The 121672-nt window shown below is 39.4% G+C and overlaps 1 protein-coding gene and 1 long non-coding RNA gene across 3 annotated transcripts; one reads left to right on the top strand and one right to left on the bottom strand.

Moving 5' to 3' along the window:
- Positions 1–31612: 31612 nt before the first annotated feature.
- col9a1a (collagen, type IX, alpha 1a) lies at positions 31613–114516 on the bottom strand. Of its 2 annotated transcripts, none has more exons than XM_035403049.1 (33): positions 114281–114516; positions 99438–99526; positions 98536–98610; positions 98394–98432; positions 98242–98304; positions 96499–96552; positions 94792–94827; positions 86899–86922; positions 86726–86779; positions 86241–86294; positions 75029–75064; positions 74879–74935; positions 74667–74720; positions 71917–71970; positions 69846–69899; positions 66854–66907; positions 66075–66128; positions 65705–65758; positions 65339–65392; positions 65177–65230; positions 63715–63759; positions 63371–63424; positions 63217–63270; positions 59880–59933; positions 56925–56996; positions 53947–53982; positions 52323–52367; positions 51414–51446; positions 48619–48765; positions 46293–46347; positions 43284–43472; positions 34624–34701; positions 31613–33102 (listed from the first exon to the last, which is right to left on the bottom strand). In XM_035403049.1, exons 1-33 carry the CDS (start codon positions 114327–114329, stop codon positions 32897–32899), a joined length of 2130 nt encoding a protein of 709 aa, XP_035258940.1. In that variant the 5' UTR covers positions 114330–114516; the 3' UTR covers positions 31613–32896. The 2 variants fall into 2 exon arrangements, with proteins under 2 accessions (XP_035258940.1, XP_035258941.1); XM_035403050.1 differs by lacking the exon at positions 114281–114516 and adding an exon at positions 100159–100247.
- On the top strand, positions 110202–111848 carry LOC118219715. Its single transcript, XR_004763829.1, has 3 exons — positions 110202–110265; positions 111343–111439; positions 111810–111848. It is a non-coding gene; the product is annotated as an uncharacterized LOC118219715 (long non-coding RNA).
- Positions 114517–121672: the final 7156 nt, after the last annotated feature.

Here is a 121672-nt window from a genome sequence, read left to right as displayed (position 1 = left end):
GAGGGCCAACAGCCGGTTAAGTTTTTTGAGAGCTGGCTACCCACCCTGTTGGACCTGGAGACCAAGCGGTGCACCGTTAAAATTGACAGTGCTCATAGGACCCAAGGTCTGCCAAAACCCGACCGCCCCGCGCAGTGGTTATCAAGCTGCACAACCCGAGGGACAACCTGAGGATTCTCGCCACGGCCAAGGAGAAAGGACCGCTGACACATGAGGGACAGACAATATTCATCCGACAGGATTTAGCAGCCGGAGTTAAAGAAATGCGATGCACGTTTAATGGTATGTGCGAACGGCTCATCCAAAAGGACATGCGGTTCTCTGTGCGCTTCCCCGCTACTCTGAACTTTTCCCACGGAGGAAAACCCCATCGTTTCACTCACCTAAGGATGCGCTTGCTTTCCTGGACGGACTGAGCTGAATTGGCCGTGATATGACATTCCAAAGTCACGTACACTCTGCTGATTGCAGATACTATTTATCTTTGGATATCTTATGCAAAGGTATGTAGATAAATGTTTAAATATTGTTTCCGTGTCGTTTCAATACGCCACTATATGGTTGTCTGATTGGCTTAAGTCATGCTGGTTGTTAAAATATAACCATGGTTAGCTCAGATGGTTGTAATAATTTTAGCTTGTAGTGGGCGGGGGAGTGGAGAGGATTATAATTTTCTTTCTACCAGTTACGTTTTTGCTCGGTTCCATGTGCCCCGTTATTTTTTCAACGAGCCACGCTGTTGGCCCATACTGGGAGATGGGGTGGAGGGGGGGTTAGGATGGGGGGGTGTTCTGGGGTTACTTTTATTGGGAGTTAGTTAGGATTCCATTGTTTGGGGATGGATGTTTTTCTGTCCGTAAAGTTCTGTCAGTTTTTTTCTTTTTAATTCATGCCATTATGCATTTGAAGCCACCCATTGGGATGGCAGGTATGCCATCCCGCCAAGTTACGCCTTGGCGGGGGCATGCCCCCATACCTATACATACTATATACTGAGTTGTCTATTTGTCTATCTACTCGTGGTAAATACACTGAGTCTCTTCGCTGTGCTGCAAAGCTTCCCCTGCTAGATCAGATTGAGGATGATTGGCAGGAGGCCATTAAAATGTTTAGGTCCACCTTTACATGTAGGCTAATAGACTGAGAGAGATACAGTATAAAATACTACACTGTCTACATATAACTCCTTACATACACAATAAGATGGACCGTCAGGCCTCACCTCTGTGTAATAAGTGCCAAAGAGAGATTGGAACCTATTATCATTACTTTTGGCAATGTAAATTGATTAAAAGATTTTGGGGTACAATATCTCAGGAACTGAGTGGCATCTTTCAGGTAAAGGTTAAGAGAGACTCAGGCCTTTTCATTCTTGGCCTTCCCTCAAAGGAGGTGACTCTAACCCATTTACAGTTCAAACTATGTGACAAATTACTATTATTGGCCAGAAAATGTATTTTGATTAACTGGATCAAGGATAAGCCACCTACTGCCACATTGTGGTACAGGGAGATATTCAGGGTCCTCCCTCATGAAAGAATCAGTGCAGTTCTGAAGGGTAATGAGAGGTCATTTACTGAAATGTGGTCTCCTTTGTTTGACTACTTACCTGGGGAATTGACTCGGTTAGTGCTGAGGGGCCAATACTCCCTGCAATGGCCACACCCATCCAGAATAAACTCATAAGTGTCTTTCTCTTCTATCTCGTTGCTTAAATACAGCTAGGCCTATGTTTTAATTCAACTTAATTTTACTTCATGTATCACTATGTACTATTGTGAAATGTTGAAGCTGATGTGACTATTATATATGGCTACACTAATCAATAATGTGTCTGTAAGCAGGACAATATGGAGGAAAGTCAGTGTGTGTAATGTTAAAGTGAGGGAGGGAGGCGATCATCTGGGACATTTCTTTGTTGAGAATGGATGGATGGCACTATTTTATTTTTGTTATTCTTATTTAATTTAATTTAATTTAATTTTTTTCATTTCTATCTCTGTGTTATTGATATGGTGGCAAAATGTATAACTCTGGTTTCTGTTGAAAACCAATAAAATTCTGTTTTAAAAAAAAAAAGAATATAAAGTTGCATTTTGAAAATTTTAACACAATGTAAATGTACATGCTCAAATAAAAGGATTTCATCCTAAAATGTTACACTGCGTGAAAAGAGGTGTATCTGGACTGGAATACTCCTCTATACTCTCGGATACTCCACATATAATCGGATGTATCCAGGAGTTTGCTGCCGTGTTACGCGGACTGGAATACTCCTGGATATGTACCAGGTTTGGGGGTCTGCCTAGAGCTATTAGTTGCCATGGTGAATAATCCCCTGGGGGTGCTTGCAAGGGATCATTTGCATTTCACACCTTGGGCCACCAGGTATCCTTCAATTGGTGAAAAGTCTTACCTTGGATTGGTGGCACAATGTCTTGCCCCTGCTCTAAAACCCCTCCCCATTGGTTCAGTGTGTGTCCTCAGACATGATTTCATATGGTTTATATTATTATTATTATTAGTATTATTATTGGTGTAGTTGTTTCGTGTTCATAGGTAGATTATATAGATAGTCTGACAAACAAAAATGAATTACACAAATACTTTTATTTTAAGTAAATAAAATACAGTATAATATAAATTATTAGGCATATAAATTGACAATGTATATATATATATATATATATATATATAGGCCTATACATATATATACATATACATATATATACATTGTCTACAGAAATAAACTTACCGAAACAGAGTTATTTCCTGCTCGTTTTATCTTTTTTGGAGCAGACTCCTCTTGTGCCTCTTTGAGCTCTCTGATGTCTGACTCCATCCTGTCCAACTGCCGAATAACATTCGCCATGAACATTTCCTGCTGTTCAGACATCTTCTTAAAAAATGCATTTAACATGGACACCAGTTGTTTGTTTTCATTCAGACTCTGCATTGGAATAATTGGATATTCCCGATGCACAGGAGTAGCCTACCTACTCCGCTGTCCGTTAGAAAACACAAGTGTTCCTTTTGTTCTTTTGTTTATATAAAAACACATATTTTAAATTCAAAGAACAATCTCATTACCGTAACACACAGCTGGCTTTTCACATGGATTTTTTTTGTAGTTTTGTTTATAAGAAATTATATTTTTAAACAATAACAATATTAGAAAGGGCATGGGACATATTTCAAACACAGCTTAAACTTCTGAGGTATTGTATTAGTGTAATTTGAATGTTTTGTCAAAGATAGAGTGTTTCAGTAATGAAATTTACATTACGGTAAGGAAGAGAATGTTTCGGTAATGAACCCCAACTTATTAAAGGAAAGGTTTACCCAAAATCAATGTTGTGTCGTGTTTTGCCCTTTCTAGGTGATGTTCAACAAGGTCAAATAATTTTTTGTATTAAAAATTTATTTTTACATACTTGCTGCCCCGAGCTTGGCCACTCCAAAAGCAGTAGGGCCTATATTTAGGCAGTATTATGTCATACTTCTCCTTATAAGGAGAAAAGGGGTGAGGTTATGACCAAACTGACGTAGTACGTAGTAAATGCTCTGCTTTTGGAGTGGCCAGGCTGAACAGCATGTATGTAAAGAAAATAAAAATAATTATCAGAACTTGAACATCGCCTAGAAAGGGAAAAACACGATACAATATTGATTTTAGGTAAACGTTTCCTTTATGTGAAAACTACAAGTGTAGTAGTTTTAAATTCTTGAATGATGTTTTTATTTCAAATACTGAATTTTTGTCGATTAAAAAATGGCAGACAAAACAGCCCCCAGTTGTGCTCCCTCGCCTGACCCAACCCACCACACTCTGCCCCTAAACATACTGAAAACGTACTGAATGCAACACACACACACACACACACACACACACACACACCTGCCCACACACACTCATCATTTCTTGATTCAAGTCATTTCAGGTTTTTCTTGTGGAGTAAGTCACCAAATTTCAGGCAGCACACTGAAGTGTCTGGCAGAGGATGTTACCGGCATGGGCACAGGGATGACGGCTTTGATGTCCGGCTCATAGTACCAGACCTTGTCCCCTGGAAACTGCATGGCTGGCACAAAGAACCTGTTTTCTCCCACTCTGCTCATTCTATCAACCACATATTTCTTCACCAATGATCTGATAATGAATGAGAAGTCGGCTTATTAGCAAACAGTTTTAAATCTGATGCAGCTGAATGTTAAAATGTCAGCATACAAATTGAGCTGTGCCATCTTCTTTAACATACCTGTGTGACTGAGCCAGGGTAGAGATCTCCATCGTAGTCAACAAGGACCCATGTTCCGACCTCTATTGTGGGATCTTGCTCCTTGTGGGATTCCTCCACCTCCACCTCCTTTGGACAGAAAATGAACTCACTCAGAGAGAAACAGTCACAGGAGGGACTGCAAAAGCAGGAGACGTCTCTGGTTCAGATCTTGCCGGGTTCTGTGGCAACAAGCGACAGAAAAAGGAATTGATCTGTAAATTTACAAGTCACTGCCTTGAAACCTTTCAAGAAAGGGATTGTTGAGGCCAGGTAGAATGCAGTTTTGTTTCTGTACTGCGAAGTTGGCCCATCTGATAGGAAGTGAATCCTTTCTGCAGCAGAGTGACTGGCTCTGATGTAATCCAAGATTGGATCGAGGTGTGCCCATGTGGTGATGGCATCATGCTGGAGGCTCTCTGAGAGTGTCCCAAATGACTCCACCTTTCCTCCACTGAAGTACAACACTCCAGTGTGAAGAGTCACCTGCTGGTGTGACCCACCAAAGTGAGTATCTTTGATCTCCTTGCTCCATTTGCAGTTGTAGTTTTCGCTATAATCGACATGGACGACAACTTGGTCCTCTGTCAAGCTGTCCTTCAGTGTTTTCAGACTGGTGAACAGGTGCCCAATATTGTACAAATGCGTACAGAAAAGGGGTAGGTCCTCCTTGGTAAGGTCCACAAGAAGAAGTTTGCAAGTATGCTTGCAAACTTCTTCTCCAGGATAGTGGTTTTTACCTCAAACTGTGATGTAGAGCCATCTTGATGTTTCTTGGTGACTGGAGTGGACCTACTGACCCACACCAAGACACAATGTTGTCCTTTGTGTTAGGATTCATTTTGACAGGGAATGTTGCTTTCTTGCACTTGTCACACCTATTGTACATGCAGTCGTTGTCTACTGTATCACATACCAATGAAGCCACCACTTCCGTTGACGACATGGTTTGTGTGATGCCAAGCTGGTGTAACTTTTTCACCTTGCTGTTGAAATTCTCATGAATCTTGCATCCACACGTCTCCCTGTCTGTAACTCTTGGTGATACAGTATGGAACACATTTGTTGGCTAAATGGCTTTAAGTCATCAAGGGTCCAAGGCATCAAATGAGCCTCAAACCATTGTGCTGCTGCCAGATCTTGTAGTATCTACTGCATATCCTGCAGCAGCACGGTGGTTTGAGGCTCATTTTATACCTTGAACCCTTGATGACTTAAAGCCATTTAGCCAACAAATGTGTTCCATACTGTACCAGCATAATTTACAGCTAAATCTAGTCCCACCCCCCAATTCCCATAGAGATCCATTCAAATGCAAAGAGCTTTTGTATCGCTTGTAGGACAACCTGAAAATAAGATATCCAGACTCTGATGATGTTGATAGGTCACAGACATCAGGAAGTCATGGCATGCAAATGATATGCAATCAAATACAAAACATGACTCTTTTATTTGACATTATGTTAATCTGTCTACTGTATGAGTGAATTTCCCTGTTTCTAGCTTTTCCCCAAACAGTTCACTGCAGCAAAAGTAAACGAGCAAATGGAGGCATAGGAGGTCTCAGGAGTGCATTTGTTTAATTCTTGCTAATTTTCTGACCAATGATTTGTTGTTAAGACCATTAAAAGCTTAATTTTTTTGCCATTTTGGGCTTGGCCCATTTTTTTGCCCAGGAGTGTACATTGAAGTATGCTTAACCTCCTAGCGCACAGTCCCTAGTGGTCGGCTCGCCGGCGTGCCGAGATTACTAAACTCAAACCTTCGGTGCTACTGCAACCAAAGTGTGAGATAAAAACAGAAACGCGTTGTTTTAGTTTCATTAGTAGACGATACACAACAACTATGCCGAAAACAGAGTTTCGCAGCCCCACCATTGTCGCTCTGGTCGTTCATTTAACACGCGCCTCCTCCCTGCAGTCTCATCTACAAAACACCCCCCACCCTTGACATAATGGACAATATTGTCTATCTTGGCATTCATAAAAATATTCTTTCACCACTAAAAAATCATATTCCGTCATAGCAACAAGATAAACCCGACAATAGCCCTAAGATATGCCTATACAGCAGTGAAAATGCTGCTCACTGAATAACTGAAAAAGTTATTTAGCTCTCCAGGACCAGGGTTGGAGACCACTGATCTAGTGTAATCATTGACCTATAGGTGGCGCTATAATTTCCTACCATATGGTACTGTATGTAGGTATGTAAGTTATCTTCAGCACTATGTAAGTATGCTGCCTTTCTTTTCCCTTCAAATGTGGGCCTACCTCTCTCTTTCATTCCTCCTGTACTCCGCAAGTAGCTTGGGATTGCTGTAAAGCTTTTCCCTATGTTTCTGCACCCTAGCTCTTGTAACAGCTAGGGATGAGCGAGTACACCATTATTAGGGGTCCAAGCAGCAAAGCTGGTGGAACCCTATTGTATCTGTTAGGATTATTATTATTATTAGGGGTCCTAGCAGCGAAGCTGGTGGAACCCTATTGTATCTATTAGGATTATTATTATTAGGGAACCAAGCAGTGAAGCTGGTGGAACCCTATTGTATCTGTTAGGATTATTAGGGGTCCAAGCAGCGAAGCTGGTGAAACCCTATTGTATCTGTTATGATTATTATTATTAGGGGTCCAAGCAGCGAAGCTGGTGGAACCCTATTGTATCTGTTAGGATTATTAGGGGTCCAAGCAGCGAAGCTGGTGAAACCCTATTGTATCTGTTATGATTATTATTATTAGGGGTCCAAGCAGCGAAGCTGGTGGAACCCTATTGTATCTGTTAGGATTATTAGGGGTCCAAGCAGCGAAGCTGGTGGAACCCTATTGTATCTGTCAGGATTATTAGGGGTCCAAGCAGCGAAGCTGGCGCCATTTGGACCTTTTTGTTAGTTGGGGTGCAGAAGAGCTGTAGCTCCAAATCTAAAGTGTTACGACATCTTCTTTACGGCAAGCGGCTAGAAGACATCCATGGCGACGCAAGTAACCCGACACCGTAGGGTCTAGTTTTTATCAGTGAGGGGAGGGTCTGAACGTCGGGGAAGCAATGGAAGACAGTGCCAGCCAGAGTGCATGCTAGGCTACCAAAAGTTTGTTAGTAAAAGCTTTTTAAGAGGATGAATAATTACTTTTCTTTGGCATGGATCCATTTGAAGACAGTATCGGGTGAGTTCGTTTAGTCTTTGAATCTGTCCTTATGCTGAGAAATAGCTAAACCATTTTATTGATAGGTTTTGAGTTTCTGTGCAAACGCGCGAAAACACGCTGGTATAATAAAACAATGACGGTAATACATATATAGTCCGCTTCGTTCCGTTGCTACCATAACATAACAAACTATCTTGTGTCTACAGCTGCAGTTTCTCGCTGCAGTTACTAATATTGAATATAAACAAAAGACACAATTTATGCTGTAGTCTGCCAATATCGGGTGAGTTTGTTTAGTCTTTGAATCTGTCATTATGGTGAGAAATAGCTAAACCATTTCATTAATAGTATTTTAAGCTGAGAGAAATCGTATTTCCAGAGCAACAAGATAAACCCTACATTAGCCCTAAAATATGCCAATACAGCAGTGAAAACGCTGCTCACTGAATAATGAAATAAACGAGACAAAGTTTTTAGAAATTATACCATGTCATTCTACAGTCAATATCTGGGACTAAACATTGAATAAATATACAATCTTACCACTGGTGTTACACGTAGAGATGTCCCTTTTGAGACTGAGTGGTCATATATTGTCTTGGACAATCGGTTTGTGAAATATACGCACATTTGTTATACCTGGGTAGGCTAACTTCAAAGATAGCTGCGCGTAATACCACACCTGTTGCTTACGGCGTTGTCGCCCTTTTTAGTGCAATTTTGCTTGATTGACAATTCATTTATTCAGTAGGTGAGAGTATAAGTGTCACGGTACGGGGTTTAGGACCCAGGCGCAGAGTGGGGAAAAAACACAAAACTCAAAAATGTAGATACAAAAAGACTTTAATAACAAAAAACAAAACAGACAAAAGAGCCACGATGGGCAAAAACACAAACTCCAAAAATATTTAAGAAAACAGAAAACAAGAGGAACTCAAAAACATGGGCAGGGCAGAACATAGGCAGGCAGAGTACAAGGGTAGGTACATTTGGTCAGAAACAAACACAAGTCAGGAACGAGCACAAAGTCGGAAACAAACACAAGGAACCAGCACCCGAGTCAAGGGGACAAAGAACTTAAATAGACAGAGGTAACAAGACACAGGTGAACTCAAAGAACAATCAAACCAGAAAAGGAGGGGATAACAAGACACAGGTGGGAACAATGATAGAATAATTGAAAGCAATAATACAATTAACAAGGGAACGAGCAGGACACAAAACAGAGGACAAGGAAAAAGAGAGACAGAAACACAGAACCATGACAGTACCCCCCCCCCCCCCCCCCAAGGGACGGCTCCTGACCTGGGGAGGGAGTGAAACAGAGGGTGGGAGCTGGAGACAGGAGAGAACTCAGATGGGGTAGGATTCAGGAACAGGGCAGGACAGGGCTCAGGACTGGACAAGACAGGAACGGGACTGGGGACTGGACAAGACAGAGACAGGACTGGGGCCTGGGACGAGACGAGACAGGACTCGAAACTGAGAAGAGACAGGACTCGGGACTGGACAAGCAAGACAGGAACAAGACTCGGGACGGGGTCCGGACACGGGACAGGACGGGGTCCGGACAGGGGACAGGACGGGACAGGGGCGGACGGGACCGGGCACAGGAACGGAAGCCGGACGGGGTCCGGGCACAGGAGCGGAAGCCGGACGGGGTCCAGGCACAGGAGCGGAGGCTGGACGGAGTTCGGGCACAGGAACGGAAGCCGGATGGGGTCCAGGCACAGGGACGGAACGGACGGGGCCGGCACAGGAGGGGAACCGGGCGGAACGGAACAGGACTGGACTGCACCAGGGGTGCTGGACGGCCAGGGTCTCTGGGCCCTGGGCCGGGGAAGCTCCCGGGTGCGGGGCAGCGATGACTTGGGAACACTAAGGGGCGAGGCAGGCGGCCCCCGCTGGAAGCTGGGCATAGCAGGCCTCTCCTGGGTGCTGGGCGGAGCAGGGGGCCTCTCCTGGCTGCTGGGCAGAGCAGGAGGCCTCTCCTGGGCGCTGGGCGGAGCTGGAGGCCTTTCCTGGGTGCAGCAGGAGGCCTTTCCTGGGTGCTGGGCGGAGCAGCAGGCCTCTCCTGGGCGCTAGGCGGAGCAGGAAAGGCCTCTCCTGGCTGCTGGGCAGAGCAGGAGGCCTCTCCTGGGCGCTGGGCGGAGCATAAGTTTAAAGGGGATATTTTAGAAAAAGTAGCTTCTACTGATGGAAGGTGGATCTCATTGGTGATTAAACAGGAGAACAGTATTTTTATTATTTGTAATTTGTATGGCTATAATTCTCATGCCCCCCTAATAGAATTTTATTTAGTCAAATAGCTGATAAGCTGAAAGATCTTCAAGATAAATACCCAGGTTCATATATAATATGTTGTGGGGACTTTAATGTATCCCCTGATGATTTACTAGACCGATTTCCCCCTAGAATAGCTCAGAGCAATCAAAACAGAAATTTGGTGCAACTATTATGTACAGATCTATCCTTAACTGATTCATGGCATTTTTTAAACCCTGATAAACAGGAGTTCACCTGGAGCAATAGGAACTTATCTTCAAAATCTAGAATTGACCTATGCTTAATTTCAACTGCAGCCCTACATGTTATTAATGAGGTGTCCCACTTAGCTGCTCCCCTAACTAACCATAAACAAATAATTGTGAAATTAGGTTGTGCACAGAACTCAAGTAATCTACGTGGTTACTGGAAAATTAATAACTCCCTTTTGATTGACAAGAACTTTAATAGCGAGGTTGCATACTTGATAAAAACCATTTTTAGAGATACAGTAGATGAAGAAAACAAGAATAAATGGGAATTCTTCTAATTGAAAGTTAGATGCAGTGCAATCAGAAGAAGTAAAGAACTCAAACACATGAATTCTATGAATGAAGCAAAATTGATGGAAAAACTTAACTTTTTATTGAATAAAAAAGATATCTCTAGTGAAGAACAAGTTGTATTAAAAGATATTCAACTTAAACTGGACCAAGCTGTCAGGGTTCTGTGTCTTCCCCTTGTTATTCCTGGTTGGGCCGCCAGATGGCGGCACCTCTGCTTTGTGTCCTGTTAATTGTTTTATTGTTTCTAATTATCCCATTAGTAGTTGCTTATTGTCTCGTGTTCCCTTCCCTCTCTGTGGCTTGATTGTTCATTGTGCCCTGCTGTGTCTCGTCTGCGTCAGGTCTATTTAAGTCTCCCTTTTCCCTGACTCAGGTGCTGGATCCTTGCTTGCTTGTTGCCTGTTCCCTGCCTGCCTTTTGCTGCTTGTTTGTTGCCCGTTGCCTGCCTGTTGCTTGCTTGTTGCCTGCCTCTTGCTTGTCTTTTGCTGCCTGTTTCCTGGCCTTACGCCTGCCCGTCGCCTGTTACCTGTTCCTTGCCTGCCCGTCACCTGTTGCCTGTTCCCTGCCTGCTCTGTTCTCCACTTTTTGGGAGTTTTGTATTTTTTGGTTTCCCGTGTTTGGAGTTTTTTCTTTGTTTGTTATAGCCACCCTGCGAGGCTTTCTGTTCCCTTTGTTCCCCATTCTTAAGTAAAGTCTTCGTTTTGCCTATTTTTGGAGTTTGTGTTTTTTCCTGCACTCTGCATTTGGGTCCATTCCCGCGCCCTCCCTGACACAAGCATATCTGGACTTGGCTAAAGGTGCTTATGTTAGATCTTGGGCTAAATGGTTAGAGAAAGGGGAAAAAATACCAATTATTTTTTTGCTCTTGAGAAAAGAAATCGTAAAAAAATTCCCTTACTGCTCTTAATATTGACAGTGCCTTATGTAAAGACCCAAAAATAATTTCTACCTTTGTTTACAAATTTTATGAAGATCTATATAGTTCTAAATTTAATTCTGTTGCTTGTGAGGCATTTCTTGGAAATATCCAAAGCAAAATCCGTACAATTGACGATCAGTTTAAACAATTATGCGAGGCTGACCTTTCTATTGAGGAAATTAAAAATGCTTTATTTTCAATGAAAAAAAACAAATCCCTGGGAATTGATGGGTTATCCATTGAGTTTTACATGCATTTTTGGGAATTTATTAAAGAACCTTTATTTAACATGTATAAACAGTGTATCAGTCAAGGAGAGATGGTTCCCACAATAAGACAGGGCATTATATCTCTCATTCCTAAGCCTGACAAGGATTCATTATTAATTGATAATTGGCGTCCCATCACACTCCTATCAACAGATAACAAAGTTTTGGCTTTGGTCTATGCCAACAGATTAAGAAAAGGATTGGACTGTTTAATTGCGGAGACTCAAAGTGGCTTTATGAAAAACCGTCATATTAGTAGTAATATTAGACTTATCTTAGATTTACTAGATTATAAAGAGGAGATAAATTCCAAAGCGGTTATTTTATTTTTAGACTTTTATAAGGCATTTGATACAATTGAACACAGATTTCTCATTAATACTTTAAATCTATTTGGTTTTGGGGATGAATTTGTGGGCATTATCAATATGTTATATAAAAACATAAATAGCTCTGTCATACTTGGCTTGAACACTTCCAATAGATTTCAGATTAATAGAGGGGTACGTCAGGGATGCCCAATCTCCCCGTTTTTGTTTATTTTAATCACAGAATTATTATCAATTCATATTATTGACGAAAATACATTAGAAGGGATTTCAATTTTTCGTAGGGAAGTCAAAATTTCTCAGTTGGCAGATGACATCACCCTTTTCTTGAAAAACCAACATTATATACCTATTGCTATTAATTTAATTAAAAAATTCTCAGATGCCTCTGGTCTAAAACTAAACTTAACTAAATGTGAAATTTTATCTTTACATAATTGCAGTGGATCTGTAATGTATGACATCCCAGTTAAGGATTCTGTTAAATATCTTGGGATACATATTACCAAAAATCTTGTGACTAGACAACACTTAAATTTTTTCAGTAGAATAAAAAAAACTAAAAGCATCCTTAATTTTTGGCTTCAAAGAGATCTTTCGATTATTGGGAGAGTCCTCCTCTCCAAGGCTGAAGGCCTATCTCATTTTGTATACCCATCCTTGTCATTATTTGTTCAGGAATCTGCAGTCAGTGAAATAAATAAAACGTTTTTAGATTTCCTTTGGAAAAATAAATCACACAAACTTAAAAAAAACGGTAATGTCTAACCCCAGAGAGGAAGGGGGGCTTGAATTTATAGACTTTAATGACATAGTAAACACCTTTAAAATTAATTGGTTAAGAAGATGCCTTCTAAATCCCAGTTCTAATTGGTATTTTATCCCAAACCACATTTTTAATGAAATTGATGGTCTCTCTTTTCTTTTAAAATGCAATTATTTACCACATAAGCTACTAATCCTCCTATCCAAATTTCACCAGCAAGCCCTCCTTGCTTGGAAACTGGCCTATGTCCACAATTTCTCCCTGCACAAATCCCTCCTATGGAATAATAGCGATATTACTTGTAAAAATAAATCACTATTTTATCCAAAATGGCACCTTAGAAATATAAATCACACACTTAATCTTTTTGATGATTTTGGCAATGTTTTATCTTATGAAAGGTTTATGGAAACTTATAACTTTCCAATCCCTTTTAAGGAATACAATTCTGTCATATGAGCTATTCCTCCCGGGCTAACTCAGTTAATTAGAAACTACCTTTGCTGTGGTAAGATAGATAATGCATTACCAATATTGATGTTGGATGGTTTAGAGCTCACAGACAAAAAAATGTATCAACAAACATATTCGCCAAATCTTTCAACAAAGGAACAAAGTGGTGCCAAGAGGTAAATTCTACTGGAGAATGTGAATTGAGGATATTTGCTGGAAAAGGGCTTGGCTTCTCCCATATAAATATTGCATTTCTAATAAAACCAAGGAGACTCATATTAAACTTCTACACAAAATGTATCCAACCAAGGCATTTATGGCTAAATTTACAGATATTGACAGCCTTTGTCCTTTTTGCAATAAAGCTGATGAAACTCCTGTCCATCTGTTTTATAGCTGTGAAATAACAAAGAAATTCTGGGAAGATTTAGCATCTTACTTATTTTCAAATTCTAATATTACATATTCCTTCATGCTAAAAGACATTGTTTGTTATTATGATAACGAAAATAATAAAACATTGGAATATGTAGTTAACTTCTTTAATCTTATTGCAAAATTTTTTCATAAACAGAAATTCTCCAACTCCCGTCCTGCCTTGCGTCTCTTTTTGATTGAACTGGATTCACTTCTATCTTCAATTAAAATACTAAAGGACAATAAAAGTCAAAAGTTGACAAAATATTTACAAACTTTTTTTGAAGAACCCCCTGCTGAAATGTAACTGAAATAATTGGTTAATTTCACTCCTTACCATTGTATATCTTAATGTATATTCATTTTAATTTATTTAATTATTTGTACTATTACTGACTATGGAACGTCTGTATTCACATTATTCTTTTCCTTATTTTACTTTTTTTTTTTAATTATTTATTTATTTTTTTTAAGTTTTTGATCTTTGGTTATTTATTTTTTTTTTCCTATTATTTTATATATTGTACCATTTCTTCTGTGTTTCAATAAGATACAGTAACATTTGAATTTTCATATTGCTGTACTTACCTGCTTCGACCTGTATTTTGTCATTTCTACCAAAAAAATAATAATAAATAAAAAAAATAAAATAAAATAAAAAATAAAAATAGATGACAAGACAAAAAAAGGAAAGGACAAGTACAAACCATAGGGTCTACTATGTACAACAGAATCACAATCCTAACATTAGGGATCAAAAGGGATAACTACATAGGAACCTTATCAATCAGCCATGATTTTGTTAACCTTTTAAAACTTCTCAGAGAGGGAGTTTATTTAATTAACATATCCAAACTCTTCCACTCCGAAGCTCCAAAGTATGTAAAATAACCTTTTCCAGCAAGACTTTTAAATCATATGTGTACTCCGTTTGGATTTGGATCTTATGACAAATTTGTTGTGACTTTACTTTATTGATTATTCAAAGTTCCATCATTCAGCATTTTGAGAAGTTTCACAAGCAAATATATATATAGTGCTTGCTGCCTGATTCTGTCGTATCTGAAAGTCATAAAGATTACATTAGGATGTGATTACTCGTGACAACCATAGAAGTTTAAGAACATAATATAAAAAAGCAATGCAATACAGCAGAGGCAATTCTAGGATCAGACCTTTTAGGGGAGGGTCAGCCCCTAATGAGAATGTGAAATGCATAGGCCTACAGTGCCTTGCAAAAGTGTTGAACCCCCCTGCTAAATCACTCATTTCATTGGATAACAATTAATACATTAATATTTTTCTATATATGAGATTTTAATTTACAACAATACTTTTAATGAATTACTAGTAAGTAACATGAGTTTTACACCGTTAGCTAGCTAGCTAGCTTGTGAGCTCGCTAAAATTACGTTGATACACTCTGCATTTCGACCGCAGGAACTAGGGTCTAAATTAAGTTCCGGGGACTTTATTTTACCCCCAGAAAAGCGCAAGCGCTGAAAATTTCTGATTGGTCGACTACTTTTATTTCAACCGCCATTTTTAAAAATCTGCAGCTGCAAACCGATTTCTTTTCATAATAACTTGAAATCAAACTTGTATGTTATGCGGCGCAGTAGCCTACTTTTGGTTATAGCCTGCCAACGTCTTGGAATTATAACGTGTGCTCTTCTGTTCTTTTCTTGCTTTAGTATTCGTTTTATAAAATGTTAAGCATTCGTGCTGGGACAGCATATTTCGTACCAAAACATTCAAACGGTTTAATTCGGTTGCTGAATATTTTCTTCCGGATTTTCTTTGTTAGCCCGTTGCAATTGACTCAAAACGTTTGATACAGTTATGTGAGGTATGCGGTAGTTCTGCGTAATTTACATTGGTGATACAGTAAAAGCAAACTGGAAATCACCTTCCGCACTTTTTGTCAGGGTAAAATAACAGGTTAATTCTAGTAATCGTCCCTTTTGCTTTTTCAGACTGCTGTAATTTTACTCTGCCATTCTTCAATTCCACAAAAAGACCAGGAAGACTATGGACTAATTTATGGTGCATGGCTCGCATCTGGAGGGCACACTTCGCTGATCGGCTAGCAGTAACTTTGAAGGAAAGCAAGCGGTGGCTCTACCACTGCTAATTTAAATTTTCACGCAAGTCTGAGTTTTCGTTCAATTCTTGTCATTTTGCGATTAGCCTATATTGAATTGACAATGAGAAAGTAATCAATTCAACAGCAAATTGTTTACAACGTGTGCATGTTTTCTGCTGTTGTTGCCAGTTATTTGTGGAATGTGAATGCATTCTGTCGCCTCGGATGTCAAGACATGAAAGTGAAAGTTCGCATAAAAACATAATGAATGTGTTTGAGAGGATATATAAAACAGTTATAATCTGACGATTGGCCTGTTATATCCTATTTGTTGCATAACAACGGTCCAAGTTCAACTACCAAAGACAGTTTTGCTTGACAACGGTAAAATATGCCCAAACGGCTGCGGAAGAATATTTCAATTCCAGGTGATTAAATCGATAAAAATCAATAAGTACAAAAGTAACCATATATAGTCATTGTTGGTAACCCTTTGTATATAAGTGGAATAAACCCCTCCGGGCTGTCCCGGTTATTAGAAAATAATGTAGGCTACTTCGGTGGTAGTATGGGGTTACAGAAGAAATCATAGGACAGACGGACCGACGACAACGTCGCTTTTTCATACATCAGTGGGCTAATTTGCCTAATCATACCTTCATTTATATGCTTGGCTAGCTAACACTACCATCACCCCTTTTTTTGCAGAACACAAGGCTCGTCATCATGGATTTTTTTTAAAAAAATGCTGACAAAAACTTTACACAGTTACACAGAATATAAATGAAAGATGCTAAATATTTAATTGATGAGTAGTCAATACAGTAGCCTGCATAACTTAAGGTATGATTTTACCCAAAAATCCAACGTACCTGACACAAAATGACAACCGCAAACCCATGTGCAGTGCCTGGATTCCAGTTGTTTCTGCGAATCGCAGCGATCCATTTGCTTCTCTTTTCTTTATCTTTCGGCAGTCTGTAAAAAGATAGCTCAGATTTCTTGTTGGATCTTGTTACGTCCCCACGCGTGTGTATGTGTTTGTTTTGTCGTTTTCTTCCTCTCTGTGTTTTTCCATTCTCCTCTCCACGCATCTCCTCATCCAGGTGTCCCTCCTCCTGCCAGTCCTTCATCTAGGTGTCCGTCTGCTATTGGTTCCCTGCACGTCACTCACCATTCGAGCCCCGTTCCAGCACCCAATCAGAAACAGCGCGACAATTCAAAAACCCTTCCGTTCGCCGTTGCGGGGTTTCATGCCATATACAAATTGCTCACTGTATTCTATTATCTGCTTGTCATTTGTTGTGCTTGTATATTCCTGCGTGTGTGCTTGCCACCCTATTGTTTCCAAGTGTCCTCTACCCCTTGTTATTATTTGTTATACTGTGTAATTGTCTGGGGAGAAGTGAACAGGTAAGATACGGTTTATGTTATATCCACTGACACGTCCGCTCGCACGTAGGTAGACTGTATAGACACACTAGGTTAGGGGCGGGTGCCACTCCCTGTACTTTGTTTGATATAAATAGGGTAGAACAGTCAGTTAGGTTTTGTTTTTTGTATTTATTTTTAGTAGTTAGGTTAGAGGGTTACTATCCGATTAGGTTAGGCAGACTTGAGTGTTTTGATTTTTACTCTTTTCTTTGGCACCGCTCTCGTTCCTTCTCCCCCTTATGTGTTACGTCTGTGCCTTTACTTGTACTTGTAAAAATTGTAAATAGCTCACCTTCACCTGTAATTAAACGCACACAAATTTGCGGGAAAACGAGGGGAGTGGCTTGGTGACGTTTACACTTACAAGCTCTGCCACTCAGTGGGTGTAACCGTATAAAAATATGGATGAAGTAGTTCATGACGTCACCCACTGATTTGCTATGGCTAGTGCTCACTGGCGCATGAAGCCCAAACTAGGGTGCATCCACATTGCCCGTTGCAAACAACGCAAGTGCACTGGAGCAAAAGAGTGGAGTCCCCGACTACCTTACATGGTAATTAGACACGCCCACGTCTAGACAACAAGAGTGGCCTTGCAACCACAGAACCGTACTGTCATAACATTTAAAAAAAGTGAATTGTGCAAGATTAGTGTTAAGATATTTAGATAGAAAAATAGATATAATAAATCACTAGCTAACTAGCTAGCTATTTGTATAGACAGATAGATAACAAAACTCTTAGATAGCTAGACAGATATATCACGAGATAACTAGGTAGCACGTTAGCTACATAGACAGATAGATCGATAGCAAGAAAGTAAGCTTACTCCCCCCTAAAGTAAATCCCCCTAGCTTGTCTTCTTGAAGAAGCTTCAAAACTGATTACAAATATGATTTCACCAACAACATATACAAATTATAAAAGGCGAGACTTATGAGAATCAACTGAAACCCCGAAATAGTCAGAAATTGTGTTTTGACATAGAATCTTGTTTATCTGAAAATGTCTCAAACCGAAAGAACTGGAGAGAAGAATCCTTAGAATAGCGGTTAGTACAGTTGAAGGCAGCCCACAACATTTTTGGACCTTGGACTTTTAAATGGTGAGATCGTATGTAGCTAGCTAATCGGAATAAAACGACACAGCATCACACCTGCCGCTGAAGCACTCTGCCTGCCTGCGAGTATGGGGAGATCCTTATATGGTCATACGGTAGTAAGACAAGCTACATTGCACGCACTGAAATTAACCCTGATTTGGGAATTTTAGCTGAATTATTTTAAAACATCAGACCCAGGGGAGATATTACAAGGGATGGGATTAACTAGTTAAACCATCATTTCTTGTGTTAAAAATTTATTGACTTTATATTTCCTGCCTCTTTTCAGGCTTTCCCCATTGACTTAACTTTGGGTGGGCGGGGTTTCAAGTTCTTTTTGCAACCAGGTGTTGCAGTTCATGCAGTAGCCACTGGGGTAAAAGGCTTCACTAATAGAGGCGAGTTGTTGCCCCTTGGTGTAACCAAGCGGCCAAAACCAGACTTCGTTTTTGAAGCTCATTTCCTGGTGTTGTAGTTCCTGGTTGCTCACTAGCGCCACTACGGATGGCTCCAGTATAGGTGTTTTCATATCCGGTTTCCATGTAAGTCTACGGTACAAATGCGATCAAAATACAAAGTCAATAATTTTTTCTCAAAAGAACAAATAGTCATACTAGGTGTATTTTATTGGTCTTATGACTGTCCATGGGTCGATTTCATGATTTATCGCGTCATTTGGGCACAGTGCCAATATTTGTTCTGGACCAATGAGGTACAGCTTGCATCACTTCCGGATTACTGCGGTGGACTGTGCTACAGTAGGGGCTACAGTCTATGGTCACTGGGGTGGGCGGTGGTGCTTCTTGGCCTTGCCATTGCGGCTCCGGCTACGGTCCGCCTGTGCTAAGTCTGAAAATGCAGGCATCCCATTTCGTGGTGATTTCATTATGGCGTGTGCTATTTACAGCTGCTCTAGACGACCATAAAATAATCCTCCTCTTAAGTTTTTCGGTATCCGAGTCATTTTTACTATGTCCTTTAGCCTACTTAACCAAATAATTACTTGGCAGAAAGCGTAATCAGCTTGCTATATTTGGTAGTCCAGTAGTAGCCTGTGCTAAAACAGTTCGCAACTTCGGCTACCAAGCCATTTGACTAGCTAGCTAACCTTAACCGGCAAACATTCAATCTGTCAAACGTGTTTGGCGGCTTGTCAGTCGTGTACATTCCGTAAATGTCTACCTGGGCCATGCTTCACGCATGTGACAAAGCTACTATAATCCCGATTTTGGGATAAACACTTTTTCAGTTTCACGAAGCGAATTAAGACTTTCAAGGTTCATTTGCTGAATATACAACACACGATGAAATCACACACACAGAATTTAACGAAATTAACCATCTTGGCATTTAGAAAGGAACATGTTTTTAGCATTTAAGAGACCGACAAGCTAGGCATTTAAGACAGTGGTTCTCAGAATCGGTTCTGGGGGCTCCTTGCGTATATTGGCTTTTCTCCATTGGTTTTGATGATTTACAAGAAAAAAATAATAGCCTAATAATAATTAGAAATTCAACGTAGGCTACATTATTTTTGTCTTCATGCACCAGGTGGAAAACTTGCCGTACAAAGTGCGTTGTCATATTTACACGCCTGCAGATCAGTTATTAAAATACTTGGTAGATTTGTTAATCACCGCTGAGTGTTAATTTTTGTTCGGTAGAAAGTGATTTGCGAACGATCGGTCAGCTAGCGTCACCCAGCAAGTGAACACCACAAACGGCGATGGAGTAGCTAGTAGTAGCAGGCTCATTATCTGACTGGCGAAAACCTACGACGATAACTTGCTCGGTTAACAGCAGATCTACCAGGCAGTTATACGAAAATTTGCCTAGTCAAATCACCAGTAGCCTACACATCTCCGATTGATTGACCATCAGTGTAGTCAATGTTCTTCCCCTGTGGTTCATATTGCTAACGCGTGAGCTAACCACGGACAGCCTACCTAGCTCACTGGCAAGCTGATATGCTAGCTAAGCATATTCGTTTTGCTGAGAAACATAAATTGAAGATAACTGAACATAGCCTAATTGTATTTTTAATGTCATACATAACGTGATTACATGACACAGTACAGTCACGGATGGAAATTAAACTCCGTAAACATCTGATAATATATTTTAAAACATAACGGCAGACAGTCAGCTAGCCTCGTTCAGGTTGAGGGGCTTTTCCGCACCGGACTGTCAATCAAATTGTAAAAATCACAAGACCGCTTAACTCTATGGTTTTGGCTCCAAATCGAGAAAATGGCCGCGCCCGCCATTGAGCTTCAAAACGTGTTTTAGAGACCCACGGAGAGTCAATGGGTGACGTCACAGTAGCTGTGTCCATATTTTTTACAGTCTCTGGGTGTAACCCAAGCGGCCAAAACCAGACTTCGTTTTTGAAGCTCATTTCCTGGTGTTGTAGTTCCTGGTTGCTCACTAGCGCCACTACGGATGGCTCCAGTATAGGTGTTTTCATATCCGGTTTCCATGTAAGTCTACGGTACAAATGCGATCAAAATACAAAGACAATAATTTTTTATCACAAGAACAAATAGTCATAATAGGTGTATTTTATTCGTCTTATGACTGTCCATGGGTCGATTTCATGATTTATTGCGTCATTTTGGCACAGTGCCAATATTTGTTCTGGGCCAATGAGGTACAGCTTGCGTCACTTCCGGATTACTGCAGAGGACTGAGCTACAGTAGGGGCTACAATCTGTGGTCACTGGGGTGGGCGGTGCCGTCTCTTGGCCTTGACATTGCGGCTCCGACCACGGTCCACCTGTGCGAAGTCAGAAAATACAGGCATCCCATTTTGTAGTGGTTTCATTATAGCGTGTGCTATTTACAGCTGCACTAGACGACCATAAAATAATCCTCCTTTGAAGTTTTGCGGTAGCCAAGTCATTTTTACTATTTCCTTTAGCCCACTTAACCAAATAATTAGTTGGTAGAAAGCGTAATCAGCTAACGCTTATTTGCTATATGTGGTAGTCCAGTAGCCTATGCTAAAACAGTTCGCAACTTCGGCTACCAAGCCATTTGACTAGCTAGCTAACCCTAACCGGCAAATATTCCATCTGTCAAAGGTGTTTGACGGCTTGTCAGTCGTGTACATTCCGTAAATGTCTACCTGGGCTATGCTGCACGAATGTGACAAAGCTAGAAGCTAGCAAGAAAATAATAATAATTAGAAATTTAATGTACATTATTTTTGTCTTCATGCAACAGGTGGAAAACTTGCTCTTCAAAGTGCGTTGTCATATTTACACGCCTGTAGATCAGTTATTAAAATACTTGGTAGATTTGTTAATCACCGCTGACAGTGTTCATTTCTATTCGGTAAAAAGTGACTTGCGAACGATCAGTCAGCTAGCGTCACCCAGCAAGTAAACACCACAAACGGCGATGGAGTAGTAGCAGTTAATGGCTCATTAACTACTGTGGCGAAAACCTACGACGATAACTTGCTTGGTTAACAGCAGGTCTACCAGACAGTTATATGAAAATTACCCTAGTCAAATCACCGGCAGTAGTCTACACATCTCTGATTGACTGACCATCAGTGCAGTCGATGTTCTTCCCCTGTAGTTTATATTGCTAATGCGTGAGCTAACCACGGATAGCTTACCTAGCTCACTGGCAAGCTGATATGCTAGCTAAACATATTCGTTTTGCCGAGAAACATAAATTGAAGATAACTGAACATAATTGTATTATTAATGTCATGCCTATAACGTGATGACATGACACAGTACAGTCCCGGATGGAAATTAAACTCCGTAAACATTTGATCATATATTTTAAAACATAACGGCAGACAGTCAGCTAGCCTCAAGTTCGTTCAGGTTGATGGGCTTTTCCGCACCGGACTGTCAATCACAATATAAAAATCACAAGACCGCTTAACTCTATGGTTTTGGCTCCAAATCGAGAACATGGCCGCGCCCGCCATTGAGCTTCAAAACGTATTTTACAGACCCACGGAGAGGCGATGGGTGACGTCACAGTAGCTTTGTCCATATTTTTTACAGTCTCTGGTGTAACCGCAGTGACTTCCACTTACTGTGACGTGCATACCCTCCGGCGCCACCGGCGACTAGCAGGCACCGTCAGTATTTCAAGGCTGCTCCATTCACACCAGCGAATGGAGGAAAGTCTATAATATAATATAATAATTAGCAAATACAATTACAATATCCAACAGGTCTGAAAAACTCAAAGTGAGTGCAGGGCAGGCTATTAGAATATTACAGTATCGCGTTGCTGAGTTCCCAGCCTGCAGGAAATAATTCATCTTCTCGTAACCTGAACCTAAATTAATCATGTTTGGTATGCGTATATTTTAATACTCACAACGAAGGTCGAGGTACAAAGTATATCCACCTTTCTTGCATTGCTAAATGATTATGCAACTAGATCAAAATTGAATAAATATTTACCAAAGTTATTGAAACCTGCCCCACAATGGGAAAGGCGGACGTGATATGAAGGTGTGCCCTCCAAACAGCCAATTACAGCTCAGACCGCTCTCTCCCGGTCCGGTTTTTAAGTCAATAACCACTGAGGCCAGCTCTGCTTCTTTTTTATTTCAATTTTTCCTTTTCCTCCGTACCCGAGCCATGGCTCACGTTGATTGTTAGGAAGCTACCCTAGCCTCGGTGTCCCGCCAAATAACCCTGGATTGCTGCACCGTTGGAATTAAGAGTGTTCGCACCGCTTCGGAACCGTGTCTTTACGCCTTGAAGTAGCCTACTGACGGGCTCGTTGGGAGTCCGGTGTCGCCGATCAAGCTGGCTTGTCTAAAGCTGCTTTGTCCGGCTTTGAACTTAACACGTGCTGCACAGCTGGGTCTCGGGGATCACTTTCTCCTCCCTCTTTCCTCTCTTCCTCTCCTCTCCACACTCCGACTCGTAAGTAACGCCATAATTCGAAGTTAACCAACCGTTAGCTAATTATGTGTACATTAGTACGGAGCCAGCAGTAGCAAGACAGGGGCTAGACCGTAAACCTAATTGTATAGTTAAAGAACTTTGTGCTGAGTCGAGTGTAACAGATTGTTGTCTGTCTCATACTAATCATAGGCTACGTCAGTGGCGGCTGGTGATAAAAATTTTTGGGGGGGCGCAGTTATGGGCGGGACAAACAAACTGAAGCAGCACTTCATAGAACAGCAAAAAAAAATAAAAAATAATAATAATAAATAAATAAATCTAAAAACAACACACCACACTGTAGTGTTGCCTAAACACTGGCCAGTAGCACTACTTGAACATATTTTGCCCTCCTTAATAATATAAAATAATATGTAGAGATGACAAAATGCCCATTTCTCCTACATCACCTAAAGTTACCAACAGACAACAGCTCAATTTCTAAATATGGAACTACTAAAGTCATTTCTACTGCCACTGTTACATTCTATGAAGTCATAAAAAGAGTAGGAAAATATTAGCTAACTCCAAGGTCATTTATAGAGCCTTCTGCTGCCATCTGCTCGACAAAATGTGAATATGTGAATGCTGAAGTTTAAAGGAGGCAACAAAATTCACCAACCCACGGAATATCCCGGGATTATCGGAGCTCTCACTCTCATCATGGCTACGCAAAGCCAACTCAAAGGATCCACAAAATTTCACACAGTCTATTATTCTGGACAGGATGTGTCGATTTTGTCACCTATTCGTTGTGCCTTCTAGTGCCAATCCTGTAGCCTTCATCTAGCTGTTCAGAAATGCTAAAACTGCTAAACAAATTTAGTCTCATACTATTGTCTAGATGGCTGCGGCTACTTTTGTGCCGCTTGCATATTTCAGAAAGATGTTATAGCTCTTGTACCCCCGTTGTTGTCCACAACGTTTCGGTGCCGACACAAACAGGGAAAGCAATAAAAGGCATTACTTACACCACATCCAGCTAGCCAACTCCGTTTGTCATGACAAGAGCGGGAGAAGCCCCGGGTGTAGGCTCGTCCTCGATCACTTGCCTGCTGCTGAATTTGTAAATCAGGTCGGTCCGGTCCAAGCTCCTTTATCCTCTTTTTTTCTTCTAATGAACGCATTGCGAAAGATCGTTTTGTAAGGAAATAACCGAATTTTCTTTGATTTCAGCAGTTCCACTTGAAGTTGCCATCTCCTGAAAGTACCGGTCAGCTAGCTAAGGAGCAGGAGTGACAGTCGCACATCCGTAGTTATATTAATGGCGGGGGTGAACATGAAAGATTTGAGAATCATCCAATCACATTAGATCAAAAAACATAAAAACAATACCAATTCGCTGCCAATAAAAGTAGGAGTGTCTGGGGCGCAGAGAGTGGAAGTGGGTGAAGTGGGCGCCCCGCCCTTCACCCGGGGGCGGCATAGCTCAGGAGGTAAGACCAATTATCTGGCAGTCGGAGGGTTGCCGATTCAAACCCTGCCCTGGGCATGTCGAAGTGTCCTTGAGCAAGACACCTAACCCCTAAGGTTATTAGTTCATAGTGAGTTTCTGTGTAGCGATACCCAGCAACCTTGTTGACAGAGCGTTTCACTTACGAACAATAATACTAATACTATAATGTCTGACTAGTCACTACATTTCTACATCATATGTACGGAATTGTATCGTGCTATACTGTGCCAGTATCCTATCCCATATTACAACCAAACTGCTTAACTTATAATAACAATTATTTGTCATTAAAGCATATATTGTTGTATATATGTGTTTGTGTTTCCTAACGAAGTCAAATAGAGACATTTGAATTAATAAGTGCGGAGGTTCAATTCCCTTGAAATAATTTTAAGTGTTGAGGTTGATAAAGGGTGATCTCCAGTTATTCTGGGTTCAGCATTCTGAGTGCTGTGCCATTAACAGGGTAGCTGAGGGTGACCCCCTAATTAAATTTGAAATAATAAAATAATATAAATTAATTTAAATTTAATAACTCAACTAAGTTATATCAACCTTATGACAGTACAAATGTCTTGCTTCATTTAAGCCATTTTTCAAGTCTCTGTGGTGTTCACATCTGGAGTAATAAAACTTTTAATAGAGGACCCCCTAAATGGGCAAAGATTGGCCAGATTTGGCATGTATGCTAAGGGGTTAAATAAAGCACTACTCTCTGGAATGCAGTTTTTAAAATCCTATAATAAGACAAGTTCACAAAGTTGTTTAAAGTTCATTGTCTTGGTAGCTGCACACCACTTCTCTGAGAAAACCAACTTCTCATGGGCAAATTCAAGGAATGTTTGTTTGGCTGATTTCCAATGGGCTATAAATTTCTGGCAATATGCCTCAGGCACATACACATGGAGTATTAACAGTATTCTACACCAGAGATTGATCAATAGACAAGACTGAACACACTTCTTGTGCTTTACCTGTAAGGTTACATTGAAGCAGTACAGCTCACATATCTTTAGGACACCACTTAGCGGGCACAATTCCAAACTCAGTGAAATACGAGTTCACCTCTGCTTCTCTGAATGAAAGAACCAATTTAATGTGTCGGCTCACATCAAAGCCTGCACAGGTGGCTACACCCGAGTCAAGTGCACTGCCAACATCGGGAGCAGATGCACCACCAGTCGTGATTGGAACTGGAGCAGGGGAAGGTGAGGACGCAGGCGTGTCAGTGGCCGAGGGAGAACATCTGTCAAACCTGTGCCACTTCCCCTTGTCTGTCTTCAGTTCTATTTCACACACAAGCAGCAACTGTGTCTCCTGCTCCTGTCTCTTAATCTGCAACTCTTGTTCTTTTAATTGCAGTGCCAGGTGGGGTTCATAAAGAGGTGTACTGGGACTGACGACAGGAGATGGATTTCGGTCAGATTCCTCTGCCACAGAAGTGCTGTCCAAAGCACCATCTCCCTCTGACTCAACAGGCAAAATCTTGTGCTATACTAGTTTAAAGTACAGTGCAGCCTTAATAACTTGTTTGGTTTCATTACAGGGAACTGCTCTATCAAAAAAGTCTAAACAAATGTGTAAACATCACTAAATCAAATGACATAATTAACGCAATTAACACTATTCCTCCCACACCAAAAGAAAGCAGCCAACCAACAAACAAACAGAAAAAGAAAAATAATTACTGGAAGGTAGCAACAAGCAAATGAGTAAATGGAAGTTAATTCTATCTAACCAATGGACATGCAACAAGTGGACAAATGAAATAATAAAAAAGTGACGAGCCCCCAATATGTTACGTCCCCAGTCTAGATTAGGGCGCAACACTGAAGGTATAGATGGGAATACTCTCTTCCGTCCCCAGCACAACCAGACAACAAGAAGTCCGTATAAAACAATAAATATTTTTATTGAATAAACAAGAAAGGGAAGAAATTCATGCTTTCAGGAGGGGACAGGCCAAAACAATAAACAAAACACGCCTACCTGTGAGAGGAATAAATAACCTAAGAAACCAAAACCCAAAAATAATAGCAAAAGTCTAACCTCCCTCTCTAATCACAGGGAAAAAAATTAAACATACAAAAGAAATGGCACACGACTCTACTAGCTTCCCTATTTAAAGTTAATGTGCAAGTCAAGTGCAGTTTGGTAAGCAATCAAAAATGGACACTGCAATTTAGAACGAGCATCAACAATCTGATGCTTAATGGCAGGTGAAAAAAACCAGGGCCATCTTGAAACCACTTGGTGGGGTGGCATGCCCCATACCTATATACAGCACTGAGAGTTTGGCACATTTCAGGGTTTCCTACAGAAATAACCACAATGACCACAGACTCCCAGCCCTTAAAACATTAATTTATGTACCTTCTGACCCCATTTCAACAGACAGAATTCACAAACAACTTCACACGTCCGCACAATAAAGCCCCAAGCTTGTGTGTTTTTTACGTTCTTCATCTACTTTTTCCTGCCTGATTACATCATCACAAATGCTCCAGGCCCACAAACAATGCGCCTCACTATTGGACATTTAAGCTACACCTATATTTCAACTCCTTAGACATCTGCATTCCATACATTCTGGGGTACCTACTTTAAAAGCATGAGCAAATTATGGCATTAAAGAACGTCTTCTTATTGCAGTCGTTCATGGCCATTTAACTAAATACATGTTTATAACTTTATTCCCTTATGCAATATTGACATCCAAATTATATCAGATTGTTCAATGCATACATTTAGCAAAAGTCACGCACAAGGAGCCATATGCATTTCATGATAGCAGATGTATTGATTTTCTTTAAAAATTATAACAGCTGAAGCTGTGGCATTTCCACTGTTTAACTACTTTGTTTTTTTTACCAGGCTACTATCGCTAACGTTACCAGTAAACATCAGGTTTCTAAATTAATGTCAGCTAGCCCTGTTGTCTATCTACCGACATACAAACAATTAGTACGCCTGTTGTGTCTACAACACCCCATTAAAAACACTTTTTAAAAACATGACAAACACTTTCATTACTAGCAGTAGTTCACGTGAAAAGAAGTACATGTACGCACAACCTCTTTAATGCATTTCAGATGCTCGTTTATCATCACACAATATGATTTTATAGGTGCTGTCTGTTTTATATATCATTCAAAAAGAAAACTCATCTTGGTCATGGTTAGTGTATAATACTGTAGTCTGGTTATGTCAAACTTAATCTGCTGTCATGGATTTTACCTTCAATGGAGCCAAATTATTTAGTCAGGTCACAGAGTAATTCAGCAATACAACTTTTATTTGGCCAAATAGGAGAAACTGTTCAAGCACTCATCACAGAATTCAAGAAGAGAGTCTCAAACTTCTGTTTACAAGTTCTGCCTCTTATATCCTTCTGTAAGCTATCTTTCTGTGAGGTAATTTGCATGGCATGACACTTTCTTACTCCCCTGCCCATACTAACTTTCTGTTTTCCTGAGAACCTTTTTGCTTCACCGCAGAAATCTTGACGAAATGTCTAGTTTCCTACCACCTCAATGCGGGGGAGGCTGTTCCTTCTTATTTAACTTCTTATTCTCCCTTTGCATTCCATCTTGTTTCGTACAGCTTATCTTCATTTGACATCAGACACAATACATGCAGTTTTCAATAGAAACACACAGGCTATTGATTAGGATATTACATTTTGCAAGCAATGGTCATACATATACTACCTGCTTATATGCTTATAGCAAATGTACTTTTATCTCCATTTACAAAGTATCCCTCATGTTTACATATTCGTGATCTTCTCAGACACCTGTGTCAAGCTTCTTGTCTCCCCTTCGTACCAAAAATTATTGCAGTTGAAACTTGGCGGTATGCCCAGGACTTCACCTGTCTGACTCCCTCAGCTCATCCTCCTCGAAGGTCGTTCCTTCCCGGTACCTTTCCATTTTACACATTTAGTTACATACGTTTAGTTATAAATGCATAAAAATACATTTCATATAGATAAACACAGTAAGCAAACTTGTTTTCTATCACACTGCATGCCCATTCTGTAGAAAGCATATTGTTTAAACTATTCAAAGAAATAATTTGTGGCAATTTCTTTTATTCTCTTATTACTTTTATTTTCTGATATGCAAAGATTGCTGGGCCATATGTCTATGTATTCTATTGTATAATGTCGAGTGTTTATTTGTCATAACTATTGTAAGGTCAGCTAGGTAGCTGAGGAAGAGAGCAAAGAGGAGACCTAGCTACAACTAAGCATATGAAAATGCCGTATAAACTCAAAAAGTGGATGGAAATGAGAAAACAGAACACTGATCAGGAGAGAAAGGTAGACAAGTTGCCAGCTCGGATGTCTGTCAAACGAGTGAGTGCATATTAATACAGTGCTTCTCAAGGGGATTTCTGTTGGGTTTCTCGTGGTATCAGCCTGTTGTAGTTCGAATTGGTCCACCACGCTGTTGTCTCAGAAATTATTTTTTATATAGCAAAGCGCCAGTGCTAAACGGTAAACCTTGATCATACTGTAAGAATTCAGATCAGGATAACCGTAATCCACAAGCCTTTCTTAAAGGGTTAGTTGACATTTTTAGACCCAGGTCCGCAAAGCTACTGATCACAAATTATCCTACAAATCCAACGTTAACACGATTTCTCAGTCTGATTGTAACAAGTTCTCCAGTCCTTCTCCCCACAAACCACACAATCCGTCGTTCTTGGACGCACTACTGCTTTATTGTGCGCTCACACAAAACACGGAAACACAAACAAAACAAACCACACACAATAAGGACCGGGATTAGTTGAGACGTCACTCCCGTGCGCATCTCTCATTCCAGACCCCGGTCTCACTGCAGGCAGAGCATATAAACAATTAATTGTCATTGCACACACCTGGGGTTGTAGCGCCAGCTAAACCGCTCCCTCTCCGCCTACAGGTGGTGCACTGACCACACCACCCCTCCACACTGATATCTACCTCCTGACCACAAGCACATAATTCAGTATGTGCATGAAATTACTTGGACAAGACTGAGTCAAAGATCATTAGTTTTAAAAAATACCTCATCAATGCAGGCCTGTAAACTGTATGGCACACACTGTGCCTTGGAAAAAAGTCCCCCCCCCTCAGCCCTCCGCAAAAAAATCTCTGTCTGCCCCCCCCAAACACAGCAGTCAAGATCCGGGACTGGCTACAATGTACAAAGTACTGATATCAAAATTAGGTACAAGAAACCATATTGCCTATCTTAGCTCAAACAAATTTTACATTGCGTATTCCAAAGTAATGCTGCTAAATTATTTAAAGTAACTTGGCCATGTGTTTTTTCAAGAGAATGTGGTCATTTAAAGCATGTGTCACATCGAAGTGTCAAATGGCAATTTATAGTAGGAATAATCAGCAATTCAGCTGTTACACCATTTTTTTTTACATGACTACACAATATATTTGAACAATAGTCTGCATGCATCCAGTGCTTTGGGTGTATGAGAAGCACATCATGAATAAAATGCATGAATAGAATAGCTTTGTTTAGAAAATTGTATTCACAGATAAGATATTTTATTCTTTAACATTGCAGAATAAATTATACTATTGCACTTATTTGGCAAAACTGCATTTGACCAAGCATATAATACATTAATGGGGCAAACATATGTCTGGATAGGTTTGTAAGATTCAATATTTATTTCATAGGCTTAAATATTTCGAAATTTTACATGTATTTATGTACCCCTCCTTCTGTTGTGTGAATAATTGAATGTTTCTTAGTATAAATGTGTGTTTGTAAATGTGAATATTATATGCTGCTAGGAAAATGTTGTCATGGGCATAATTAATTATTCTATGTATGTATGGATGTATGTATGTGCAGTATTTACAGTATATTACAATTCTATGGCCCTTTTTTCTGCTAAGTGATATGACGAATTCTAAATTAAAGGATTAAAAAAATCTGGCATGTTGATATATAATTAGTAGAGATAAGTGAACAACATGCAGTAGCTTTGTAGAGGGGTGAAAGCATTCACTTTAAATAACATAAAATATGACAAGGCGCTGTATGTAAAAAAAATAGGTTAAGAATAAGTGGTTAGCAACCCATCGCACAACTACAACATCACACACAGGGCTGTATGTCCAGCTACCATTCACATGAGTAAGCGGTTTGCTGTCACTCATTAGTGCAATAAATGATATGCTTTTTTGTTTTATACAGTTGTACATATATCGCTGTAAATATCTTAGTTGTTGTTATTGTTGCTGGTCTTGTTAATAAGTTATAAGTTATTTGAGTACTTCCTTTAATTTTCATTTCTGGCTGACAGTAGCTTTGACCAGCTTGAAAGGCCGACAGGCCAGCTGTGACATAAATAACATTTGCGGTAGTGTTAGCTTGCTTTTACCAAAATAATTATATCGGTTGGAAAGTGGCATTGGAATTCAGTGGATCCGGGGCCATTTAAGAGAAAAATGTGTCCAGAAAAAATATCCAAGTTTTAAACACCAGTTTAAATCATTGTGACAAGGATGCTTATGTAAAACTCCGATTCATTTTCTGCATAGAGAAATTATGCTTTGATCCAGAAATCCATATTGGTAAAGGTTTTGTTTGGTGTTACATCAGATTTCTGTGGCGCATAACATATTATACAGAAATATTTCACTGCAGAATGCCTGAAATGAATCAGAATCCAGAATTCAACAAAACCGTGTATTAAACAAATATTTGACCGCAGAATGCCTGAAATGACCAATCAGAATCAAGCATTCAGCAAAGCTGTGTAATAATATATAATATTGTTTTCAAACTTACCCTTTTTGATAATATTCTTTTTTAGTTTCTGAGTCCAAGATTTTGGGTGCAGGATGTTAGCTGTGGTGAATTCAACATCTTAAAGCATCCCCCTAAATCAGGTCTTCTTACTTTGTTGGTGGGCATCTGGACCACAATATTTCAAGGGGAGCTTGATTCTTTTAATATAGTGTCAGCACCAACCCTCCTAGCTGTGCATTCACCTAAGTCACGTCCATAGCATTGACTGCCATTTCCATAACATTAGATTATCTCATAGGATGAACATCTACAAATAACCAACTAACAGTGAGTTCCAAAATGTTTGGTTCAACCTTATAATGACAAAGTGTGCGTGTGGAGCTTGCAAAAAAAAATCCAAATCTAAATAAAAACAAAACTGAAAAACTGGTCAATCAGCAGTTGTCATTATCCAACCTCACTTTATTTCAATGGCAATGAGTGGGTGCCATGAGAACATGAATGCTGAATACATGCCATTCACAGAGAATAGGTTCCAGTGGGTGAACATTCAATTTGGTAAACAGAACAATGAATTTGTAATTGTCAATATAGACAGTCCATATCCATACAAGTTTATAATCATGTACATGTTCTAATCATTATGTTCAAATATAATGTTAAAACAATGTTCTAAGAGAAATAATGTTAATATGCTCAATAAAAACAAAAAAAAAATATTTGTGTGGGTGCTATTGAACATTAGAGAAACTTCTACTGAGCTATTCCTACTGGGTAAATTCCACAATGAATCTATCTGATGGTACTTCATTAAATCCCTTTTTGTAGTCCAAATACATATCAGGAGCCTGGTTGGAGTCAAAATGTTTTGTGGCTTACTCACAGACGTCCAGGAGGATTTCTAGGCTTGACTTCCCTCAGCAAAAACCATGTTTATTAACACTTAAGATTGTTATTAGCCTGTTAATCAAATTACCTTTAATGATATAGATCATCTAAAATTATGTTAACTGTGTACTGGTGGATACTGGTGAGTCTGCTGTTATTTTTCCTATTTTGTACCTTAGAGGGCACGTTTGACCTTCATATAATAAATAAAAACATCATAAAATGTATGGATATTTCCTAAACATTAACAGTAAAAAGTGTCTTACTGCCTTCCTTCTATGCTTTCGCTGTATTGAGACACACTGACCATTATCTCCTGATTAAAATCAGGATGTGGAAAAAAGAAACACACTTCCTAAATAAATTAATTTAGCAGGGAATGTAATCAGTATGAAAGTCAAAAAAATTGCACATGAACAAAGATTTCTGACATATAATAAAGCAGCCTATTCTGTTTTCACTATTATGTTTTTAAAAGGAACGTTTTAAAACATTTTTTTGTTTTAAAATGTTTTTTTTTTCTTCTGGGTTTTACCTGGGTCTCCACTGTAATACATGTGACAAAACGAAAGCTCTTTTTTTCATTATTACACATTAGGCACTACAGCTGAGATCGAAACACACATTTTATCTCTTGGGATTCTACAGACCGGTGAGCACCATAACAGAATAAAACAAAAACAACAGTTAAAATAACACATCTCGCTCTATCATAAAAAATGTGAGGCTGCTCATGTTGTGCCAGTAAGTCTTCAATGGAAAGTGTTCCATTAGTCTCAGTTCTTTCTGCCCTGGTTAGGGTCAATGCTATGCTCAGAAGCCTGCTCATGGGCCATCTGGCCCTTTCATGCTGCTGTCCTTAGCAGACTGTGGGGCTGCCACTGCCTGTAAATTGCATGATGAGGGATCACAATAGCCATTGAGACCAGGTGGACCTGGAGGCCCAGGGATTCCAGGGATACCAGGCACACCAGGAGGACCTCTCTCACCATCACGGCCATCTGTCCCATAACCAGGTCTTCCAGGTTCACCTGGATCAGGGAAATAATACGTTCTGTCACCATCACCAACTAACATCCTGGCTAATAAAAATACACTGGATTCTTTAGAAAAATGTTTTGTTGTTTTTTTTGCACCCAGGTATATAAAAAAAGGCATGGCAGATAGGGCTGTAGCACACTGGTGAATAATGGAATGCTTAAAACAAATTCACTTCAGCAGGCCAGTGATCTCGCATACACTGAAAAAGCTTTTAGCTTTGGTAACACAACCACCATTACAATACATCAGATTCATATTGTTTTAGCTCTCTGTAGATGTCTACAGCTTTCAAAAGTTCTGTATAGACATACCATAAGCATTTTATTATTTAACCATGAATTAAAACCAATTTCTTTACCTTCTAATATTTCTGTGCCAATTTTGACGTGCTTTGTTACATTTTAAAATGGCAATGCCCCAATTGTGAGCTATAATAGTAACTCAATAATTATTATTTTTAATTGCTTAAATTCACATGATTTAAGGTGGTCGCACATCAAGAATAACTGAAAATGACCTCAAACAATAATGAGGGTATTGTTGGCATTATTTTAAATTTATTTTATTTGTATATTTTGCGAACCAGTTGCATGGATGCAAAAAAGGACGGTTTGGCAAGGCTGTTATGAATTCCTTTATTAAAAAATGTGTAATTGAACATTTTATGTAGTATTTATCAAAAGTATCAAAGTATCAAAAGTTTTGCAAATGAGCAGAGTGACCATGTATACTTGACTGCAATTAACAGCTTAAGTCGTACATAACGACAACTTACGTCGTTAAAAAAACACTACAATTCAGAACAGAGGAAAAAGCAGTGGAAATAATTTTGACTTTGAGATGTTAGCACTACTGGAAATTTGGATAAGCCATGAACCAGAAGTACATTTGACATGGAGAAACCTGCTGTATGCTAATCATGGTCCGTTGGTGTGGCTCCAGGACAAACATTCTGGCAATCGCCTACTTCAATGTTTAGTTATTTTTGGCAAGTTTAGCATGCTGAAGAAGGCAATAACAAAACGTGTTTTGCATGCTTCATATATTTATGTAATAAATTATCAGTTTGATTTTTCAAGAGAGTGCTGTCAATGTTTTTCTCCAGTTTAGTAAATATGCTATTTGATTAATCCCATTGTATAATAAAAAACCCATGCTGGGTTTTGGAGAAGTGCATCAAGGCACTCATTCACAGGACAACCAGAATCTAGATTGCGCGAAAACTGACTGTGACCAGGAGTCCTGTGGCATGATGTTTAAATTCCCATAGTGCCACCCAGGGAAGGAGAATTTCAGTCAACATGGCATCCCCAGCCACAAAACACCTTATTATTATTTTTATAAAGTTGTGTGAGAAACAACTTCATAAAAAATAATCCATGCCTTTAGATGTTACTCAAGGTTAGGACAACATGGCTTTATTTTAGTCAAACTGAACCTGGGCCATGTTCCTAAAGATAGTCATGACAGGTGGACATTTACTGGCACTCCGCAGTGACACAGACACTCACGTGGTAGGCCAGGCACTCCAGGTAGGCCTTTTGATCCTCGTACTGTTGGTCCTCTATCTCCTCGGTCTCCCATATCACCTGTTGTACAAAAAACACTGAATTAATATAGAACTTCTTTCAGTTCTACATAGGTATCAAATAGACTTGTCAAAATAATGAGGGAGCACAATTATGTTCAAATCTGCAGGTAAATAGAAAATATGAAGACTATCTGCCTGAATCTGATTTGTACTCATACTGAAGTGAATGCATTACCTGAAATCTGTGCTGAGCACAGGGCAATAAATGGTAGTAAAATAAAAGTAGCCTTTCCATCCCCCCATTTATTACACACAAACCCACATCATAAAACAATTTTTTAAATACTTTGTATGGTTACTTTGTTTATTTTTTAATCATATATCCTTTCAGCTTTCAAAACAGCACCTCAGATCATGAAATAAATCATTCAAAAAATGTTTTAAAGGTCCGTATGTAATGTACTTACAATGCATTCACTTGTGGTATATCCAATACATCTTTATGGCTCTTTTGTCAATGTAAATGTTTCTGTAAACTAAAATGCCCCCACTCATATATAAGCTAAAGTTGTTATCAGGGTCAGGAGCTATTTTCAACCCAGGTGGGTTTTTTTTTTTACGCACAGCTGCTACACCAACAAACTTTGAGCCACTGCGCTTCTGTGCGTCAGCCATTATGTTTCTTCAAAACGATTCATATCATTGTGGATGGCCACAAGATAAAAATGCCCATTCTGTTTGCAACGTAGGACTTTGATTTCACTAACTAGTTGTTTCATTTACTACACATTATTGAAAAGTGATCGCTGTATTCTGTAGTCGCCCCCACCGAGGCAGTGCACAGCGGGCTGAGAGCTGACCATTCCTGGCTATCACTCAGGGAAACTCTCGCATCGAGGAGGAGGAGACGTCAGGTGCGGGAGCTAGCGAGACAAAAGCCTGGTGTGGCAGCTGGATTTTTTTCAAATCCCCGCAACCTATACATCAAAATGAAGCTCAGAACCTGTAGTTTTAGCTAGAGCCCGACCGATATATCGGTATGGCCGATATATCGGCCATTATTTGACTTTTTTGACGACATCGGGATCGGCAGTTGTGCCGCCGATGTGCCCCGATTTTTTAATAAGTATAATAAACAAAAAACAATGATTATTTATCTGTACTTGTCTGTTCGAACGTTGTAATTGCTATTTACTAGAATTATCCAGTAGAGGGAGCTCTAATACAAGTGTGAACTGCAGCAGCTGACGCGCTACTTCTGTAATAAGACGTTTGTCACTCGTGCCTCATCCAATATTCTCCACTGCAAGACTTCTTCTTCTTCAATTGCCGCAATAAAGGTATGTATATTTAGTGAAAGTTTTTAATTAAATGCGTTTATACGACCACTATGTTTATCAATCCTCATTATCAAGCGAGCGAGCTAGCTAACATATTTGGTTCACTTTCGCAAGCTAGCTGGCTAGCAAGCCTTTATGAAGTGGCAGTGAGCACATAAGCAGCGTAGGATCTACATTTCCAGAGGACATCGCTGTATTCTCAAATAAATAACCAGGTAAAATAAAATGGTGATTGAATGTATCACACATTTGTTTTTTATCTGAGATAATGATATTAGCTACTATATGATGCTGTGTAAATAGCCAACGCGTGATTGCAAGCGAGTGTGTCATCTAGTCACGCGTCATCGTAGCAAGCTAACCAGACAGTAAAAACGCAGATAAAACACTTCTAACATGGATCATTTTAAGCCATGTTATCTGTCGTGATAACATGAGAGAAGGATTGCTGCTGGAGAAGTGAATCAACCAACAGTTAGCGCGGGTAACCTGCACGAAAGCGCATTGTAGTTTTTTTCACGTATTTCATCCAGTCAATTTAATTTCATCTAATGTTACACTTGATTCACTCTTTAGCTCCGCTAGATAATGTCTTACTCTTTGAGATCATGTAGTAGAAATAAAATAAGAAAATATAATTCATTTAACTTACTGAGAATATATAATAAGAAATAATGAGGCTGTGTCAATAGCTAATGCGTTATTGCGAGCGAGTGTGTCATCTAGTCACGCGTCAGAGCGCATTGTAGTTATTTTCACCGCCTAATTCTTATGGACAGGGACGCTCACTAGATAGTCTTACTCTTTGAGATCATGTAGTACGAATAAAATAAGAAAATATAATGAATGTACTGAGAATAGATGCTAAGAAATAATAATAACAAATTAATAATAACAACAACAATAATAATAATAATATTCATAAAAATACATGTTTGAAACTGGAAAACTGATTTTTTAAATTAATTTTTTATAGATGGCTGGAAAAGAAAGGAGTAAAAGCAAGATGTGGAGTTATTTTGATTTCACACACTTAAAGATGGTGTTAATATATATATTTAATTTAATATCATCTTTTACTTTTTTATCTAAAAAGTAATCTATTCTTTGCGTGTTTATTTTTATTTTTATTTGTTTGCTTATAAGTTAAATGTTCTTAAATATAGAAACTTTAATAAAATATAAGTTTTTCAAATTGATTTGAAAATGTCCAAACATCGGTAATCGGTGGGCTAGGACTCTCCAAAATTGGGATTGGCATCAGACCCAAAAATCTGCCATCGGTCGGGCTCTAGTTTTAGCTGAATGTTTTAATTTCCTCCATTTAAAAAAATCCAGTCAAAATATTTTACGAAATGTTTTACCTTGTATTTCAGTCAATATTCATCAGTTTAAGATGTAACATGCTGTATGTATCAGCCATAGATATTGGCTATCAAATGAACACGAAATCCAGTCCAGATTTTCATGGTAGGCTAACAGTTGCCACCAAGGGAAAATATGAGGACATCAGGTGGTTTGCAGTCTATCCAAACTTAGTTCAGTAGGGGGAAAAAAATAAAAAATGAAAAAATAAAACAGGCAAAAAAAGTTAATGTATTACTGTTACAATTGTAAAGTAGTAATTCATGTTTCCTTAGCGAACTGCAGTAACGTTAACACATCAAGAAAAGCGAATGCAGCATCATTGGAATTTAAGATTATTCCCTTCAACTGAAGGACATTTTTCTATATATCTTTACTGTAAATAGTTTCTATTTCCAATGCAATACAGAATATTTAGATTTATATATATTTATTTTTTTCAGTTTTTGATTGTTCAATGTCCCCCCCGGTTAAATGGGGGGGGGGGGGGGGGTGGTTCAGACAGTTCATAAAACTTAGTTTAGTTAAAAAAAAAAAAAATTAAAAAGGAGAGAGATGAAAAGTACAGTATGAGGATGTGGAAATATATTTCATAATTATTTATATGCCAATATTGAATCAATTTGATGCTTTGAAGGCATATAGATTACAGACTGCCTGCTGCACCATCTGACCACGACAATATGTCACCCTGCGTGCCGCGTCTGTTTAAGGGTTTTTCAGTGCATACCACCAGGTCTGGGTGATTGTGAAGAAATGTTATGAAAAATACATGTTTAAGTTTGTTGCATTACTTTTAAGTTGTGTAATTAAAATTGTGTAGAATAAAAATATTTTTAATTGTTGTTTATAAAACTTATGGAAGCAAAACCACCAAACAATCAGTATCGATATTGGCTGATGTTCACCCCAAATAATCGGACTCGGCATCGGTAAGAAATTTTCATATTAGTGCATGCCTAATTATGTGTATACCATGAATAATTCTAAACATAATTCCTAAATTATGATACATAGCCTTGATGGTAGACTATGTATCAAAATTTGATGGTACATATGTGCCACAATGTAGTAAGGCTCCATTTATGAGTAGTGCTAACCAGGTGGAAATCACCTTTTAAATGCTTGGGATTAAAGGGTTAATTGAGAACTAACTGAGAAGCAACATGGGGCAGGAGAGACTGAACGGACTGGCTATATAAACAAGAGCATCAAAGATTGGGAGCTGAAGCTGAAGTGGGTTTCTGACAATTTTGCACAATGCATGGCGGATGGCCTTCAAGTGAGTGAGTAGATAAAGTTCTTTACAAGGTGTTCGGTTTCCAATGGGGTACTGTGCCTTGGTTGAATCCTTTTGATGTTGAAAATTGCTTACTATGGGAAAAAATGAGCTGTATGGTGATTTTTTCTGTTATGATCCAAATATTACAGCAATTTTTGGGATCATGTGCTTTTTGTCATCTTGGTGTTGTAGATAGGGAGATATTGACTGCAGACTGCCCTCTGTAGCTTTTGAGAGTTTGAAGAGTGTAAAGATGGTAACAGGTCGATTTTATTGTAATCTGATTAGGCTATTAGCTAACTAGCATGGTGCAGCTGCACAGTTTTTGGCTGAAACAATACGTGTTACCTAGCTAGGTGGCTAGCAAACTCCTAGCCCAGTGATCGAGTTCTACGTTTACATACAGTGGACAGCGCACATGTAGCTCGAGGGCAGAAAAAACTGAAATGGGATTAAGCCTCCACCTCTTCTGAGCCTTCTGCATTATTTTATTTTTATTATGACTGTGCTGAAATTAAATATTTTAATGCAGGCCAGCGTCTAAACTGCTCAGATTGGGGGCGGGGGCAATTAGAAATTTGGGGTGGGCACCTTTTCACACAGTGGGCTATACTACAGAGCTGTTTTCCTAGTTTTAATGTACGTCTGATGTGTCTGTTCTTAAACATTATCAGTCTACATACAGTTGTACTCAAAATTATTCAAAATTATTTGCACATGAGGAATAGGCCCCTACTGTAGCTTGGTCCTCTGCAGTAATCAGGAATTGACGCAAACTGTACCTCATTGGTTTGCAACAAATATTATAACAGTGCCCAAATGACACAATAAATCATGAAATCAGCCCATGGACAGTCATAAGACAAATAAAATACACATATTGCGACTATTTGTTTTTGTGAGAAAAAATTATTGACTTTGTATTTTGACCGCATTTGTATCATAGACTTACATGGAAACCGGATATGGAAACACCTATACTGGACCGTAGTGGCGCTAGTGAGCAACATCTCTCAACAAGACCAGGAAGTGAGCTTCAAAAACGAAGTCTGGTTTTGGCCACTTGGTGCCAACCAGTGGCTCAGTTGTACAGCACTGTACTCTCCGAGAGGCTCTCGTTTTAAGCATGCACTGTATGTACCAAGGGGCCCAGATGTTACGCTCGATGTATGCACCGAGGGGCCTGGGGGCCCTAGTGGTCAACTTACACTGTAAGCGCCCAGGGGCCCTAGTGGTCAGCTGACGCTTTAAGCACCGAGGGGCCTTACATTGTAAGCGGTGCGGGGCCCGAGGGCCCTAGTGGTCAGCTCATGCTTTAAGCACCGAGGGGCCTCACATTGTAAGCGGTGCGGGGCCCGAGGGCCCTAGTGGTCAGCTCATGCTTTAAGTGCGGAGGGGCCCAGGGACCCTCACACTGTAGGTGCCGAGGGGCCCAGGGGCCCTAGTGGTCAGATCACGCTTTAAGCCCCAGGGGCGTAGGGGCCCTAGTGGTCAGCTCACTCTTTAAACGGAAGTCTTGACAACACACCGCGCGCAGCCTGAGGCTTGGAGGCCCCCTGGCAGTCCGAGGCCCTGGGGCACTGGCCCCGCTGGCCCGGTCCATAATCCAGCCATGCTGAGCACTGATATCAACGATAGCAAACTGTCAAATGTTAAATACTGTTCTAGTGTGCTTGCTAGCTAACAGTAACGTTAGCTAGCTAGCTAGCTATTTATCTAGTAAACTAAGCCACTACCAGCAAAGACCCTTATTCAACACACTACAACAAACTACAACAACAATAAATTGGAAATTAAATTTTAACAAGAATAAGCTTTAATAAGAATGAGCTAATATTCCTCCTCCACTGTCACAGGCGACGAATGATTGCAGAATGATATCGGAGTTAAGGCATCTCCGTTGTTTATTGTTTATACCGTTGGAGGTAACCCATAGGAAAGCAAAATCCAAGAAGAGATCTCATAGTTGTTTCATTTCTCCTAGACACAAATGAGCCATTTTTAATATTAAGGTGAAACCAAAGGCTTTTTCTCCTACTTCTCAAATTCAACTCAGGAGAAACAACCACATATCTCATTTATGTCTTACTCTGATCAAAACAAGAGATCTCTAAATGATCTTAAATAAGTCTAATTTACGTCTCCTGAACATGGGATCATGAGATCAGAGAAAGAGCTCAAAGAAAACTCAGCTATGACTCCTAGGATCTCATGATTCTTCTCAAATATGTCTCAGTTTTCTCATAGTGACCTCATGATAAACAATCGCATCTCAATTCAATATCCATTCGTCTTACTGAAATCTCAAATTCATTCTCTCATTATCTCATCTTTTCTCCTGAGGGGGTTTTAGGAGCAACAATTCAGATTGAATTGATCTCAAAAAGATGTACAATTGAGATCTTACTACTTTCTCAAGAGTTAAAGAAAGACTATCCTGAGCAAAAGATTTTTCCTCTGGGAAGAGCGGTTGTCTGACAGTCGGAGGGTTGCCGTTTCAATCCCCCGCCTTGGGCATGTCGAAGTGTCTGCTATATAAATGCAGTCCATTTACCATTTTATTAGGAGCAAGACACCTAACTCCTAATTGCTTTGGATAAAAGCGCTATATAAATGCAGTCCATTTACCATTTTATTCTGTCCAACCAGCAAATCAGAAATCAGGAAATTCTGACGGGGCGAATGAAATAAAAATGATTGGCAGATTCAAATGGCGCAGAATAAAGTTGACCAATTGGGTGGGAACAGCAGGAATTTGGGTGGGCACTGCCCACCCCTGCTCACTTCTAGATCCGGCCCTGTTTTAATGCAACTGTTGTTAACATTAACGTTTGGCCAGATAGCAGGCTAGCAGATAACATACAGGTACGTAGCCACAGTTTGTTCATATACATCTTCTGTTTTTTATCCAAGTGTTCACTGATGGAAACGTACCTTTTTGGGAGATATGTTGGCTAACTCTCTGCTGGTGAGTTTCCCTTCTTTACATTACATAAAATTGAAGATTAACATTGGCAATCTAGCGGTTAGTGACAAAATATTCATGTGTGATTCAACCAAGATAGTACAGTGGCTCGTTAATGTTTGTCTGCTAACGTTACACAGACAGACCACATGCCCCTGATTTACAAACACAAGGCCCACCTCCAAACACATTTCAGATCCACAGCCTTAGAAAGGGCTCTGATCAGCTGCTCTATTGCTAACTAATTATCCTCTCCCTAATATCCCACATGTACTCCATCCCCGTCCAGTTTCTCAAACAAACTCTCCCTGTCCAGATCATACAACTTACAAAACATTAGCACATGTTCTACTGTTTCCTTACCTAAGCACTCACCTAACCCTGTTTCATGTTTCCAAATCAGTCTCAGCGATGAATTTAGTCCTGTATGCCCGAACCGTAACCTACTCCATATAACTTCCTCTGTCCTACAATTCCAACTACCCAACTCTTCCTTAATTGATTCATGTATACTATAATAATCCCTCCCTCTATTTACATAAATTGAAAATGTGTTTGAGTTCAAGATGTAGGTTTACAGTATGTTTCTCTTTTAAAGTTAAAGTTACAACCTCTTAGAAACAAGCCATTGCTCTCTCAGTTCTATTTGGTTAAATTACAACTACATTTAACATTAAATAATTTTTCACAGCACCCAAAAATGATATATGCAGTTTCCAACACTCTTTTAGCCCACATATGTTTTTAAGTGATAAAAAACTGTTCACTGTTTGTATGAATTGGTTGTACATTTTGTGAATCTGTATTAAAAAGTGAAATAGATAAACATGTCAAAATATTAAATTTATTTCATTTAATAAATTGCATTTTTAGACATTACATATTTAGGTAATTCTCACAAGCCAATCACTTGCAATAACTAGTGCCTTATCCACTCTGCTAATTTAGTGTAGTGGTTAGTATGACAGCCTCTCCCACAAGAGATCAGAGTTTGTGCCTTGGAAGACTCTAGCACTTACATGTGGTTTCACTTATTTTCTTTATTAATTTCTACAATGACATATGAAGCTGCTTGACTAAAAAATGCAACAAGCTATAACAAATGCTCCATTATGTATTAAAATCAGTTCAGCTTACAAATGCTATATTGTGAATTGAAATCAGTTTTTTTTCTAATTCACAGTATGATTTCTTAGTTTCATCAGACAACACCCCAGGGCACCAGGGTGCCACAGCGCCTACTTTGAAAAACACTGATCTACATAGATAGGTAGATAGTTTGGCTAGCAGGTGATCAATAGCATATTGCCAACATGACTACAATGAAGAACACTGCAATTTTCCTCCACTTTAGGCATATCACAAACCCTCCTCTTCATAGTAACTGTCATGTTTTATTTATATGAAGAAGAGCAATCAAATGGATTGAGTCAAATTTTTCACCTTTAATGAGTCTTCTTTTTTGGGCTTTATATGTGTCAGAAACTCCACACACAGCTCAGTTCATAATTAGTGCTGTTATCTGTTCTTGTCCTGGGACCCCCCAAGCTAATCCCCTGCCCCTGGTAGACAGTATGTGCCAACTATAAAATGTACAGTCCATATAAATACAGTTACATTTATTATGGGGCTTCCCTTACCACATCGGTACTCAGCCCAGATGTCACATTTATGAACTGGAAACTCACCTTTAAGCCCTTTGACCCCAATGACGCCTGGTGGTCCTTTGAGCCCTGGCAACCCTCTTGCACCAACATGCCCAGGGAAGCCGCTTTCTCCAGTGGGGCCAGGGGGACCAGGAGGCCCAGATGGACCAGGCAGACCAGCAACCCCAGACTCCGGCCTCCTCAGACTAGCTGCCAACTGGGCCAACTGCTCTGTGACACATGACAGACAAGAGAATAATATCAGGGAAATGTAGATGACCACAACATTGTGACTCTTTTCTATGAGTCCTACCAACAAAGCTCTAGAGATTAATTCTGAACTTCAGCTATCAAGCACACAAATATAAGTTGATAGAAGATTATTACTATAAAAACCTGTAGAAAATGTTATGAACAGTATACACCTAGGATAGCGTTGCTAATCTGGACCAGTAACATGTTGCCAGAAAGACATGTCTCAATCATGAATTTCCCAGAGGGAATCCACCTTTGAGCTGTTTTTGGTCATCAACCCCAGGGTGAAGGAGGACTGGGAGGAGTAACCATGCCGACACCGCAGCCTAATCAATCATGTCAAGGGTAAAAGCTGTGTGGCCTGTATTTCAGGAACATATAGCACAAGCACAACAGCAACAGGAGTGGGCTCACAACCAACAGGCACAACCATAGGAGTTTCAGGTTGGAGAAATGAGTTGAGGCCAAAAGTTTACATACACCTAGGGTAAAGATATTCAAACTCAGTTTATCACAACTCCGCACATTTCATGTTACCATACATTTCTTTTGGAAAGTCAATTAGGGCATCTGCTTTGTTCACGTCAGAGGTCATTTTAAAACAATCGATTAGAGACAGATTTATTTCAGCTTTAATTCACTATATCAGAATTCCAATGGGTCAAAAGTTTACATACACCAAGTTGACAGACTCTTTAAACAGTCTGGAAGATTCCGTAAATTGATGTAATGACTTTTTAGAAGCTTCTGATTGGCCAATTATCATAATTAGGAGTTAACTGCGAGTTAATTGGCACCTGTGGCTGTATTTAAGGGTCTACCTTTAGAGCCACTGCCTTTCTGCCCTTGATACAATGGGAAAATCCAAGCAACTCAGCCCAAAAAAAATTGTGGACCTCCACAAGTCCGGTTTCTCCTTAGGAGAAATTTCCATACAACTGAAGGTACCACGAGCATCTGTACAAACAATTGTATGCAAATATAAAAATCTTGGGACCACACGGACACTACATCGTTCAGGAAGGAGGCACAAATTAACTCCCAGGGCTGAACGAACTTTGGTCCGAAAGGTTCCACTGGACCCCAAGACAACAACAAAGGAACTAGTGAAGGTGTTGCAGGCATCAGGTACCAAAGTATCTACATCCACCATTCATAGAATCCTACATCGCCATGGCCTGAAATGCTGTCGTTCAAGGAAGAAGCCCCTACTTCATGACCGGCATAAAAAAGCCAGAATGAAGTTTGCAGGTGATCACCAGGACGAAGACCTAGCCTTTTGGAGGAATGTTCTCTGGTCCGATGAAAATTGAACAATTTGGCCATAATGATCAGAGCTATGTATGGAGGAAAAATAGATTTCATCATGAGGAAGGAGGATTATTTAGAAATACTGAAACAACACCTCAAGACATCAGCTAGAAAGTTAAAACTTGGTTGCAACTGGGTCTTCCAGCAGGACAATGAGCCTAAGAATACCTCCAAAGTTGTAACAAGATGGCTTAAAGAAAACAAAGTGAAAGTATTGGAGTGGCCATCACAAAGCCCTGATCTGAATTCCATCGAAAATCTCTGGACTGAACTGAAAAATCGTGTCCGAGCAAAGAGGCCCACAAACCTGACTGAGTTACACCAGTTCTGTTAGGAGGAACGGGCAAAAATTTCGGAAAAATATTGTGAGAAGCTTGTGGAAGGCTACCCCAAGCGTTTGATTCAAGTTAAGCAATTAAAAGGCAATTCCACAAAATGCTAAGTGTATTTAAACTTTTGACCCACTGAAAATCTGATATAGTACATAAAAGCTGAAATAAATCTGCCTCTTAGCTGTTATTTTGAAATTACCTCTTATGGAAATAAAGTAGATGCCCTAATTGACTTAACACAGAAAATGTATGGTAACATGAAATTTGTGGAGTTGTGAAAAATTGAGTTTGAATGTCTTTAGCCTAGGTGTATGTAAACTTTCGGCCTCAACTGTAAGTACCTGGAGTACGCTATTAGCTGATGGAATGTGAAGCCCCAAGAGAGGACGATAGATAAAATATGGGACTGTTTCCAGCTAGTTAACAAAAAAGGTAGAAGGCTTTCTTGTCCTTACCAGTCAGTATCAAAGATTTATCCATAGTTCTGCCTCTCTAGCCACACCCCGTTCAAACCTCACCTGAAAGAATTAGGACTATGTGGTGAAGTTGACCGCTGAAGTGGAAAGAAAAGAAAGCCTTGTGTTCTTCCCGAGTACTAGTGACCCTTGACTTCACAGAGATGGTGGTAAAAACAGACACCTCCGAGATGGTTACAGGAGCGGTGCCTTCCCAGGAAATGCAAGGTAGGGATGACCCGATTCTGTACTTTAGCATGACGCTATTACCACGAGAACAACGCTAATCAGCAGTGGGAAAGGAGTGCCTCACCATCAAATGGGCTCAGTAAACACTGCCTTGATTAGGGATCATTCACTTTGAGCCCGCAATAAAGACACTAATGTCAGAGTGACCTGCTGTTTCTTGTACCCGCAACAATAAAACTTCTTTGTTTATCACAGATCTGGGAAAAAGCATGTCACCCTGTTGAGACAAGACACTCTCTGGGCTACCAGCACCCTGCCCTCCTGGTCAGAGATGGTGGGGGAGGGTGTAAGTCAAGAAGGGGACAAGCATTGGGCAATGTTGTGGAGGGGCAATATGTGGCTGATATCTGGCCACCTTTGCTGGTATATCAGCGATTATTTTCCACACCAGGCTGCCAGGCAGAGGCAAATAAAATGTATTGTAATGTAGTGTAATGTAAAACACCTACCCTGAATTACTCTCATGCAGACTTGCTTGATGTGCTGATCACTTGGCTGTTTACCCTGGGAAAACATAAATGTTTTGTGAGAATTATACAGCAAAGCCTTCAGTGTTACATCAACCCTGTGATAGTACCACATCGCTTTTGCACAAGTACAAACTCATCATAGTTGAATTAACACTGATATTTTGGTGTGTATATGCCTACAATAATGAAAGATTTCAGTTAAGTAGCAAGTACATATAAATATAAATGTAAATATCATAAAAATATATATCATATCATTTTTGCATCAACAATAATGCATTGTTTTTCCTCTGGGTTGAAATATATATTAGATATAAGATCATGGTTTGACATTGACACAAACTACCTCAACATTTCAGTGAAGGTATTGCATTAATGCAGACATCTATTTAGCTAGCTCCATATACTTATGCCATGTACTCTTTAACTCCATTCCTGGGCAATGCGGCACCTGCCAGTTTGCTATTCTGTGGGACTGCAGTTGGCACGGTCAGTTCTCAAAACCAGAATACAGAGCTGGGAAAAATATTTGCCTCCTGCTTGATTTCCTCTATTATTGCATATTTGTCACACCAAATGGTTTCAGATCTTTAGACAAAATGTAACATTAGACAAATGGAATGTGAGTAAACACAAAACACATTCAAAAAATATTAAATTTATTTAATAAAAAAAAGGTATCAAAGCATCCCCACATCATCATACTGCTGCCACCTTGTTTGACTGTTAGTATGATGATCTTACTGTTAAATGCTGTATTACCTTTATGCTAGACATAATGGGATCTGTGTCATCCAAAAAGTTCCACTTTTGATTAGTCTGTCCATAGAACAATATCCTAAAAGGCTTGGGGATCATCTAGGCACTTTTTCTTTTGTAAATGTGAGATGAGAATTTATATTTCTCTTGGTTAGCAGTGTTTTCCACCTTGCCACTCTCCCAAGAATCCAATTTTTGCCCAGTCTCTTTCTTATTGTGGTGTCATGAACACTGACGTTAGCTGAGGCTTGGGAGCTGACTTTATATGGCCTTTTATATGTTGTTCTTTGGATTGTCTTATGGGATCTTTTATGACTTCCTAGATGAGTTGTCACTGTGCCCTTGGCAAAATTTTGGCAGGCTGGCCACTCCTGGGAAGATATACCACTGTTCCAAGTGTACTCCATTTGGAGATAATGGCTCTCACTGTGGTTCAGTGGAGTCCCAGAGCCTTAGAAATGGTCTTGTAATCCTTTCCAGACTGATATATTTTGACTGAATTTCCTTTGAACATGGCATAGGATGCTTGTAGAACTTTTGTGGTGACTACTTCACTCTGATGGTAAGGGTCAATATGAATAAGGATTAGATTCAACAGGACTGGCTGCAATAAAGCCTGGCTGTGTTCAATCAACTGAAACTAATTATCAATGAAATTTGGTAAATTGGTTGACTGAGTAACTATGGGGCCAATTACTTTTTCACACGGGTGATATGGGTGTTTGATAACTTTTTTCATTAAATAAGTGAACTAATTATTTGAAAAAAAAGTGTTTTGTGTTTACTCAGTTTCCCTTAGTTTAATATTAGATTTTGTCTAAACATCTGAAACCATTCAGTGTGATAAATATGCAATAATAGAGGAAATCAGGAAGGGGGCAAATACTTTTTCACCGACTTGTGGGGTACTCTGTATTCCTTAACCTATTATCTTGATCTTGAAGCTCCTACAGATGTTTTCTTAAAAACGCAAAATAAAAATAAAAAAGTTAATCTCGGCAGACTCAACATAACAGGCTATACATTGCTACTATTCAGTCAATTTGTTATCTGTGCTAGTATATATGCAGCAGCATCCATCTGGAGCATTGGCTTTGTCTGACTATTTATGGACTCAAAAGTTAATTCCTTCATTGCTACCATCATCACACACAGAAGGGCATGTATAAAAAGATAATGATTAAAGGTATTGATTTCTTAACCGTGGCAGTTTGCAATCTTTGTTGATTCATCTCACCAATGCAAGTCATTTTTATTATGTAACATTCGGCTGTCCGAATCATGAATATTTCCCATTTTTGTTTAAAAAACATATTCTATTGTACTATATTTTTTTAGGTGGACATTAATATAAAGAATAATTTATTGTTTTATATGTTGTCTGGTGAAATACTCCTTACTATTTATTTTCCTGTGATTGCGAAGCTTTTATATAAGTGTTCATGTGAGTAACAAGGTCACATGATTACATCACAGCATGCAGTAAGATGCTTTGTAATTGCACCATTTTCCATGTACAGTGTTCATGTATTAAAATGTCACCTACCGATGGTCCCTGGAACCCTGGGAACCCAGGCACACCCCTGTCTCCCTGCATCCCCCGGGGTCCGGGACTGCCAGGAGGTCCCTCAAGCCCAGGCTGTCCGCGGCTTCCCTCTGGTCCCCTGGCTCCAGTTTCTCCAGGACTCCCAGTCTAGAAACAGAGAAAAACATTAGGCTGGCATTCAGTGCATTCTCTTTAACATATTATACATTCAGTCAACATATATTATACTAATACACTGATTTAAGGGCATTTTTATATATTTTTGTTTCATCATGTAGAAATTACAGTACGTTTCATAAACAGTCCTCCCTTCGCTGGGCATCATAATGTTTGGGACAAGTGGCATCACAGGTGTTTCTGTTTAGTCAGGTTTTCAATTGCTTCCTTAGTGCAGGTATATGAGAGCTTTCAGTATCTAGTTTTGATTCTAGCCTTTTCATTGTCTTTGGAGTCATTGTCTTTGGAGTCTCACTCAGTCATTACCCATCTATCGCCGTGGTCCCAAGACTCATCTCTTCACACTATACCTGGACTAACTAACTGTCACCACTCTGCAGGGCACATCCAATCTGGTTTAATTTTTTTATCACTTAAATCCCTCTACTTTGTTCCTATAGCACTTTCAAGTTACACATCTACCTCCTGTGCCACTTTCTTGTTACATGTACCTCCATCCAGCACTTACATTTACTATGTAACAATATCTTGATGTTGTAGCTTGTCATGCCTCCTAGTGACTTAGCATAGGCTAGGTCAGAGTGTAATGTTTACTGAATGAACTGGAGGTAAAGTGTTTATGGTTATGAATAACTGTTACAAAATGAGTATTGTACCTTATCGGACCTGTGTCTTGTAGTTGTTCCAATGACCTTTGGTACACACTTACCATACGTCGCTTTGGGTAAAAGCGTCTGCCAAATAAATGTAATGTAATGAGTCTGTTATTTGTGTTTGTCAACATGATGACCGGAGTTGTGCCAATGAAAGTCAAGGGAAACTGTTTGGAACATCATTAAGAAGAGAGCCCCTGGTGAGCTCAAAAATCACAAAGAGCCTGACAAGGCATTTGGTTGTACTTGAGAGGATAAGATGCTTTGGATCTTGGCCAGTTCTTATTGGCCTCTACACTTTGCTCTTACTATCACTCTGATACAAGTACATCTTGGTCTCATCTGTCCACAAGACCTTTTCCCCAGAACTCTGTCGGCTCTTTTAGAAACTTCTCAGCAAACCTGGCCATCATGGTTTGCATCTTGCAGTGTAGCTTCTGTAGTTCTGTTTGCAAAATCTACTGCATACAATAGTCACTGACACATCCACGCTTGCCTCCTGAAGAGTGTTCTTGATTTGTTGGACAGGTGTTGGGTGGTTTTCTTCATTATGGTGAGAATTCTTCAGCCATCAACTGTAGAGGTCCTCCTTGGCCAACCAGACCATTTGCAATTATGAGCTCACTAGGACTCTCTTTCTTCTTAATGATGTTCCAAACAGTTGAATTTGGAAAGCCGAAGGCTTGGCCTATGTCTCTGACTTTTATGTATATGTATACACATATATACATTTACATATACACCAAGTGGCCACTTTATTCGGTGCACTATCTAAAAAACCAGGACCCCTGAACAATAGAAAAAATAATTTCGTTTGATGAGTCATCTGACTTCTCGACAGGTGTACATTTGTAAAAAGCCAAAGGAAATATTCAGCCCTCAGTGTCTGTTGCAAACTGTGAAACATGGTGGAATGTAATGCTATGGGTCAGATGATTGCTCATGGTTGTATAAAGGCCAAAGGATATAGACCTATTTTACAAGACCACATGCACCTTATGATGCAAACACTCCAGATTGAAAGATGGTAACATCCCCATATACAATACTGAACAAATTCAAGAGTGGCTTCAAGAATACCAGGATGAAAGGAAATCTTCTACAATCACAAGACCTAAAAAAATATATTTCAATGTTTATGGGAAGATCTAGAGTGCACAGTGCAAAAGAGTTTTCCTCATTAATCTCCTTATTCCTCAAAGAACTGGAGGCTTTCCTTCTTGAAGAAGTTCAATATCTTGGTCCAATATGTGCACAAATTCATACACACCCCAAAACCAAGTGGGATTTATCAACAATGTACTGGAGCTAGGGGGGTATTACAGGGAAAGCTTTCCCAGGCACCAGCAGGTACAAGTGGCCCCTAAATATGAGGTGTGCATGTATATGCTTATTTCTTCTGCTGCACAAATCATTTCTAGATCTGTCCCTGTTCATCAACATACTGGATCTGTGCTTTATGCAAGTTTGATTAATCAAAGTACATTAATATTTATGAAAGCCAAATAATATGCATAATCCTTTGATAATTCACTTTTTACAGTAGATTGTAACAATGTTGGGCGGCACGGTGGTGCAGTGGGTATCACTGTAACCTCACAGCTTGAAGGTATTGGGTCTGAATCTGGGCTGGGCCTTTCTGTGTGGAGTCTGCATGTTCCCCCCGTGTCCGCGTGGGTTTCCTCTGGGTACTCCAGTTTCTTCCCACAGTCCATGGACATGCAGGTAGACAAACTGGTGACTCTAAATTGCCCATAGGTATGGAGAGTGTGAGTGAATGGTGAGTGAATGGTGTGTGTGTCCTGTGGTGTATTTGGCCATGGTGTATTCCTGCCTCTCACCCAATGCACTATGGGATGGGCTCCAGCATCCCCCATGACACTACCCAGGATAACGGGGTATAGATAATGGATGGATATAACAATGTTACATAATTGCATTACATGAATTGCAAAAAAAACTTACTGCTCCTTTCACTCCAGGCTCTCCTTGGTCACCCTGTAAAAATATATTTCAAACTCAGCAACTTACACTTGAGATTTAAAATGAATAAGAAAAAAAACACCAGTAGTATAAATAGGTTTTTAGGTTTCCAATGAAGCCAACTCTCTATTAATATAGCGCAGATTAGAGGGCTTAGCCTGCACTATTAGTTAACATCTTTACCAATAGAGGTACTCTGGTACTCAATTATTTAAATGCAATTATTTAAAGACATACTTTGCAGGATTTTTAACGTGAAAATATAAAGAAATAACCATCCTAAGGCATATCTATATCACTGGCATTCTCTGTTAACATACTTTTGCCGAATTTGAGCACCTTTACCTGTATTTGTTATTGTATAATCAGAACAATTCTGTGCATGGTACTCTTTTCTGTGTCGGGAGGGGAGGGTGTGGCTACAGAGCCTGTGATTTGGGATCAGATATCAATGTGTTTTTTGAAATAGCTGGCCAGCTGCTGTAACGGCCCAGACATAGCGAAGCAAAAAATACTAGCCAACAAGGCTCGTTAAAGAACTAGAGTTACTGTAACTCCGGAATTGCTTTTTCTCGATGGCATCAGCAGAAGTTAGCCAAGGGGATGACAAGCAATTCTGCGTTGGCTTGTTTTCTGTCGAACCTGAAAGTAACGTTACCTCTATCTATGCAGCCTGGGTAGCCAGACATCCAGTTTTCAAATTTTTTGTTCATGTCCGGTTCGTGGTCCCGACCAGACAATGTAGCCCAATGTCCAGTCCAAGTAATTGATGGGGGAAATTTACGGGTGTCTGGGCAGGGATGAAGATGGAGGAGGAGACCTTTTTGGTTGTAAACATTGGCTAAAAATCCTGCATAGTATGCCTTTAATGTTCATCTGGTTGTTCCTCACTTGTTCTCCTTTGTCTCCTGGTGTTCCCTCTGCTCCAGCATCTCCCTACACAATAACAGAAAAACATGTGCATTTCACACTTATGAGCAGCTTCATACTCAAAAGTACTGTATAATTAATGTAAGGTTTCCAAAAAGTGATTTTCCCACTACATACAACAGACTTGTATGTGGGACCAATAGTATTGAGGAGAAATTGTTCCATCCAAACTCTGACCAGTACTTAATACTGTATAACAATACTGGACCGGAGTAAAATTTTGTGGGTCATGAGTAGCTGTAATTACGCATTTATTAAATAGGTAAGAAAACAAATATTGCATCCATTGGGGAGTCTAAAAACACCAGCAACAACATCTAACTAAGTCGGCATACTTAAGGGAAGTGTGCCAAGGACCCATAGCCTCCATTTTTGCTTTTCTTATATGTACAATTACTGAGCTTTTAGCAATCACGTGAATTCATTTGATTTTAATTAGAATTTCTTCACACTGAAAAAAGTTGACACTGAAACTCTGTGCAGTGTCCTCAACTTGAAAGTCATCACTAATGAAAATTTAAGGTTTTGGTATATAGTGCCTTCTTTTTTCGTTGCTTAGTATATTTAATCTCCACAAAGATTACAATTTACCATGAATGGGTAAATCAGCCCATTAAAATCCCAAGCATCAAAGGGTAAGAGCAATAATCATAAATCTTCATACACATAATCTGGGCATTTTCAGCCACAGAACGTGCTGTGAACACCTTTTTTTTACTGTAGACAAGTCTGTGCAAGCACAGAGACTGAACATATCAGAGAAATCAAACAGACTGTGATAAACAGTGGTTTTAAAATTTTGTGGTGCAGGAGGGAACTAGGGATACGCTGACTGTATAATGACAATGCCATACAAATCAGATAATCAGATCTGTCAGTCTATAATTTACTAGCCTAAAACATTTTACTTCTTTCTGAAGGAATTATTCAATTAAACAATGTAACCTCTTTCTGAAGGAAGCATTTGCCATATCGCACATAGCAGAAAATGTAGCAATAGTTGATCTGACTGACTGAAATCCTGGCAAGTGCATATTGGAAATGTATTCCTCATGACATACAGAGCTTTTTCTGACATAGAGCAACAACAACACAGCAAATCACCCTCCAATAGACATTAAACGTCTGAATAACAATAAGTTAATAGCTTGTCAGAGAGTTCCATTATGGTTGGAACAAAAACAAGAATACAGAGCAGAGTCCCCAGGGCCGACCCAGCTATTACAACACACCTATTTAAAATACAAGTACATAAAGATATAACACATGTATATTTTGTCTGCTATTAACTGGTACCTTACTCTGGGGCATATCCAAGAAAGGAATGTATGTTACATTATATCTAAGTATATGCACCTTATTATAAACAAGGACATTTATTATCATAGATGGATATGTTCCATAGCATTAGAGCCACTCTCTGGCCAACTAGAACACCTGCATGCAGCTCAACCAAGCAAGCTCTACACCCCTGAAGGCAATGAGTCCAACAACAAAACCAGCTTGGGCTCTGAACTTTGGTATTATGGTATTTGGAATTATGGTATGGAGTATGTAAGGCAGATATGTTATTGGGATTACTTACTTGTTCACCTTTTGGGCCTGTTTGACCAACCACACCCTGTGAAAGACATTAAGCATGCACTGAATTACTATAACAAACATGAATTACTAAAACAGTCTAATTAAGAATGAATAATAATTTAACTTATTTGTATTTCCAATAAATATTACATGCATTCAATGGCAAGACAATTGCAAGCTACATCAGGTAAGTCTGAAAAGGGTTTTTTAGATGGCCATAAACAAACAGGCAATGTATATTTCACTGAGTTGGAACACTTATGTAATAGTTTAATAGGGTTTCATGTTCAAAAGTCTGCATTCATGGGTTAATAATGTTGTGTCACCAATTCAGCACTAGAGGGAGCCATTGAACAGGACCTTTTATTTAGGAATCCCTAATCTCTTTTCCTCCCTCTCTCACTTTGATCCTCTCACATGTACAGCATCCACAGCTGGACTTCAGTAAACCTAACAGAAAATGCCTCAGGTTCCCTGAAATTTGAACTGATATGTGACCATGTTGTTATGTTACTAAAACCTTTTTTTAAATCCTTTTTTAACGTATTCCCTTATTTAAATTCCTGGCAGTGGAAAAAAAAGCCTGTTTCACAACTGCAACATCCATGGTCAATTCAGGAAGATGCACCCAGCTAAAACTTGTCTCTGTAGTCCACTAGTTCAAATGTGCAGCAGTTGTGAGAGAGGACATCATACATGGGTGGTGCCAGCAGATTGCATAAACTTCAGGCTGTTAGACAGGAATTTGAAACAGCCTGCCACCAGAAGGCCAATGTCACTGCAAAACCTGTTTCCCTCTACAAAAACAGTTGCCTTCCGCTTCTGGTCGACCCCTTTATTGCAGGGGTCCTCAATCTCATCCAAAAAGGGCCGGTGTGGGTGCAGGCTTTTGTTCCAACCAAGCAGTGATGATCCTACAACACATCTGATCCTACTAATCAAGGTCCTTAGCAAGGATGCTAGTGGTTGATTCTTAGAGCCAGGTGTGTTATTGCTTGGTTGGAATGAAAGCCTGCACCCACACTGGCCCTTTTTGGATAATATTGAGGTCCCTGCCTTATTGGATAAAGCGCTACCATATGATTTAAATTTCAGTACATTGTTTTGTGTATGCGTACGTACAAGTTACTGGTATGATCATTAACTAAGCCGGTACGTAGCTGTATTAGCTATGAATCTATTTAACAAGGCTCTATTGCTGTAGCTAGCTGTTAACTTGCGAGTGATAAGGCCACATTGAATTTGGCTCAATTCATATCCTAGGAATGTCGTACTTTCGTTATGTTCATGGTTTGAATGCACTATGAAGATTCAGTTGCCGTTATATTTGTAAGATTGGCAGTATGCTAGTTATAATTGCGGTTTCCGATCAACCCCAGCATATTGTTGCACTGCCAGCTTCATTTTTGCACAAGGCCTACCATACTGGCCTTTTTACAGTTCACTCACATTAGCTAACTACTTAGTTGACAGTGCTTTGCTTTAGCTAACTACTTAGCTTACAGTGCTTTAGCCAGCAGGCAAATAACGGTAAGACAGTCCAAACAGATCCTACACGCATGCTTAGCATTGTTTCCAATAAGATGTTGATTCATACACATGACTCCAGTTCTGGAACTGACCGGAAGCAGAAGGTAACCGTTTTTGCAGAGGGCAACATGTGCAGTGACAAGGGGTCAAGGCACCCAGCAGGGTCTAAGGGGGTGAAAGGGGGGGGTAAAGCTCTGGGGGGGGGTAAAGCTCTGGCATTTGCATCATATTTACAGGTGGCTTACCTGGTAACCTTTCCCTGAATTTCAGGTATACACAGTATATATATATATATATATATATATATATATATATATATATATATATATATATATTACATTACATTACATTACATTACAAGCATTTAGCAGACACTCTTATCCAGAGTGACTTACACAACTTTTTTACATAGCATTTACGTTGCATCCATTTATACAGCTGGATATATACTGAAGCAATGCAGGTTAAGTACCTTGCTCAAGGGTACAACGGCAATCGAACCTACGACCTTCAGGTTATAAGACCAGCTCCTTGCCCATTGCAAATATCTTTGTTTTAAAAATGAAAGCATGCAGTTTTATTTCACTGTGACTTTTCACAGTTTTCACTATTCCAAATAATACAAATACACTATTGACTAGTATGTAAAACATATTAGAGCTTAGTAAAATATGAAAAAAAATTATTTTGAAAGTGAGAGTAATTTTATTTTCCAAACGTTTTACAAAATATACTAGAGAATCATGACTAGTATGTTTTTTAAAATGAGATCTGTTCATATTTTTTAAAAGTTAAATTAAGAGTTAAATTGACTAGCTAGCATTTTTTTTTTTAAATCAGTGTAGTATATGACTAGCATACAATATAAAACCTAATGGTGTAAATTGACTAACTACAACAATTGCACGTAAAGAATAGTGACTAGCATGTAAAACAAGACAATTTGTAATTCTTACTGGTTTGAAAAAGCACAAAAAATTTCTAAATAAAGTTAACAAAACAATTAATTGCTGTAATGTTCGAGAAAGGGAGTGGGAGAGGGAAAGAGGAGAGAGAGAGAGAGTGAGGAGGACAGCATGTTCGCCACAATCTCAAATTCAAAACAATAATGTGATGCACCTATGACAAATCACTTCAAAAAGAAGAATTATATGAGTAGAATTAGTTAAATACATTGCATTTGTATATCATTTGTATATCATTTGTACATGCCATTTGCATGCCATTAGATTGACTGATAATGCAGGGGATGTTTTTATTTCTGTTTTATAGCATAAATTGTAAATTTTTTGCTCTGCACTAAATTTCACTAATGTTTGGTTGTGCCAAAGCTGAACAATCCCAATTCGCGACCTGGCGGGCAGAAACCCTGTCTTTCCATCACAAACTTGCTATATTCTTGAATATTTAAACAATATTCATTAAATGTTCAAGGGCCCACCATCTTACCCTGTCTCCCTTCATTCCTGGCAGTCCTGGTGGGCCAGGATGCCCAGACAACCCAAGGTCCCCTTTAGCCCCCTGGAAAAAAGATATAAAAAATTATATAGATACCAAGTGAACACACTGCATTGACTGTGGCATGTGGGACTGCAGCCTCGCCCTCTGAGTTGGCGACATCTGCAGAACATTTACCAGCTCAGCTGCAAAAGTATTAGGAGTCTCTATATGACTCTTTTCACTGTGATTTCTGCTTGTAATTTGACATATTTTGGGGGGAACAGATGTCTCTTTCAGTCTGGGGGCTCCAGCTTGCCTTACTGGATAAATAAGTCTTGACCAGGTTAACAAGAGCCCATTCATGCCATTTCCCCTGGTGGATTCCAATATTTCTGCAGACAAGCCACCTGAAAGCCTCCCTCTCTTCCTGCAGGGCATGTGTATGAATACCCAAAAAACTAGCCAGAGTAAAATGCCATTTGATTTTGTGATACATTTTTGATTTTGTTATTGTCATTGACTTTCAACGGCTGATTAAAGGACAATAAAATGAAGATGGAAACTACCGAAGAAGTTGTTTTCCCGTCTGGATATTTGCTCTACTCCTGATCATGGATTGTACAGAAGCAAGCCTTAACTTCTGTTTCACCAGTTCAGAAACAATTCTATGCTTGAAGTTAAGGTTGAAGTTATGTTCTAGCTAAGTGACAACTTTCCAATAACACTACAGAAATATTACACCTTGTCTGATTTCACATAGAAGGTTTAGCAAGCATTTTTAAAATCTTTTAAGGGGGTTGTGATGAATAATATTTTTTATATACTGTAGGCTCTTTGTTGTAAACATCACAATCATACATGCTTCAGGATTTTTTAAAATTTGACCATGTCAAATATTAAAACTTCTCCATTCTCCACTTTCGTTGTCCCTACACGGGACATAAACTCTTAACTTAGCAGAAGACTTGCTGGAGATACAGAAATCCAACTGCACGCTGCAATCAAGATCATAAACTTAATACAAAGCCAACCGCATGTTAGTACAGAAACCAATCTTCAAATGAGGCTGAATTGCTAGAAACTGTAGGAATGCAGCAATCAACCCATTTAATTCCAAAATAAGATATCAGCAACAATTAAGTTAGACCTCCAGAGTATATTCCTGTGAAAATAAAATCCCTGACTGGTACTGCACGTGCAATGAAGAAACACCAGAAGATTATAATCAGTAAAAACCACCACCGGGTGGATAGTGATTGCCCATAGGTATGAGTGTGTGAGTGAATGGTGCGTGTGCCCTGCAATAGACTGGCTACCTGTCCAGGGTGTAATCCTGCCTCTTGCCAAATGCATGCTGGGATAGGCTCCAGCACCCGACGCAACCCTGACCAGGATAAACAGGTATAGATGGAAGGATGAAAAATTCTGAATGACCTCCATTTCAAAATTATTTGTATTTCTGAGGTACTGCTGTGAACCTATGAACAGAAATGGGTGAATAAGGCCATTCCAGACCCCTTACACCCTGCAAAGGGATTCTATGACAAAATGAGAATCCAAATGAAATGAGCACATAAAGGTAAACAAAAGCGTGAATTATTTAAACCAAAATCCAAGACAGGGCATTGTCTTATTTCTGCACTTTTCAAACAAGCCACACTCATACATTGGGGTGACAGGTATATCATCCCGCCAAGGCAGAATGCCCCATACCTATACAGCACAGAGAGTTTGGCACTTTTCAGGTTTTCCCATGGACATAACCAGAATGACCACAGACTCTCACCCCTTAAAAACATTCATTTCTGTACCTTCAAACCTCATGTAAACAGACAGAATCATGAACAACTTCACACATCCACACAATAAAGCCCCAAACTTAAGGGATTTCGCGTTTTTTCATCATCACAAATGTTCCAGTACCACAATCAATAATACTCCCCGTTGGACATGTAGCTACATCAACCAATAACAACATCGGATGCACATACAAAATGGACATATAAGGAGGTGTGCATGCTTTAAAAAAACTTTGCGGTTGCAATCTTTGGTTTGTGTGGAAGAGCTTGCTTGCTAACTAATAACAAACAAATTTGAACCATTGCTTTTACAGCTGTATAGTCTTTGTGAGAAACATATTTCTATTTCTTAAATCCATTATCTATCATTTCACATGCAAACACCTCATAATATCATTTGATGACTAGGGATGGGGATGGGCATTCACACTTTTACAATACCCCTGCTAAAACAACACCTTTCAAACCTGAACCAATAATCTTACTTCTTTAAATGAATGACCAAATAACGGCATTAAAGAGCATCGTTATTCAAAGAAAGAGCAACATTAAACTTTTTTAAAGACACATATTCTCTTCAGATGGTAAGAAAAAACACAGGGCTGAAATACTTGAAATAATAGGAAACACTGGGTAGCACTGCTCTGGAATACAGCTTGTTAAATTTGTATGAGCTAATACTATACTTGGCCTAATTGTGATATCTATATTTTTAATGGCAGGCTTAGATTTATCAGGTTTGAATTAATGACTTATAGAGATTGCTTTATAAGTGTGAGTAACTTGCCATTTTTGTATGTTGAAAACATGCTTTTCTTCAGATAAGCCAACCACCAGAAAATAAACTGTGTTCGCACACATCTGCATCCAATCACCTCCAGTAGCACACACCTGCAGCCAGTTAAGCAGCTAATTAAACCAATGTAAACTGTAGCAATGCAAAATTGAGGAATGCTGCATCATCCCTTGCCAAAAATATATTCTACACACTAAGTCTAAAATAAAAACCACCTTAGCTTTAAGGTGGATAATGCATTTTACAAATTGTAGGATGGCAGTATACCACTTCAATGAGGTATACTAGGGAGTGAGGTAGTGCATAGAAATTATAGTTAGCCCATTTATACTGTATTGAACCCTTGATAAAAGATGTTTGAACACATACTCTGGGGCCTGGTTTTCCAGGAGGACCACTGGGACCCTGCTCTCCTCTTTCACCCTGGAAGAAAGAAACATTAACAAAAAACAATAAATGGTAGTTCAGCCATAAGCAACTTTCGATCACTCAACAAAGGTTGGCAGTATAGTTACAGTTACAGAATAGTATCAATTATAATATAGTATAGTTATTGTTACAACTTGCACTAATTATTTTATTTTAATAAAATGATGGAAGATGGAAGATTTTACTAAATGTACTAAAGCCATTTAAAAAACGTTCATTTTCAGTTTTTGCTTTTTCAGTAATAATATAATGCAATATAATAATTAGGGTATACATCTGAAGATTTTTTCACTTGTAGTTATTACTAATAACAGAGAATGCTGTAATTGAACATTTTTCTGAACACTTGTAACCTTGTAAGACTAATTTACTGCGTGAATTTTTATTTTTAACTGATGTTACCCTTCAGAGAGAAACATATACAGTATGTATTTAAATGCACATTACATAATAAATACAGTTTCTCACAATTTAGGATAAGACAGACCATTTGGCTTTTCTCAAACATTATTCAAATACAAAATTACCTGTGTAGATGATTATTTAGAGGAAATGCATTTGTGGCTTATTTTAAAGCAAAGATAAGTACAGCAAAAATGGCAAAAAAATAAATAAAAATAAATAAATAAATATAAACGCAAGAAAAGGGTAAAACTGAATTAAATAAATTTAGCTTAACTATGGTTTAAAAAGACTTTTCTCAGAATTTCACACAACAGACCCTGACGAAGGCACTACTGTATGTGCTGAAACGCTGGTAAATATTTGGTAAATAAATGATATAGTGGAGCATAAGGAGTGTGCACCTCTCTTTTTATTTTTAAGGAAATTTAGTTTGAAATTTGTCCTGGAGAATTGAGAGACCTGTCACACAGTTGGCTTATTTCTGAAGAGGTTTTTGGATACTCACAAAAAGAGTTATTGTTTAACTGACCTTGGAATAATTTAGAAAAATTTAATTATATAAGGGAACATGTACATGTACATAACTTGCAGTGTAAATTGTGACCTGACAAGGGTATTTTAGTGCTTTCCCTGTCTGTGTGAAATTATCTTATTTACTATTGCTACAGCTAATTACACAATCAGGGACTGCCTACTAATCACATTTTGTGTATAAAGTAGAGCTTAACCAGCACAGTTTTAAAAAAAACCTCCTGTTTATTCCATTGAATATCTTCACTGGATGTGGGGGAATTGATGTATCTATCTGCTGGTGCGCTATAAGAGTGTATCCAGCTCTACGCACAGCGCACAACAAAATGCAGACAGTGACATTTCAGCTGCGGCAGCAATTGTCCATCGAAATGATCCGGGTGTGAGATAGTGAAATGCTGCAAGAAGCTTGATTATTGCTGGTGTTCTGACATTTTATCCTACCCAATGGGTAATGCGCACCCACACATCACAATTACATCATTTAATTGCCAATGTTCATACAGAAATTGGCCACTTTATCAGGTACTACACATACCATATAGGTGTGCCTATGCTGCCATACCACAAATAAGTACTGTAAGGTTAGTTCATGATGCATCATGCACTTGTTTTAATTCCACCATTGCATGCAGAAGTTAGGCGATGACGGCACGTAATATAAGCAACTGTATTGGCCATGGAGGACCTGTTTCAGGAAATAGGTGAACACAATCTTGTTTTTGGCACTTGAGGGGGCAATTTGTTTGAATTTATATTTCTGATCGTTTCAGGGGCAATGTGTCACAAGTAATTTTTTTTTTCTTTAAAACATCAATGATAGTCTTGCAGTTAAGAGAGTTGTGATCAGAGGAAAGGAATTGGCTATCTTTGGCAACAAACTCTAAGCTTAGAAGCCTTTTTTATAAGGTACAGGTAAGGTACAGGTAAGGCCTACCGACTTTTTGGCAACTAAAATAACAGTTTACTTGCGATAGTATTTTCCAATATGGTAGCAAAGACCAATAGATGTGACTATAAATTTGCACTACCGATAGGACATTTTGACAAGGTAAGACAAATCTACAGAACACTGGAATGGAACGGGAATGTTGTGTGGGAGTCTTTTCTTCCAGAAGAGTAATTATTTCTATGGCTGGGCATTTGTCACTGAAGTGATTTTTGTTGTGACTTTCCCTGTTTTTAGTAATTTCCATGATTTTTCATTTGGAATGGTAACCGTCAGGCTTAATACAGCCTACAGTCAGTTGCTGCAATCAAATGTTTTCATGCCCCTTCTGCAGTTACGGTAATGTTGTCATTGACAACACATGCTCCATCAAAGACTAACCTCACAATGTAGACTACAACATGTACCAAAACTGATTTAAAAGACATAAAAAAGCATGATAACCCAGGTTTTTATTATTTTAGTAATGCAATTTGGGCATGCTCTGTTTCTGACAATGTTCTCTTAAAGGCAAAAAGTATGCTCTTTTCGTGATGGAGCTAAGCAAGTAAATACACCAGCCGATCAATGCATTTACTATGTAGCTAGCTAGTTAATTTGTTTTAGTTTTTGCAGTGCAAATGTGTTGTCTTCTAGCTGAAGAGGTAATGTTAGTTTGTATGTAGCCAGTGAAAGTAGGTCCAAAAAAGAAATTATTGCTGCTTAGTAACGGAATTCAGCAGAAATACACAGTGCACAAAACATTACATTACTTACAAAAATTACTTTTAAAGTCGTTGAGTTGTCCATCTTTGGTGAATTATTTTAACATATATAGTATACCATTTCAAAAAAGCGATATGGCACATTAACCCATGGTATATCATAAATATTGACATATTCGGCTAGTCGGTTTGCTGGTACTCCGCTTTACGCTGTACCTAACAGCACCACCTAGCATCCTAATATTCTGTCATGGTTTCAGGGTGCAGTGGCTGGGTGTGGCCACCAGGGAAGCGCCCTGAGTCCCGATTGGGCTCACCTTCCCACCGCCTATTTAACCTGTGGTGTGACAGAGTGCTTGTCACTCAGCTGTATTCTCATTTAACCCTAAGTCTAAGGGAACTTCCGGGACCTTTATTATTTAAGTACCAGTGTTTGGGTTCTCGGTTTAGCGTTTGTAGGAGATTGGCTTCTCTACTATTATTTCCTTGTCTTTTTTTTTCCTTCCTTCTGTTTAGTCCTTCGGGATTTAGGGGCTACTTGTAGTAGCTTGGTGGTACCCTTGTCAGTGTGCTTTTGAACCTCCGAACACTACCCATTCCCCTTTACATATTCATGATATACCAAGGATTCTTGAGCCATATTGCTTTATTTGACCACTGTTCACTGTATACCCAGGTAAATACTCACTGGCCCACCTCTTTGTCCAACAGGTCCTACTTCTCCTTGTTCCCCTCGCTCTCCCTGAAAAGGAAACGATGAGTGTTTTAGTACATAACAGCCCCAACAACACATACAAGTGGAAACTTTTTAAATGAAAATTAACAGCTTTACTTCAACTTACTGTTTTACCAGAGGATCCCATCCGTCCAGCAAGGCCAGGGTCACCAGTGTTGCCCTTTGGTAGACACAGTCAATGCTGTAAATTTTGAATTCACTGGACAACATACATAAGGCTGTATTCACAACAGTCATCATGCACAGATGTGGCATATGTCCATAATAATTTAATGCATAATGTGTTTTATGTGTGAGTGGAAGGGCATGCTCTGTGCCTCAGCCTGTCTTATATAATGGATCAATGATTATATTGTTTCCAGAATGAAGTAGGATTATCCATTGAAAATTCATTCAGCAGTCATGTCATTGCAGTATGTATATATTTATAAAATGTTAGAAATGACATACCTTCTCACCACTGACACCTTTTGGGCCAGGTGCACCTGGTAAACCCTAATGGAGACAAATTTCATGCAATATGTTAATTGATTTTATTCTAAATTATCTATCAGTAATCACCAGCTGCATTATTAAAATAGTCATGACACTGCTGAATTTCTAATGAGTAAGAGGTGCTTCTGCCTGTTGGCATATAAATAAATATTCTGTGCATATTCATATTATGACATTATGTCAGAGCAAATCCTTGATAAAACGGTGCCCTGATTAAAACTGAAGGAAGAAGTAATCCTCAACAGACTGATTAAGTAAAACCGCCAATGAGACATGGTAGCAGCTAATATACTATGCACTGATTGACAGGATAAGAAATGACACGACAAAAAAACGAATGATTTTTCAATATGAGCCCTTTCAATTGTTTTTCTACTAAGTAAATCCTCCTTCAGGTTTTAACCCAAGGAAAGCACTTTGTAGTCATATTTTATATTTTTAAAAACTCCTTACCCTTTGAGGCATCAAGTCTTCATTTGGGAGATCGTAAGGCAAGCCATGACTTGTTTAGCAATATACAGAAAATGGCTCGCAACTAGGAAAACATCAATGCTATACTAAAAATGAGCAGAAAAGATAATAGCTTTCGATTCTAAGTAGGTATAATCCTACAAGGTATTGTTGGTATTCAGAATTCATGTAATGGTTTTTTTTTCAGCTCAACCTGATGTCAAATTGAGAACATCTAGTAATGTCATGGTATAGATCGTCTAAAGATAAAAATGTAAAAGATTTTTAAAAACTAAGGGGCATAATTTTGACCATTTTCAAATGCGTTTACACTCTTAATTCCAAGCAGACACACTAGACTCGCTTCTAGACCAGCAGCACTTTCAGATTAATTTATATGGTAAATGGACTGCATTTATATAGCGCTTTTATCCAAAGCGCTTTACAATTGATGCCTCTCATTCGCCAGAGCAGTTAGTAGTTAGGGGTTAGGTGTCTTGCTCAAGGACACTTCGACATGCCCAGGGCGGGGTTTGAACCGGCAACCCTCCGACTGCCAGACAATCGGTCTTACCTCCTGAGCTATGTCGCCCTATTATATGTAGACTTGGTTAAAAACTCGTAATATGTTATTGCTATAAAAGTTTCATTGGCTAAATAAGTGGCCCCGTACAGACTTTCAATATGATTCCAACTTGAAAATTTATTTCCCAGTGTAGTCAAGCCTGGACTTACTGGATAAGCTTACACAATGACTACTTTGTGATAAAAATGAAACAGAATGGCATCTTGGTAGTTCTGGGGTAAACTCAAATTAATCAGACTTGTGAGGTGACAGTTCATGCTATAACATAGGCTAAGTAAATGTTTTCCAGCTTTCATTTTAAATAAACTGTGAATTAACATATTACCACATAAAGAATGGTACAAAAGTCCATTCTTCCCTCAAATGAAAGTGTATACTTACAGGAAGTCCCTGAACCCCCATCTCCCCTGGAGCTCCTGGTTTCCCAGTAATGCCCTGTTGTAGAGTTTCAATACATTTACTTGGAGGGAATGTAACAGTTCATATTTTATACACTTCCTGGACAGGATTACCACTGTAAGCCAAATTTCATAAAGATTGTACCTTAGACCCTGGCATTCCAGGAATTCCTTCGCGGCCATCCACTCCTGGTAGCCCCTAGAAAGAGAGAAGCTATGTAGTGGCATACATGCACTTGAACTCACTACAGATAATTTTACTTGTATTGGTGTCCAGTTGAGGGCCCAAGCACTGGTTCTGAAAGCCCCACTGTGGCCCAGGAAACCATGATTCCCCATCCTGTTTTGGATCCTGTTTCAGACTCAGTCATGTGAAAAACCTTCCAGAATCTTCCAGAACTACTAAGGCTTTGGGATGACCTTTGAGTCATGGCTTTTGAAACAACATATCCAACTATTGAATGATGCCGAAAACATGAATTGGGCTTCACAAAATGTTTGCATTGCTTACACCCTCTCCCTTCGGTCCAGGGAGACCTGTGAGTCCTCTTGGCCCTTGAGGTCCCTGTAAAATGGCACATGAAAAGCAATTGACACTCTCCATTTGCTGAACTAAGGGCAAAGAACATACCAAACATTTCACTGCTTAAGCTTGAAATAGTTGAGCTTACAGATACCAAAGCTTTTTTTTAAACACTGGCCATTTTTTGGCTATATTTCTTTTTCAATTAACAAAGTGATTTACCCACAATTGTCACAGCCATGTGATATCTTGTCAACAAAATTCAAACTACTGCCTCAGCTTTTGTTGTGTGGTTATTGGATGTCAATGTTCAGAACCTATGCTGTTCCTACATTATTTACATTGTTAAAATACTTACTTGGTTCCCCTTTGGACCAGTCTCACCCACCACTCCTCTTTGGCCTTGATCCCCCTAAAATACATTTTTTTAGAAACAGCAAATTTGAAGTTTTTAATTGAAAACATCAAAATAATTGTCAAATGTCGCTAAATGTTTGTTTGCATTATGCCACAGCTACATACTGGCACACGCAACAAGGAAATCATGTATGGATCTAGGAAGGCTAAAGTATTGTATTTCTTTAATACATCCACATAAGTCTGTGCTCAGGTGAGGTCTGCACAAATTGTAAAATCAGTTTTCATGTCAATTCTCTATAATAAAGAATGTAGTCTGTTTGTGAAATTATTAGCATGTAGCATAATGCCAAGATAAGCCCAGTACATAGGTATAGCTATGATTAAACTATTGACTATCAGGTTATGTAACCCACAAAAAATTTGGACACCTGTTAGCTAATTGGGGAACAGGAACAAGTACTGTACAAACATATAAATTCCATAGTTTTAAAGAAGCTATGAAGAAACACAAAGCACAGGGAATGAGTTATCTATTTTCATATCAGGAATAAGTTAGCTAGCTCACAAATGCTAGTGTTTTCAATGAAGAATAAGTTGTAATTACATTGCAGAAATGTTTTTTTATAGAATCCATAATTGTGGAATGTAATTTTCATTGATAATAGATTATGGTAACACTCATACGGACATGTCAAAATTAAGCAAGGTTTTCAGTATATTTGTAAAAATCTGTAAATTTAGTTAAAAACAGCTACAAATAGGATTATAGACACTTACGAGTGCACCTTCAACACCTTGAGTACCTAGGTTTCCAATGTTGCCTCGAGGCCCCTGCCAGAGAAAGAGTAATGATGCAGTAAACATGACCCTGTTGTTTACCCTAGCGAAAGACATTTTTATCAATGAACCAATGTTTGTTCAGCAAAAACCTAAAGAGCCAGCTAGAACGCACCATCATTGGATACTAACCATCATTGGCCCAACAAAATCCAAAATTTTCCCTATTTGTGCTGTTTGCTCTTTGGCAAAGAATATATCCATAGTTGTTGAACAATTCAAATGTTTCAATATCTGAGCATATACTGTAGGCTGCTGACTGATATTATATATGACATTATATATCCAGCTGTATGAATGCTGGCATTTGGCATACTATAGGGTTAATATGACATGGCTACAATCACAGTTATTGTAAAATCGTTGTGTTTTAGGAAATTGTGGGACTAGATGGCAATGGTCGCCAGTCAGCATGAGATTCGCAGGCACAGGTAGCAAGCTTTGCTGGAATGGAATACTAGCAACATGCTAACTGGGCTGAGAGCGACTTACATTCAGCCAAGTGTGGAGAACTGGGACAGCCCCTGGCTTATCTCTCAAGCTTCTAGGTAGATACCACTAAATGGCGATATGCTACCTAGTACATTATTATCACTCTAATCGTAGCACTTTTACATTCAGACAAAACAGCAATCAAACATTGCAAGCTATCATGGCACTGACAGTGCACAGAAGTAGGGATTGCTCTGAATACATCATTGACAGTGTACTTCACCTTTTAATCTGGATACCTCATTGTTTGATTGTCAGAAGCTTTGAACCTTGCCTTTTTAATCTGAAAAGATCTATCTAATCATACCTGAGTTTGTTCATTTTTATTTGTGAAATATAAAATGTTATTCATCTGAGCAAATTAAAATACTTCATATGTACTGTATAACCAAATTTCAGTGTCTAATGAGTCCGTTTGCTGTTGATGTTTCCATTCTCTTTCGGTTAATGCAGAAAGGATCTCCAACATAAAAATATAATAAAAACGAAACAACTAATCTGATTTGGAAGCTATTTAGCTACAGGTTTTATGTAAATAATAATTATACACTTAGGCAATGTTTTCTAGAAATTTTTGATGGTAAAAAATCGAACAAACTAAATTCAAACTAATTTCTCTTATTTATAACTAAAAAAAAAGTGACAGCCCTGAAGCCATTTGTTTGGCTATAATTGAAGCCTCCTGGAACACCCACTGATAATATATTCAGCCTAATGCAGCCCATTTTCCACCAGTCGTGCGCTGTGAGCTGTGTGCTCCTTGCCTCTGGTCACAACAATATAGAAAATTCAGTAGCAACGTCCAGTGTGCCCATGCATCGTGTGACATTGATTCCGGTAAACAGAGCCCTCTGATTGCAAACCTTGCCGTATGCTAATGGTTGACATCCAACATCAACATAATAACTTCGGAACAGATTTACATTAAACAGACACCTTATAAGCACAGTATATTCATCAGCTTCATCGTGTCTATGAGTGATTGGACCTCATAATTGCCTTTTGTTGTAGCATTGTTATGATGTGATTGTGTGCAGTAACAAATAATGTGTATGACCGCTTTCTCATTTACATTTATCTTATTTGGCATGTGCCCTCTGAATGGCTGTCCTGAAGGTGAAATCACACAGCTGGCATGCACATGAGGTTGGGACAGTCCACAATATTATGATTACTGTATTATTCCATGTCCAATGCAAACGGTTTACAATGTGATGAGTGACCCAACTCTCACCTTTTTAAAATTAATTGCATTGGTTTTTAATTGATTTTAATACTAAAGACATCTGAGTTTTCATGTGAACACATTCTTATTCTATCAAAGTAAACAGTATTCATTCTTATCACAATTATTAATCGTGGCAACTGTAGTTCAGCTTGTGTAGAGCTGATCCCAGACCAATCTACGATTACAAACCACGTAGATCCCCTGGACCACTCTCTTCTGCTGTTATCAGTTAAATATTTTGTCATAATTGAACTAAAAGCAGGAATATTTTTCTTTTTAAAGAAGTGGCTGAGCATCTCCAATTCCCACCCCAATCTGTAATAGCCAATAATCTGCAACTGCAGCCATTTTCATGTTGTGAATCTCACTGCTGATTTGGGAGATTGTAGACATCCACAGTTCTCCTCAGACACATGATGTTGCCAGACTCTTCTTTTCACACCACAGACTACTTGCACATAAGCTTGCACACAGTGGAGTTGGTGGAAGACATTTTATATGTGGCTTATATGTAGTCCATGGGTACCTGATCAACCAGCAGGTGTCGCTAGATAATGGTGAACATGGATCCCTAACCGACTGAGCCCTGCCACATCCTGGGCAATGCAATCATCAATTGTGCATCGTCCTATGAAGCTACTGGCCACATGGCATGGTCCAGATTCTTAATCAAATGAGCCACCTGGCAGCCCCAGCAGGTCATTTTTTGTCAGTTCTTTTTCCATATTTTTTTCTTGGTGAAATTAAAGGGACACATACATCATGCTATAGCATGTTTATTTTCTAAAATGCACATAGTCAGCTATTCCTTATTTCACAGATGAACTGTGTATCCGGTACACAGGTGCGACACTACCCAAAGAAAAAGTGCCTCAGCTGAATTTGCCACTCAGGACACAAAACCCTTTATTTTATAAAGTAGGTTGCATGCAAAATAATTTTAAAAATGTATACCAAGCAGAGCTAGTATTTCAGTTTTAGGACATTATTTATATAAGTGGCTAGTTAAATTCTTGTCAATGAGTATCAAAGGAGTGGAATATAAAGAAAACTGTAACTGTACACTGAAAATACATTATTTATAGTTATACTTTTAGGAATATTTTAACAAAGGAATGCATGCCTTTGATATGTCATGAGCTATATTTAGATTTAGTGTCACAGTCATTAAACCTAAAACATCATTAGGACATTGAGCCTCAGGATGCTTACCTGTTCACCTTTTGGGCCCATCATTCCAGTAATTCCCCTGATTCCCTGAAGACCCTGAAATCAAACCACAGAAAGATATATAACATTTACCAGATTTTACTTGAGAATAAGTCCAAGCAGACAGTAGTCATCGATTTCACTAGGATGCATAATTACTATGTATCAGATAAATACAGATACATTGTAGAAAATTATATATTTATTGAGTGGTTTGCTGTTTATGTGTGTATATATAGATTCTATCTCAGGATGGCATAACTCAACAAGAAAACTTTCATATATGCAGTGGGCTCCAGAACTATTGGCACCTTTAATAAAAATGAATAAAATAGGCTGCATAAAATAAATGACACAGATAATAATCTATATGTTATTTTCAAACATATGGGAAAACTATATACTTTTATTTCAATACATTTATTCTCATGCTTCAATGTTTTTTTATTAAGTAATCTAATTTTTTCTGAAAACCATAGATGCCATAATTATTGGCACGCCTAACAATTATTGTAAATAAAATCAAACAAAATTAAATTGGCAATACAATTGTACTTAATTTAGTTAATCTCAGTCTAAAGGAACTATATTGTGTCATTCCATCACTTCCAGTTTCACTAGAGAATAAAAATGAGGTAACAAGCATACAAAAACCCTTTGTCATTCATCAGCATGGGAAAAGCCAAATAACTGTCAATTCAGAAGAGACCGATGGTAATTTACCATCAGAGGTCTGGTAATGGGTACAAAAAAAGACATAAACGGTTAAACATATCACTTAGCACTTTAAGGGCAATAATAAAAAGGTGTAAAACATGAGGAATGGTTGCAAATTTTCCAGGAAGAGGAAGCAAGTGCATGGTGTCCCCACGGACGGTGAGGAAGATGGTGAGAGAGGCCATTAATAACCCAAAAATCACTGTTTAAGAATTGCAGAGATTGGTTTGTTTTTTGTGGTCAACAAGTCTAAAAAAAACATAAAATGGCACCTCCATACCAACTAACTCTTTGGAAGGGTGGCACAAAGACAGCCCTTACTGAGCACAATAAACAAAACCAAGAATCTGGAGCTTGCCAAACCTCATTGAAATTATGACTGGAAGAGAGTGCTATTGTCAGATGAGACCAAAATTGAACGTTTTGGCCATACACACCATCAACATGTTTGGCGGCAAAAGAGGAATGCATACAGGAGAAGCACCTCATACCTACTGTCAAATATGGAGGTGGATTTTGATATTTTGGAGATGTTTTGCTGGCAGTGGTCCCGGGGCACTATTTTAGATCAATGGGACAATGAACAAAGTACCAGGAAATTCTGGCAGAAAATTTGGTTGTCTCTGCTAAGAAGCTAGGACTTGGTCATAGGTAGATTGTCCAGCAGGACAATGACTCCAAGCATATATCAAAATCTAAACAGAAATGCTTAAGTGAAATCAACATCCATGTTTTCCAATGGCCATCTCAGTCTCCAGACATAAATTTCATCAAAAACCTGTGGTCTGAACTGAAGAAGGGGGGTTCATAAGCGCAAACCCAAAGATCTCAATGATTCTGAAAAGTTCTACATGGAGCAATGGTCAAAATGTGTTCTCTAACCTTATCACAAATTATAGGAAAAGACTCATGGCTGTCATCTTTGCCAGGGGTGTTTTCACAAAGTATTAAGCCAGGGGTGCCAATAATTGTGGAACCTGTTTTTTTGGGGAAATATTTGTTTTATTTAAAAAATTTAAGACTTTGGTTGATTCCAATGAATCATTAATCAAGCACACTAGTTTACACAAGTTGGAAAATAAAGCTTATGTCAATAACTGTATTATTTTTTAGTTCAGCCTCTTTTTTTTTTTTTTTTTTTTTGCATTTTTTGTGCATATTTATCAAGGGTGCCAACAATTCTGGAGCCCACTGTATATATGATTTTATATAAGAAATGTTTCTTGTTCAGTTCTGCCATCCTGAGAATTTTTTTCATTTATGAACAACGATTTCTTTCCACAGTGTATTTTTGCCCTTTAAGCATTATATTAAATGTTAAATTCTAGGAACAATGAGGGCAGTGAAAATACTTTACATGTGGGCCTTGCGCACCAGGCTCTCCAGGGTCCCCTTGGTCGCCTTCTTCACCCTAAGAGTTGATTTATATAAACTTTAAAAAAACAGTCAAGTACCAACCACACATTGCCTTAACAACTTCACAGTGCCTGCATGTACCATATTAAAAATTTCACCGTACCACTGGTCACATAGAGTAAACAGTAGAATTTTTTTAACTGGCAATACTTAGTTGATTAAGCAAGTGATAAATGTTAAAAGAAACCCTGCCTGTTAAGATATGGTGTAAATGCCTTCAATTATATAAATATGTCATAAAAACCACATTAAATATTTTAGTTATTTTAAAACTTAATAAAACCCTTTGACTCATAGGTCACCATTGTTATTACTGTTACAATGCACTTTGGGTAGTGATGTCAAATGGTTGCACAGGTCTCCCGGTCCATTGCTCTTGTCCATTGAGTGCCATTGAAAATGTCTCCTTCTAGCGCCAGCCATTCAAAGTCACATATGGATCAAATCTTTTTTGGTGAAACTGAAACATGTACATTATCGCCATTAATTTAAATCACATAAAATAATGATAATACGTGCTGATACACTAAGACGTTTAGCTGTTTAGCTATTGAATCCACCCTATTCACAGATATCCCGTGTATCACATCACACACAAATTCTGTGGCATTGTATTGATATTTTTCACTATTAATAACAGCAACTGCTGGACAAAACAACAGAGTTAACTTCCAGTGCAACCATTTTATGTCATCTACCCAAAATTCATTGCACATCTAAAATAATGGTGATCTCCATTGGTTAATGGCTTGGATATTTTTTTTATATAACCGATCTAACTGACTAAATCTTTTTTGTGGTTTTTACAACATGATTCCATAGTTGAGGGCATTTATAACATATTAAGCCCAACAAGTCTTGGTGGGGTTCCCTTTAATGGCCCATGTTACTCAGGACATAGGCCGAACTGATAAACAGCCATTATTTTACCAGTTATCAGAAAAAGAAACAGTGCCGTGATTTACTCTATTATTGCATATTTGGCATACTGAATGGTTTCAGATCTTTAGACAAAATAGATTATTAGACAAAGGGAACCTGAGTAAACACAGAACACATTTTTTTAAATTTCATATATTATTTCATACATTTCATGAAAAAAAGTTATCAAACACCAATATCACCCATGTGAACAAATCATTTCCCCCTTAAACAAATGTGCAAATGTGAGACTAGCACTGATGCTTCTCTTGGTTAGCATTGGTTTCCACCTTGCCGCTCTCCCATGAATCCCAGTTTTGCCCAGTCTCTTTCTCAATGTGATGCCAAGAGCGTTGGTCATAACTGAGGCTAGAGAGACCTGCAGTTATTTGGATGTCATTCTGGGATGTTTTGTAACTTCCTAGATGAGTTGTCGCCACGCCCATGAAGAAATATTGGCAGGCCACTCCTGCGAAGATTAACCATTGTTTCAAGTGTTCTCCATTTGGATATAATGTGGTTTGGTGGAGTCCCAGGTTATCAAAAATGGCTTTGTAATCCTTTCCAAACTGATATATTTCAGAAACTTTTTTTTCTCATCTCTTCTGGAATTTTCTTTGATGATGGCATAGTGTGCTTATAGAAACGTGGTGACTACAAAGTGGACTTCAATTAAGCCTGGCCATGTTCAATCAGCTGAATCTAATCATAAATTCAATTTTGTTAATTGGTTGATTGAGTAACTAAGGGGCCAATTACTTTTTTACATGGGTGATATGGGTGTTTAATAACTTTTTTCATTAAATAAATAAAATAATAATTTAAAAAATGTGTTTTGTGTTTACCCCAGCCTGTTATAATTAGAGTTGGGCCAATGTGCACCTGCCTTTTTAATTTGTGTGAGCAAAGCTGGCATGCTAAACCTTGATCATGAAATTTTGGTGAAGGATAACCATAGTCTGCATGTACTATTTCTTAGAGTGAAAGCACCAGATAATTTCATAGTTCCTAAACTGTAAGTAGGGTGGGTGAAAGTGTGTTCAGCTCAAAAACAGGCCACGGCTGAATCCTTTTGATGTTGAAAATTGCTTACTGAGGAGAATATATTAGAGTCTCAAAATAGTAATGGGTGGATTTTCTTGTAATGTGATTAGGCTACTAGCTAACTAGTATGGTGCAGTTGTGCAGTTTATGGCTAGCGAACTCCTAGCCCAGTGATCAAGATTAATCTGTAAATGAATAGAATAGGCTATGCATTGTATTCATAGCCTGCTAGCCTACTACAAGAAGAGCAATGGCCGTGTCAAACCATGCCTCTTTTCTGGGCTTTTCTGGGCTAACATAGACAAAATGTTTGCCTGTCAGGGGTCGAAAATTTAAAATTGTGAATTTTCTTGAAAGCAATGCCTTCTCATTAACCAGCAGTTACACACACCAAGCTCATTTCACTATCTGTGGAATCTGAATACATACTTGCCAAAGTTTTAAAACTTTGTTTTGGTCTGAAATTTTGTTCAACTGCAATGTGTTAGGACCATGTTTCAATGGTCTATGATCTATCAATGAATCAATGAAAAATCACTGATAAAGCTGTATCAATGTAATCAATCACTTTGTGGGAGCATACCCATGTCCTTAATGAGGACTTTCCTCTTGTCCTACCAGGACTTCAGTGTCTATTATTCCAGCTATAGGTAATAGCAGCATTTTTTTAATGACATCTGCATATTTGTTTTATACATAGCACAATACACAATACATAGCCCTTACCTTGTGTCCTTGTTTTCCTGGCTCACCTGATTCACCTTTCACACCTTTGTGGCCCTAAATGAAAAATACAATCAACACTGGCAAGGATCTTAAACATTTCAGAAACTGTCTGCACAATATTATATTATTGGCTTTATTAATGCAATATTTGTAATTATTTTTTTTTTTTTGCTGCTTTCTAAACAGCATAATGCTTGAGAAAGGCAACTCACCTTCATACCTGGCAGACCAGGATGTCCAGCTAGGCCAAGGGGGCAGGCGTTAGGACACTAGGCGAGAAAATACTCACTTTGTTAGGTAATTCTTGGATAGAATACATATAGTGTAAGGGTTATTCTTTAGTCAATCTCAACAAGTCTTACCAATTCTGTAGTTCCATCATGTATCCCAGGAACACCCTGACAGAAAAATAACAAGGATCCACTCATTTTATCATCCTACAAGAGGTGTACTTCTGTGGGTCCATGACCCTCAGTAACAACCTGTAGTTTTGCATAATAGTGCAGGAAAAACCCTAAAAAAGGGTCTTATTTTTTGAGATATCCCTACCAGGGGTAGAACAAAGCCCAATCACATTTTTTCATAACTTTTACATGTCCTCTTTATGAAATGGATGGTAATGAAAAAAGATTTAATATTAAATTCATCAATGAATTGAGTCACCACCTAGACAAAAAGTACAATAAAAACACATGCCCTGATAGAGCGAATACCAAGTTAATCCCTTATCAATTTTTATCTACTGGTTGTATTTACTTCATATTGTACTGATAGCTCTCATGTAGTGTCCCTACACCTCAAAGCAAACAGAAAGTCAAAATATTGTTCTACTGTGAATCAACAGCCTTTTATATAAAGTCTTATTATAGGTGGAATATTAAGACACATTCGCTTCTAATTCACAATAATACTGTAAATAAATACCCATGATAATTATTATGATAATAATTCATTTTTAGTAAGTCACCGATATCGATTTCATCAGAAACAAGCATTAGTTGTGATGACCCAGTGAGCCATCTCATAAGATGCCAATTACAAAAAAAAAGAAATCAGCAAAATGGGCACTCTTCTATTCTGTATGCAGGACTATTTTTTACCTACTGAATGTATACAGTGGTATACACTAGTCTTTTTGTGTCATATCTATTGAAATGATCAGGCAATCTGAGCTTTTTAATGTATTTTAATTAGGGCTGCCAATCAATTAAAATATTTAATCGCAAATGAATCGCACATTTTTTATCTGTTCAAAATATACCTTAAAGGGATATTTTTCAAGTGTTTAATACACTTATCAACATGGGAGTGGACAAATATGCTTTCTTTATGAAAATGTATGTTTATTTATGATTGGAAATCAATTAACAACCCAAAACAATGACAAATATTGTCCAGAAACCCTCAAACGTACTGCATTTAGCATAACAAAATATGCTCAAATCATAACATCTCAAGCCCAACAGGCAACAACAGATGGGCATACTGACCTGCTAAATTTAACATTACTTATGAGTACTCAACACAATGTAGTGTGTCCAACTTTACGCTTATAAAGGCTCACAAAAACATCCCCTTCTACTATGTGGGATCAAAACAGGATGATACAAAATAAAACAAACAATAAATAAAGTGAGCAGGAAACAGTGGAAAGGGAGTATAATACAGAATTAGGACTCGAATTAGGATATTGTAGTTAGGCTATACTTCCATTTCTTTGGATACAACAGTTAGGCTATACTTCTATATGCCCAGACAATGAAAAACTGCGTTCGCGCTGTTTTACTCGGGAAAACACGGATTCCCACAGAAAACGCTGCGAAAAAAGTTGCTGATGGATATCGTAACTTTTAAATTTCACATATTGCTATAATGAATGGGAAACATAAACGATACTAACGCATATCACATAATCACACACCCAAATGAAAATGCATGAAAAGCCTAAATGCACCATTTTTTTTATTACCACGAACTACAAATGCCGCCATTTCTCTTAATGTGACGTAACCAATCCGGAAGTCGGAAAAGTTGGAGCTCAGAAATGATGCTTGAATTTCCGACCTATAATTCCGATTTCTACGACCGCTCAGTTGCTTTTATCACAAGTCGGACCTCATTTTTTACTAGTTCTGAGTTGTCTTGAACGCAGTGCGTTAACGTGCGTTAAAAAAATTAAGTGGCGTTAAAACGAATTTGCGTTAACGCGTTATTATCGCGTTAACTTTGACAGCCCTAATTTTGTGTTTTTAATGTTTTGTCCCCATGCGTTCACACTGTGGAACAGTCTGTTCCTCATCAACCTCAGAATGGGCTTCTGTTAAACATCAGCACTGTTTCTGAAGTTATATTATTAGCTTCTAAAGTCTTACACTTTCAAATATATTTACAAAGGGAAGGACAAATGGCCTATAGCAGAGCATGGAAAGAATGGGGAAAATTGGTAAATTATAAGGCATGAGAACATATCTGTGATGCAGGGCTGGGGTGGCCACTGCATCAGGTGGTGAATAAACAAAATCAACATTATAGATATTTGGCAAGCTGCCTTTCCTTTAACCTGGAACTGAAAACAAACAAAAACACTTTATAAAACAATAAATCAGAAAACGGTAAACAGAAATCTACAATGGTCAAGGCAGTGCAAAAGTGTCTACAACAAACAAACACCAGCAGCCATAGAAGAAAGGTCTCCCCTTTAGATCTGGGAGCAAGGCCTTCTGTAAGTTCCAATGATTAGACAATACGCAACAGTTGCTGCCCTCCTTGTGAGTGTGACGTCATGTTGTGAACTTTAACACCCACTCCTGTCCGCTAACTCAAAAAAAAAAGGACACAAGCGCAAACCGAAGGAAGCTTCTTGCTATCGTTATTTTGCAGCGTAGACTGCCAGCCAGACGCAGACGTCGAAGCTGGGTACAAGAAATAAACCAAGCGAGGATACAACTGGGAGAGTATCATCGTTTGGTCCATGAACTCCATAGTGCTAGGTACAATAAATGAACATGCAAGAACTGCTAAATAGCGAATATTTTATACAGCTTAATTCCGATGTAGGTACTCGTCCCATTACCCGGTACTGTCAAATCACGATGACGAAAATAAAATTGAATCTTAGGAAATGAATCGCGTCAGTAATTCATCTGACGGTTTCTCGGTAAACAGCGGACTGCTACATGGTAATTTAAACAACTTACGTGATTGGCCACTGCAGTGTGACATCGGGTTGCGTTCCGGCAAAAGTTGATTCTGGTTCAACTTTCTTACCGCAGGCCCCTGCGTTTTTTTCCGGCACCACATGCGGTCCCCCACTGCCGCAGCCTAAACGCACTACCTGTCACGGGTTGGACTACCTTTTAACCACCAGAGGGTGCCAAAGACTCTTTGTTGTTCTGGATACTGGTTAGCCTCCCTTGTTATGTTGACCCAGCCCTCTTGTTAACTTGCCCACCTGTACCTCATTGTCTCTGTCATGTGCCTTGTTTGCTTGTTTTCTCAGTGTATTTAAGCCCAGTCCTCTGTCTATGTCTTTGCTAAGTCTTCGTGATTCCTTGGCGTTTCTCAAGCTCAAGCCACCTTTTTGACCCCGCTGAATAGTCTGCCTGATTCGACCTAGACTGTTATCGGTATCTCTTTTGGATTTTCCCTTGCTGGTGTGTTTGCTTGTTTCACGGACTGATCTGTTGTATTTGACTTTGGCTCTGTTAGTTTGGGATTCTGATTTTTGGATTACGTATTGGACTTGTTGGACTGCCTGCTTGTAATTTTTTCCCTGCTTAGGTGTGTTTTGAATTTTTGTGTTTTTTGGTTGTGGATTAAAACCAACTGAACTCCTGCTTGTGTTGCTCTGCACTTGAGTCACCTCCAGTCTCTGGTAGCACAGTGGACTAGGTGTTTGATTGCCACATGGGGGACCAGGGTTCAAGCCCCCAGTCTGACAGAAGACTTAGCCATGACTGACTCAGCAGAAGCAACATCCTCTGTAAATATCTCCACTACGGAGTTTGAACGGATAATGGCTGCCTTGAACAGTTTTGGCTCCACTATGGACACACATGGTCAAGCCCTAACCAATCAGCAGGAGATTCTAGCTCGCCATGACCAAGTTCTACAGCAGCTAGCTCAAACCGTTCAGAGGTTGGTTCCACCAGTTCCCTCATCCTTCACCTGCTCCACTAGCCCCTCCCGCTCTAGTACAACAATCCTATATGCCTGCCTCTATACATGCATCTGGGCCTCCCTCTCCACATCCCAGTACTGAGCCCTGCCTCCCAGCCCCCCAAAGGTATGATGGGAATTCGGGTGGATGCCAGGGTTTCCTGATCCAGTGCCAGCTGACTTTTGAACTACAACCAACAACCTTCCCTTCTGATAGGTCCAGAATTGCCTACATTATTACCCTGTTAACCGGTAAGGCCCTGGCTTGGGCAACTGCAATCTGGCAGAAGCAGGGTCCGGAATGCTCAGACTACAAGTCATTCACTGGCGATATGCTACGAGTTTTTGATCAGTCTGCCACAGGCCAGGATGCAGCCAAACAACTTTTTCAGCTCCGTCAGGGGAGAAACAGTGTAGCTGACTACGCAATTTCGTTCCGTACCCTTGCTGCTGTAAGTGGCTGGAATGAGACGGCACTCATTTCTGCTTTTCTCAATGGTCTCTCTGATGCCTTGAAAGATGGTTTGGCTTCTGTTGATTATCCTGGCAATCTTGAATCCCTTATTACTCATGCCATATGTCTTGACAACCGGCTCCGTGAGCGTCACAGAGATCGCACCAGTTTCCCAAGGAGACATGAACTAACAGGCCCTTCCTGGCAGCTACACACATCTCTCACTGAGGCACCTGAACCAATGCAGATTGGACACACTCATCTATCTCAGGCTGAGAGGGACCGACGCATAAGAGAGAGGTGTTGCATCTATTGTGGCAAGCCTGGCCACTTCAGAACCTCCTGTCCAGAGCTCTTGGGAAAAGAGCAATCCCGTCCAGCAGACGGAGGGCTGTGACGGGAGCGACTCTTACTCCCGAATTCCCTGGTGCAGGTGTATACCTTCCCATTACCATCACTTGGGGTGAGCAGAATTACTCTTGTCAGGCCCTGGTAGATTCTGGTGCTGTGGGGAATTTTATTGATGCTAATCTTGTTCAAAGATTCAAGATCCCCCAAGTTACTCTGGACACTCCACTCTCAGTTACGGCTTTAGATGGCCATCCTCTTGGGCATGGCATCGTGACTTCAGCTACTTCTCCTTTGTGTCTCAAGGTAGAGACTCACCAAGAGGAGCTTTCCTTACATTTAATTGATTCCCCTGAGTTCCCTGTGGTCCTGGGCTTCCCCTGGTTGAACCGCCATAACCCCCATTTTGACTGGATTACTGGTACTATCCTCGAATGGGGTCCTACTTGCCATGCTACATGCCTTTTTTTCAAGTCCTTCCTTTCAGCTAGAGTCTCCAGACCCTTCTGAGTTAACCCATGTTCCTGCCGAGTATCTGGATTTGAAGGAGGTGTTTAGCAAGAAAAGGGCATCTACACTACCACCCCACAGGCCCTACGACTGCGCCATTGAACTTTTGCCAGGCACCAGCCCCCCTCGTGGACGGATCTTTTCACTTTCCTTACCTGAACGCAAGGCAATGGATACTTACATTAAGGATGCCCTAGCCTCTGGTTTCATACGTCCTTCCACCTCGCCAGCAGGGGCTGGGTTCTTCTTTGTGGGTAAAAAGGATGGTGGATTGCGTCCATGCATTGACTACCGGGGTCTTAATAAAATCACCATTCGTAATCGTTATCCCCTGCCTCTGATGTCCACAGCATTTGACTTGCTCCAGGGAGCCACTGTTTTCACGAAACTGGACCTGCGCAATGCTTAGCATCTGATCAGAATCCGAGAGGGTGATGAATGGAAAACCGCCTTCAATACTCCGTCCGGTCATTACGAGTACCAGGTTATGCCTTTTGGACTGACAAATGCCCCTGCTGTTTTCCAGGCTCTTATCAATGATGCCCTCAGAGACATGATATATCAGTTTGTATTTGTCAACCTGGACGATATATTAATCTTCTCCAGATCTTTGCATGAGCATTGTCATCATGTGCGCCAAGTTCTCCAGAGACTGCTCAAGAATAACCTCTTTGTCAAACCCGAGAAGTGTGAATTTCATGTCACGGAGGTCTCATTCCTTGGATTTGTCATTAGGGAGGGTAGAATTCAAATGGACCCAAAGAAGACCCAAGCGGTGCGTGACTGGCCTACTCCAAGATCCATCAAGGAGGTCCAAAGATTTCTTGGATTTGCAAATTTTTACCGCAAGTTTATTAGGAACTTCAGTTCAGTAGCTGTTCCCATTTCTTCCCTAACTAAGAAGAGTGGTGCTCCCTATGCTTGGACTCAAGAGGCTGACAAGGCATTCCGGGAGCTTAAGCAACGTTTTTCCTCAGCGCCCATCCTGACGCCTCCTGATCCAGCATTGCCATTCATTGTTGAGGTAGATGCCTCGGATGTGGGAATTGGTGCCGTCCTTTCTCAACGCTCATCTGATGGGAAACTGCATCCTTGTGCCTTCCTGTCTCACCGCTTGACTCCTACTGAGTCCAGGTATGATGTCGGGGACCGGGAGTTACTGGCTGTTAAGCTAGCACTGGAAGATTGGAGACACTGGCTGGAGGGGGCCCAACATCCATTCCTGGTGTGGACCGACCATAAAAATCTGGAATACCTCCAACAAGCCAAGTGTCTGAACCCCCGTCAGGCCCGGTGGGTACTTTTTTTTAGTCGTTTTGACTTCACGCTCTCATACCGCCCCGGAACCAAGAACATGAAGCCCGATGCCCTCTCAAGGCAACTTCTTCCCTCCAGTCGAGATGATGATGCAAGGCCGGTTATCTCAACATCACGAATAGTAGCACCTATCCGATGGGTAATCGAGACTGCAGTAAAACAGGCACTTCAGAATGAGCCAGATCCCAGAACAGGCCCCAGTGGACTTCTGTTTGTGCCCAGAGCCGTAAGATCTCAAGTCCTACAGTGGGGACATTCGTCCCACCTCACGGCCCATCCTGGATCCCAAAGAACATACAAGTTTCTTCATAGACGTTTCTGGTGGCCTGAGATGATGAAGGACATTAAAGCGTTTGTGGCCAGCTGCCATGTGTGCATCCAGAGTAAGAACCAGCAACAACGCCCACAAGGTCTGCTGCATCCCCTCCCCATCCCAAGTCGTCCCTGGTCCCACCTCTCAATGGACTTTATCACCGGCTTGCCAGTTTCTGAAGGAAATAGTGTTATTTTAGTTATAGTAGACAGGTTCTCCAAAGCCTGCCGTTTTATACCTTTACCTAAGTTACCTACAGCATTTGAGACAACTAAACTTGTTTTTGATCATGTTTTTCGAGTTTTTGGTCTTCCCCAGGACATTGTCTCAGACAGAGGCCCCCAGTTCTCCTCCCGTGTGTGGCAAGCATTCTGCAAGCTGATCGGGGCCACAGCCAGTCTCTCCTCTGGGTTCCACCCCCAGTCTAACGGGCAGACCGAAAGGGTTAATCAGGAGCTGGAGGCCACACTAAGAAGCCTGGCAGCTAACAACCTCTCGTCCTGGAGCTCTCAGCTGCTGTGGGCAGAATACGCCCACAACACCCTCCAGTCCTCAGCTACCGGGTTGTCACCATTCCAATGTCAGCTTGGGTTCCAGCCACCGCTGTTTCCTGAACAAGAGGAGTCAGTGTGCCTTCAGTCCTCCACTTCATCCGGCGTTGCAGGAGAACCTGGCGAAGGGTCCGCCAGGCACTCGGATCATCCATGACCAACCTGCCTTCACAGTTCACCGGTTGCTGAACTCCCGCCAGGTTCGTGGTGGTGTTCAGTATCTGGTGGACTGGGAGGGATACGGACCCGAGGAACGCTCCTGGTTCCTGCTCGGGACATCCTTGACAAGGACCTTATAAGAGACTTTCACCTCCAACATCCTGCTTGTCCTGGGAACGTCAGGAGACGTTCTTAAGGGGGGGGTCCTGTCACGGGTTGGACTACCTTTTTACCACCAGAGGGTGTCAAAGACTCTTTGTTGTTCTGGACACTGGTTAGCCTCCCTTGTTATGTTGACCCAGCCCTCTTGTTAACTTGCCCACCTGTACCTCATTGTCTCTGTCATGTGCCTTGTTTGCTTGTTTTCTCAGTGTATTTAAGCCCGGTCATCTGTCTATGTCTTTGCTAAGTCTTCGTGATTCCTTGGCGTTTCTCAAGCTCAAGCCACCTTTTTGACCCCGCTGAATAGTCTGCCTGATTCGACCTAGACTGTTATCGGTATCTCTTTTGGATTTTCCCTTGCTGGTGTGTTTGCTTGTTTCACGGACTGATCTGTTGTATTTGACTTTGGCTCTGTTAGTTTGGGATTCTGATTTTTGGATTAAGTATTGGACTTGTTGGACTGCCTGCTTGTAATTTTTTCCCTGCTTAGGTGTGTTTTGAATTTTTGTGTTTTTTGGTTGTGGATTAAAACCAACTGAACTCCTGCTTGTGTTGCTCTGCACTTGAGTCACCTCCAGTCTCTGGCAGCGCAGTGGACTAGGTGTTTGATTGCTACACGGGGGACCAGGGTTCAAGCCCCCAGTCTGACACTACCCCCATTCAAATGAATGGGAAGACTGCCGATTTTGCCGCACAACCCTGCGGCAAGCTGATCTGGTGTGAATGTAGCCTTAGAGCAGTTGATTACAGAGTTAACTTGCTTTACTTAGATAAGAATTGGGGCTGATTTGATGGTGAAAACAGAAACCAACATAGATTGTGGCTCTCCAGGACCAGGACAGTAGACACTTGCATTAGCCAACAGAATGCCAATTATTGTGGTAGAAAGTGAATAATTTTTAAGTTGACAATGGCAGAAACAGAGGAGAATTGCAGGTGATACTCACAAGCTGAGCAGTCGGTTCATTTAAAGATAAGTGCATGTATTTTAGTATTGTGGCAGTGGCGTAACATGTGGGATGTAGAACCAGGCCTTCATTAACATTACCTCTAAAAGGATGATTACTCTGAACCCATTTCCATTTCTTGATTATCACTCAATCAATTAAATTAATAAACAAAACCAAGAAATATAGCAGTGGAGGCTGGTGAGCTGGGAAAAGGGGGGCATAAAGCATTGCCTTTAAACCAGTCATTACTCTCAATCTATTTCAGTTTGCTTAGCTCAATTAATAATCAGACAGGAATTATTATAGACAAGGAATGCAGAAGAATGCTTGGAATAGCATCGATGCAACTGTGTAACTTGTAATTGTGTGGAAAATACTCATTAGGTCATGAATGAGTGCATTGGAGAAAAACATGCACTTCAGCTGCAAGTGAGTATTTCACATTATTGCTGATAAAAGGGGAAATTGATAAGAAAAGAAGGTTCTCTGTCAAAGATAGCAATCTAGCACGCTTACATTCATCTGTGGTAACCTATTCTTTGTCCTTCCCATCAAACGGGGTGTGAGCCATGTCAGGCCAAATATTCTGACTGCTCAGTATTTGTACAAAAATTATAATGCCAACTAATCCTTAAAGGTAAGAGAGAACACGAAGGTATTATTCTTTGATAATTTTTCTCTGAACCTACAGAGCAACTGTTTTCAGTCAATTATTCATTAACCTCACATAGGTTGTCAATGGAAAGTTTAGGCATGGACTAACATAACTGGAATCACTGCCAAAATAAACTTTTATAGAATATCTGTATAATTAAGCCTAATGTTTTGTCACCGAGGTCATGAAATCCACTAAAATCAGTAGTTGTGCCAACTTAAAATTTCCAATATTAAGCATCTCTAACTGAAAAAGATAATGCTTAAATGCTTAGGAAGCATGAATTCTTAGAATTATTGGCCTTCATGTGGATTGTGAATAAGGATGGGTCTGTCACAGGACTATCATGGATAATATTTACTAAAAAGGAGTAAAGCAAAAATAACAATTGTGGCAGACTCATATTCTGTACAGAGCATACTGTCTTGACACATAAAATACCTAAGTTAAATATCTTGAAAGCGCTTTTCTTGAACGGGCTTAGCAATAAGGGTTTAGACATTGTTGACACAACATATGGTCTTCAAGCAATGAAAGCACATAGTTGCAATATCTGAGTGCATACAGCTGAGAGAGAAGAAACTACAGCAGAGGTCTATTGGGATGGCAGTTATGCCATCCCACCAAGTTACGCCTTGGTGGGACGGCATGGTCCATACCTATACAGTACAGAGAGTTTGGCACTTTTCAGGGGTTCCTACAGAAATAACTACAATGACCACAGACTCCCAGCCCTTAAAACATTAATTTCTGCACTGTACCTTCTGACCTCATGTCAACAGACAGAATTCACAAACAACTTCACACGTCCGCACCATAAAACCCCAAAATGAGTGGATTTTGGTTTTTTTTATTCATATATTCTCTGCCTGATTACATCATAACAAATGCTCCAAGCCCACAAACAATATGTCTCCCCATTGGACATTTAGCTACAGCAGCCAATCAAAACATCACGTACACAAGCAAAATTGACATATATATTCTTCACCAAGAAAATTCACAGCCACCACCCCTAATTTGTTGGTGGCTCACTGGTAATTTCCTTGCCTTGGGACCGTTGAGGCAGAGGATTGAATCCCACCTGAGGCTCAGATAAATCCGTAATTTGTTATGCACGCATACTAATTTTTACTAAATTCACATTTTTATATTTATTCATTTGCATGATTGAATGTTTCTTTGTATAAATGTATAAATAAAGTGTTTGTAAATGTGAATACTATATGTTGCAAGGAAATGTTTTCATGGGGATAATTAAGTATTAGAATGGATACATATGTATGTACATATGTATGTACAGTATTAAGAATATTTTACAATCACAAATGTTGCAAATGTTGAAGAGCTTGTACATTTTTTAAAATTAACTTGACAAGCAATATAAACATATCCTTTCTGGTGTGTAAGTGTTTAACAGATGTTTAAAACATTCATTGAAATGATGTTTTCTTCCATGTGGCTATTTTTTTAACATGATACTTTGATGTGACACTTAAAAGTTTGAATGACAACAATGTGTTCAGATGGTAAGACGAAAAAACACAGGGCCAAGTTACTTGAAGTGATTTAGGAAACATTGGGTAGCAGCACTGCTTTGGAATACAGCATGCTTAATTTGTGTTAGCAAAGATAACCAATAGTTTTTATTGTAACTTGGCCTAATTTTGATACCAATACTTTTAATGGCAGGCCTAGATTTGTATGTGTTTGTATGTGTGAGTAACTTGGCATTTTTGTATGTTGAAAACGTGTTTTCTACATGACTTCCAGCCCATGAATAGTCTCATTTATGTTAGTTCCCATAATAATTTCAATTTTTTGAAATGGCTTAGCACCCAAGGGGATATCCAGCCACAGTCATCACTGACATGGTCAGGATAAAGATCCAGACTGTGGAATACCTTCCTTCTTAATATCACATGTTCATATTTACAACAAAGTTGTTGTCTGATGGTCTTCATACTGTGGGCAAATAGAATTACAGTGATACTTACCCTGGGTCCAGGTGACCCGGGAAGCCCCGGTGGCCCTCTCAATCCTATGTCTCCCTATATTAAATAAAAAGACATAATTTACCATACAAACACCCTTTCTCACTCCTGCTCTGACTACCTTTGCACTACTATGTAATGTCTTATAAAAGAAGATCACATTTCAAGATCAAGATCATGTCAGTTTATCCAAAGTTACCTCTTTATATCTCAACAAATTTTTTTTACATAAAAAGGCATGTTTCTCATATACAAAGCTGCAGTCTATACTTTATAAAAAGCAATTCCTACATTCTTTCTGGAAGCCAATCCAATATTAGTGAATGAACTGTCAGTTTGTTGTTCATTGGATAACACAAATACATGTTAGACATGAATTTAAAGTGATTCAAGTTTTTAAAAACTTAAATCAGAATGAACAAACTATTTAAGTCCCTGTTGAAGGTGATAATGACAAGTCAGGGAGGGAATTCTGCAACGCTACTCACAGGAAGTCCAACTTTACCCAGTTCACCTGGGAGCCCCGCTGGTCCAGGTGGTCCCTGTCAACGATAATGGCAAAAGTCATGACAGGACACTGAATTTGCAATATCTGCTCAGCATACTACTATGTAACTATCTTGTTTGAAATGGTATTGATATCACCAAATTAGATACTTACAGGGGGTCCATCAGGCCCAACACCCTACAAAAGCAAAAAAAGAAATCAAGTTACTGCAAAAATGGTGAGGTCCAAAAAATTGCATAATGGACACTAATTTCACTAAAGGATTGTACCTCTTCTATGTGAATTAAATGGCTGCAAACATTGAAAAGGAATGTGGGATTCATAAAGCTTTCAGAACGAGTAAAATTCACAGCCAATTTGCACCAAAAATTAATTTGTCACAAAATGTGTATCAGTGTACCTCTGGTATCCAAACATATCATTTATGTAATCGATTTTATGAATTATTTTTAAAAACACAAAGCCTCAATTAACCACTCATACTTTCCATTTACTGAGCCTGAAAAACTAAGGGGGAATTCACAAAAGGATTTCAATGCTTTTGGACCTGTTAACTGTCACTAGTACTAGAACAAGACCAGGTCAAAACCTAGTATATGGCTGGACCTAACACACGTGATCCGGCTGACCAGTGGGTGTAACTTCATAACTCAGCCAACCAATGATGTAACTTCATCACTCACTCAGTCACTCACTCAGTCACAGACAATTGCGTTTGTAGGGCTGGCCCTGCTGTTGCGATCCAGCCAAAAACATACATAAGATTCACAAAGCACCTGCGGTGAGTGGAAAGTGCACACAAGAGCATTATCAGAGAGATAGTGACACAGTGCGCTGTGTGGGCCATGGATATTAAAACTGTGCAATGTAGATTGGCCTCAAAACAGGGTGTGTCCAATTCACATAGATGATCTCAAATTACCCCAATGTGATATTTCAGTATTTTGCCCCCTTATTTCCAGTCAGCATATACAGTGAGCTCCATAATGTTTTGGGACAATGACATATTTTTTCATTATTTCGCTGTGTACTCCACAATTTTAGATTAGTACTTAAACAATTCACATGATGTTAAAGTGCAGATTCTCAGCTTTTAGACGTTTTTTTAGACCATATAGACGTTACAGCACTTGTATACATACCCATTCCATTTCAGGGCACCATAATGTTAGGTAAAATGGCTTCATAGGTGTTTGTCAGGTGTATTCAATCCTTGGAGTCTGTCGTTGTTTGTCAAAATGAGTACCAGAGTTGTACCAATGAAAGTCAAGGAAGCCACTATGAGGCTAAGGAATAAGAAATAAAGTCAGAAACATACGCCAAACCTTAGGCTTACCGAAATCAACCGTTCAGAATATCATTAAGAAGGAAGACAGCACTGTTGAGCTCAGTAATCACAAAATGGCCTGGCAGGCCAAGGAAGACCTCTACAGTTTATGACCAAAGAATTCTCACCATAATGAACAAAAACCCCCAAACACTTGACTGACAGATCAGAAACACTTTTCAGGAGGCAGGTATAGATGTGTCAGTGACTGCTGTCCACAGAAGACTTCACAAACAGAACTACAGAGGCTACACTGAAAGATACAGACCACAAGTGAGCCACAAAAATGGGATGAAAACCATAAAAGAGCCTGCAGAGTCTGGAGTCCGGTACAGGCGTTGCAGAACATCTCCAGAAAAGACACTCAGCACCTGGTAATGTCTACAGGTCAAAGACTTTAAGAAGTGACAAAGCACTAAGCATGACTACTTTCACTTACAAAACATTAATTTGTCCCACTGCCCTGCATGTTTTAGATGTTTCCCTGCTCCAGCACACCTGATTCAAATGAATGGGTCGTTATCAGGCTTCTGCAGAGCTTTATGACGACCCATTCATTTGAATCAGGTGTGTTGGAGCACGGAAACATCTAAAACATGCAGGGCAGTGGGTCCCCAGGACCAGAGTTGAGAAACACTTCTCTAAGCTCCTTCTTCCCAATACCCTTCTCAAAATACTCCATGTTACTCAATGCATGGCGACACAATGAAACTGTGTAACAAATCCTAAATGGGTATGGGTATCGGTATGGGTCCCACCTGTTTAAAAAGGAGCACCAGGTAGAGTATTCTGGAGGAAACCACTGGGGAGATTCTACTCCTACTCATAGTTGCTAAATGAAAGTGTACGCATACTAGGCTGTCCATATCTGACCTTTTAGATGCCACTGGGAAGAATTGTACAGGAAATGCATAAACTACCCTTGTATATTTGTGTGATGTTGTCCGGAGCACAATAATTGACATAGAAATGGACTTGAAAGTACACAGAACAATATTCATAACAGTAGTAGCTGGTAACGATGGTATAACAGCATGCGTAGATTAAAGATACCACACTATGCAAGTCAGAGGTTGTCCTAATGTCATTTTGCATTACAACAGTAGGCTACCTGAAAGTTTTGATGTACGATAATTTACAGTAATGGTAGTAAAAATACAGCATAACTTATCCGATTAAGTTATGAAAGTAATTGAAACAGGGAATGACTACTGACATGTCAGAGCAGTTTGAAGTAAAATTTCACAGTGTAAGGCTAAATATTTTTTGAGTAAATGAGCAAAATCCAAAAACGTACATTTATACCGACTTTACCATGTCTGCAATAAGTATACAGTGAAAATGTTTTTAATTTTGAGTTTATTCAAGATCACGTCTCTCCAGTCAACATGTAGTTCCTCATTTATTAATTAGGAGAAATAAACAATTATTGAAATTATTGAATTATTGAAATAAACAATTCTTTTTAAATATACTGTTTTTTCAAGGAATCTTTAAGAGAGACCAGCAAAGATGTGTGCACACAAGAGATGCCAGCGACATGAAAGCTAGGGAAAAGTGAATCCTGACCACAATATTTCAAATAAAAATTAGTAGTTCAATTTTGTATTAAATGGTTTTTACAGGCAGATAGGGGTCAAAGAAAAAAAAATGTCTTAACGAGTGCAATGATTTTCAAATGGTAATAAATTACTTATCACGTCTTTTTGTTTACTTTAAGGTAAGCAGGAACCCACCTACAGGTATAAGAGACTTCAAGAAACAGTTCTTCCTTTGAACATATTCTATCTGAAGTCAAAATGTGCCTTTCACATTAGTGATTTAATTAATCACCAAATGTGCAGAGACAGTATCAAGTGATTCATGTGAAAATGCGGTCATTCTTGAGCAAGTGGTTTCTTATAGCAATCATGTAAAAGACAAAGTGGGGCACAACCAACACCGGTCTGCCCTACATTTGCCTGACAGCAAATACTTTAACACTAGAAAGGCCAGAGGCAACACCATTGGGCATTTAGACTTCAAAATTTAAATTACTCCAACACTGTAAATGCAATAGCTACCCTCTTCCTGCCATGACTTTTCCTAAATATTTGGGCTTAAAATGACTGTGGTATTTAAAAAATTAGTAAATAATTAGTAAAGTTTGTGTCATTTTTTCACAAAAATCCCACACCAGACAACAAGCAGCAGGTTTTGGTACTCAGCCAGGGAAAATGTGTCGCTCTCTCCTCTCCTTGCATGCTATGGAGCAACTGAATGATCGACTCTTTGATACAAATTGATTGAATTGTTTTACACATACAGTAGGCCTATAATCACACAAAATCCATTAATTGCATCCCCAAGTCTTGTTCCTTTTTTGGAGCAATTTCCAAACAACTGAATGTACCACGAGCATCTGTATAAACAACTGTATGCAAATATAAAAATCTTGGGACCACACAGACACTGCATCGTCCAGGAAGGTGGTACAAATTGACTCCCAGGGCTGAACAAACTTTGGTCCGTAAGGTTCAACTGAACTCCAAGACAACAACAAAGAAACTGCTGAAGGAGTTGCAGGCATCAGGTACCAAAGTATCTACATCCACCAATAAGAGAATCCTACATTGCCATGGAATGAAAGGCTGTCGCGCAAGGAAGAAGCCCTGATAAATGGTCAAGTTAAATTAGGGAGTTCCTGAAGTTAAATACAGCTGTCCAGGCTGCTGAGCTGGCTGGGGAATTCCAGCAATACTCCGTGTGCTGACAATCTTTATTGTGCCTAACCTCAACTTCTCCAGTTTTTTCCCCTGGGGCTCTTGCCCCTTCCTTGCCCTGAATTCAGATCACTCCAGCTTTGTTTCCTCGCTCTGAGTTTACATGATCGCTCCAGCCCTGCCCCTTGCTGCAACCTTGTTCCTCACCCGGTTCATGTCAATGCCTTGCTGCAGCCTGAAGCTGCAGATATATCACCTTGCCTCTCTAAACTGCACTATAATTAACTATACAATTGTGGTTTCTATCATTCCTATTAGTTTACTACATATCTCAACTGTAACCTGCTAGATCCCTAATTACATTTCTGTTACATCCATTCTACTGCTGCTTTACACAAGGCTGGCCAGAGAAAGACGGGTCCTCCGTAGTCGGATTCGACCCGAGATTTCTTCACATCAAGGAGTTTTCTTGCCACCTTTTGAGGGTTTTTCTCCCCACGTTGCTGGGTTGCGTTAACTAATCAGCCCAGATGCTTAAATGTGTGTTCCTCCCTACCGTTTGGGGGCTGTGACCAGGAGCATACACAGCATACACAGAGAGAGCAATTTCAATTTTGTTTGTTGGAGCACATGACCAAGAAAATAAACTGCTGCTGAAAAGCAGGAGGAGCTTGTCAGCTGAGAAGCTGGCCAGCTAGGAGCAGCCAGCTGAAAAGCTGTCATTCCATTTTACTTTCTTTTGTCTTTATTTTATTTTGTTTCATTTATTGTTTTTGCCCAGAAGCCCGCGAGGGGAGGGGTGAAAAAGTATCTGCACCCTTCCTGATTTTCTCTATTGTTACATATTTGTCACACTGAATGTTTACGCAGTTTCCCTTTGTCTAATATTACATTTCGTTTAAAGATTTGAAACCATTCATTGTGACAAATATGCAATAATAGAGGAAACAGGAAGGGGGCAAATGCTTTTTCACTGCAGTGTACCTACAACTGTTAAGCTCCAGGAGAAAAAACCCTTGGCCAGGATTGCTTCGGTAAGTCCCAAATGACAGGCCAGCCAAAGATGAATAACATCACTGTAGTTCTTGTAATTGGTACGCAAACCTAACCATTCTCTGGTAATAATGGAATTTTTTTTAAGTAATAAAAATCTGCAAATGATTTGACGCCTTTAAATTTTGTGGTTTATTTGAGAGTGCTTATCGTTTTGTGTGAGAGCAGGGTAAATTTGAGGGAACACATACATTTTTGCATAAGAGAAAAGGAAATCTGCTTGAGAGCTGATTTAATTATTCTGCTCTGGACAAGTGGCAGTAAAATAACACCATATCACAGTTTGGATTTGATACCTGACCATAGGGCCCGTTCATGAACAGTGGAGCAGTGCCTTAACAGTATGAATCACCCAGTGCCCCCTCTCTTCTGTTTATGACAGAGGATGCCCCCAAACCCTTGACAAGTTCAGTTTACACTTCGGATGTATTTGGATTTAGATTTGAAATTCCATCAGAATGTCGCTCCCCAAGAAACCATACCCTCCCAAACAAGTTCTTGGCAAAAAATTAGACCCTCTTATGATGCTCACTACATAAGGGTCTAGGATCAGTAAGTTGTAGACCATGTTTATTGCATAATAGTATGGCATTTATAATTTAACTAATCAGTGGTGTGACCATTTAGTGAGCAACAAATCAAAAATGTATTTATATTATTATCTTAGGACGGAGTGTGGCACAGTGGGTAAGGAACTGCGCTTGTAACCGAAAGGTTGCAGGTTTGATTCCCGGGTAAGGACACTGTCGTTGTACCCTTGAGCAAGGTACTTAACCTGCTTCAGTATATATCCAGCTGTATAAATGGATACAATGTAAAGTGCTATGTAAAAAGTTGTGTAAGTCGCTCTGGATAAGAGCGTCTGCTAAATGCCTGTAATGTAATGTAATGTAATCTTGTTTATAAATATAAAATATATCAAATTAAGAATACAGCTTTATATCATAGCTTAATGAATACTTCAAATAAGAAAAAAAATGTGATTGTGAATGTGAAGTCTATGTAATAAACTCCATAATGTTTAGGACAAAGACATTTTTTTAATTTGGCTCTGAACTAACTCCACAGTTTTATATTTGTAATCAAACAATTCCCACGTGGGAATGTTTTATTTAAGTATTTTAATACAACTTTTGCTTAACTATGTAGAAATGACAGCACTTTTTATACATAACCCCCCACCCTGATGTCAGGGCATAATAATATTTGGGACAAATTAATGTTATGTAATTGAAAGTAGTCATGTTTATTACTTTGCTGCATATCCTTTGCATGCAATGACTGCTTTAAGTCTGTGACCCATTGAAACTCCTTTGTTGTTTTAGGAGGTTGTTTGGGATCACTGTCGTGCTGTAGGATGAAGCATCATCCAATGAGTTTGGAGGCATTTGCTTGAACTTGAGCAGATAAGGTGCTTCTGTACACTTCAGAATTCTGCTACCCTTATCAGCAGTTACATCATGACTACAGACAAGTGAGCCAGTGCCTGTAACAGTCATTCTTTCCAAAACAATAACGCTCCCACTACCGTGTTTCACAGGAGAGGAGGGGGGTGCTTTGGATCTTGTTATCATTCTGATACAAGTGAGTCTTGGTCTCATCTGTCTACAAGACCTTTTTCCAGGACTTTGTAGGCTGTTTAAGGCACTACTTAGCAAACTGTAACATGGCCATCCTGTTATTGGTTTGTTTCTTGGAGTGTAGCCTCTGTAGTGCCTCCTGAAGAGTGTTTCTGATCTGTCGGACAGGTGTTTGCGGGTTTTTTTTCATGGTGAGAATTCTTCGGTCATGAACTGTAGAGGTCTTCCTAGGCCGGGTTACTAAGCTCACCAGTGCTCTCTTTCTTCTTAATAATGTTCCAAACAGTTGATTTTGGTAAACCTAAAGTTTGGTCTATATCTGTTTTTTTTTCTTACTTCTCAGGCTCATAATGGCTCCCTTGACTTTCATTACCACACCTCTGGTCCTCATGTTAAACAAATGCCAATAGCAGACTCCAAAGGCAATTAAAAGTCTAGAATGTGAACAACTGTGAAGCCATTTGTCCCAAACATTATAGTTCCCTGAAATGGGGGACTATGTATAAAAAGTGCTGTAATTTCTACACGGTGAAACCAAAAGCTATAAATATGCCCTGTTGGGAAACAGACAGTTTTGTGTATTCTAAGTCCCGGAGGAAGGAGAAACCCCCATGACCATATGGGCCTCTATTCCTGTCGGTTTCGAGGTTTCCCCTCCTGGGAATTTCCACTGAGCCCCCCATGACCATTATGAATTTGAATGGTCCAATCGGAAGGAAGCACGGCCCCATATCACCAATCAGAGGCAGTGCTCCCTTTTGACAATAGAATTCCACTATATGCAAATGTCAATGTACTGAAAACTGTATAAATCTAATTACGCATGAGTACCTGTTGAACTTTCTCGCTGAATTGTTTCCGTAGCCGGCGGCGTAATAAATCTTCCTGTTTTTACTACGAACTTCTGATCTGCTTCTCCCTGGGATAACGGTCATTTTACTTGTTTTTGGTAATATCTTGAATAACCAACATTTAATAAGAGCTGAGAATGTGCACTTTAACCACATGAATTATTTGAGTACAAATCTAAAATTATGGAGTACAGAGCCAAATCAAGGAAATATATGCTTTTTCCCCAAACATTATGGAGCTCATGGTATCTTGTGGGTGTAACCGTAGTGACTTCCACTTACTGTGCACATGTGCATACCCTATATAGATGGTATCCTAACCTTCTAGATACAAAAATAGGTGCCATGTTTCAGCTTATAAAGCTCTCCTGGCACCGCTACAATAATGAAGTGTAACCACAGCCACTGTCACATATTATACATTTGGTATTTTTCAGTTCAGTTTTTAAAAAATATTTGGAACTTTTTGACTGAGAACATGACTGATAAAGTCTTGAACTAATTTTGAAGATAAAAGATGACTGAATACTCACCGCTGGTCCACGCGGTCCAATCTTACCGGGCTCGCCCTAAAAAATTGTTGCATAAAAGTTCCGTTTTACATATACTGCAAATCTAACAAGCTCTAAACAAAACATTGGTGTTATTCATAAAATGTGCATCATTTTAAATGCAAATCACACAAACAATTACTACTGCATTTAAGAATGTGTGCTAGGGGAATTATTAATATGGACAATAAAACTACCACACTGGAAATATTAACCAATGCAGTGCTAATGCAGGTTAGCACTGTATCTCCCCATGTTAAGTGGGGATATTTCGGCTTCCAAATTTAAAATTTTGAGGTCTTGTTCAAATTTAATAAAGTCTACAGCCATGGAAATATAAAAAGCATGCAAAATGACCGATATAATGTGGGGCTTGTCAGGATCTGTTGGGTTTGAATTGAGTTATGCTTGCGCAAAAAAGTGGGAATTGTTTATGGGACTTTTTTAGGGGTATCTACAACACTGTAATGGCATAGCATAGCAACATCAAAATCAGTAGTTGGCAAGTCCATGATGATTGTAGGCCCCCTGCAAAATGGAATTGAGATTGGTTTTGAAATGGTGGAGATATCAAGAGCTGATCAACGCAAACATTCACTGGTTGCAGTGATAGTGTCAGCGCCTTATTGTCTGGTTTCTGAGTGTAACAGTGAGCAGATTGTAAAAGCCAGTGCAAACTCTGCACATAAACTGCCAAAGTGTACATTTAAGGTGCGTTTACTGTCATCAACCTGATTCTAAGAATGCAATGCAAAATAGCCCTAGAGGAAACCTACAGTCTCCAGTCACTGACTTCATATTTTCTAGGGCAGTAAGCTTTGCCAATTTATTTGGGAATAATGTCATCAGTAAAGAAAGCAAAAAATGTGACTTGACACCATTTAGTAACATAACTGTAATGTCAACTGTAAAATACACTGCTACTGATTACCAGAAGTGATGGCAGAATGAAAAAGGTATCAAATATAAGTGATTCAAATATACACCAGAATTACTCACTAATTAGTAAAATAACTTTCCAATGATTTAAAAACATTTATAAATACTTAATAAACAATGTGTTTACATGAGTATTTGGAAACTAATTAAATGACTAATTTCCTGATATTTGTTTGCCATGTTTTAAGTAGTACAATATCATATCAGGCTACTACCTGTCTAATGTGAAAAAAAGCTAAATACATTCAGAAAGACAAGAACCCCAGTAGCCCATGATTATCATGACTTTGACCTTTACTGCCATTTAGATACTGACTATACCCACTATAAATCATATTTACAAGATACTAGTATACCAAATGTTGACAGCATGTGAAAGAAAGCAATTGCCCTCAGAAGATTTATTAAGCTAATTATAGCTAAACAAAAGTGCAAAATAAATATATCAATAAACTTTAAAATATAAGAAGTTTGGTTGCTTAAATTCTTTTTTTTCATCACCTGCAGTACAGTATACCATGTGTCAATCAAGGGACTACCAGTTGCATGTGCCAATCAGTCAGCTAACAGGTATTCACAAAGATTACTTGGGACCAGCGTGAAACATGGGCAGGATGAAGATTACAGAGTCATGAGAAATTTCTTTACAAGCTGAGACACCCCAAGGAATCCTCACAGAGTGAACTACAGATTTGCTGCTTCCCTAAACAATTCTAAAACTGAATAATTAGCTGACTTGTGAATACTTACTTTCTGGCCAATAAGGCCATCTGGCCCCACCTCTCCTGCAGGCCCAGTCAAGCCCTTGTAAAGAAAACATTATATATTTATTAAAATGCCTTTCATGAATTACATTAATTTAGAATACAGACAACATGACTTTTTTCACATTCACAAAGAAGTCCATACTTACTTACCCCTTTCTAACTGTGAAAAGAAGGGAAATGTGTGCTTTGTATATCTTGTCTTTATATATATTTTTAACTCCCACTAAAAGAAAAGTTCAAATCAAAAGACGAATAATAAAATCACAACAGTGAAGTAAAGAAACACACCATTCGCCCTAATGTAAGAGGACAGACAGTGGAAACGCTCTTAATGTTCTCTCTTAGCAGAAAACTTTCATCACCTTTTGCCAGTTCCAGGCATATATTTAAAACAATCAAAGTGTGCAACACAATGATGAGCTTGTGGTTGGACTCCTCTAAGGGACTGAAAACAAATTTTTTATTGCTAGATCACACTTTAATCTAATATGTAATTTCTTTCTCCAACCATTTTTGCCTATTACATTCAAGAAGCTCCCACAATCTATGTGCCACAGGCATGGATTGATTATCAGAGGAGTTATTGTGGAGAAACCTTTCAAGCTACTTACTTGGATTTAATATGAGAAAATGTTTACTTTGTATTTGTAATTTAAGTTCAAGGAAGCAGCAACAGTTTTCAATCATAACAAACACATTCTTGCAGTGGCAGAGAACACAGCCATCCAGGCAAAATTATACATTGGAAAATCATTATACATTCAATGGAACTGAGCTACACTGTTGTCTTTAAAACATCTGTTTGCAAAAAATACATTTAAAAAAAAAATATATATATATAGTAATAATAATAATAATAATAATAATAATAATAATAATAATAATAAAATTCTCGCATATTGGAAGTGCAAAATGTAATTGTGAGCTTGTAACTGAAATATTCAATGAAAAGTTGAGTCATCGACACAATTTTGCGAACGATCATTCAGTCAGACACTTTCAGCTCAATAAGAATGCCATCGATCCGTCTCTCTTCACGTTACTGTTTAATCGTCAAAGACCTTGTCTGTGCATCTACTGCGGCACACTCAAGGGAAATCTTGAATTTGATCCAAGAATATATTTATTCACAGGGCTCTGCAAGTAAATGTTTTATTCACCTGCATTTAAAGCTTCGCACATATTCGCTCTCTAAAGAAGTATACTTTTGTTTTTGATCCAGTAAGCAGGCTGCCACACGATCCATTCCAACAGTCACTGCCGCCTATCAATTGCAAATCCCTCACCTCACCGCTTCATAAAAGTCGTCCGTTCAGCATCAAGGCTCGAACTAGAAATGGGCGCAGTACATTCTGCACTTTACACTTTAACACGATCTAAATTTGTAATCTAAAGTAAAGCTCAATTATTTGAGCTATAAAAAAGTAGCCTACTGCTTTCGTCAGAAAAAGGGATGATTCGGTTTGCCAAATGTGATACACTATGTGGATCATTTCTTTCTTTATGAAAAGCATGAACTTTTTCACAAAATTCTCATATTGTAACCTGAGGTTACAAGAGTTATCACATAGCCCACTGAAAATATAAACCTATGCTATTATAAAGGAACCATAATCGCGTTACGGGCAACGTTTGCCTTATAAAAGTAGCCTAAACGGTCAAAGGTAGGCCTATATTAAATAAACAAATTAATTAATTAATTAATTCAAAACATTAGAATATTTACGTCGGCTCCGGGCTCTCCAGGCAGTCCTGCAGATCCGGGTTGGCCAGGATCCCCATCTGGACCCTGTCATTAAAATTAGTAATGAAAACGTCTTGAATACAAATAAAATATATTTTTAAAATATGAGCTCAATTACTTCATACGTTACTTACAGGAGTGGTGTCATCTGTGCCGTCGTCTCCCCTGTCTCCCTAAAATGACATAAAACCATACATTCAAAATAACGCACGCATGCGTGTATAGGCTATATAGTGCCAATACTTATTTATTTATATAAAATCATGAAATGTTTACATCTATGCCATCAACTCCAGGAACGCCTGCGGGTCCTGAGAGACCAGGGGGACCTCGGGGACCAGGTAGACCTCTCTGCAAGGGAATACTTCAATATTATTTTTCAATCTTGACGTGTCCCATATGCATACCTGGCTAATACTACATGTGTAAATCATTGATTGGTTTTATCAGCGATTACTTGAATGTGTCATAAACTGATCCCATACTACAAAACCGTTAGATTTTCGCTTTGAATACCGTTCCATTTTACAGCTATTTAGGCACGGCTGCAACAATTAAATAACAAAGAACGACACAGAAAATAGCAGAGAAAATCTCCCTCACAATAGGCCTTGAAATAAAATTTTTAGACGGGTAGCAAGATTAGCCTACTTATCAAACTCAATTAGGTTACCATGCATAGGCTACATTTTTCAAATTAACATCGAGTTTAAAATTAGTAGTCCAAAAAAACAGCTTCTAAGCAGAGTAGCCTACTTCATCTATATGCATTAGTGAAGTCTTGCTTGTGGGCTGTGTTGAAATATAACAATAGCCAATTGCATTGCAAAGTCTGCATTTTCTTACTGCTTCTTTGAGAAATGTCAATTAGTCTATGTCCTGTAGGTTACATATTTATTCTGTTGGTCGGCATGTAGGCTATATATATACAGCGTGTGTAAATAGTTTGCAGAACATGTCACCAGATGCCACCATTTATTTATCTATGCAAAATGCTAAAAGATCTTGACTATAAGGATTCGACATAAAAAGCCCAAAACTTGCTTTGGCTGATCAACTGAGGGCAAAGGGTACTGAGGTCAAGCGGAATTAACAAAAATGTAAACAGTAAAACAAAAACCATCACCTAAAATAACTGAACTTAAAATCATAGAAAATTAAAAATTAAATTAACTTACTTGGGCTGAGCAAATCAAGACCATCTGCAGAAAAAGCACAACCAACCGCCCACGGCAGCCTGTGCCTGTAGCCATGATCGCTGTAATGTCTAAGGGAGGCATAAAATGTTCTTTAGTTTGTGATTAGCTGGGCTCACGGACCTCGACAGTATCCTCCTAAATGAAGCAGGGCTACAGACGAGCGGGTTCATGTCTACTCCTGACGACCTTCGCTGGAGGTACAGATTGGTGGAATCTTGAACCGGTATCTGGGAGGAGGGAACTCAAAACAGGCAGCTTTGCCTGAAATCCTTGGCGGGAAATTCATAGCAGAAATTGTACTTTCCTTTAAGCGATCTGTCAGAAAATGGCATCCCTTACAATTAAAAAAAAATAAAAGTATGACCTAAGTACCCTACACCTTTTTTTGTACTAAATCCCAGGTAATGTACTAATGCAGTTTCACCTCACTTGCGAGAAGTAGCTAAACTTAGATCACGGTTTAAAATACATAGGCTACTAAAGTATACTTTCTAAAGAACTGAATCCCAGGCAATATACTATTTATAGGTATGAACTAGGGGAGTCGGTATAAAAAGTTTTTGTATTTTGCTAACTGAAAATATTTACTATAGCACTATGAAATTTTACTTCAGACAGCTCAGACATGTAGGAAGGAATTTTTTGCTTTCAAAACAAAACAAATATATAAACCAAAACAATTCATTAATTGCAATACCACCTATAGCCTATGGTTTATCGTCCCCTCTGTCCTTGTGGTTGTTTTCACGTGGGACGGACCAAAACGCGTCTTGAAGATAGGGGGCTCTATCTTACACCCTGCGCAAAACGGCGCCAAGCGCAACGCAAGTGTCTTTGCTAGTTTCAGACCGACGCAGTTGTCATTTCCCCCTCCAGCGCCCACGTTGTTTAAATAGCAAATGTACTTGCGCCCATGTGAGCGCCCATGGGTGTGTTGGTCTTAAAATGAGGTGTGGTCAGGCGCATTGTTGGCGCATTGCTATCTTGAGGCAGCGGAAAGCGATTGCGCGATTGGCCAACAAAAACCTGGTCTTAAGTCAATGGCGCAGTATTTTGCTGTTATTTTAAGGGCGCATTATTAAGATAGTAATATGCGCCTACATAGGCGGGTGGACAACGCGCGATATTAAAAAAAAAAAAATACAAGTCATAATGGTTAGTCATAATATTTATCAGAATTAGCTTTCACTTCGCGCACGAGCAGATCCGTTTCCTCTGCAGAGAAGCGTTCTTTCCTACTACTTGGCAAATTCGCCATTATAATAGCAATGAGCCAAGGTGCAAGCGCAGCTGGCTTTTAAAGAGAATGGGAGATAACACTCTGATTGGTTCATTTCATGTTACGCCCAAAGCACACCTATTGTTGGCGTGTACGAAATAAGTGTCCTCTGTATTTTGTTGTACTGTATTTTTACATAGGCAAAACTTAATGAGTAAATGCAGGTTCGGTAGGGTGGACAATGGTAACAACAAATGAGATGAGCTGAGATTGTCATGTGATCTGTGCATATATAACTGTGCATGTGTGAATAAAGTTTCTCTTTCTACGATAACTCCAGTAAGAGCAGAACGAATGTCCGTCGTGTGAGTTTTATTCCTGCGTATGTTTACAACATTTTCGGTCTAGCACTGGGTATTCACATTATAAACGCTGAGTAATTCAACTCTGACAACACCGATGATTAATTAAGAGACTAAGTACAACCCCTTTGAACCATGCGCCTTACTTTGCACTCAGATTATCCGCCGATAAACTACCAAAAGTGGATTTGGACACGCCCTAAATGCACTTGTACCATATGCGCTTTAGACCCTGCGATTAGATCGTTAAAATATAGCCCAGAGCCCCAGGTTTTTGTTGGTCAATCGCGCAATCGCTTTCCGCTGCCTCAAGATAGCAATGCGCCTGACCACAACTCATTTTAAGAGGAACACGCCCATGGGCGCTCAGATGGGCGCAAGTACATTTGCTATATTTAAACGACATGGGCGCTGGACGGGAAAATGACAACTGCGTCGGTCTGAAACTAACTAGCAAAGACACTTGCGTTGCGCTTGGCGCCGCTTTGCGCCGGGTGTAAGATAGAGCCCCTAGTCGTAAGTCAATGGCGCAGTATTTTACTGTTATTTTAAGGGTGCATTATTAAAATAGTAACATGCGCCTACATAGGCGGGTGCACAACGTGCGATATTAAGAAAACAACATACAACAAAAATACAACGGAGAGAAGCGTTCTTTCCTACTATTTGTCAAATCCGCCATTATAATAGCAATCCGCCAAGGTGCAAGCGCACCTGGCTTTTAAAGGGAATGGGAGATGACACTCTGATTGGTTTATTTCATGTTACGGCCAAAAACCACCTATGATTACTTATTATTAAGAGACTAAGTACAACCCTTGAACCTTGCGCCTTACTTTGCGCTCAGATTATCCGCGTTAAACTAGCAACAGTGGATTTGGACACGCCCTAAATGCACTTGCGCCATGCGCTTTAGACCGTGCGTTCAGATCGTTAAAATATAGCCCTCTGAACATAAATATGCCATACGTACACAGAATTTTGATTACGCCATGGCAATACATTTTAGGGAGTTCAAGTAACGAATCTTTACTGCTGGTAGAAGGAATGCAATTTATCAAACCGTCTATTCGTGGCTACTCAAACTTCTACAAAGGGAGACTTTTTGGATTTGTCAGTTTGATGCTATGACATTTCCTGGTCTAAATCAGGAAGTGGATTACAGACTTTACTTTTAAAACCAATAGGAACCTGTCTAAGCATATTTCAGCTCTATCGCATTTATAATCCACCCTCTGATTTCGTTTTTTGTTTATTTGTTACACTGAACATTTTCGATCTATTTTACTTAACATTTATTGTTTACAGTCACACTATATATGGACATTGTCACATGGTATTGATTGACAGTCCATAGCCCACAGAAACTTTCCCCAGGAACTAGGAACCTTTTGAGGAACTCAGTGCGTTTTCACCGCAGGGACCAGGGTCTAAATTAAGTTCCGGGGACTTTATTTTACCTCCCAAAAAGTCCCTGCTCTGGGGGTAGTACTTTCCAAAAGTACCGGAACTTTTGGGGTGGGGCGCAAGCGCGAACATTTCTGATTGGTCGAGCACTCGCAGAATTTTATTTCAACCACCATTTTTAAAAATCTGCAGCCACAAATCCGATTTATTATTTTCAGAATAACTTGAATTCAAACTTTTATGTTATGTGGCGCAGTAGCCTACTTTTGGTTATAACCTGCCAACGTCTACAGATGAGAAATTAAGATTGAGGATTATAACGTGTGCTCTTGTTTTCTTGCTTTAGCAGTCTGTTTTATAAAATATTAAGCATTTGTGCTGGGACAGCATATTACGTAGCAAAAACATTCAAACGGTTTAATTTGGTTGCTGAATATTTTCATCCGCATTTTCTTTGTCAGCCCGTTATAAGTGAATCAAAACGCTTGACACAGTTATGTGAGGTATGCGGTAGTTCTGCATAATTTACATCGGGGATATAGTAAAAGCAAACAGGAAAAAATCACTTTCCAAACTTTTTGTCAGGTTAAAATAACAGGTTAATTCTAGTAATCATCCCTTTTGCTTTTTCAAACTGCCATCATTTTACTCTGCGATTCTTCAATTCCACAAAAAGACCAGGAAGACTAGACATGGACTCTAATTTATGGTGCATGGTTCGCATCTGGAGGGCACACTTCAAGTATAGCTGCTCCGCTAGCAGTAACTTTAAAAGATGAAAGCAAACGGTGGCTGTACCACTGCAATATTAATTTACATTTTCACGCAAGTCCGAGTTCTCATTCTATTTATTCTTGCAATTATATGGAAATGACGATGAGAGTTGAATGAATCAATTCAACAGTAAATTGTTTACAACGTGTGCATGTTTTCTGCTATAGATGTTGTTACCAGTTATTTGTGGAATGTGAATGCATTCTGTCGCCTCGGATGTCAAGACATGAAAGTGAATGTTCACATAAAAACATAATGAATGTGTTTGAGAGGATATATAAAACAGTTATAATCTGTTGGCCTGTTATATCCTGTTTGTTGCATAACAACGGTCCAAGTTGAACTACCAACGAGAGTTTTGCTTGACAACGGTAAAATAATATGCCCAAACGGCTGCGGAAGAATATTTCAATTTCAGGTGATTAAGTCGATAAAAATCAATAAATACTAAAGTAACCATATATAGTCATTTTTGGTAACCTGTTGTATAAGTGGAATAAACCCCTCTGGGCTGTCCTGTTATTGGAAAATATTGTACTTCGGTGGTAGTATGGAGTTACAGAAGAAATCATACGACAGATGGACCGACGACGACGTTGCTTTTTCATACATCAGCGGACTAATTTGCCTAATCTTCGCGGGTCTTTATACCGCGGTGGAAACGCAGACAACAATGGGCTGAAGGAACGTGATCGAGGAATTGCTCATCCCTATCCAGAATCTACAAATGAGCCATTCTTTGTTTACACCCTGATGAAGACCCTGCAATGTTGAAACCAGTCGGCATTTTTATTTAATATCAGCAGATATGCCACTACCATAAATGCTTTTAAAATATTTTCTTTCAAGCAGTGTGCCTGAAGTTTCTAAGTCGAATTCTTGATATATTTTATACAAACTACACTATTTGAATTACACAATTTGACTGAATTAAAAAAAAAACTAAATGTGGTGACCTGACATTGCACCACTAGCACAATAAGTCATGACTGAACTTTGCCACCTTCTGTTTAACGAGTAGAAAGAACTCAACATATAGTAGAGGGGAATTCTGTTTTGATCAAATAGAAACTAATTTAGAAAGTGTAGCTGTAATACCCGAAAACTCAGGTTCAAGAAAACCAGTTGAGGTATGATTCATAGAATGCAAAAATGCTCTTTATTACAACTTGCACGTAATTTAAATGTTAAAAATATTTATTATACTAATTACAACGATGTGTTTGAAGATACCACACTGCCTGTGCTTCGGAGAGCCACGCAACCACCTGCTGCCAAGCCCCGCCTTCAACTACGGGCGTCTGAGAGGGAGAGAGTGAAGTGAACAGAAAAGAGAAATCCACACCGCACACCAAATGAAGGGAAGCTGAGACTCATGCAAAGCCAGGGCCACTGCAAATGAGATGGGTAGATTAGTGCAAAAATCAAATACCATTACAACACCGCGGGTGCAGGAAACCCCCCACCCCCCTAATGTCAGCCACCATTTGGTGTATCGTCATTGCTGATGTCACACTACTAATGATTGGCAGCCAATTCTGCCAATCAGGTGATTTCAAAGCAGAGCGAATCGAAAGAGGGGTTGGTTAGAGATAAGGGAATCCCGAAAGTAACGTGACAGATCGACAGCTAAGGAGAAGGTAAACATGGCGATAAAAGTATTTTATGGCCGATGAAGTACTGCAAATGTTGTTTGCACTCAGTTGTTTAGAGACTGCCACTTTGACTATCACCAGCACTAGATGGAAAAACAGTGCTGAAAAAGTGGACACAGAACAATAAATAAGAATAAATAAGAACTGCCAAATGTTCAAGCAGGGTTATTTGTTTAATTTTTTCAATTCAAGTTGTTTTGATCTGTGTGATTTGTTGTTTTTTTGTTTTTTTGTACAATGTGAAATTTTTAGTTACGTTTTTGTGTTTTTCTTTCACATAGCACATTGTTTTATTATTCTGTTGAATAGTACAATTCAATAACTGGCATCCCTGAAGCTGAATTTGTGCTGAATCAGTAGACATATGGCATTTCATTACAGAACAATATATTACTGCTTTACAGCCAAAAACGCAAAGACACGCCCAAACAGCCATTTTCAGCCTTAGGTCTTGAAAGATTAAAAGCATTTATATCAAAATTACACCAAGTTACAAGAGACAATATAGGCTATCTTACCTCACAAATATTAAACAAGCTGTATTCCAACAAATCAGTGTATCATTCATTCTTTTCATATTCAATTGTGAATACAAAATCTGAAAATGAAAAAACGATTCGTTATTTCGTTATTCGTTTATGAATCTGATACCAAAAAATAAATAACGGTTTGTTTTTCATACTTTCGATTTTATGCTCAGATCAAAAATAGGAAATGAAAAAACGGGCCACAGAAATCCGTGTATCATTAGTTCTTTTCATATTCAATTAAGAATCCAAAATCGGAAAATGAAAAATGATTCGTTATTTCGTTATTCGTTTATGAATCTGATACCAAAAAAACAAATAACGGTTTGTTTTTCATACTTTCGATTTTATGCTCAGATCAATAATAGGAAATGAAAAAACGGGCCACGGGCCAAACTTGATTTTGATATTTAATTTGTCCAATTTGTGTGACTCGGAAGTTCTTGACTCCTTTGTGTGTTGCACTTGATAAGCTTGCAGAAACATTTGAAAAGGTACATGGCCCCAGTCTCTACATCACCGATGACAGCAATGTAGCAGTATTTCCTGGGACTAATGGCCACTTTAGCCCTTTATACCATAGTAAGGGGGCATTACGAGGTGCACGGCGAGAGTATCAGCGTGGAGGACTCATCTAGTGTGCCAGTAACACAACCCTACCCGCTTTTTCTTCCACCGCCCACCCAGCGCTGCTGCAAGGGCTTCTGCAATTCCAAGAGCCACCGTGGCAAATACATTCCAAAGGTGACCAAATAGACCTTTCACTCCTCATATGCAACTACTGTTTGTATCACACCGGATAGGAGCATCACAAATTGTTATACAATTACCCTTGAGTTCAAGGCAATATGAACTGCTAACACTGGAGTGATGCTTCTATCCGGTGTGATACAAACAGTAGTTGCATATGAGGAGTGAAAGGTTTATTTGCTGGAAATGACATAAGAAGGTGACAAAAGACGGTAAGATATTAGACGGTTAGAGATATTAATGAAAAATATTACACATTTTGACAAAACATTCCATGTCCAAAATTATTCATACCCTTTCTCAGTAATCAATGGCAAAGCCTTTATTTGCTATCACAGAAGTCAAACGGTTCTTATAATTGCCACGTCTCCACTGGGATTTTGGACCACTCCTCTTTTGCGAAGATCTCCAGGTCCTTGAGATTGGAAGGCTTCCTTGCCATCACTCTGGTCTTTAGTTCCCTCCACAGATACTTGATGGGATTCAGGTCTGGACTCTGGCAGGGCCACTCCAAAACGTTGATATTGTTTGCTGTTAACCATTTCTTGACCACTTTGGCTGTATGTTTCGGATCATTGTCTTGTTGGAAGGTCCAGTGCTGCCCAAGGCCAAGTTTTTCTGCAGACTGCCTGATGTATCTGCTTTTTTTTTATCAAACATGCAAATATAATTCATGATTTGACATAACTATGGACAGCTTGCATTTATACAATTAGCTACCGCTTGCTTGTTCCAACCACCATCTTTGTTGAAACAAAAACGTATTGTGGGATTTTGGGCTTCTGGATAGTGTACAGTGCTTGTACCCTACATTTTGCAGTTCATTGTGGGGTGGAAGTAGTTCACTATATAGTGTGCTACAATTTTGTTTCTCAGATGGGACACACTACAAAATGGCTGATGCCAAAAGTAGTGCACTATATAGGGAATAGGGCGTAATTTGGGACGCAGCCAGGGTGTGACATGACACAGAAGACCCCAAAGGACCCCTGTGATGCAATAACAAGGTTAGTAACTCTCCCATAAATATTACATAATTTGACGTTTTTGAGTAATGGTGAGGTTGGTTCAACTTACCATGTCAGATGGTATGACCCCTGGAAAACTATGAAAATGTGTTGTTATTATAAAAATGTGTATTTGATTTAAAAATATATATGTATAACCTTGAGTACAAGGACAAAAATGTATATAGGTGTCCAAGTTAATGCCTGTTAGGTGGTGCGACCAATATGTCAGGTGGCGCGACCAGAATTACAGTTAAATCAATTGAAAAAAGTGATGTTAATTAATGTGTTTGAAGATATTAAATACATTTTCTTAAATATATACATCTTTCTGTATGATATTAAGTTGTTTAAAGGTGAAAAAGTCCTACTCTTCAAGAATATAAGACTATATAACCAAAATTGATACTCAAAGTTGCATATTGCTCCATTAAGTTAATATTTTTTCATTCATTTTTGTAGATGCCATTATCAAGCAAAGAAAAAACAGCACGGCATAGAGATCTTTTCAAAAATGATCCAGTTGCAAGGGCAGAGAGTACCTTGCCAAAAAAAGCAAGGTATTGGGTTCTTTGTGTATATCTGTATATTTCATTATGGTGTAATGTTCATTTTCATGGTAACTACACAGTTATTACATGACAATACTTACAGTACTAGAGTAGAGCATAGTTTTTATTACCCATGCTATTAAATATTTCAACTATAAAATAATATTACCCATATATTTTTATTGATTTAAATAACAGGGGTCTGAAACTTCATAGGTATGTTACATTGTCTTTGGTAAGCATGTTTTGCTCTTAGTCACCTGAATCTCAATATTTTTTTTAGTTACCAAAAAAGGAAGAATGAGGGGAAAATACTGAAAACACCAGTCAGCTCTCCAAGGCACAACAAGAAAAAACAAGGCAGCAATGGAGGAGCTACCAAAAAAAGCACAGGGCACTGGACAAAATAATGAACTTTACACCTGAATCTATGAATTCATCAGCAGATGATCCAATTGTTCTTCTAGTAGAGGCTCAGCCTAACCTTCCTGATCAGGTTATTCCCAACATGAATTTGCAGGATGGTGAGCAACCTCAAGCATCCTCAACAGCAGAAAAAGAAAGAAAGGTCAGAAAACGCTGCAGAATTTTTCAAAAAGAGAAGGCAAAATTACGGAAGAAAATGCCAAAACTGAAAAGGGAATTGCCAACCACAAAAAAAACTTCTGAGAAATTGCGGAAGTCCATAGAAAGGTTAAGGAAAGGCAAAAAAACAGTCAATGAAAGAAACAAGCCAAGGGGTCCAAAAAAACTTTCCCTGGTGAGAAAGGAAGAAGTTGTTAAATTTCTCTGTCTGGACGAGAACAGCCGCGTGCCATCGGGGAAAAAGGATACAATAACTAAAAACAAAAACAACAACAGAGGCGAGTGCTAATTAAACCCCTCACTGAGCTCCATGTTCAGTTTAATTCTGAAATAAAAAAGCCTTTCTTGCAGTCATACAGACAGTTTGTTCGCTACTGTCCATTTTGTGACACCACCCAAAGCATCAGATCGGAACACATGTGCATGCATGAACCATGAAAATGTCAAGCTTTTAGTAGACAAACTGCAGCAGAAAGGTCTGCTGCAAACTGCCAGCATTTCAGAGCTGTTGACTTCAATTGTATGTGATCCACAAAGCAAGGAGTGCATGTATCAGATCTGTGCGAAGTGCTGTTACAATGGCATCGAGGTGGCAGTACATCAGGAGGAAGTACCTGTTACATGGCAGCAGTGGTCACGAGAGACAAATCGGATGGACAGAGAACATTCGCAAATTTTGCTAAGACAACTCAAAGTGGAACATGGTCTGACCGATTGGAGCTGTTCAACCACTTGATTCTCTGGCTAAACATCACTTCAACTGGTTACACTAAGCCAAAGAGTGCAGAGGATTAAAAGAAACCCTGATGGAGGATGAAGTTTGCATTCATGTACTTTTCAGAAACGTTTTCATGCAAGCTGAATAGCGAAGTCCAAGCTTTTAATTTCGGAGGAAGCAGGAAACAGGCCACAGTTCACACGTGTGGCCTATACAGCACATGGATGTCAGTCATATGCCACCATCTCTTCATCTCTTTGGCATGATGAACGTGCTATATGGGCCCACTTAGACCCGGTGCTGAAGTATGTGAGGGAGAGGTGCAATTCTCCCCCCACAACTTTACATGTCATGAATGATGGACCTGTCACACAGTACAGGAATAAGGAGAACTTTTACCTTCTTAGCACAATACCATTTCTCTCCGGCATCAAGTGTGTGACAGGGAACTTCTCAGAGAAGTCCCATGGCAAAGGGGCTCCTGATAGTGTTGGTGGGGCTGTGAAACACACTGCAGACTCTGCTGTTCAAAGAGGTGCAGATGCGCAGACCCCAGAGTATCTGTACAACCTGTTAAAGGAAAAGGAGTCAAGCATCAAGTACTACTGGATCTCTGATGAATACATTGAGAGATATGATGAGGCTCTTCTAGACGATGTTCCAGTTGTGAAAGGAACACTAAAAATCCACCAGGTGACCTCAGCACTACTTGGCAAAATCCAGCACAGGGAAATCTCTTGTTTCTGTAGCAGACCAGAGGTCTTCCAATGTCATAATCCCTCAAAAGTGGACTTCTAGAATACAACTGAGGTCCCTTCCATGAGTCCCCAAGCCGAAGAAAACCCCCATGATCTGAATGGGAAATTCATACTTGTGAAGTATGATGGTCAACCCTTTGTGCGGCAAGTCCTCAAGGTGGTGGTCATGAAATGGAGGTGAGCTGCATGCAGCAGTCAGGAGGGAAGAATGCTTTCATTTGGCCTCATCCTCTTGGCATTATATTTTACTACATATCAGATGTGCTGGAAGTGATCTCCGAGGCAGAGTTCCTCAATAAACGCCACTCAAAGCTGAACAGTACAGATTGCACTGTTTAGAAAATCTGTAATTTTATGGTACGTATACTAGTATTTTTAACCGCATTATTCCTTCATAACCTTTTCACGGACTTTTTCCTTTAAACGCGATGCATTGTGGGTGCCATGGTGAGATGTACGTGCGATACACGCAGGAGCGGTGAGACAACTCTGTGGTAAGAAACATATGTTAATCTTAAATCTTTCTATCTTTGACGTAGTTAACCATTTAAAGTTTAATAGTATTTAGGCTGCCGGTCTGTTTACGATCTCTAGTGTAACGTTATATTTATTATTTAATTGACCTAGCCAGCTGGTGGCAGTAATTCAAACTTGGCCAATTGGATAGCTAACAGTATAATAAGCTCACAGTTAACTTTTGTAGGGTGAAATAATGATTTTTATCTGTTGTGTGCTTACGCATATATTCCGTTTCTGCAAGGTTAGAGCTTTTCCTGATCTAAGATGCATAAAGTCATTTACTGTGCTCGCTAACGTTATCAAAACGGGCAGCAGAAAAAGCGCCAGGAAACGTGTGCAGGAGTGCCTGTGTGGACTTTTTAAAATGAGCAGCAGAAAAAGGGCCATGAAATGTGTGCAGGAGGAGTGCCTGTGGACCTAATCTCCAATTCTTGTTTTAACGAGATTATATTAATAACGTGCTTGTTTTCAGATAAGCTTTGTCTGCCATTGGCAAAATTTACAGCCGAAAACCTTGCGTCATAGCAAACCATGTGTCATAGCCATCTCAATTTGGGTTGCTGAAGACTTGCTAACGGTACCCTCTTCCTTGTAACTGCCTCTCACGTTTCTGTCAGCTAAGGCTAGTTGACATCGATTTTTGCCAGAAGTAACATTAGCAATGGTGTTCACTTGTAACATGTGTGATTTTAAAAGCATCTGTAACTTCATATGTTAAACATTGTAGGCTACATAGGAATATTAATAAGGCCAGTTTTCCCTGTGGTTTCCCTATGTGTGGCAAAAGATTTTCATCTTATAGCCTAATGCTTTTAACTTGCATGTCACGAGGGCTCACCACAAAACAAGGATACAGCCAGGCACGTTATAACCGCTATATTTCTGTGCCTTTGAAATATGCTTTAGATTGTTGCAGCAAACAGTGTCGAAATGTTACAGAGCTTGTTTCCCACCAGAATTCTCATATGAATGGTCTTGAAATACCATGTCCCTATGATGGCTGTTCAAAATATTTAAAATTAAGAACATCCTTTTCCTCCCATATTTCAAAGACCTAAAGACCGATAACTCAAAGACCCCTTGGAGCTGGTCTCCAGCATCGGCAAATATCTCGGTGACAACACAGACAAACTACTAATCCACAAAGAGGTGAGTATTTTTTTTTTTTTTTACCTTTAATGTGATAAATATGCTAGCAGTATGTTAGATATTACATTAATAATGAGAATTAACTTTATTCTCAAGAGAATAATGTATTTGTCAAAAGCAAATACATACACTTGCTGCCACTTAGGTGTCTGTTTTATTTTGTCTTATTTTATGTTTTGAATGTCTTCTGGATGTTTCCCCTATTCTTTCAAGCTGGCCCACATCACCCCACTGCTGAAAAAGCCCACTCTGGATCCCTCTGTCATCCAGAACTACCGTCCTGTCTCCCTTCTCCCTTTCCTATCCAAAACAATTGAACGAGCTGCTTCTAACCAACTCTCCTCTTTTCTCTCACTGAACAACCTCCTAGACCCCTACCAGTCCGGCTTCAGACCTGGCCACTCGACAGAGACCGCACTCCTCTCGGTCAGTGAGTCGCTTCACGCCGCACAAGCAGCCTCCCATTCATCTGTCCTGATCCTCCTAGACCTTTCTGCTGCCTTTGACACAGTCAACCACCCCATCCTCCTGTCCTCCCTGGCAGCTATGGGGATCTGTGGCACAGCACTAGACTGGATTGAGTCCTACCTCTCCGGTCGCTCCTTCCAAGTCGCCTGGGCTGGTGCAGTATCAGCACCTTGCCCCCTTGCCACAGGAGTTCCCCAGGGCTCTGTCCTTGGTCCCCTCCTATTCTCCCTGTACACCCAATCTCTTGGTCCTGTAATCTCTGCCCATGGGTTGTCCTATCATTGTTATGCCGATGACACCCAACTCTTTCTCTCCTTCCCCCCCTCTGACACTCAGGTCTCTGCTCGCATCTCTGCTTGCCTGAGGGACATCCAGAGCTGGATGGATAACCACCATCTTAAGCTGAACCCAGGTAAGATGGAGATGATCTTCATCCCTGCTCCATCCTCTAACCTTCTTGACTTTTCTATTTCCCTAGGGGACACCGTGGTGTCATCATCACCCATCGCAAAAAACCTTGGAGTGGTGATGGACAACAGACTGTCCCTCTCCCAGAACATCACGGCGGTGAGTCGAACGTGCAGGTTCTTCCTGTACAACATCCGGAGAATCCGCCCCTTCCTCACCACCTACGAAACCCAGCTCCTGGTTCAAGCGATGGTCCTGTCCCGCCTGGACTACTGCAACTCACTACTGGCTGGTCTGCCAGTATCCGCCATCAGACCCCTGCAACCCATCCAGAATGCTGCAGCACGTCTGGTCTACAACCTCCCCAAACATTCCCATGTTACCCCCCTGCTCACTGACCTCCACTGGCTGCCTGTTATGGCTCGCATCAAATTTAAGACCTTGGTGCTTGCATACCAGGCAGCTAAGGGGTCAGCACCAGGGTACATCCAGAGGATCATCAGACCCTACACACCAGCCTGACCTCTCCGTTCTGCCACCTCTGGACGCTTGGCACCTCCCCATCTTCGCGTCTGTACTTCCCGCTCCCGTCTGCTGTCTGTCCTGGCCCCTCGCTGGTGGAATGACCTCCCCGTGGCGGTCAGAACAGCAGAGAATCTTACCACCTTCAAACGCAGACTGAAGACTCATCTCTTCAGGCTGCACCTCTCCCCACCCCTCCCTAGCCTATAGTTTAGCTCACTATACCTAGTTAGGATAATATGATTACGTTAGTGTATTTGGCAGGACTGTTGTTTTTGTCTGATTAGGCAAATGTGATTCCAGTGCTAGTTTGTACTTGGTAGGATTCTTGTTTGCTGAACAGCTTACTCTACAGGGCTGGAGTCCTGATCGATGTGGTCACTTCTGGCACTACGATCCTTACTTCACTCTAGTGTTTCTTTTGCACCTCTACATCGTGAACCAATGCACTTGTTGTACGTCGCTCTGGATAAGAGCGTCTGCTAAATGCCTGTAATGTAATGTAATGCTTCAACCTTACCACACTGACTTTGCCAAGCACTCCATGTGTCATCATTCTTGGTAAGCAAATTGTGATGTGAATTACTTAAAGTAATAATCTCGAAGATTTTCATTAAAATAAATGTCTGTTAAGTCACTATCTATCGCTGCATTGGGTAACACAATGGTGATTGAGCCTATTTTTATATTAATTTATACTATTATTATTATCATAATTCATGATTTAAAAACTTGGTGTCTGTGGCGACATTCCCGGGAAAAAAATCACAAGCGGCGCACAGTTAATGACGCGTTTTTCATCACCCATCAGTGGTTGGTCCGCCAGAGAGGGTAGGCGGAACTAACGCAACAGGCTCGCTCTTCAACTCACTTGTGTGTGAGCAGCGTACTGTTTTTTCCGGTGTCTGCATGCGTTACAATAACAGAGAAAGGGGGGGTTGGGGGAGTTATGGAACCCTTTTTGTGTAACATGAGAGATCATATTATTTGTTGACGTAGATTTCGTATTACATTTAATGACAATGTAACTTTACTACTCTGTTGGTATGGAAAGCCAACAGTCCAATATTCCACATTGTCTTCCATCCATCCCTCTCCTTTGAAAAGCACATCAACAACACTGTCAAGGTTTCATTTTTTCACCTGCACAATATCTCCAGACTCAGACCCTCTCTCACCCATCCCGATGCAGAAAAACTCATTCACGCCTTCATTTCCAGCAGACTGGACTACTGCAATGCACTCCACACTGGTCTTCCCTCCCGTCTCCTACACAAACAATTGGTTCAGAACTCGGCCGCAAGAATACTGTCCCGCACATCCTCCCGGTCTCACATCACCCCTATCTTGAAAGATTTAAACTGGCTCCCAATCACATCACGCATCACATTCAAACTCCTCCTCCTAGTTTACAAATCCCTAAATGGCCTCGCGCCCACTTACCTCGCTGATCTCCTGCTCCCCTACCAGCCACCCAGACAGTTACGTTCATCCACTGCCGGCCTTCTCACCATCATCCCCTCTCAGCGCCATTCTTTTGGCGACCGCGCCTTCTCAGTTTCCGCCCCCAAACTCTGGAATGCCCTCCCCCCTGACATCCGTACCGCTGACTCACTCACCTCCTTCAAATCACGTCTTAAAACCAACCTCTTTTCCCTAGCTTTCCCTTGATGTTTGCCTTCCCCCCCCATTTTTATTTTTTTGTCTCTGAATTGTATGTTTCATTGTATGTATGTATATATGTATGTACCACTTATTGTAAAGCGTCTTTGAGTTCATGAAAAGCGCTATATAAAATACATTTATTATTATTATTATTATTATTATTATTATTATTATTATTACTAAATTACATAGCTATTTGCACAGCTAACGCTAGCTACCGGACCATGTCAAGAAAGACAACATTAGTCTAGACAATGTTGCGCACAGTATCCATCTCTCATACAGGTAACGTTGCGTTAGCTAGCTAGCTAATGTAATTAACACAATCTAATGTCGGCTAACAATTTGAAAAAAACGCTAGCTAACGCTACCGACCTCGCAAACCGTCTCTCGAATGCAATGCTGCCTTGTTGCAACGTTGCAGTGTAGCTAACTTAAGGCCAGTTCAGGTCAATGATTCGCAACGAGACTGGGTGCAACTTGCAAAATTCCAAGACGTCTGATTGTAAACGTTCTAAAACTGCACTTGGCGATTTGACAAGGACGGTCTTTTAAAACCTCAGGGCAGGCAACGGCTCTGCTACTAGCCAGTTCACACCGCTGCAATTTTCTCTGCAACATTCTAAAACCGTTTCGCCTCGTTGCGAATCATTGATCTGAACTGGCCTTAACGTTACCGTTATTTACATTGCCATCGAGTTCATCAATATATTATAATGATCGGAATAAACCCGGAGTATGTGGAGCAGAGCAGGGTCTGATTTCTGAAGACGTCATGCAGGAGAAAACTAAATAAAAGAATACGGCAGTATGGATTAGCATTGTTATTATTTTATTACGCTTCCTCATATGTTCCTTCAGCCTTTATGCCCTTTTTGATGAAATCTCCTCTGTTTTTGTTTTATTCTTCTTGTTCTGATTGCTAATTTAACACCCAGCTTTATTCTCGAACAGTTCAGCTAGCAAAACCAGAAACACCAGGGGTAACATTTTGCAAGGCAGTTGTTTCAAAAATACCACACAACAATCATTCACGAAAAAGACTGCTTATTGTGCACGAGATACATAATTGCACGAGCCACAGCGAATCCCGCAAATTCTTCTCTGCAGTGTAAAGATGTTCATACCGGGCAAAAGGTGGATAAAGAACGTTTGCAGAAATTGATCATCACTAATTCTACCCCAGGTTTGCTAGGGCATTTTAACCAGAGACTGTAAAAAATATGGACGAAGCTACTGTGACGTCACCCATTGACTCTCCGTGGGTCTCCGAAAATACGTTTTGAAGCTCAATGGCGGGCGCGGCCATTTTGGAGTTGGAGCCAAAACCACAGAGTTTAAAATCCGCTCTGTGATTTTTACAATTTGATTGACAGTCCGGTGCGGAAAAGCCCATCAACCTGAACGAGGCTAGCTGACTGTCTGCCGTTATGTTTTAAAATATATTATCAGATGTTTACGGAGTTTAATTTCCATCCGTGACTGTACTGTCATGTAATCACGTTATATGCATGACATTAAAAATACAATTAGGCTATGTTCAGTTATCTTCAATTCATGTTTCTCAGCAAAACGAATATGCTTAACTAGCATATCAGCTTGCCAGTGAGCTAGGTAGGCTATCCGTGGTTAGCTCACGCATTAGCAATATGAACCACAGGGGAAGAACATTGACTACACTGATGGTCAATCAATCGGAGATGTGTAGGCTACTGGTGATTTGACTAGGCTAATTTTCGTATAACTGTCTGGTAGATCTGCTGTTAACCGAGCAAGTTATCGTCGTAGGTTTTCGCCAGTCAGTTAATGAGCCAGTAACTGCTACTACTAGCTACTCCATCGCCGTTTGTGGTGTTCACTTGCTGGGTGACGCTAGCTGACCGATCGTTCGCAAATCACTTTCTACCGAATAAAAATTAACACTGTCAGCGGTTATTAACAAATCTACCAAGTATTTTAATAACTGATCTGCAGGCGTGTAAATATGACAACGCACTTTGTACAGCAAGTTTTCCACCTGGTGCATGAAGACAAAAATAATGTAGCCTACGTTGAATTTCTAATTATTATTAGGCTATCGTTTTTTTCTTGTAAATCATCAAAACCAATGGAGAAAAGCCAATATACGCAAGGAGCCCCCAGAACCGATTCTGAGAACCACTGTCTTAAATGCCTAGCTTGTCGGTCTCTTAAATGCTAAAAACATATTCCTTTCTAAATGCCAAGATGGTTAATTTCGTTAAATTCTGTGTGTGTGATTTCAGCAAATGAACCTTGAGACTCTTAATTCGCTTCGTGAAACTGAAAAAGTGTTTATCCCAAAATCGGGATTATAGTAGCTTTGTCACATGCTTGAAGCATGGCCCAGGTAGACATTTACGGAATGTACACGACTGACAAGCCGCCAAACACGTCTGACAGATTGAATGTTTGCCGGTTAAGGTTAGCTAGCTAGTCAAATGGCTTGGTAGCCGAAGTTGCGAACTGTTTTAGCATAGGCTACTACTGGACTACCAAATATAGCAAGCTGATTACGCTTTCTGCCAACTAATTATTTGGTTAAGTAGGCTAAAGGAAATAGTAAAAATGACTCGGCTACCGAAAAACTTAAGAGGAGGATTATTTTATGGTCGTCTAGTGCAGCTGTAAATAGCACACGCCATAATGAAATCACCACGAAATGGGATGCCTGCATTTTCAGACTTAGCACAGGCGGACCGTAGCCGGAGCCGCAATGGCAAGGCCAAGAAGCGCCACCGCCCACCCCAGTGACCATAGACTGTGGCCCCTACTGTAGCATAGTCCTCCGCAGTAATCCGGAAGTGACGCAAGCTGTACCTCATTGGTCCAGAACAAATATTGGCCCTGTGCCCAAATGATGCAATAAATCATAAAATAGACCCATGGACAGTCATAAGACGAATAAAATACACCTATTATGACTATTTGTTCTTGTGAGAAAAAATTAGTGGCTTTGTATTTTTATTGCATTTGTACCGTAGACTTACATGGAAACCGGATATGAAAACACCTATACTGGAGCCATCCGTAGTGGCGCTAGTGAGCAACCAGGAACTACAACACCAGGAAATGAGCTTCAAAAACGAAGTCTGGTTTTGGCCGCTTGATTTTAACCCGGCTCGGCAGTGTAAAGACATCTTGAGTTAGCCTAATGTTAAACAACGAAGGAGTATGTACATAACGTTACTTTTATAACAACCGTTTTTAATTCAGTAAATAGTAGCTAAGTGTTATAGTTGGCGTGCCAACTGACTGACGTCACACAGGCGACACTGGTTGGATCCGGTTGGATCTATGGGAAGTGAGGTCCAAAAACACACCTGCAATTACCGCTTCTCGCCATAGAGAACGAAACTGAAATCTTCGAGATTGTCACTTTAAAAATAGCACTGATTTGACAAAAAAAGTTTTTTCTCAATCTCAAAATTGTGGACAGCTAAACTGGAGAGCTCTCGGATTATGTGTGTTTCCAAATTCCGATCTGTTTATAAACTGAAAAAAGTGCTGCACTTACATATATAGTTACAAAAACATATAGTTTGTGGTACGATATATTCTTTACTTTGATTTCACTTTGATTTGGTACTACAGTGTACTACAGTTTCTTGTTGTGCAAGAGTTATCATAATGATAAGCATGTTATACAATAAAGTTTTTGAAAGTAGAATTTTGTTGTGTATTTTATGTATGGAGAAAAATTTTAAATTAGTACATTTTATTACAAGTGCAATGTGAAGATGTAGATCTTATCATGTAAAATGAAAAGTAGTGTATTATTCGTGTTTTATGGGAGGTTTGTAAAATTTACAGAAAATGTTCCATTTAATATTGTATAATTAAAAGAAACAAGATAATTTAATAGAAATTGTATGGTATATTTACAGAAAGTTTTTTGTAAATGACTTTGTTAATTCTGTGTAAATTCACAGAAAAGGTAATCACTTTTGTGTCCGTAAATTCATGGGTGAATTATGTAATTTTACAGAAAAATCAGTAAAAACCAGAAAGGAAAAAGTCCCCTCAAAAAACGGAAAAAATACTGGACATGATTCTGCCAGTACTTTTTCCGTTTTTTTACAGTGTGGGACAATTTCACAAGAAACACCTGAATGAAAAAAACAAAACAATTCACAATGCCACAAGTGCCTGAAAGAATGTTTCATGGTTGATCTAATACACTGAATTTCTTTAGGCTTGTAAAATCAGCAGCTTCACGTAGCAAGCCTTTTTTTCAAACATGTTTACACTGTTTTATGTGTATTCAGAAAGTACTGTCTTTTGTGTTTCCCGAAAGCAATTCAATATAAAATTTCATGAGACTTGATGTTTCATTTTAAGCATTAATCAAATGTTGTCTTATTGACATTATCATTGTTGCAGTATTGTTTTGAATGCTGAATGTGCAGTGTTGTTTTGAATGCTGGCCTGAATTAAATGTAATTGTATGATTAAGTTCCAGTATAAAATGCTCAGGTTTCGAATAAAAGCCAAATGAAACCAGAGTAAAATTCATTTACATATCCTTCATATCCCTCAACGGGACCTCGGAGTGCTAAGTCAGACATAAACATATAAAAATAAAATCCCTTGTGAGGACAACAAAGCCTGGGGGGGGGGGGGGGGGTTGCAAAAGGGGACCAGAGCTCTGAGGTGCAGGTATGCTGCTCAACACCACAAGGTATATACCAGGTTTTGGGTATTTGATCTGTGCCCCCTGTCTAACCGATAACTAAAATAAATTCTAAAAAATTTCTTTAGTTTGCCGTAGTCGGCAGGACAACAAATTTTTTTTACAGTTTTGGCATAGTCGGCAAAGTAAAATAAAAAGTAAAACATGAATAGGAATATTCATCAATTAGAATCCGTTTATAATTTCTAGGGGTGCCAATAGCTGTGATGTGTGAGAAAAATGTAATTAAAAAAAAAAAAAATTACATTTTTCTCTTTGAATAAATTTACCTAAATGAAAAGTTAGGCTCTCTCATACTTCCAGAGTAAGATCAAGGTGAAAAACAAGATATTTTTTCATACCCTTTTTTGCTCATCTTTACCAAGGGTGCCAATAATTCTGGAGAGCACTGCAAATAATTCAAGAACTACAAAAAGCACTCAGTAGAGTGCAGAACTCTGCCAAGGTACAACAATCTCCCCTTGCATTACTGTGCACAGCAAATGTCTTGGCAATTTTCTTATAAAGAAGGGTTTTGTATACGAGCCAATAAAATAAATGTGCCATTGACAGAAAAGGCATATTCTCCTAAGAGAGCTGTTCTAGAAGAACCAGTGTTGGTGAGCGACCCATCACATGGAAGCCATGTCTTTTATTTTTATACGTACAAGTTCCGGACAAAAGCGATTTGATAGGTATGGAGTTGTGTAGGGTAAGGGAAAATCACTAGCTCAGATATGTTTTGTATGCTTATGATCATTTCTCTCATTTTGGGTTTTAAAAACTCTAGACTTGGCTAAATGAGCCTGTTGTTTTCTGCTAGTGAAATCACGGCAAGTGAAGTGGTCATGACGGTTGCCACTGAAGCTTGTATTACTTGATTTTATCATTTTGTGTTGTTTTTTTTACAGAACATGGTGCAAATGATTAAGTTGAGAGAAAAGAATTGAGTATTTTATTCAAGTATTAATACTACAGGTGTGATGTTTTCATAGGACGTAGTAACTATACATTGACAAACTATAGTTTGACCTACATTTATTTTACAGCGTTAAAGAAGTGTGGTGTGAGATATAAATGCTAGGGTTAAGTACTACCTTCTCCGTGGAATTCTGGAATATTTAAAAACTAGACATTATGAAGTGGTTTTAAAAAGCATACTTCCAGTGTTGCTGCAGCAGGTATTTCCAAGTAATAATGAGACACAAGTATGTTAAGAACAGGTTTTCAATGCAAATACATTATTTATCATAAACCAGACTTCTTTTACTTATTGAAATTGTTTTACTTACAAATAACTGGGTTTAAAACAAATATTGAAAGCACTATTACACACATTACACATTCATACTAATACATCCCTAAAATATAAATTAAAAAGATCATCATTATTATACTTTCACCCATTCATTCTCCAAAATTTGAAGTGTCCAACCGTATTTGTCAGCAATCAGTACCGAAAACTCAGCTATTGATTTGGGAGAAGGTAGAAAAGCATGTGTTTTACCCAAAAGCATGTGCTGTAAGTTGCTGTTTTTACGACACTGTTATTCACAGGCTTGCACAGACACGAGTCAGAGGAAGATGAGAGGGCCTTATCAAGCGGGTCATTTCAGGTGACTCAAACAGTCCTATTCACGCATAAGTCGAGAGCCAAATGTGCATTGCCCTGTGGGGCTGTTGGTCATCTACAAGCTACATCAGAATATGCACTCGAACAGTGTCATAACAGGATGAACCATTCAGCTGCCCCACAGATCAACATTTTTATCCACATCATTTATCTAAGTCAGAGGTGTCCCAGCATTGCCAGCACAACTGTTCCATGAGTATTTTCCTTCTGTTTCAGGGCCCATGATTGTAAAATATATGTTTTGTACACTACTTGCATATATAACACTGAAAATAAACACCAGGGACATCCAGCAATGTATGAAAGTTCACTAAATTCAAATAACTGCCATGACAGAGATGTAGGTACCAACATTATAAAAAACATTAATCCATTGTCTCGTAATTAAAGTAGAAAGCAGAAATTCTATAAGTGCTCACAAACAAGCTAATCAGAAAGCAAAACCATTTTGCTAATAGTTTAATATTTAAAAAAAACATTTTTTTAACCGCTTTAATATGGTCTGTAAATAATACACAGAAAACCATTCTAAATATAAAAGTATGACAAGCTGAAAATTACACGACAACAAGAAAAATTAAGAACTCATACAGTGAGCTCCATAATATCTGGCACAAAGACATTTTTTCCTCATTTGCTTCTGTACTCAACAATTTTAGAATTGCAATCAAACATAATCGCATGTGGTTAAAGTGCAGATTCTCAGCTTTTATTAAAGGGTATCTTTATACATTTTGGTTTCACCAGGTAAAAATGCATGCACTTTTTATACATAGTCAACTCCCATTTCAGTGCACCATAATGTTTGGGACAAATGGCTCCACAAATGTCTCTCATTAGTCTTGTT

Source organism: Anguilla anguilla, chromosome 2 (genome assembly GCF_013347855.1).
Source record: "Anguilla anguilla isolate fAngAng1 chromosome 2, fAngAng1.pri, whole genome shotgun sequence".
NCBI lineage: Eukaryota > Metazoa > Chordata > Actinopteri > Anguilliformes > Anguillidae > Anguilla > Anguilla anguilla.
This window is presented reverse-complemented; position numbering and strand designations above follow the sequence as displayed.

Excerpts from the sequence above, each read along its gene's own strand:
- col9a1a (XM_035403049.1), bottom strand. The coding sequence starts at position 114,329 with ATGAACGTAACTGTCTGGGTGGCTGGTAGGGGAGCAGGAGATCAGCGA. Across the intron at positions 98,611-99,437 it reads TCTTGATTTGCTCAGCCCAA|AGAGGTCTACCTGGTCCCCG; the intron begins GTAAGTTAATTT and ends ATTCCCTTGCAG. Across the intron at positions 66,129-66,853 it reads AAGGTGTTGAAGGTGCACTC|GGGGATCAAGGCCAAAGAGG; the intron begins GTAAGTGTCTAT and ends AATGTATTTTAG.